We start from the raw sequence: 132,283 nt of genomic DNA on the forward strand, positions 1-132,283 counted from the left end.
CTGAACCCTGAAGTAGTGCAATTATCATTTGTTTTAAAAAGTTGGGTTAATTGATTTTTTTCGATCAAGAAAATGATACAGCTGATATACATGCTTAGATTTGATGAGCAATAGGTTGACAGAGGCTATAATATTTCAAAATACATTGGTGGAGTTTAGACATTATTTTCAATCGATAGGAAAATAAATTACGATAGATTTGTAAAGGCAGTGTGTTCTCGTTTGGGCATTAATTAAAGTTGTAATGATGTAAAAATTTATATTTCAAACCTAACGAGGTCCAGTGATTTGTTATATCTATTAAAGGATGACTATGATGTTCGGATTATGATGAAGCTATCTAAGGCATACAAAAGGACTTCACTATTTCTTGATGTGGTTACATGCCCAACAAAAGCCATAACCAACTATGAACAATAGCATCAAGAATTACAACCAAAAGTTCATCAATTCCCACCCATTGAAATTCACTCTTTGGATAACATATATATGCAACTGGAAAGTGTGCCCGAAGGTAGTAAGGTGAATGTGAACTTGCATCATGACAGTGTTAAGGTTGGGGTTGGCTTGATTCCTTTGTCTTAAGATTAGAGATATGGTGAAAGAGGTCTAAAACTATTATGAGGTACACCTAAGGGATTTTATCAGATGAGCGATTTTCTTACAGATGATTTTCACTTAGACAAGAAAGACAAATATGGTGGTTGTAATGATTTGGGTGATGATGGTGGTAATGATAATATGGTAATGATAGTGATGATGATGAGGGGGTTAGTCCATCAGGGACAACTTAAGAAAGTTCAGTTCATGTTACTCCAATTAATTTGCAGGTTCCAATTCTTTTTTTTTTTTTTTTTTTTTTGTGGTCCAAAGCCTCATAAGGATATGGAAAATAATGGAATTGAAATTTATTTAGTTGTACCACAAGATGGAAGATTCAAAGTGAAAGATTAATTTGCTTGTAAATAGATTTTAATAGATATATTATATAAGGATGAATTGGAAAATGGTTATCAGTTCAAGGTGACAAGTTCAAACAAAAAAAAGATGAGATATAAAATGTATGCATTAAAAATGTAAATAGAAAGCAGGAGGGGTAAAATTAAATAACAGTGACATTTTCATATTACAGAGGTTAGGAATACACACTTGTCTTTGGGATGTTATAAGACCTCATCATAGATAAGCTAGCAAAATGGCACTTGAAAAAATATTACAAATTATGTTTACCGCGGGTGACCATGTGTATAGGTTGAAAGACATCATAACATATATAATAGATAGATATAAAATTGATATCTCCTATGCTCAAGCTTAGTGTGCTAATAATTGAGCTTTGAATGAGATTAAATGTTCACCAGAAGAGTCATTTAGACTATTACCGATATATTATTACAACTTTGAACAACGAAACCCTGACATTGTTATATAAATGACACTAATGTAGATAATTAGTTTTATTTTATCTTTATGACTTTAGGATGCTTTATTAGAATGTTTCGTGATTATTGTTGTCTTTTCATTTGTATTGATGGGATAGTCTTGAAAGATCAATGTTAGGGTATACTTTTTACTATTATGGGCAAGGATGAAAATAACTAAATTTATCCATTAGCATTTGGTGTTGGAGGAAAAAAGAAATGATAACTTGGACCCCGTTCTTCCAAGCATTACATAAGTGCATTGGGGACCTCCCAAATTTAGTAATCATCTCAAATAGACACCATGCTATCACTTAGTGCATGAAAGAAGTGTTCCCCAATGTGCACCATAATTGGTGCAACCATCATATAAAAGAAGGACAAACGTAATCAATACAAACAAACAAAATATGTAGAAGGGTTATTTCAAAAAGCCGCAAAAGTGTATCAAATACAAGATTTTGAGGAGGCTATGTGGATGGTTAATGATAAAAATCTCACAATAACAACTTATTTAAGGGGTATTAACTACCGATAGTAGGCTTGTGCTCACTTCTTTGGCATCTAATATAATATTATGACCACAAACATTATAAAATCATTTAATGTTTTAGCATGACATGTGCAAAAGTTACCAGTAATGGTGCTCCTTGAATTTCTACATTTCACTATATAGAAATGGTTTTATACTTGACACAACATGACAGGTTCGATCAATTCCATGCTTCAAATTTTATGCTTATATAAATTCAAAAATTAATAAATTTATATATTTATTTGATCATGCAGATGCTTTGTACTCATCCTCTGACTTCGTGGGTTAAGGAGAAGTTGGATTTTCATGTCTGAAAATCAACCAATATGATTGTCAAGCCAATAATTGTCCATAGATATGAAATGCATGATTGGGGTAAACTAATCACTAAAATCAACCTTAATACAAAGAAGTGTAGTTGTAAGAAATTACAATTATTACAAATAGCGTACTCTTATTTGTAGGTTGTCTCTGGACTTGCAAATCACAGATCCACTAAATTGTTTAGAGTTTTATATATCCACAATTACAACATTGAAAATATGTTATTAGTTGTATATAATCATTCATAAAATGTAAAGGCAAAATAACCATTATCTTATACTTAAGTTACCTGAAATATCACTACATATCTCATTATCTCATAACATAGCACTGGGATATCCTTTTTATATAAGGGATATTCATTCAAAACTTCATCCTACCTCTTCTCCATCGCCCGACTCAAAGACTATGTGATTATCCTCCAAACGATTATTCTACATAGATATTTATTAAATGCACCTACCCCAATCATTAACTAGCTTGAGGATGCATCCGATATAACTTTCCCATTATTTGATCCCATTAGTCTATAATGGAGTAAATACAGGCAACTAATTTCACCGCATCCTCGTCATTGTTTCCCTATGCCTTTTGTTTAAAAGTTTTGCTAAAATCACCATATGACACATGTTTAGCACTTAAAAAGTACTTCTCTCTCAACTGCGCTCTCCCCTTCATAATGTAATCACTCGTATCTGTCTCCCTACTAAATTTGAACCTAGTTATCATAACAAACTCAACATGGCCAAATTTACAATCAAGTTATGTTTATGAACTTCAAGATCCAAAAAGCGTCCAAAACAACTTTGCTTGAAAATCTCTTTCTAGCCTCGACTAAACTTGGTCCTTATATATTTAACTGTTTCTAAATGACTTCAAACACTTATAGTAGCCCTAAAGTTATGACCATCATTATATCGTCTTTACCTTGCCTTTTGATTAACTGGAAACCTTTGAAAAAATAAACATCAAAATGTTTATCCCATGTAAACAAAAAAAAAAACCATTATGCGAACAGTTGGAATGAAAATGTGAGGGATTGTAAAATGCAAATGGAATGTGAGGGACTGCGAAATGTGAATGGAATGTGAGGGACTGCGAATGGAATGCAAATATGAATGCGACCAGTGTCCAATTTTCTTTTTCGTCAACGACAACACAATCAAGCAAAAATCTGACCAAATATATGACTATTTGCAAAATAAATAATCACAAATTAGTCAAAACCCTTAACCCTACAAACCCTAAACCAAACTAACACTAAAACAGACTAAAATGCAAAAAACCTACAATCGTATATACCTAAGCATTGCAAAAACCACCACACCCCACCCAATTTTCATCAATGTCAGTCATAAAAAAGCAAAGTCAAATAAATCATCAACTAAACCCATTTCAAACTTAACAAGGCAAGGAAACGATCAAACTTACGTGAAACAACATTACCAAATGCTATTATATTTGACGGACGTTCAAAACACAAGAATAGAGTCACTGACTTATCGGTGCTATATTCTACTTTCCCAATTGTGATTTGTTGTCTTCGACTTAGAAAAAAAATGTTTTGAGTTTTGTTAGATTTTGATATGAAGGGTAAAATAGGTAAATGACATGTAGTTTGCTTATAAATGTAAGTGTATCAAATGTTCTTTTAAAAAGGTTTAGATGGAAAGTTGTTTACCTATTTTAATTAATATCTTTACATCAATTACAAAAGGCAAGAAAATATTTTCACACATGTATATTCACAACATTCTTTTTACACACTAATTGTAATCTTATTAGAATCATAAATCTTAATCATAATTGTTTGAATGTAATTTTTTAAAATTATTTGAGTAAGCCCCAGGTCACATAAGATATTAAGTTACCTTAAAAGTCTTTTGGTAATCTTTATGATATGTAACATATTGTAATTTTTATTATATGGAACATATAATAATTATACTGTGAACATAAATATTTTAATAATTAGGTCGAACCATGTTAAAAATCACATGAATTGTCTCTTTTTTAATTTTATTTGATTTATTTTCTACTATATTGTAATAGACAACTAATATCTCTCCAAAATCCAATAGTTATTATCTTATAGGATCAAACAATTGAGATGACAATCAAAACTCCATTTTTATCTAGTACATTGAAACATCTAGCACTTTCTTTGTATGTTTGGTAGCTTGCAAGACATTTTGTTTGAGGTGTAAATATAGATATCAAAACAAAGTCTTGCATGGTTTAAACTTGTAATGTTAAATAGGGATTTAGAGCCAAAACCAAAAAATTTCACTTCCATAAAATATCTTGCAACTCGAATATGTAAAAAGCTACAATAATTGTTGGTATGTGTGCCAAAGTGTGCTTCTATAAACCCGTAGGATCATGCTACACTTTATAAAAACTAAAAGGATTGTGCTACATTTTGTAAAAGCTAGAAGAGCTTATCAATAATTGTGTCAGGGTTGTATAAAAACCCAAAAAAAATTGTGATAAATGAGCGTTTGTTTTATTTTTAATAAAATAAATTCTTGTAATTCTGCTTCCAGACTTTTCTTTTCTATATACTTCATCTCACACATAAAGATTAAGGTTTGCTTCTTTTAAGTGTTTGTTGATCTTTTCCTTAATAATTGAATGAAATATTATATATATATATATATATATATATATATATATATATATATATATATATATATGAATTTAATTAATTGCCCTATATATATTAAAAGATTTCAAATCAAAATCAAAGTTATAAATATATTTATAAGAACAGTTATTAATAATTAAAATAATAATATTATAGATGATGGCTAAAAGAGAACAATTTCCAAATGAGCACTATTATGTGTATTTATTTTTAGTACACAATTTATGTATACAAATAATGTGTTATTGTGTGATTAGATATTATTTTATCTTTAATCTAAAATCACTCAATTATATCATGACACATAATCTATAAACATAAATTATGTATCAAAAATAGGTACATATAATTTTATTGTTTCCAAATAGCACACGAATTTTACTCAAAAATTTGAAAGAGTAAACAAATAAAGGAAGTATATGCATAAGCATATAGAATATGATTTACTCAAATTTACACTTCTTCCTCGCAACTATGGTTACACATTTTATGGGCTAAAAGACTTATTACCACCCAAGGTTTGATGCTTTTCTAATCTCCGACCCATTAATTTGAAAACTCAAACTCGCATCTATTCAGCGACAAAATTAGTGGAAAACATTAATAAGAAGGCATTAAAGAAATTTAATGAAATATAATCGAATATATTATTCATTTATGAAAAAGCTCAAATGATTGATAATCCTAGAGGGGGTAAATAGGATTATTTAAAAACTTTTTAAACCAAATAAAAATCTTGAACAAATTTCCAATCAATCACAATTTCACAAATAGTTTCAATAAAAATATTCAAACTAAATCAATATTCAACAAGTTTACTCAAACAATCAAACATAGATCATATCTAACAATTTATCAAAAGCATATAACATATATATAATGTATAAAGTAAAGAGAGTAGAAAAAGGAAATGCTCAAGGTTTATAATGGTTCGGAGCTTTCTCTTTTAGGCCTCCTATGTCTACATCTTCAAGAAACCCATTTGAAGTTTCACTCGTAAAGATAACATCTCTTTACAATAGTTCTCTGAAATTTCACCCACGTACACTAGTTCTCCATGAATGTGCCCATCATAATAGTTTATACAGGATTTTGTCCACAATTGTTTGAATATAGAAAAATGAATGTGAATGTCTCTACAAGCCTGATATAAGAAAATAAGCACAAGTGAATCTATCAAGAATTTGAGTTATGAGCTTTGGAGAGAAATTAGAGAAGAAATGAGTCATAGATTTTACATTAGTAATGTCTAACCTATTCTCCATCAAAGAGTCTTCAATTTATAATCCTAATAGCTAGAATAATTCATATAACTATTGGTTAGGAGAATAGATCCGTTGAGCATCAAAACCAACAATTTTTGCAAAAAATCTGTGAGATACATGGGCATGTATACTACTTTTTGCACTCGGTCAATCTTCGTTCAAAGCTCCCAACGATCAAATTTTCAAATGTGTTGCTTAAGGGATAGACATCCCTATTTCTAAGACAAGTGTCCTACCTTACACTTTCAAAATTCCATAATGTTTTAGACATGAAAATAAGGGGCAAAAGACAAGAAGAGCGATAGGTGTCCTTAATACATAGGCGTGTGGTTCAAGACACATGGGCATGTATTTGGTTTAAATATGTTGACTATTGCCTAAAATTGCATGAGAAGGATACATTACCACTTTTTTGCATGTTTTGGCTAATACACAAACATATAGTCATGATGCATAGAGGTTTATTTGGTTTGACCATGTTAACTTTTGCTCAAAACTGTATGGGAAGGATACACGACCACTTTTTCTTGTGTTTTGGCTTGATACACAAACATGTATGTCCTGTTTTTAGCATTTTTCAATTTGTGTCAACTTGGTAATATTTTTCATACATTCCTTATACAATATTAGATATTTAAACTTGTATTTTTTATATCATCAAAACACCAAGGGGTTCATCAGTTTATTAAAATAGTAATAACAAATGAATAAACGAATAGAATATTCATTTATTAAAATAAAAAATGCAAAAATTTAATGTTGGCAACATCATTTTAAGATTTTTTTTATGTATCTCATCTAATCACGACACATGTAATATGTCGTTTAACATAATTCGATTTGTTGGCAATTATGAAAAAATGGTGGCATAGCAAAATGTGTTTTGAACACTTGTGCTCCTTAATGAAAAACCACTGTGTTTTGACAAAATCGGTCGTGTCATACATTTCAGGCATGTCAGGTGTTTTAAATACGCCATAATTATCAAAGATCGATGACTATAATTCTTTAACGAAAATCAACGACTGTGACTCAATTGTAAATAATTTAGTGAATAAAGTGGTGACACCTAAATGGATCTTTTGTCATTTAAAATTAAGATTTGAAAAAATCAGCGATTTATAAATTTTTTTATATGTTAACGAATAAAATACAACCACGTGTCATGCAAATTCAAAGGAAAGTTGAAGAAAACAAACTGAGTCTTTTGGCATTTCATTTTCCATTTCATTTGCATTGTGAAAGAGTTTTCTATGGAAACTTTCATTCCTAAACTTGTCCAAAAATCAGTGATTGATTCACAATGATGGTAAAAACGATAACACTTCTGGCAGCGTAAGAGGACCTTCTAGTGTGTTTTGTTCACTTTAAGGACAATTTCAAAAACTCCAATGATAAGGGTAATGGTTTCATCATGCGGGTTTTAGTAACAACGACCACAGGGACAACACCAACTATAAGTTTTAGTAGTTAGATAGGAAGCATTTTCTAAAGATTAATCATAAAAAGTTGTATAGAGCTAAGAAAATAGCCACTGGGATGATTGTGAAGGAGCATGTAGACTCCTTCACTTGGTTGTATAAGTATTGTCACATTCTGTTAGAGACTAATCTAAGATTCATAATTGTCTTCAAGGTAATAAGGGAAGAAATTCTCGCCACCCTTCAATTTCATTGATTCTTTATGAGTTTTGCTACCCAAAAGAAAAAGTTTATTAAAGATTGTAGGCATTTTGTAAGAGTTGATAGATGTCATTTGAAAGGTTATTTTAAGGGAGTTTTTGTTAAGATTTAAATGTTTTATTTCATATTTATTAATATTTATTGGAAGCTCTGGTTGTTAGTATGTTTGTCCTAGTTTTTAAATATTTGGTTATTTGATTTCGTGGCTGAGAAGTGTCTTATATGTGATCCTATTTTATAGGAGTTGTTATTAGTGCTAGGTTGAAGTGTTTTGATGTAAAACCTATTTATAGGCCCTTTTTCTTTATCAATAAAAAATTAAGCTTACCATTCCAATACGTTTTTTTTGCTTTTATCTTTGTATCAGTGGTATCAGAGCAATTGAGTGAAAAAAAACAAAGAAAGAACGAATTCCCAAACAATGAGAGTCCCAAAACAGCTCAAAATAGCAGCAGTTATTCTCTCATTAACTTATTTTTTAGGAAGAGATGGCTTCATATTCAAATTTTGTACAGGCAACAATCCCTTATTTTGATGGTCACTATGACCATTGGAGTATGCTAATAGAGAATTTTCTACGATTAAAAAAGTAATGGTCGATCGTTGAATCTGGAATTGAAGAACCAGCACCAAATACAGTCTTGATAGATGCCCAGAAAACAGAGTTGGAAGGGAGAAAATTAAAAGATTTGAAGGCAAAAAATTACCTTTTTCAAGCAATTAATCATCCCATCTTGGAAACAATTCTTAGCAAAGAAATTTCCAAAGATATTTGGGATTTTATGAAGAAAAAATATCAAGGCTCTGCTAGAGTGAAGCAAACACAACTTCAAGCCTTAAGAAGAGATTTTGAGACTCTACAAATGAAGGATAGGGAATTTGTCATTAGCTACTGTGCCAGGACTATGGAGATAAGCAACAAAATGTGATTTCATGGTGAGAAGATGGAAGATGTCACCATTGTGGAGAAAATTTTGCGTTCCCTAACACCTAAGTTTGATTATGTCATGTGTTCAATTGAAGAATCAAAAGACATAAAGGTATTCTCTCTTGATGAACTGCAGAGCTCCTTGCTGGTCCATGAATAGAAGATGAACCTAAGTTCAACTTTAGAGGAGTAAGCTTTGAAGGCTTTTACCTCTACTCATTTCTCAAACTCTAAAGGAATGGGTAAAGGTAGAGGTAGAGGAATGGAAGATCGAGGCAATAGAGATGGCAACAAGCATTTCAAAGCCAATGATGATCAATCTCAAGGAAAAGGCAGAGGACGAGATCAACATTTTGATAAATCCAAGGTAGAGTACTTTAGATGTGATGAATTTGGACATTATCGTTCTAAATGTTATACTAGGCTACCTAATGACAAAGCAAAAGAAGAGCAATCGAATTTTGCTGAAAAGAATGAAGTGGAAACTTTGTTGATGGTTGTTCAAGCTGATCATGAACCTAAGTCTGATGTTTGGTATGTGGATACGGGCTGCAGCAACCACATGTGTGGAAGTAAGTCTTTTTTTTCTTATTTAAATGAAGGTTTTCATTCTATAGTAAGTTTTGATGATAGTTCCACTGTAAAGGTAATAGGAAAGGGTGATATTGAGATAAGAACCAAGAATGATTTTGTAAAAACAATTTCTAATGTCCTTTTCGTTCCTGATTTGAAATGCAATTTGTTAAGTATTAGTCAATTGCAAGAAAAAGGTTATGTAATCACTATTTAAAAGGGTACTTGTGAGATTTATGATCCTACTAAAGGAGCTATTAGTGTTGTGCAAATGAGTTCAAACAGGTTGTTTCCATTGAAGACTGAAAGTGTGCAATCTTGTTTATTAACTAAAGTAAAAGATTTTTCTTGGTTGTGGCATTTTCGTTATGGTCACTTGAGTTTTGGTGGATTGAAGACCCTCAAACAGAAAAATATGGTGACAGGTCTTCCTCAGATTAGTATTCCTTCCCAAGTTTGTGAAGAATATGTTATTGGCAAACAATATCATTCTCAATTTTCCAAAGGAAGTTATGGTGAGCAAAAGATGTTTTGGAGCTAACTCATTCCGATATTTGTGGCCCAATAATGCCAATTTCTAATGACGATAAAAGATACTTAATTACCTTCATTGATGATTATACTAAAAAAACTTCGGTTTATTTTTTACAGCAAAAATTAGAAGTTTTTTATGCATTTAAAAGCTTCAAGGCTCGTGTGAAAAATAAAACAGGAAAAAACCATTAAGACCTTCTGAACAGATCGTGGTGGAGAATATTGCTCAACTGAATTTGAAAGTTTTTGTGAAGTTCATGGCATTTGAAGAGAGCTAACAACTGCTTATACACTACAACAAAATAATGTATTAGAGAGGAAAAACAGAACCATTCTCAATATGGTGAGAAACTTGTTGGCAAAAGGGAGAATTCCAAAACCTTTTTGGTTTAGAGCAGTAAATTTGAGTATTTACATCTTGAACAGAAGTTCTACATTTGATGTTCAAAATATGACACCAGAGGAGGCTTGGAGTGGAAAGAGACCAACTGCATATTATTTTAAAATTTTTAGCTGTATCGCTTATGCACATATCTCAGATAAGAAAAGGAAGAAACTTAATGATAAAGAGGAAAAGTGTGTTTTTCTTAGTGTTAGTGAAACATCCAAAGTGTATAAATTGTTTAATCTACTAACCAAGAAGATTGTGACCAGTCGAGACGTTGTCTTTGATGAGGAAAACACTTGGGATTGGAATAGGCAGCAACCTACTCAAGTTCTTTTTGACAATGATTCTGAAAAAGAGTCAACTCCAATAGCCTTTATACCTAAAAATTCATTAGAAGCAACTCCAATACCTATTGAAATTTTGCCAATAATAGCAGAAGCTACTGATGCAGCAACTTGATCTCTTCATCGTATTAGAAAAAGGCCCGCATAAATGGAAGACTATAAGGTAACTGAAATTAAAGATCCAATCACTCACTTTGCTTTATTTTTGATTGTGATCCTACAGTTTTTGAAAGTACAGTCAAAGAAGCAAAATGACAGAAGGCGATGGATGATGAAATTGATGCCATTGAAAAAAATGATACTTAGGAGCTGACTGATCTTCTGGAAGGTCACAAAATCATTGGTGTAAAATGGGTCTTCAAAACAAAACTAAAGAAAAATGGTGAAGTTGATAAGCATAAGACGCGTTTGGTAGCTAAGGGATATACATAGGAATATGAGATTGATTATACAGAAGTTTTTGCCCCCATTGCAAGACATGATACAATCAAATTGGTGATTGCATTGGCGACACAAAACTCATGGCCTATTTTTCAGTTGGATGTCAAATCGACATTCTTACATGAAAATTTAGAGGAATAGGTATTTGTAGAACAACCTCTTGGTTATATTAAGATCGAAAATGAGCATAAAGTGTATAGATTAAAGAAAGCTCTTTATGGTTTAAAACAAGCTCCACGAGCTTGGTATAATTGCATAGAGGCTTATTTTTTAAAAGAAGACTTTTACAAATGTCCATATGAGCACACACTTTTTGTTAAAATTGGAGATAAGGGGAAACTGCTTATTGTTTGCTTATATGTAGACGATCTTATTTTTACTGGAAATGATAATGTTATGTTTAAAGAATTCAAGAAATCTATGATGGTTAAATTTGAAATGTTTGACCTTGGTATGATGCATTACTTTGTTGGCATAGAAGTAGTGCAATCAGCTAATGAGATTTTTATTTCTCAAAAGAAATATGTGCAAGATATTTTGGATAGGTTTTAGATGAAGGATTGCAATCCTGTAAGCACTCCAATTGAGTTTGGATTGAAGCTAAACAAAGATCATGAAGGGAAGAAGGTGGAAAACACTCTACAAGCAAATTGTTGGTAGTTTGATGTATTTAACTGCAACAAGACTAGACATAATATATTTTGTGAGTCTAATAAGTAGATGTATGGAGAATCCAACAGAAATGCATTTGTTAGCTGCCAAGAGAATTTTTCGTTACTTGCAAGGAACTAGAGATCTTGGGCTGTTCTACAAGAAGGGTGAAAAGTTAGAGTTGTTTGGGTATACTGACAGTGATTATGTAAGAGATCAAGACGATAGAAGAAGCACTTTGGGCTATGTTTTTATGTTGGGCACAGGGGCTATTTCGTGGTCTTCTAAGAAGCAACCAATTATCACCTTGTCAACTACAAAAGCTGAATTTATCGTTGCAATAGCTTGTGCTTGTCAAGCTATATGGTTTAAAAGAATTCTTGAAGAGCTACAATTCAAGCAAGTTGAAGCAACTACAATTTTTTGTGATAACAACTCAACAATCAAACTCTCCAAGAATCTTGTGCTACACGGAAGAAGCAAACATATCAATGTGAAATATTATTTTTTAAAAGATCTCAGCAATGATGGAACAAGCAAACTGGTTTATTGTCGAAGTGAAGATCAAGTTACAGATATACAGACCAAGCCTCTCAAGTTGGCCACATTTGTGAAGCTGCGTAATCTTCTTGGAGTTTGTTCACGTGCTGCTGTAAATGAGGACTTTGCAGTGGGTTGATTTTTCTTTTAAACTGATATCTGCAGATTTCAGTTTAAGGGAAGATGTTAAGATTTAAATGTTTTATTTCATATTTATTAATATTTATTAGAAGCTTTGGTTGTTAGTATGTTTGTCCTTGTCTTTAGGTATTTGGTAATTTGATTTTGTGGCTAAGAAAGTGTCTTATGTGTGATCCTATTTTATAGGAGTTGTTATTAGTATTAGGTTAAAGTGTTTTAATGTAAAGCCTATTTATAGGCCCTTCTTCTTTATCAATAAAAAATTGAGCTTACCATTCTAATATATCTTTTTTGTTTTTATCTTTGTATCAGTTTTACTGTCTACCATAGTGATTGGTATTAATAATGGTATTTTTCTATTGGCAATATGTGTTTTTGAAGTTGAAAACAATGACATTTTGGGGTATTTCTTCAAGTTGTTTTAAAGATATTTTTGGTGATATAGAACATGCCACTTTTATGAGTGATAAATAAAAGGGAATAATAAATGTTTTACAAATTTAGTGGCCTAGTGCAAAGAGTTGATTTTGTGTTAGGCATATATAGGCAAATTTTAGAAAAAAAATTTGTAGGGATACACCTTGGGAGTCTATTATGGGCAGTATGTAGATCATTGAACAAAGTGGATTTCCATGATGTCTTAACTCAAGTGAGATTGGTTGATGAAAAAGCCTACAAGTGGCTAATTAAGAATGAACCATATCAATGGTCTATGTTTGACTTTGATACTAAAGTTAAATCAGATCATATTACCAACAATATGGTGAGACATTCAATAGTTGGTTTGGTAAAGACAGAAAGTTGCCAATTCTTAGTTTGTTAGAGTTGTACAAGAAGAGATATGAGAAGACTGTAAAGTAGATTTAAGACTAGAAGTGAGTGGGTAACTCCACTACTACCACTGGTTCCTTTCAAGCTTAACAAAAGCATTAAGTAAGCAAGAAATGTATCTATTTCGTATGTTGGCATGAAGGAGTTTGAGGCGATTGATATGAGTATTATACCAAATAGAACTTACACTTTGGATTTGGAGAAAAAATTTGTGCTTGTGGCATGTGGTAGTTGTTTGGAATTTCTTGTCAACATGCAATTTGCTCAATAGTGCATTTGAATATTTCCAACTTTGAAGAGTTTGTTGATGAGTGGTTGAGAATTTCAACATATATGAAAACATATATATATATATGATTTATCTTGTTCCAGACAAAAGGAGCTAGCCAGAGGACATTTATGACAAGTTTTAGCCACCATGTAGGCACTCTAAACTTGGTAGACCCAAAAAAGCTAGGAGGAAAGACTAATGAAAAGGGAAAAAGAAAGCATATGTTAGCATTTAGATGCATTTTATGCCATGAAATGGGGCATAACAAGAGGTTCTACTAAAAAAATTTAGACAATGCAAACAAAACAAAAAAAAAAAGATAATTTTGCTACTTAATTTTTCATCTATCATTTCTTGTTTATTTTGTTTTATATAATTAAATTTTCTTGTGTTTTATTTTTAAACAGAGAAAAACTATTCCAATCATGACAAGTAATTTTGCTAGGTTTGAATTCGCTTCATCTTCACCTTCCAAACAACATCCAAAGGCATACACGAATGAGAGAGGTATTTATGCAGTTGTTTCAAATCTTCATCTTCCCCTTTTTAACTCTTTGTTATTCAAGCTACTAAGAAATCATTACTTTTAGTTTCATTGGATGAAATTTTCATTTTTCTCTTTGACAAGTACCCACAATCAGTAAAAAGAATGTAGGCTCAAGCATAATGGATTTAGTATTCTTTTTTTACTCTTCTGTGTAAGAGTCTTATTCTTCTATTATTCTTTTGTTTGCTTCTGTCTTTTCTTATTTTTATATGTAGAAATCTTATTTTGTATTTCCTTGAAGAGTTTGCATTGAATATATATCAATTTTAGCCTTAGGTCTGTTGAATACCAAATGTGTTGATTTTTTGAATATTAGCTAAATCTATTTTAGTCATTTAATTTTGCTTATTGCATAGTGAAGTTTGTTATTCTCCACCTTCATGCATGTTGTATGTTGGAGTTTCAATGTTTCTGTTGTCTCAATTGGTTTATTTTTTGCAGATAGATTATTTATTGGAGTTGGATTACACTTATGAATTGTTTGGAGTTTGGCTTAACTGGTATGGATGGATTCAATAGGCTATATATCTGTATTTCCTGGATTTCATTTACTGTTGCATTCTGAAGTTGGAGTTGGATTATTTATTTCATTTATTGGAGTTGATTTATTTATGTTGTCTGGTGGAGTTGCATTTATGGATTTCATGTTGCATTGTGAAGTTTTGGAATTCTGGTATCCAAACTGGAATTCTCAACTCTATGTCAAAGCATTTCCATGTATTCCAGATTCAAGCACTTTCACATATTTCTAGGTTGCAGTTCTAGAACTTTAAATTTATGCCTTTCAAGAATTCTCATTTACTTGTATTCCAGAATTACATATTTATGCATTTCCAAAATTCTCGTATTTGATTGTAGTTACATAAATCCAGATTTATGGATTTCGAGGTCCAGTTTGAACTATAAATTATGCAACTTATATGCAAACTAACAGAATACACAAATATGCAAGAGCAACGCTATGTGTACATATTTTTAAGTACACAATTGGGTATACAGATAACACATCATCATGTGATTAGGTGTAACTTTATATTCAATTTAAAATCACTTAATCACGTAATGACATATTATTTATGTATCTAATTGTATACTCAAAAGTGTGTATACATAGTTTTATTGCATATACAATCCAATCAAGCTCTTCATGCAATCAAACAATGCAAACAATTTATTTAACCTAAAATGCAATTAACATAATTAACAAATCACATTAACAAATGTAACAATTTAAGGAGCACTGATTTGGTCATTGTATGGTAAAGGGTAAATTGGTGATTTATATTGGATTATTTAAATATACTAAATTAATAATTTAAATTGGAGGGTATTTTGGTTATTTTCTTGAAAAAAGATAAAATAGTCATTTAAATTGGTGAAATTGTTCAACACCTGATGGGTGAGACTTTTAATTTTCAAAAATTAGTAAATAGGAGTTTGGGAAAACATCAAACCTTGGGTGGGAATAAGTCCTTTAACCTTTTAATTATGCTAGACACTTCTTATCTATAAATTACGGAAAATTAATTAAAATAAACACGAAATTTTTCACCTAAACATTTTTCGGTAAATTTTGAGTGATTTTACTTTTTTAAGCAAATTTAATTTTTATTTAAATAATACCATTTACCTTATTATTTCATATTCGGAATAGTTTATTGGACAATCTTTTTTTTCTCTTGTATCATATATTGAGTATATAAATTAATTTTAGATTAATTTTTTTGTAATTATTAATATTTACAGATCAAAACAGATTAATTTATGATGTAAAGGTTGGTATTTACAAATTGTAACAAAATGATGCACATAACTACTTAGAGTGCATATGAGTGTGAAAGGGTGCTTGCAGATGCGAAAGGATGCAAGTGAGTGCGAAAGGGTGTGTACATATATGAAAGGATAAGAACGGATATGAAAAGGTGCCAAAAAGTATAAAAAGGGTGCATGGAATATAAAAGGGGTACCTCATAATATAAAAATATATATTATATAATATAATATATATATTTTATATTCTTATGCATTCATTTTATATTTTTCACACCTTTTCATATCCATTCACACTCTTTTATATCCGTGCTCACCCTTTTACACTTGCTCGCACTCTTTCACACATACATACACTCACACGCGATTTATTATATATATAATATAATATAATATATATATATATAAAATATATATAAAATATATTATATTATTAATATAATATATATATATATATATATATATATATATATATATATATATTTTATATTCTCACACATCCCTTTTATAATTTTTGCACCCTTTCGCACTCGTTCGTATCATTTCGTATCTGCACCCACCCTTTCACATTTATACGTACTTTGTATAGTTATGTTCATCATTTTGTTACGATTTATAAATACCAACCGTTACATCAAAAATTAATTATTTTTTATCTGTAAATATTAACAATTTCACAAAAATTAATCTAAAATTAATCTGTATACTCAATATGTGATATTGGAGAAAAAGAAGATTGTCTAATAAACTATTTTGAATATGAAGTAATAAGGTAAAATGTATTATTGAAATAAAAATGAAATTTACTTAAAAAAGTAAAATCACTTAGAGTTTGTCGAAAAAAGTTTAGGCAAAAAAATTCATACTTATTTGAATTAATTTCTCATAAGTTACAAATGAGTATGCCTATGATTATATCATTAGTAGCTCTAGCAAAATGTTTCAATAAAGGCAAACATAAATTACAAAGAAGATGACTTGAGAATAACCTGATTATGCATAAGAATCTAGAAAAGAGTTATTGAAACTTGAGAGGACATAAAGTTAATGTTTTCTACTATGGATGAGTGATATGAAAGGAATGTTAATGCGTACATTATATTTTGAAAACGAGTTGAGTTTATTTACATATTGAGTTGTGGGTTACTATGATCGTAATTAATCGTTTTTCAAAAAGTTAATTTGTGGGTTATATATTCTTGTATAACCAAAAAAATCTCCTTTTATTTTTAAGTATCTAAAATTAAAAATTATTTTAAATGATTCTATTAGTCCCATTTATAAATTTCAAAAATCTTGGATCGAGGTCTTGTGAAAAATGTACAAATAAGCTCGTCTTTTATTAAGAAACAACATCATTATATGCATTTACTTTTAAGTAATGAATTAGATATTAAAAAAATATTATTTTATTTTTAATTTAATATATTATATAGATCTTAATTGAGTACTTAACACTAGATAAACATAATTTTATTAAATAAAAAAAAGTCTATTTCAAGACAGGCAAATGACCAACACAATACAAAGTTTTGACAAATAATATTATAATAAAACTATATATACATACATTAAGTAAATAAATGAGTATACATTTAATATATGTCATCATGTAATTGAATGATTTTGAATTAAAGATAAAATAATCTCTAATCATATAATAATATTTACCTCAAAATAGATATGTATAATATTATTTTAAATTCAAGGAGAAAGAAAGCAGTTTATAGTAATAACACTATCACTGTCTGTCCTATTTTGGGCTGGATTCGAGCCGAGCCGAGCTCGGCTCGCAGCTAGCTCGGGTTCGGCTCGGTTTATTTATGGCGGCGCGAGTTCGGCTCGAGCTTGATTCGAGCCGAACTCAGTTTGACTCGAGTTCGACTCATTTTTGACTCGGCTCGGCTTATTTACAGCTCGATTCGACTCGTTTTTCATATCAAAACAATATCGTTTTGTATATATATATGAATCAAAATAATATCGTTTTGTATAAAAAATTTAAAAAAAAAATCTACCGAATCAATCCGAGCCAATTCAAGCTCGATCTCGAGCTGGCTCGGCTCGAGTCCAGCCCTACTCCTATTCTTGTGAACCACCAGAAGCTGAGCTACCACATGGCAATTGGTGCCAAACCCAAAAGAAGCGGAGTATAGAAATACGGAGATCTATGGTGCTACCGCAGCCTATGAAACCATTTAATAAGGTGGTGTGGGTAGCATACAGAAACATCGTTTCTATCTGTTTTTCATTATTGTCGTTGGCCCCAATTCAATCATCAACGTCTAACCAGACCAACCACTAAGAAGAAGTGTTGTTTCATTACCCTCCTCTCATTCTCACGTAGGTCCTTTCAACTTTCCTCTTTTTTTTTTTTTTTTTAGTTAGTTAGAGAGTATCACAAAAATGATAAAAATTCGAATTTAAGATTTTTCCTTAAAATTTTTAATACTAACAATTTAATACTCACTTTTCTTGACCTAGGGGGAGAACATATCTTATCTATCCAACACTAACTAATTGTTCTCTGCATTTTAATTTTTTTTCTAAAAAAAAAAAAGAAAGATGAAAGTGAATGGATGAAAATTTTGATTCATTCATTAAAAATGAAACCCTTTTAGGAGAATGTCAATTTCTAAAATTGAGCAACTAAACAAGCCTCTTCCTTCTTGGTTTTTTTTCATCCAAGATGAGAGACCGCTTTTCCTACTATCAAAAGGCTGACAAACGCTGAAATATGTACAAATTAAGCTTCTTTTTGCGCTAACTAGGAGAGGGATTTGCAGCAAAATAAGAAAGTACACCAACAAATGGTGCATTAATGTATGTTGTTGGTTCAGACTTCCTGAAATCACTCCTATCATCCTCATACTCATCATCCTCTGAAGGCCCTCCAACCACAGCTCCAACCAACACATTAGGATTCGAATTCGATGAGTTAAAATAAAATGAACCCTCCTTACAGGCAATAAATTGAGGGTGAACCTTAATAGATGGTAACGACGAGCCACGATGGTGAATTCGTTGTGGATAATTGTTGCCATAACCAACCATATAAGATAATCCCTTTGGGTTATCTCCTAAAATGTAATCAACCTGTTTCTTGGCTTGCTCGCGAAGCGAAGCTGGAGTAACATAAACATTACCACAATTAACAGTTTGTGAAGTTTTAGCCAGGTATTTTGCATAAACCAGAAGCAAAAATGAAATTGTAGTAGCATGTTGCAGGTTGCTGCCTCCAGGCTTGTAAATTAGGCCACCAGGGGTGTATTCAATATGAGATGCTGATGACTCTGGGACTAATGTACACATGAAGCTATCAGCCGATGCTTTGTATGATTGCAGTGTGTACATGTTTCCTTCCAGGACTTCCTGAAACAACCACAAGTTTGTATTAGCTAGGCAAAAATGTTAATCATTTTGATTGATCGAATTTTGTCAGTGTTAGGATCCCATCTGACCTTGGAAATTAGAACATTTATACCAGCATGCTTATTGTCCCACCCAAACTCATTTATATTTTCATCAGCACCAAGTGTTTTGCCATTGGTTTCAATATAATTAAGGTAAGAATCATCTTGGGAAGCTCTCCTTAACCAAGCTGCACCCCATAGCAATTCATCCTGAAGAACACATCAGAAATAGACTAATATTTAATAAAATTTAGCTAGGACCACAAAAATACTTATGATTTTATTAGGCATGTATCACTTACTTGATATCCATCAAAATCACAGTAAAATGGGCAGGCACCCTCCTTTATATGAGGGTTATCAGAATAAGCTCCTCTGTAGGTGTCTGCAAATTGGAAGACGGTTACAGCAGCTCTTAACAATGTCTCTGCATATGCCGGGTCTGACCACCGGAATGCCATGGATGAAGCAGCAAGAGCAGCCGCAGTTTCTCCAGCAACATCGGAAGCTGGGTTTGGTGCATCAACAGCATACACAGTCCTAGCTGTGTCCATGTCCTCAGGTCTCTCCCAACAATTATGATCTATATTTGGATCACCCACCTAAAAATCAACATAAAAACTACCTAGAAATATTAGCAAAATTAAACTCCAATTGCAGTGACAGTACAGACATTGTGTTTGAAGTAAAAAAATTCCAGACCTTACAAAGTAAAGCTTGATGGAGACATAATGGACCCATTAAAAGTGGCCGTCTGAGTAATAGATTAGATTAAAGCAACAAAAATATGAAAAAGAAATTGTTCATCCTCTCCTAGCCACAGTTTCTTCTAGCTACTGAGCTACATCGATTCTAACCAAAAGAATTATAATCTTATTCAAAACATTGAAATGGTCTTCCTGCTGAAGTAAAATTACAGTATATGTTAAAAAAAAAAATACACTACAGTCCAAGAGAAAGCCATGGTTTTGGTTAACTATTTTCTCACCGGGATTGCTCGAGGCAAGAAACCAGAGGCTCTGAACTTGTTATTTGTTTATTCATTCATTTAGATCTTCTGATTTGATCTTACCACTGACTATTGACCAATCTGAGACCCAAATAAATTTTACCTCTACCGCACGGCCCAAAAACGAATAAGATTTACAATTTTTGATGGCCAGTGGGGCCAAAATGGTCAATAAACGACAACACCTGGACTGGACTGTGGACTCTGAGTCTCCTCAGTCACGGATTAGATCAACTAAGCCTTCTAATTTCCCTAAACGACCGCGTTAAAACTCAAATTTTACAAAACAGTAGTTACCGACCTGTACAAAAATCCGGTTAGGCTGAGAAACAGTCATAAGTAAATAATCAGTGGCCCAACGTATGGCAACCAGGGCATTTCTGAGTTCATTTGGCGGCATTAAGTCTCCGAATTCGATGATGCTCCACGATAAAAGAGTGGTGGTGAAAGCCATTGGGAAATTAAACTTGACATTATCACCGGCGTCGTAGTAGCCGCCAACCAAGTTGGTGTTATAGGTGTAGCCGTCGCTGAGGCCGGAATTCGAACGCCAAGTCATGCTTTGGTCTTGCGGCAAGTAGCCCGACCTTTGGCCTTCGAAAAACAGGATTGACTTGGATAATGCGTCCTGATAGTCGTGCCCGGAGGGGCGAGAAAAGGGTAAGTTAATAAGAATGGCGAAAGAAAGGAGAGTTTTTGTGAGGTGGTGTTGCAGTTGCAAAGGAGAGAAAGAGAAGGAGGAGAGTTTCATGTCGCTGGTGGGTTAATGGAGTTATCGTCAGTCCAAACTGTGACTGCTTTTATACAGGTGGGCACTGGGCAATGTTAACCTGTAAGAAAATAAGTATTCAAATACTGTTACAGTTACCTTAACAGCAAATATAATGTTAAAGAGGTTTGTGGCTTGGCTTGGTGGGAAGGAGAAGGGATGTCACGGGGGGAAGCCGAGGGATGCGTATAAGCCCGACAGCTGACAAATAGTGTGTCAGCTAAGTCACATGCGTCCTTTTCGGTGTTTCACAGACGAACTTGGAATAAATTGATGAAATGATATTTTTTATTGCTCAAATAAAATTGTTAACAATCGAACCTATTTATAATAAAACTTCCGAACTATAATAAAGGATATAATATTAGTTATAAATATTAATTAATATAATAAAATTATATATATTTATTTTAGATATAAAATATATATATATAATTTTATGTTATTAAATAATTTTAATTTAAAAATAATATAATATTTAATCATACGATTATATATATATAAAATACATATATTAAAAATAAATATATATAATATTTTTAATTAATAGATAAATAATAAAAGAAATTATATATATTTGATAAATAATAATATAGGGGTGACATGATCCGATTGGGTTTTCTCATTACAAAAAAAGTAATAATAATAATGTGTTGGGAAATGAGGGCACAACTCGGGCCTTGCATAGGGTCAGCACCAGTCCTACAGGCCTTGGTGCACTTGGAATTGATCATTAATATATATTATTTTTTCGTTTTATATTAAAATTAAACTATTTTTATAATTATATTATAAATGTAATTATACTGATTTGACTAATTACTAAATTTATTTTTTATTTTAATTTGTTAAAATGTTAACAATTTTTTTCATTTAAAAATAATTATATTTATTTGTATGTTTTTAATAAGTAATAATTTAATACAAGTTGTAATTTAATAATTTATAAATATTATTGATTTAGAGTAAAAAATACAATGTGTGTAAATCACAATTTTAATTTCACGAAATAAATAATGAAAATAATGATTGAATTAATTATTATTAGTCAATGTTGTATTATCTTTCAAAGATAAGTGGACTAATTCAAATATTTAAACTAGTGCTATAGTTTTTTATTATGGTGAATCTAATTGCTCAAACATATAACCACTTCAACAATCTCGTCTGTTAAAGAGTATCTTATATCATATATAATGTAACTATTAATTGAAAATGATGACTCGGATGCAATCATATAGAAAGTAACGTGGATAAAATGTCATTTATCGTTTTGGCTTTAATAGGGAATCAATTTGCATTTTGGTATTGTCAATGAAGTATGCCCATATCTCGTTTCTTCTTCTTATTCATGTAAAACAAGTTTATTTGAAGATATTGTTATAGCTTAGTTGATGTGTGGTCATATGCATTTGAGTTACTTTTGCATCTAATATTGTTACTTAATTTTATAAATGTCCAAATGTTTGATTATGGAATAATAAGAATTATAATCATACTTGGAATAATGCCCATTTCTCGTTTCTTCTTCTTATTCATGTAAAACAAGTCTATTTGAAGATATTGTTGTAGCTTAGTTGATCCGTGGTTATATGCATTGGAGTTGCTTTTGCATCTAGTATTGTTACTTAATTTCATAAATGTCCAAATGTTTGATCCCCTTAATTAAAATCTTTATTTGTCCCGTCTTCTATGGTTGTCATCACTTTGTTATAGGTGTTCTTATATAAGAAACAAAAGTTGTCCAATTTGTAATTAACTTTTCTTAAATAAGAATTATACTCATACTTGGAATAACGACCCATCAACCTTGTGAACTGGTCGATTTGAATTATAACTTGATTGGTCAATTGTCTAAGGTGGAGGAAAATCGGATGCAACTAGCTTACAGTGCAAATAAAATGTGGCATGTGCTCTTTGGCGAAGTGGTGATCTAGTGCAAAAGCATTAAACGACATTACTAATGTGACATGTTAACAAAAGAGAAAGACACGTGTGGCGTGTAGGGCTGGACTTGAGTCGAGCCAGCTCGAGCTCGGCTCAGTCGAGCCCAAAACGAGTCGGGCTCAACTCGGCTCGATCGAGCTCGAACCGAGCTCAAGCTGGCTCAGGTTAGCTCGATAGATTTTTTAAAAAAATTTTTTATATAAAACGATGTCGTTTTGATCAATATATATTAAAAACGATGTCGTTTTGATAAGAAAAAATGAGCTGAGCCGAGCCGAACCGAACTCAAGCTGCTCATATATGAACCGAACCGAGCTCGAGCTTGGCTCGGCTCGAATCCAACCCTAGTGGCGTGTGGGGCACATAGAAGGCAACATAATTTCTTTTGGTGGTGTGTGAGGGCTAGTGCGATATCAGATAAAGGTTAAATCACTGATATCGAATTTTTTTATATTGAGTGAAAATGTTTAATTTGATAAGAAGTGATTTTCAATAAATATAATGGGAATGATTATGGGTCATAATGCAATTTGACATTAAAAAAAAAGGTATATAATACAAAATAGGTTGTTGAAAAAAAGAAAAGTAATATTATGTATATAAATAATGTGTATAATTTTATATACAAATAATAAGATGTTTCCATGTGATTGATTAGTTTTAAATTAAAGATAAAATATTATCCAGTCACATAATAACAAATTATTATTTATGTATAAAATTATGTATATTGTCGTGAATATAGTTTTATTGAAAAAAACAATCACCAAACTCTGACATATAAAAATATAAATTCAGAGAATAATAATTATGTATTGTTTGAAAGAAAAAAAGTTTGCAATTTAACTTTTTTTTTTCTTGAAAAGACTAATTAAGTGGCCAATATAATTATGTGTCAAAATAATGAGTACAAATATATGCATAAATAATTATATGTTATTATATAATTGAATGATTTTGAATTAAAGATAACAAAATATTTAATTATATAATGATATATTATATTTACGCAAGTTTATACTCATTATTTCACATAGTGTAGCCATAATTTGTTTCTATTTTTTATAGGCCAAAAGACTTGTTCTTACTCAAGGTTTAGTATATTCTCAAACTCTCACTCACAAATTTTAAAAAATCTACAGTCGCACTTATTATCTAAATTTTATTAAAATTTGTCATTAGATAAAAGGGTGAAAACATCAATTAACAAAAAAAATTAAAATTTGCAATTAGATAAAAGGGTGAATTTTGAAAGTAATAATCCCCCCCCCCCCCTCCCTTGCGACCTTATATTTTTTAGTTTTGAAAAATAATATTTTTCTCTCCACTTTTAAGGTTTCAAAAGAAAAACTAAAAAAATAATCAAATCATGGAGTTTCTTTTTTTTGGGGTGGGGGCAGGGGGCGAGGAGGCATTTTTTAAAATAAAATATATAAGAGTAGAAGGAAAATTATCAGTTTTCAAAATTAAGATGAGAAAATGAGATAAATTTTTAATTTTTGTTAAATAACGTTTTTGTGCTTCTCTTAATAATAAATTTTAGCATAATTGGATGAGAGATGAAATATTTGTAAAATTGGTGGACGGGAGTTGGAAATAAAGCAAGTCTTGGGTGGAAATAAGTCTTTTGGCCCTTTTTATATTATATATATTATTGTTTCAGTTACTAGGCAGTTGAGCTGAGACCGGTCCCTCCAACTGACCTTCCCCTTGGCTGCTTGGTGCAATTTATGCAAAATTTCTACACTGGGTTTTGATTAATTTGCACCGTTGAACTACTCCTGATAAATTAAATTGTAATTCAATTTTCTGTTAGAGTGAAGATGGACCCAAATTTAACTCTAATTGTCCACAGGTCCACCCCCCAACAATTACAACTGCTTGATTGATTCTACCTTATCAAATCCCACCTTAATTCTACCATATTTCTTTTGGGAGTAGAATGCAAATGCAAGTCACAACAATAAGTGTGAACAATAAATTGTTCGGATTTGAAAGAAGGGCAGTAGACAAAAACTATATGGGAGGTGAAATGAAAGTTTCACAAAATCTTAATGGATAGCTACAAAAGAAAAACTAAAAAAAAAGTATAAAACTCTAGAGTTTGGGGGGGAGGGAATCTTTTTTAAAAATAGAATAATGAGGTTAAAAAAAAAATATCAATTTTCAAAATTAAAGTGAGAAAATGAGATAAAATTTTAGTTTTTATTTATTTTTGTTAAAAAATATTTTCTCCTTTTTATCTAATAATAAATTTTAATATAAGTTGCATGACGGGAAAAATTTTGGGTTTTCAAAAATTGATGAAGGAAGTTTGGAAATAAACTAAATTTTGGGTGGAAATAAGTCTTTTGGTGTGTGTGTATATATATATTGAATAATGCTATGTGTACCTATTTTTGGTACACAATTCATGTACACAGTGATGTGTCATCATGCAATTGGGTGATTTTAAAATATGTGTTATTATATGATAAAAAAATATTTAATCACATGATGATACCTCATCTGTGTACACAAATTGTGTATAAAAAAATGGGTATACATAATTTTATTGATATATATTAATTATTGTTTCAGTTACTGGGCAGTTGAGTTGAGGCCCGTCCCTCCAACTAAGCTTCCCTCTGGCTGTTTGGTGCAATTTATGCAAAATTTCTAAAGTGGGTTTTGATTAATTTGCAACCGTGAACTACTCTTGATAAATTGTTAGAGTGAAGATGGACCCAAATATAACTCAAATAGGTCTACCCCCCCAACAATTACAAGTGGTTGATTGATTCTATCTTACCAAATCTCAACCTTAATTCTACCATTTTCCTTTTGGGAGTATAATGCACATGCATGTGACAACAATAAGTGTGGATAAGAATGGTTGAGTTACAATTATGATGACTGAATTGTTGTATTTATCCCATCTCACGTGCATTGAGGGAGGCAGAACAAGATCTAATAATCATATTTCGGAGGCCAAATCATGATTCCTCTACTATTCACATGTGAATCTGAATAGACATATATGCTTTGAGCACTTGAACGTCATATTTTTAATTCCAACTATCAATCTAACCAAAATTTCAATGACATTGATTATATTAGATTGAAGGGTTAGATTAACATCTAATAATTTAATATACAACAACGTTTCACATGGGAGGTCTTTCATTATTGAGTATTTTATTACCACCCGTCAGAAATTCTTTAATAAGGACAAGAACAGAGAAAAGGGTCAAACTTAATTTCTATGTATACGAAGCATTTGGTTGTTGTTGGGGAGTGTACATTGTATATTAAAATAGTGAAGGAGATGGTGATAAGAGTATGGTAGTGGGATTCTTAAAAGGCGATGAATGGGGCAATGTATGATGATAAAAAGTTAGCAAGATTCTTGTCTTCTTCTCAAGCCCACGAAAAGTACAACACAGATTGAGGCGGTGAAGGTGACTCTTCTTCTTATATTGTTTTCTCCTGTATTTGTTATGACTACGAGGAACCTGTGCTTCCACGAATAAGAATTTGTATCTCAACAATCGGATAACATTTCCTCAAGACTAATAATTACCCACATGTATTATGAATAGGAAAGTTTGTTCAATTATTTGTAAATTGTAAATGCCAGACAATGGTGCATGGTGTTAAAAATGTCCTAACGTAGATTAATATTAATAAAATTAAATAATTAAATAATTTAATTTTAGTCTACAAATAAAATTAAATAATTAATAATAATAAATCTAATACAATTAAGATTTATTAGAGTTTAATGAAGTCAGTTAATCTATAATACATTGGTTAGGTCTTACTTTAAAACCTAATATAGTATGGTTATAATATAGTTTATCCCATTAAAAATTGTCATTCAGACAAGTTTTTGAAATAGAAGACTAAATCACGTCAAGATATAATTTTAACAGATAATTATGGATTTAAATTATATGACGATTCAAATATTTTAATAATTTTAAAGTATTTAATTTAATATTTTATAATTTATGCATATATCTTTTCGATTATTCGGATTTGAATGTCCTATTTTTACCTTTGAAACTAGCTTTTAAGACATTGAAATATTATCCTTCCAAGTCACCTATTTTATGAACAAAACACAGAAAGATATAACACAAAACTAGTATGGAAAACAGGGTATATATTTTAGGGATGAATTTACAAGTTGGCCTTAGTTTTCATTGATTAAAATGACCAGACATAAGCTCAATGTCCCCACTTCAATATTAGTATATGATTGCACATGATGTTTGGGATTTTAGAAAGTAAGTGGGGTTTCATTTGTTTCTCAATAACTGTCTTGGTTGATGGTTAGGCAGCGGCATAATGACTGATGACGATGAATCAGGCTTAATTTTTGGAGGTAGATAGAAGCAGTTCAAATATTTATTGTAAACTTTATATTATCTTCTCTTTTTCTAAGAGTGGTTATGCCTTATTATGACTTCGCCTTTACTTTCAAGCAGTCAAGCAGCTGTTTTGGCAACTCTTTATGTGCCATTTTCCTTGAAAAAGTAAACCTAAACAATATAGCAAGTATTCTATATAATATTTTAAAATATGTTATATTATATCACTAGGATTGCCAATGGGTAGGATAACCCAATGTTTGATTGTGTGACTCAAAAAAATCGGTTTTAAACCGAACAAAATTCAAACCTTAGGTAGGTTTAAACTTAAAATTGTTTATTAAATTATCGGACTCAAATTTGAACAAAAGTTGTTTAAGCTTGAGGACTAATAGGCTTAAAAATTCATTATGAGAGAAGGGTTTATTTGTCAAGTTTTCAAACCTGTAAAAGAATTATTAGGGTGTTTTTGAAGGTTTTTAAAGTTATATAATAGGCTCGGAATAAACCCGTAATCCAAAAAAATTTAATGAATCAGGTCTAAACAAAAATCTGAGACCCTAATGGGTAGAACCGAAACCCAAACTCAATATTCTTTTTACAGGCTTAGGGTTGAACAAGTTAAACCTGATTCAATTGACCCGATTGACATTTCTATCTATCTCCCTATTCTTTGTGATAAACATGTCGATGGAAAGGTGCAAAAGCTCCGGACCAATTGTCAAACAATCCTTGTAGTTCAAATACACAATAGATGAAGAGTCGTGGGCCTGCTTGGTATTCAAGTGAGCGGCACTTGGTGTTTCTCCATAAGCTTGCTTGGACCATAAATGAGAGCTCGTTCTTGGGCCTTTGAACGGCACCGTTTTTAGCTTATTTCCAGAGCTAACTTGACCTTACTTTGCCAACACAAACAAATCCACTTGCGGCTTCTCTTCTACCCGAAAATTAAAATCGAAACTGCCATTTTTTGGTTCCTGTAGAATCAAAGTTTCTTTACTTCAGTTCTCCTGTCTCGTAGTCTCTCACTTTTGAGTCATTTGCATCAGGTTCGTTCATTCAATTGATATTAATTGATCCTACTTTCTATCTTTGGCTTGTTTTGTTCGGGTCAGGGCTCAACTTGTATCTTATTCATATTTTGACCCAATCTTCTGATGATTTATATGTATTTATGTATGTATTTGGTTTAATTTCGGATAGGGATGTGTTTGTGTTTTAATTTTGTTTTGAATTGGATTATTAGGGTTTTGTATGGCCTTTGTTATTTGAACATGGTGATGAGCGATTTTAGATCTTTTATTCAGTGCGAAGGGTTTTGAGAGGAGTCCTTATGTAATGAAATGGTGGTAAAGAGTGTGTTAAAAAGTCCTACACCAATTATTCTTGTCCCAATACTAGAGTAGATCTCGTTTTCGCATTATCAACTCATCGTCTATGAGAATTAGGATAAATGTTACTGACCATATGGTCTGTTTACCGTTTTGACATTTTCCTTCCATTGGGTCGTGGTAATGCTGTTGGATTGGCATTTTGCCTTGGATTCCCTGTTTTGAAAACTACTATATTTCTATTTGTTGCAAGGAAAGGATAAATGATCCAGGAGCATTATCTTCTCGTCTTTTATGTTGGTGCTGTTTGGGGGCTTAAGTGTAATGAACGATGAGGGGCTTTTGTGGGTAGTAGATAAAGAAAATGAGAATTCAAATGTGTGAAAGGCATAATAGTCCCCAAGCACAAATAAATGAGGAAACAGTCTTTGAAATTTGACCTTATTATTTGTCCTTGAGTACATCTCATAACATCTTAACCCTTCTTTTACAAGAGTATCAAGTTGCCCAGAGCTAATTTCAATTTCCTCTTTCATTTGTGGAATATTTAAATTCTCAACATATATCATAGGGGCTCTTAGCTCTTATTGCTTATTTCATTTCTGAAAATCTATATGAGAGGTTATAACAGTACTGATGGTAGATGACTTCTTATGGTAAGGCATGACCAACTTACTTCTGTGTGTGTTATTCTTAATTGTCTTGACCTGCCATGAACAACCTTACCTCTATTCAGTGTAGATGGCCGGTAGAGAAGTTGGATTTCCAAGTATGTTTTATTTTTTAATGTTATTGCTATACCGAGGAGATGATTTTGTAGAAGAGATGTTTGAATTTCCCATGAAGCATGTTTTCTGGAGGTAGTGTTGAATGCAGTGATAAATGATCGGATGTAGTTGGTGCTTGTTGAAAATGTTGTGTGTTTTTTATTTTCGGGATTTGGTGTTTTCTAATTTGGAGGTTATGGCAAAGGGTTTGGTTTGTACTCATGGATGATGATGGATGTATGGTTGTGATGTGGACAGGGAGGAGGCAGCGGCCATTGTGGTGTTAGTGTTGGTGGAGTTTTCGAAGATCGGTGGTCTTAGGTGGTAGTAGGAATTAGTTTGAACATGAGTTCAATCAGCAGGAGCCGAAGCAGGAGCAGGAGTCGGAGCCCAATGGATCGTAAGATCCGCTCAGATCGCTTTTCCTACCGTGATGCACCTTACAGGAGAGGTTCACGTCGGGGTTACAGGTTTCTGATTTTTGATCATATGCTTATTTGTTCTCTCTGCTTGACAATTTGCATGAGGGGGTACTGAGTAAAGAAAAACTGTCAATATGTGCTCCAGTGGAGGTTGTATTTGTAGTTGACGGCTATCCAAGTTGAATGATCTTACTTGCTTGTGTTGTGGTGGGTATTTAGAGTTTCTTTGCATATTGCTCTTCTGGTTGTTCACTTGCTAATTTCTTGGTTAGCCAGTTCATTGAGTTGTATGGTAAAGTGGCAACTTGGTTGAGTGTATACCATGTTTCTACATAGGATATATTTTTTGTGAAGATTGCCTGTCCTTTGTTGGTGTTCCGGTTTATAATTATGACTAAATATCTGATTTTCTGTTCTGAGTTAAATTAATGGCAAGTATTCCTTCACATTTTACTGCATTCAAGAGAGAATATTCACAGACATTGTATATATGATTGCTGGCAGAATACTTTTCAAATTTTGTGCTAAATTCTTTGTAGCAATTACATATTTGGGGTTGTCATTGATATGGCTTCATTGTATTGGATGGATACCTTTTTTTCTTTTCTCTGGAAGGGATAAAAAAATAAATAAAGAAAAGAGGGGGTGGGCCTTGGGGGTGAGACGCCGTGCTTGATATGGTGAGTTCCTAGATGTGGACCAAAGATAAGGGCATATGTGATATCTATTCCTTTTCTTGATGCCCCACCCAACGAGGCAAAGAGTTAATCAAGTTAGGAGTCAGAGAGTAGATGTCATGTTCCAAGGGTAAAGCTTATGCTTCCCTGGCCACTGGGGAGTCATCAACATATGAGTGCAGAGACTTGCTAGCTAATACTGGATCGTCAAAAAACCTATTTACTTTTTTTAATACCTGTATGGGGCTTTGTGTATCCTAACACTTTGCAAGTGTTGGTTTCCCAGCTTTCATAGGGATGAAGGGGCTCTTTCTGTTTGTCATGTTCTTTCTCCTTTCATCCTCAGCCTCTGTAACCCACAGAAGAAAAATGATTGTCATTTCGCTCCTCCTCCTTGAAAGGGGACTCTGACCTTAAAAGATTTGGTTGTATATTAATAGACTACCATGCATTTTTTTGCTCAGTGTTAATCATATTTTACTTTATTGCCAGCCAAAACAATCTATGCAAGAATTGCAAACGGCCAGGCCATTATGCTAGAGAGTGTCCTAATGTGGCAATTTGTCACAATTGTGGCCTTCCAGGGTAAGTACTTTTTTTGTCCTTGAAAAGAGAATTATATGGTTCATTCTTTATCAGTTTACAATACATGTGAATTTTTTTCATTGAAATAAGTTACACACCTGTCATTAGGTGGCTTGCAATGGTACACACAGTATTTTTACACTTCTATGCAATGTTTTTGCCTAAACAATGTTCTTTAGGCATAAATAAAGAATCATTTGGACATGCTATTCTTTATTTACTTTTACAGTAGCTGCTGTTGAAATTACAAAAGCCATGGAATAATTAGGACATAATGCACTGGTGACCTGTACTACTACTTGTTTCTACGTCTACCTCCACCATCTTGGAATACTGTAACTCGTTCTCCTCCACCTGATCTCTTGCTGTCATCAAATCTTTCCATTATTACCTTGACACTTAACCATCTATTTCTTCAGTTTACTTTTCAAATATTCACTTATAATAAAAAACAATTTGTATTGCAACTTTTTTGTTTTTCCTGCATAAGGGCCAATATCACCATTTCTGCTTAGTCAATGATGATCTCCTTAATTCTACTCCTAAATGCTAATGACTAGCACTGATGTATTTGTTGTTATTATGCCTGAAAATATTTGAGCAGCCACATTGCTTCAGAATGCACCACAAAGGCGTTATGTTGGAACTGTCGAGAACCAGGCCATATGGCTAGCAATTGTCCAAATGAGGGCATCTGCCATACCTGTGGCAAGGGTGGACATCGTGCTAGAGATTGCACAGCTCCCCCACTGCCACCTGGAGACTTGAGGTTGTGCAACAACTGCTATAAGCAAGGTCATTTTGCTGCTGATTGTACAAATGACAAGGCATGCAATAATTGTAGGAAGACTGGTCACCTGGCACGTGATTGTCCAAATGATCCTATCTGCAACTTGTGCAATGTTTCTGGGCATGTGGCTAGACAGTGCCCAAAGAGCAATGTCCTAGGAGAGCGGGGTGGGGGTGGGGGTGGGGGCGGTGGTGGTGTTCGTGGCAGTGGTTATCGAGATATTGTATGTAGGAACTGCCAGCAGCTGGGACATATGAGCAGGGATTGCATAGGGCCCTTGATGATCTGTCATAACTGTGGAGGACGAGGACATTTGGCATATGAATGCCCTTCAGGAAGATTTATGGACCGCTACCCACGGAGGTACTGATGTGTGGTGAGAATGTGGTGTTCGCAATTTATACTAGTTATGCTTTTCTTAATTGGATACTAATATATAGTTGAGATTGAAGGTTGAGACTGAGTAGAAATTTTCAGCAGTTGATTTGCTATTTTATGTGGTAGGAGTGGTTTTGTTGATGTGAATTATTTGTTTTCAGTCAAGACTTAATGATTTAGTAATTTTATTTTACTGTCTTTGAATAAAAGCTTGCCATTAACAAGAAGCTCATCGTGGCTATCGGTGAAGTTTGATAATAATAATGGATTTGAATGAGACAATTTTGGAACGTTGCATTCCGTTATTTCTGCCGAGTTGTTCATCATATAAGCTAATTTTGTGTACTGAGAGACAATTGATCACCAGCAAATTGATGGTTTGATTCTGACAAAGCATATAGACAGCAATTGCCTCAATGTCTATAAAAGGCGGAAGCTGACGATGTGTTGGTGAATTGTGTCTTGTAATATACTGTTTTTGCTTCCAATTTTTGGACCTCTAGTCCATGAATCACGATGTGGTAGTGCTTCATGTATGGATATGGTTTGGCCCGAAGGATTTTCTCATTTATGAAGTTGACCATATTTTTGGCACAATGTATTTTTTTCTCTGGAATTATTTTACAAAGAGTAGATTACATTTTGCCGCTCGGTTTGGCTTAATTACAGTTTATTCACTCTTAGATGACTTTATTGACACTTCTTATCTAGAAGTGAAATTACTGTTTTATCTTTATTATTTTATTTTTTAAAATTCTAATGTAACTTTATAAAAGTTACATAAAGATTTCAATTGTGTAGTCGAGCAAACATGATTTATTGAAAGGCTAAGGACTATTTTCCATTCAAATTTTAACTCAATCTTAAAAATATACTTATGACAGATAAAAAACTTAAACATTCACCTACTCTTAAATTATCGTTAACTTTTTCATTAAATGTAGGGGAAAAATTGTTATTTAATAATAATATTAAAAAATATATAATTTTATCTTATTTTTTCTCTCAGATTTTAAAAATTGACATTTAACCTCTATACCTGAACTTTGAAAAGTACTCCTTCCCCCTAAATTCTTAATTTTGTCTTCACCCTCCCTCTGGCCACCGGCGATCTATGTGGCTGGAGGTTAAACAACAAACGTTGTCCTTCAATGGACTATGGAGCATTGTCGTTGTCTAGTTTGGTCCAGATCTGGACGACAGTCGTCATCTAGAGGATGAACTCTAGAGGAAGACTCCTTCGCCGTTGGTCGGTCGTCGTTGGAGAAAGTGATTGGATTTTAAGGGGAAAAAGTGAATTTTTTAAAACTTAATTCAAGGGGAAAATGTTTGTTTTCCAAATTAAAGGGGAAAAGTGAGATAAAATTTTAATTATTTTAATATTATTGATAGAATGATAAATTTGCCCTTTAACCCTAATAGAAAATATGTGAGTGTCCTAACAGAGTAAACTTTGGGTGGATAATTGAGTTTTTCATCTGCTATAGGTATATATTTCTCATTTCAACAAACTTGGGTGAAAAATTGTCCTTTTCCCTTTATTAAAATATTAGGGATGTTAACAAATTTTTTTAACGGTCTGAGAAATTTGAAAAAAGTTTGAGATATTTTGAAAGGCAAATAACTATTTCCTACCTAAGTTTTAGTTCACTATTAAAAATACACTCATAACAGATAAAAAATTCAAATATTCACCCGTTTTAAAACTGTTATTAAATTCTTTGTTAAATATAAGAGTAAAATTGTTATTTAATAATATTATTAAAAAATATATAATTATATCTTATTTTCTTTTTTAGGTTTTAAAAATTGATATTTAACCATATACTTGAACTTTGAAAAATGAATTTTTTTCTCTCCAAAACAAAGCGTCATCTAGAAATCTAGATGATGATTGTCATCCTTGGACGACAGTTGTCATCCAGAGGTCGTCCTCTGGACAACTTCATCCTATTCTTTTGTTATTAGTTGGTCATTCGCCAGATAAAGTGATTGAATTTTAGGGGGAAAAGTAAATTTTTCAAAACTTAATTCAAGAAAAAAAATGTTAGTTTCTCGAATTAAGGAGGGAAAATAAAATCTAATTTTAATTATTTTAATATTACTGACAAAATGAATGATTTACCACTTAACCTTAACAGAATATTTGTGGGTGTGTCCTAACAGATTAAAACTTGGATAAATATTTAGATTTTTCATCTGTCATGAGTATATATTTGTCGTTTCAACAAAACTTGGATGGAAAATTGTCTTTTTTCCTATTTTAAAAATTATTAAAATTCTAATATGCTCTATAAAGTATTCAAAAATTACATACTCATTTTTAAAGAATTAAACAAAAAATAATAAATTAATAGTGTAAATATTATATTATAAAAAATTAGAGTTATAATAATACTTTTAAAGAGTAATATTATACGTAACTATTTTGAGTACACAAATAAATGCATACTTATGTGTGTTATCATATGATTGAATGATATTTTATCTTTAATTCAAAATCATCCAATTGTATAATGATATATATCAAGTGTATACACATTTGTATACTCAAAGTGAGCATACATAATTTTATTGATTTTTAAAATATATAATGCAAATATGATTTTTTTTCAAACAAAAAGGAAAATATATCATTTACCTCTCAAAAAGTTCTAAAAATTACATTGTATACTGTGTTTAATGTCACTTCAGTATCTATTTTGATTACTTGTTTCCTTTTTTGGTCTATTAGGATGAATGCAAGAGGCTACGCTGGAGCATAAAATGTGGACTTATCAATCGTCTAACTGTGGTTTGGTTAGCACCAAATTAGTCTTTTTATTATATAGATGTTTTCCTTCTCCTAAGAACATTAATTGGTTCCTTATAGGGTGACATTCAGGAGAAGGCCATGGCTCTCCAGTCAGTCAGAGTTAAAGATGTCTGTTCATTTTGTCTTTAAGTATTGTCTTTCATTTTATACATGGTGGGTGAAATTTTTTCTGTATTCTTGAGGCTGGGTAGATAACCTTGATAAGTAAAATATGTGAACCCAAAGGAAGCTATTTGTAGGATTCAGCTGCAATTGCAAAGTGTAGAGTTTAGATAGTAAGAAAGCATTGCTCACTGTTTGATTTAAAATATGGGAACAAAAAAAATCTGTTGAGGAATTTATTATTTACGTTTTGTCCTGAACACCTTGTTCTTCTTAATTTCCCCAATTTTGAGGAAAATCTGACATTAATAAAAATGATAATGAGCAAGAAGGTTGTGATCTCTAAATGATGCTTTGTTGTGAGCAAAAATCTGTAGATGCCTCTCATTGATATCAAGTAAAAGCCAAATAACAATAAAACTATATGTACACACATTTAAGTATATAATTGACATGTCATTATGTTATTGGATGATTTTAAATTAAAGATAAAATAATACTCGATCATATGATAACATATCAACTTTGTACGTATAGCATTGCTTGCCAAATAAACATTCACCTAAAATATGAAATAATGTAGCTCATGGGCAGTTTTTGCTGATTTCATAAAGAAGTGAAAGACAGATACAGCCAAAGCAAAAAGCAGTTATTCGTTGAAGGAAGGATTGAAATGATATGTAATGCATTTCACTGTTAGGTGTATAAAGATTAGGGTCTGATGTTCAGACAATGATACACCATTTCATTCTCAACGTTTATGCTTTTTTCCTACCTTTTCACCCATTTATCTTTATTAAGGTTGATATTTCACTATTCCAAGTTTTGGTAATCGTTTAAGTGGTGCATAAAATTCTTTTTAATGCAGTGGATGGAAGCAGAGATATTGCGCCTCTGTCATCTACGTGATCAAGCCAGTGATTTAGGGCGTAGAAAAAAATATCCTTAACAACTTTATGAGGAACTTTGTTGTCATCTTGCATGCAGTTGGATGTTTGTCATCTAATGTTTATTTTCTCTGGTAAATTCTTAACATCTGCAGCAATGAGGCTTTGGTTCAAGCTTCTTTCATTTTCCTTTTCCTTTATTTATTTTTTAAATCTTAATCTTACTTTCTTGTTCCTTTTTGTCTTTGTTTATCCATATGCCATCTGGGTGTCTGATGAGCTTTTTGATCTTCTTATGGTAATTTACACTATAGCATTGGATGGAACTTTTGAATGATTTTTTCATCATAAAGTAATAATTTACACTGGTATATATGTTTTTACAGAAGTTTGTATGATGTTAAATGTGAGCTGACTGTTCTAGCTGTTGTTCTCTTTTGGAAAAAAATTTGACTTAAAACCTTTTACAATCTGAAAAACTGTATAAGATCTGTTTTCGCCACAATACAACCAATTTGCATATTCTTTCAAATCGTAACTTTGTTATCCTCCTGGCTGTATTACATATAGCTTGTGTCGACAACACGCTGTAACCTTTGATTGGAAAGAAAAGGAAAAAAGCCAAATTAGGTGTATTTTCATTTGTACATTTGGTTGAAGTTCCAGGGAGGAACATTTATGCATCAATTTTCTTCCCTCCATGTCTACATCCAGCCCTCCACCCTTCTATCAATGCTACATTGATCCAACTCGTCATTTTAGTTCTCATTATATACTTAACTCTGTAGATGAAATGTTAACTCCGTGCGGAACTGAGTAATTATGTATCTGCACTTAATTACTTGTAATGGCAAGGGCAATGCTTTGTCACAACAGTTGAGTGCTCCTTGACTTCTGTTCACGCTTAGAGAATGTGTGAGGAAGTTGCAGCTTCTAAAGACGCTAGAGGAGCGGCAGGTTCCTAAAATGGATCCAAGTTATGAGTCTGATGAGGATGATGGTGAAACGGATGACAAGAGACAAGGTCTGCTCTATTTCCCTGTGGATTTTGAACATATTCTTGTATTTTATATTATATTCAATGGTAACATTGTGGTTGGTGCATGCAGAAAAGTATATGAGACCAAGAGGCAGTGGCTTTAGCAGGAGAGGAAGAGAACCTATGTCTCATGGGATAGGAGCTTCTGCTTCAAATGATTCTGTTAGTGGGACAGAAAATTATTCAGGTGGAAATAAAGAATTGAGTAGAAACTTGTCTAATAAAGGTTTCTTAAACAAAGGGGATGATTTTGTTGGAGCTGGCGAGATAGTGAATGAAAATCTATGGAACCTAGTGAGGGCTAAAGAAACTCAGCGGTTAAACAGCTGGGAGAAGCCAAGAATTGCTTCAAATGTAGGCACTGAAAATCCCCATTCTGTGGTGTTATCAGAACCAAATTCTAGGGTTTCAGAAATTTCACCAATACATGGCTCTATACTCGATAGGTGTAGTGTAGTCTTCTCCCAAAATTAATGAATCAGAGAAAATGTGGCACTACAAGGATCCATCTGGAAAGGTTCAAGGACCATTTTCTATGGTGCAGCTGCGAAAATGGAACAACACTGGTTATTTTCCTACTAATTTGAGAGTATGGAGATCTACTGGGAAGGAAGAGGACGCCATACTTTTGATTGATGCATTAAGTGGCGAGTTCTATAAAGATCCTCCATTGGTGGACATCAGTTTGTCTCAGAGGGTCTTGTACTCTGGGAAGCCACATGGAGCAACTTTGCTGTAAGGAATGGAGATTAAAGTTGGAGGAAATTCAAAATTCAATGAGAACCCTACAGCTTGGAATTCACATGATTCCCTGAGTTCTGTAGCTCAGTTGGTACTCGGTAGAGTTACAGAGATGACTGGTGTTCTGAAACAAACCTCCATTCTCCAACTCCAGGTACCACATTTCAGACCAAGGGAAAAACGTCGGAAAGAGAATGGCCACCCACTCTTACTGAACCATCTGGTCCCATCATGATGGCCAACTGATTGCCAGGAGGCAATGAAGGGCAGCAATCTTCTACTGTGCTTGTTCCAGAGAGTGGACAATCAACGCATTCTCTTATTTCAACATCTTCTACATCAAAATTGAATGGTAATGTGGATAGTTTAAAGATGTCTCGTGTAGTGAGTTCAGCATCTAAGCCAGAAATAGGCGAATCACAGAGGGTACTTGTCAGTTCCCATCAGCTACCAGTGACTAATTCAGTTGCCTCAATGAATGCTGGTGTTGATTTGAAAAATATTGGTGCTGCCCTCCAGCGCTTCGTTCAACCTGTGACTAATCAAATTCCCCCTGTGGAAACTCACGGACGGGGGTCTGGTTTGGCTGCAAGGCCAGAGATGATTGCTTCATCTCCAAAACCAAGGAGTGGATCTCAAGTATGGGGAAATCCTTCACAGAAACACAGCCAAATAATCCAGTTCATATGCTGGGCCGTGACCGGGGCCAGACAATCAGAGTACTCATTGGGGGCAAATGCCAGTGAACCCAAGCATGCGTTAGCGGGGACAATTACCTGCAGGTTCTAATATGAACTGGGGAACCCGAGGACAAGCACAGGCTCCTGGAAATGCAAATTCAGGTTGGTCTGCACCTGTAAATGGACAAGTTCCTGGAACTACGATTCCTAGCTGGGTGCCACCTGGGCAAGGACAAGCACCTGTTAATGGAAACCCAGGGGTGGATGGCTCCTGGAGAAGGGCCAGCCACTGGGAATTCAGGCATGTTGAGAGGTGAACAGAAGAACAGTGGAGACGGGGTCTCAGGCCAAAGAGATAGGACACCTCAGGGTGTTGATACTTGTCACGGTGGAGGCAGACATTGGAATCGACAGTCATCATTTGGCAACTGAGGAGAAGATTCAACTAGGCCTATTTTTAGAAAGGGGTAGAGAGTATGTAAATTCCATGAGAGTGGGCATTGCAAGAAAGGATCTCAATTTGATTACCTACATACACACCTGAGGATCTCAATGGGAATTGAATCTGAAGGATGTGAAGAGCAGTTCAACTCAATCTGTGCAGTAAATTAGTAAAAGACAAAATCTTTTACAGCTTTATACGCAGTATAATCTGTTGCAGATTAGCCGTTTCTTCTTCATAGATTCTCAGTTTTGATGCTTCTTTTATTTTTGTCTCTGTGAATCCACATTCCTTACATTCAAATAATAGAAAACGTACAGATGTACCAGTATTGGGGTTGATGAATGGCTTCCTATTCCTTATTTCTGACATTGTAACTGTAAATCACCGTTATTTTAAATATTTAAAAATTATTAAAATAATTTTAATTTTATTATAATTATATTATTATTTATTATTTTTTTACAATAAAAATACATTTATTTTTAATTAATATAATAAATAATATAAAAAATATTTAAAAATAATTATATCCTAAAATATTTAAATAAAATAATTTATTAATATTCTTTTATTACCATTAATTATTTATATCACCTATTATTATTAAATTTTATAAAATATAATAATTAATTATATTTAATAATTTTTATAATAATTTATCTTTAACATAATCTTTATATTTTAAAAATAACACTTTACTTAAGCCAAAGGGTTCTTTAGTTTTCAAGCGGGCGGCACTTAGTACTTCTCCATAGGCTTGCTTGGGAGATCGTTCTTGGGCCGTTTGAACGTCGCCGTTTTCAGCTTATTACCAGAGCTAATATTTGCAAACACAAGCAAATCCGTTTGCGGCCACTCTTCTTTTTCCCCAAAATTGAAATCGAAACTGTCATTGTGTTGGTTGGTACAGTAGAATCAAAGTTTCTTCCCTTCAGCTCTCCTGTCTCGTAGGCTCTGACTTTTGAGTTATTTGCGTCAGGTTCGTTCAATTCAATTGAAATTAATTGATCCAACTTTCAGTCTTGGGTTGAACAAGACTACAAGTTCCGGCACTCTAGGAGTTGCAGTGACGTCCGATCAGTTTGTAACAGAAGAAGCAATTCTTCACCTCTATGCCCGCTACCTCCAACAGATATTGTTTCCTCTCTGCAACATTGTTACAGTTTGCTTATTTTACTCGAGCTTGATTACTATGACATGATCTTCATAGGTTCCTTTCGACGAACAATTTGGGCATATCCTGAATTCCTCAAAAGGTACGTGTTGAAAGCTATACATTTTTTCATTCAAGATTGGGTTTTTATACAATACAATTGATAAATTTCGTAGTAGCTTTAATTTGGTCTGTTGCAAGATTAAATGAAAATTTTGCTTCCTCATAGCCAAAACAATTGTCGAGGCTTTAGGGAATTCTAGAAATGGAGTCAATTGAATTGCGAGAAATTAGTGTTTCCCTGAACTTCAATTTTCAAGTATCTGGTTAATAAAATGGCGTGCTTTAAAACTTTTTTTAGTTAAATTGAGGGCAAAACAAGAGTGTTTGTTTAAGGAAGCTAATGATTTTGATGATATGTTGCTTTGCAGGGATTCTTTAGTGTGGTTTAGTTGTCTTGTTCAAAACAAGGCTGTTATCTCATCACTGTCTGAAGTTTCTACTCCTTCGAATCCCTTTAATTATATCACTTGTGCAGGCAAGAGAAGATATGGGGTAATAAGACCTTTCCTAGGAGCACAACGCATGTCCTTGCCTTCGGATAATTCATTGATGAAAAGATTGGAAACAATCGAGTTTCATAGTGTTACTAGTAAATTAATACATTCAAGATCCATGAGCAATGCATCAATTGAGTTAAAGATGGACGGTGATGCTGTGAGGTTTTCTTTTAATAAGCAGGGTAACATAAATGGATCACTGACAATAGTGAAGGAGAAGGCTAAAAGGTTGAAAATGTCAAAAAAGTCTAAGCTTAATGAACTCAGGTTTTATCGTCTCATGGCCAAAAAGAAGATGAACTCTCCAAATCCAGCAGTTAGGATTCGATACAAACTTGAGAAGGTTGGCAACCTGTTGAGTTATTCAATTGATATTTTGCTCGGTGGTGTTGAAAAAAAAATTAGGTTTACTTTTTAGTCACAATATTTCAGCTACTAATGCTTCTTTATTTTGAGTTTTTCATTTTTTTTTTTTTAAGTCTGGTGCACGATAGACTTTTTTTAGTCTCGTGGAAATTTAATGTTGCATGTGTACATTGTGGTTGCCCTAGATATTATGCTATTATGTCTTAGAAATTAAGGATAGAATTAGATTTGGTTTGAGTTGTGGAGAGGCTTTTGTGTAATCCTTTTCAATAAAACTATGTATATTCACTTTGAATACGCAAATAAGTACACATTTATATATGTTATCTTGTGATTGAATAATTTTGAATTCAGAATAAAGTAACACCCAATCTCGTAATGACACACATAAATGTGTACCCATTTGTATATTCAAAGTGGGTATGTATAGTATTACTTAATTCTTTTTTGGGAGTGGAAATAATAACTATTATATATGTATTTATATTAGAACAAATGTCATAATAAAGTGTGTAAAAAATGTAGTTTTGGTCTAGTTTAAAGGTGTTTGAGCTATTTACCTGTTATTCTATCACCCTATTAATGGTTTAAGCCTTTTAAATTTCTGTATAAAACATTTTCAGGCCAAACGGAAGGAATCATGGCTTATTGAGAAGTTGAGGAAATTTGAGATTCCTAAAGGCCCCCCTGAAAGATATGATCCAGAAATTTTAACCGAGGAAGAGAGACACTACTTAAAGCGTACTGGTGAAAAAAAGAAAAATTATGTCCAAGTTGGAAGACGAGGAGTGTTTGGAGGTGTCGTTCTTAATATGCATCTCCATTGGAAGAAGCATGAAACTGTGAAGGTTGTTTGCAAGCCTTGCAAGCCAGGGCAAATCCATGCTTATGCTGAAGAACTTTCTCGACTGAGCAAGGGCATTGTGATTGACATAAAACCTGACAATACTGTAATATTTTATCGTGGAAAGAACTATGTGCAGCCAGAAGTCATATCACCTCCTAGTACTTTATCTAAAGTAAAGGTAACTTTATTCCCTTTTTTTTATTGTTTATCCTCCTTGTGTTCACCATCTGCACATGTTTATATATACTCTACCCTCAACAATGTTCTTCTCAAGAATCAAGTAGTTTTGGGCTTAGGAGTTTAAGTAGGTCCAATTTATATATGGTCTTGGTATATTTGAATTTATCCTTTCCTTCCGGATTATTATTTTAATGTAATGATATAAATTTCTTTATAATGTAATCTGGACTTGCCTTGATGATTTCTTGAAATTTTCCATAGGCATTGGAAAAATATAGGTATGAGCAGTCCCTGGAGCATACAAGTGGGTTCATTGAAAAGTTGGAGCAAGAACTAGAAGAGTATCATAAGCATATTGCTTTGTACAAGAAAAGAAAAGAGGATGTGCATTGTGATTTCTTGGTAAGCCATTTCTCATTTGGCAAAAATTTCAAACAGAAAAGAATTGATCATCTACATGTGAGCATTATACTTTAGTAGAGAAAATAAGACACATAAAATAGAGTTGTTTCTAATTGTCAATATATATATTTGGATTTTTAGAGCTGCCATGTTCATTCCCCATGTCAGAGGATGACAGTCCTATCCTTGTCCATTGATAGTGAGCTTATATTATTTCTTGTGGTTTTAGAATTTCCTATGCAAGCAAGATTAGAACTTTTTGGAGAAGATGTCATCTAGCTGATAGTGAAGTCTGTTTTACATGGTATCAATCTTGTTGGAGACCTCTCAGCATAATTTTGTATGTGGTTATTTTGCATATTTCGTTTTGAGTTGACATGTCTTGCATATATACTTACTCTTCTTTTCAATTGTTAATTTGTTTTGGTTTGGTGTTTTGCTTTTCCTGATTCATGGACCTCTTTGTCCCCAAAATTCTTGAAAATCTCTCCTGTCTTCTTGTTAAAGGAAAATGAGATGATGTAAGAACTGTGTGAATGAACATCTGCTTATTTCCAGAAGTAGACATAAAATCTTTATAGTTGTAAATGACTTACATTGATGGATTCTTTTTTAAGTAAATGTGAAAATTGAAGTTTCTATTGTATATCTTTTGCTGAAGTTACAAATATGTGAAATGATTCTTATCTATATTTTGCAGGATAACACTTGTCCAAGAAAAACCTAGACTTAACCATAGTCTTCCTCATTGGAGAATCCAGTGTGTTCAAAAGGAGATTTTTGGTTTCTGTGGAACAGAGCAACATTAGTCAAATATAACAAGTTTCATAGTGTCTGTCCAAGTTTACAACACAAATTTTTTCAGTAAGAAGAGAAAAGAGCCAATGAAGAATTGCTGTTCTTGGAGCATAATGGTAAACCTGCAGTAAGTTGTCAAGCCCAGAACCGTACGGTGCTGAGGAGGGGGAGCCATGCTGGTGTTGACTTGGTTTCAAAATGATTCAGATTGAGAAAGAATTATTTGTATCTGTGGTCCATAGCCAGAGGAGACATGGATGGACTTCACTAGGAAAATGCATGGAAAACTCTCAATGGCGTTGGGTTTGAGAAATATTTTATTAATAAAATTAGATAATTATCTTAAAAATTATTTGGTATAAATTATTATTATGTTTGATAAAATTAAATAAAAATGTGTAGATATGAATAATTATTATGTTTGGTTAAAGATAATAAAAGAATACTAATATATTATTTTATTTAAATATTCTTAGATATAATTATTTTAAAATATTTTTTTATATTATTTGTTATATTAATTAACAATAAAAGTATTTTTGCTCTAAAAAACATTAATAAATAAGGATTTAATAAAATCAAAACTCTTATATTATTTATCATATCACTATTGGTAATAAAAGATTAGTAGAATTTTAATAAAAAATTATAAGAATATTTTATTATATATAAATTAATCAAACTAATGTAAATAATAAAATATAGACTGTCAAAATAATTTATGATTCTTATGCAAGTTTAGTGTGATTTAAGGTAAGTGTTGGTAACTTGGTGAATTCAACCAAGCGAAGTGCAAGAGCAAGTAGTATGAAATGATATATGGCCAAGATATAAACCAAGACTTAAAGGGCTCACCCCCGGTCAGGGTTGTTCCAACACCTATCTTCGACCACAATAAAGAAAGGATAAAGCACAAGTTGTTTTGCTAATTCAAAGCAAGTGTTCATTCATCAAACTCTAACCTTGTACATAAGAGAGTTAAGTCCTTTTATAGGCTTCAAAATATAATAGATTAAGATATATTTTGAATTCAAAATACAATAAACTAATGAATCTTGAGATCTCAACCTAATAAACATTAGTTCATAGGATAGAGCTACTACGACTTTGCATTCTTGTCTTTGTCGAAAATATAAGTTCAGCGCCGACCCTTTTGTCTAGCTTGTCTCCTCCATTAATTATTCATTTGATTTGCTTTTGAGTTCTCCTATGCTAGCTAATATACTAATAAAAGAGTTCAAATGCATAAAAACACAAATTAAGCTATTACACACTTAATTAAAGAAGTAGCTTCATCTGACTTGGGTACTAGTCATAGATCCAAGTGAACACATTATACCCAATTGAGTGGTTTGAGTCTATTGAAACTTGCATAACCGAATGGTGGGGAGAGTGATCATGGGCTTGGACTTTGTTATGTAGGTGGAAGTGTTGGAGCTTGATTGCAAGATATAAGCCGAATTCTTATTAATAATTTTTATTAACTTTCAACTAAATGATCTTTTAGTTCTTTTTTCACTGCTGACCAGGATCAAACCAGTGAACAAATTTAGATGAAGAAGTTTTGGCATTTGGGGGAGATAACGCTAATTTTCTGTATTATTAATATTCAATGAGAAGCACGTATAATTGAATTTTATAATATGAATAATTAAGAGTTAAGAATTCAAAGTTAGAGATAATTTGATACGATACAATAAAAAATTTGAGTCATTAATCTGACACGATTGATTCAATAAAAAAATTTTGATTAGAGTTAAATTTTTTAATATAAAATTTAGTTCTTAATAATTAGATACGATTCAAAATTAAATTGAATCATATTTGAGTTGAATTAGAATAATTTTTTAAAGTATAGTTTATTAGGGACAAATTGAATAAATGTTAAAGACAATAGTTAGTACCAACTAAAATATTCAAATTCTTATATATTGTACACAGATGAACCTCTATGCAGTTGTATTTACTTTTATTTTTTTTTTTTATTTTAAAATTTTATATTTAGTTATTAAGATTATTAATGCCTATTAATGGGTGTTGGTATGCAATTTTTTTACCTATGGGGGGTTTGGTTTACGATATATAAAAATTAATCTGGTAATCTATCTTTAATTGCTGATGTGGCAGGTAATATAAAAAGTAATTTTATTATCATTTCCATCTTAGATATTTAAAAATTACCAAAGTAATCTTGATTTTGTTACTATTATATCTTTACTTATTAATTTTTATGATAAAAATATTATTATTTTCAATTAATATAACAAATAACATGCAATATATTTTATAATATTATATTTAAAAATATTTAAATAAAATAATATATTAACATTTATTTATTACCTTTAATCAAACATAATAATTATTTCTATTTATCCTATTCATTTTAATTTAAATATAATAATAAAAATAATATTCTAATTTTAGTAATAAAACATTACCTAAATTATACGTATCTATAATGTTATATTGTGTGTTATATTAATATTAAATTTAAGTTTTTTTGGGAAGAAATTAAAATGCCCAATTCAAATCAAAACATGGTTGGAAGATTTAAAAAAAAAGATCTAATTTGAATCAAATTGACGGTTGACATGACAAGATGAAACACACTATGAAGCTATTCAAAGCATCAATAGAATGAGTTAGAGATCACAATGGGCTGCATTGCGCTGGCTCTGATGCAACGTATCATGCTTAAGGGTCAAGTTGGGCCTAGTGGATTGGCTAGACTATTAGGATTGAATGGTCAGCGACACAACCCAAAGCCCTTGAGTTACCTTCGCGGGCCTTTAGAGAGCCAATCTACCAAATTATAAATTTTTAAAAAATATTTTTAATATTTAATTAATATTTATTTATTTTTAAATATCTTTTAATGAGTCATACCAAACCTGTATGCAAACCTTACCCCAAGCACACGACCTTGATATGCTTATTACAATAACCAATAGTGTCGAAAAAGTGGACTTGAATCATCTTGTAGATCGGTTTGATTGCTGGACATGTCTAGGATGAATATTTATTTGTAAAAAAATATATATTTTGTTAACAATAATAAGACCAAAGGACTATTTTCTATCCAAATTTTAATGCAAAGATAATATATATTCATAGAGTTTTAAAACCTCAAATACTTATATATAAATTAACTTATGTTAAAATTTGTTGTTAAAGATAAAGGTAAAATTATCATTTTATTACTAAACCCTAAAAATTTATATAATTTCTTCCATTATTTTGAAAAACTAACAATTTCTCTTTAAGAGTAAGTTTTAAAAATTTCACTTTTCCCCCCTAAATCCAAGCCCAAGAGTTTCAAAATTTGGAATCCATGACGATGACAAAAGCAACTGAGACTACTACTTGACGACAAAAGCACGTTTAGAATCCAACAAATGAATTGTCTTATTTGTCCTGAGTCGTCAAGGCATCACTTGTTGACGGAGAGAGATGAGGACAATTTGTCTCTCTTTATTGATAGACAAAGAGTCTTCATTCATTCGTTGACCTCGTTGACGTCTTTTCACCTCTTGATGACAAAGGAGGGTTGGCTAATAGTTTGAGTGGGAAGAGGAGGTTACCAGAGACAAAGCGACGGTCAGAGAGGGGTTGGGGGGAAATAATTATTTTTCAAAACTAAAAAGTTTAAGCAAAGGTAAATGTGTTAATTTTTAAAATCTAGGAGAGGAAAGAAACAAGATAAAATTAAATATTTTTTAATAATATTATTGAAATAATAAATTTACTCTTATATATAATAAAAATTTTTAACAGAATTTGAATAATAAATAAGTATTTAGATTTTCAAAATCTCTCACACACACACACACATACATGGTGGAAATAAATCCTTTGGCCTAATAATAATAATAATAAACACATTGAATAATTTATAACGCAAGCCACCCCTTGGGGTCTATAACCTAAAGTTACCAAAAAAATAATAATACATAACCTAAGTGAATAATTATGATTCAACCGTACATTACAAGCAACTGCCACCATCTGCTCCTCCGTGTTTTCTGCCGCCTCTCGCTTCTCCACCTTATGAATCTCCTTTCGACATTAAATCGCATTTTCTTTCAGACTTTCATTGTTTTAAAGGCCAAACAAACATTTTCCACCTAAATTTTATTCTAATATCAAAAAATATATTCAAAATAAATAAAAATTTAAATATTTATTTATAAACTAATTACTATTAAAATTTTCACTTAAAAATAAAAGTAAAATCTTATAAATTCTAAAATTTAAAAAAGTTATACCATTCTCCTCCTCAAAGTTTTAAAAACTAAAACTTCACTATATTTTCAAAACTTAAAAAGTTTATATTTCACCTCTAAAATTTGTTTCATCTCTTCAACCACCATCATTCTCGTCAATGGTTGGTACTTTTCACCTATCTTCTAGATCCGACTATGATAGACAACGAAAGACGACCATCTACCACCATGAAGGATGACGAAATGTTATCCTTCCTTATGTTGTCTACACGACATGATCAAGGATGACGTCACTTGTTTTCAATTTGGATGATGAAAGATCATCCTTTGTAAGAGAAGATTGTCGATTGGATTTGAGAAGAGTGTCAGTCGGAGAGGAAACCTAGAAATTAGGGAGAAAGTGAATTTTTCAAAGTTTAATTATAAGAAAGAAATTATTAATTTTTTAAAATAAAGAGAGAAAATGATATAAATTTTTTAGGTTTTAGATTTTAAGGTTAAAATAACGATTTACCCTTACCTTTAATTGAAAATTTTATCGATAATTAGCTCATGGATGAGTATTTGGATCTTTCATGTGTGTTTTGAAATTTGGGTAAAACGTAGGTGGGAATAGTTATTTGGCCTTCTTTAAAACTCAACCGCCTCTCCGCCAGCCAGTTGATATTTAGGTTTCACAAAATGTGCTAAAATATTCACGCTTGTTCGATTTCGTGGAGAAGAATTTGATTGATTGATTGATTGATTGATTGATTGATCGGTTATATGATGGCTCTCTGCAAGCGCATGGTTAAATTAGTCTCGGATTCTGGTGTTTGTTTCACCAACTTTGACTTGAGTTACTCTAGCAAGATTGATTGCAGAAAGATTTCACAACTCGTTAAATCTAATGGAAATCGTGCCTTTCTTGTCGATACATTGCAACTGGTGAATTCCGTTTGTTATTATTGTTTTGTTTACTTTTCGATATTTGCAGTGTTCTTGCTGAATTTTTATTTTTTTTCAAATTGAAGGTGAGGGGCTTAGAAGCTCATGGCGTGCCATCGAAACAGGCTGAGGCAATAACGGCTGCAATTACTGAAGTTTTAAACGACAGTTTGGAGAATGTGGCTCACTCTTTTGTTTCCAAGGCAGAAATGCAAAAAGTAAGCATTTCAAAGCTTGACTTTTTGTCCTTTTATCTTGCCTACTAACTGTTCGACGGGAATCGTAACTGTATTTGTGATGTTTTTTTGTGATACGTAGAATGAGATGGCTCAAGAATCAAATCTTTCAAAGTTTAAATCTGAAGTGCAAAGTTTGCAGGTAATGTACGGTTATTGTTATTTCATTTCTGTGCTGCAGGGAGTCTAATAAACTCTTATTATGCCATGAGAATATGAGGCCTAGTTTCTGTGAAAGTGATAGTTTTGATTATGTTATATATTGTTAAGCCTAGTTTCTGTGAAAGTGATAGTTTTGAATATGGTTATATATTGTTAATGATACAACTATCATTCAATGGTTTGGTAATCAAAGAAATTTCAAACAATAACTGATAGGTATTTAGAATATGATGCTTTTTAGAATGTGGGAATTTTTGGCTTACTAAAACAGAAGAACAAGTTTTTGATCTTTGAGCCACAAGTCGCTATAGTTTTGATAGTAGCCTCATTCTTGGTTTTAAAAGGGAAGAGTTGCTTGCTTCAATTTCAAGTAGCTTAATGATATAAAAGAATTTGTTGGCCATTTTTTGATTGAATTCATAATGGGTTATACAATTATCTCAAATCATAAAAATTTCTTTGGCTTACTAAAATAATATAGGGTTTATCCATATTTCTTGATTTCATGAAGTTAATATCCCTTGTCAAAGCAATGATTTGAAGTTTTTTAAATCATCCTCCACTCTTTTCACTTCTGACTTTATTCATTCAAAGATGAAATATATATAGTATTTCATTGTGTACAAATACATCTAAACTGACGGTGTGTTTTATCTTCCTAGTAAGTTTATTAGTTTCTTTAGTCCCAACACATTTGTCCATCGGTCTTTATATGGAAATATTATTTTCCAGATAGCGTTGAGGATTCAACAGAAATTTTCAGTCTTTAAGTGTCTTTGACTGTTAAAGGATAGGACTTTCTCCTACTTACATTTTACTGTTTGTTTTCTATTTCTTTCTTCATTTACCCTTCCTTTCCTCTTGCCAATCTTGCGTATTTTCTCCTTGATATATTTGGATTCCATGAAAAATAAGGATAAGCAGAACTTTTGTGGTGGACAAGAAGAGTGAGAGAGCAAGAAAGGTTTTTGCCTGTGCAGGTTTACATTTGATTTTAATTTGGTATAATTTACCTGTAGGAACATCATTTTTCTGTGTTGCAACGGGAAACTGAGAAGCATAGAAGCGACATTGAGAAAATGCGCAGTGAACTAAGGTTTGTCTTATAAACTACAATGAAATTTGATTTGGCAACTGATATTAAGTACCAGGTGAGAATAATCCTCTCATTTGACAGATATGAGATTGATAAGGTTACTGCTGGACAGCGCTTGGATTTAAATCTTGAAAAAGGGTGAGAAAAGAATTAATTTGGGAAATATGCTTATGATTCTATCAGTTTATTATTTATTTATGCTACTTTGTTCTTTTGCCATCACTGAGTGTAGGCGTATACGAGATGAACTTGCTGACCAGAAAGCAGAAACCACTAACCTCACGAATAAACTAGACAGGGTCAGTTTTCTGATCTTATAATTGAGAATTTTATTAATGTATTTTGATCTATGGCATTATTGAACTGGGAAATTTTATTTTTTTTCCTGATAGGAAATTCATGCATTAAGAGCCCAGGTGGAGGCAGCTAAATATGATGTGATCAAGTACTGTATAGGTACCCTGGTCTCTATATCTGCAGTTGGGCTTGCAATTGTCCGTATCTTGATGTAAAGCTACAATCGGTGAGGCAATTCTGCAGAAATACTAATTTTTATTCTTTTCTGGCAACTACTGCATAAATAGACTATCGGATGAATAATATTCTTCTCTGTAAGAAAGCAAACACAAATTGTTTGAAACTGTTGTAAGTTGTTAGATGATTTTCTTTTTGTAACTTGGACACATCATCTTTAAACCAGATGGGTTTGGGGCTATGTTGGTTTGTTCTTGACATTTTGGTTCTTTCTTGAGCTCATTACTTGCCATCGACAACATGTTTTCTTTAATCTTTTAGAGTAAATTACATTTTTTTCAACTGAGGTTTAGTCTAAAAACATTTTTCCATCCAACGAAATAAATAACCTCTTCTATCCCAAAATCAAAATGTTAGGGGAAAATAATAATTTTATTATTAATTAATATTGAATAAATATAACATTTTTACATATTAGATTTAAACATTTTAAATAAATAACTTAGCTCTAAAAAAGGTTTAAAAATTCACAAATTAGACCTTGAATGTTTTTTTTTTAGGGAAACTTTAGCACTCGATCACCTCTTCACCACAACATGATCTTATTGCTGTTAACCTTCACAACCCTCTCGTGTAGTCCTGGCCACGGGCCGGTTTGACCCATCAACCAGACCGAAACCGGCCCGTTCAAAATCAGAACCAATATGAACCGGAATCGAAACCGGATTTTGACAGTTCGGTTTTGGTTTTAATATTTTTGAACCATGAAACCGTCGGTTCATGTCTGGTTTCATGAACCGACGGTTCAAAAATTCATAAACCGGTATTTCTTTTTTACAAGAACCGGCAAATGCTTGCAAGGACTGCCATATTTTAAACATTTCCAGGACCGGGTCCCCTGCAAAATCTAAAATGTGGCTGCTTCTAAAACATTTGCAGGGACCGGTCCCCTGCAAATGTACAAAATATGGCAGTTTGGCTTTTTTTTTAAAAAAAATTTAATATAAAATTTTATTTATAAATATTATTCAATCTTTCAAATCTCTCATTTCTCATTCTCTTCATTCTTAACACTCTCTCAATCAAATTATCTCAAATTTAATTAAATTTCCGATTTATTTTTATCAATTCTAATTTTAATTTATATAATTTAATTATTATTTTTTTATTATACAATTTCATAATTAATTATAGAATTTATCTCTATAATTAATTTTATTTATTATCTATTATTTTTTTCATTATTTTTTATAATTAATTATATAATTTATTTTATTCATTCTCGAAAAATAGTAAATAGAACTACGTAGACTTTGATTCTTCTAAATCTCAAATGGATATATAGAAATTTTAATTGAAAAATTAAATCTAAACGTTTTTTAATTTTTTATTCTTAATTATTATAATTATTAATTAAAAAATAAATCAGGATCATAAATTAGAACCGATGGTTTAATGTTGGTTTCGAATTGAGGTCATGAACCGAAACCGTCGGATCCAAACCTATTACGAACCGTCCTGTAGTGGTTTCGGTTTAGGGTTTTTATTTTTTTGAATCGTGAATCGACGATTTCGAACCGAAATCATCGATTCATGAACCGTGGTCAGGTCTACTCTCGTGTCATGATATTGCTTGAGTTGTTGATGACTCAATTGATAGCAAGTCATTATCAATAACATTCTTCAATCGATCGAGTACAACTTGATTGATTAAAGGATGTTGTCGATGGTAATATGAAATATTTGAGTTGAGGAAGTAGATAAAGTGGTTGAAACAAAATGTAATATAGTAAGAAAAGGAAGATGGAGAAGGGTGAAATCAACATCAGCCTCAAAGTCGCAAAAAGAGAAAGAAGAGGTAGGGTGTAAAAGAAAATTAAATAAATGAGTTTTTATCAAATTTGTATATTTAAAAGATTTTCAAAATTTTCGTTAATTAGGAGTTATATAATAATTTTGAAAAAAAAAACAGTAATGATAAAATAGTAATTTCACTTTCCGACATTGTTTTGGGATTTATTTTGTTAATAAAAGTTCAATTTTGATTTTGAAAATGTCGTTTATATCATCTAAGGTGGGAAAATGTTTTTTATACCAAATCTTGGGTGTGGAAATGTAATTTACTAAATCTTTCACTATGGTATTGTGTCTGTATGTAACTAATTTGATTAGTCCTATCACTTTTTTATCTTCTTTCATAACTGCAATTTGAACCATAAAAATGGATTCATTGAGACTTACTACAATTCCAGATTGCCTTCTTTTTACAGTAAAACTATGAATCAACTCCGGATTACTTTCTTTTTACGATAAAACTATGAACAAAGACACTGAGGAATAAAGATAAACTTATCACAAATGATAAAATATTACTATATGATTAGATAATTTTAAATTAGTGACAAAATAACACTGAATTATATAATAATACACAATCGCTTATATACAAATTTGAACTCATTATTTGTACACATAAAATTATTAAAATTAAAGTTAACTTTTATTATTAGTAATATAAGAATATTTAAATATTATTTTATTTAAATGTTATCATAAAACAATTAACTTTATATATTTTTATATTCTTCATATTAATAATATATTGAGATTTTTTCATATTATCAAAATATGTATTTAATTAATTAAATTATTATTTTCAAGTTGTTACCTTATTGTTAATATATTTTTTTAGGATGCATTCTATGTTTCATGTTATTTTAATCTAATATAAGGACATTTTTGTCCAAAAATTTTATTAAAAATAAAATTGTAACAAAATTAATATTAACTTGGTAATATATTAATATTTAAGGTGCAAATTTTAATTAGGTTACCTCTTATATTATCTACCACATCACCTTGATAATAGAAATTATTAAAATATTTTATTACCTAATAAATAAGTAATAATAAAATATTAAAGTAATATTTTATTACAAAATAAACTTAATAGGTAACATAAGAGTAATCAGATTGTATTGCCAAGTAAATCTTAATTTTGTTATAATTTTACCATTTCTTAATAAAATTAGTTTAATTATTAACTAAATTTAGATAAAATAATATTTCAATATTTTTTAATAATTACCAATTAATCCATGGTTTTAAAAACCACCTACTTGTCGGTTGAACTATTACAAGCCAAAACTCTTAACCAAACAACCCTTTTAGCTATTACGAGCTCCTCCCTCCTCGGTGGCATACACACTATGTTGCTTGTCCTTCGTATCAACCGTTGTAGGTTCTAATGACGCTTTAATAGCCAACAATGTTAAAAAAAGGGGATTCGATGCTAGTATGTTGAGACCATGGAAAAGAAGCTGAGCATTATGTTTTGAAGCTCGAATGCAATCTCATTCGATAAGTGTATAGTGCAAAGCTTTTACATTAGTCACAATCAATAAAAAAATATTTTACATAAATTTAGAACTTAATCATAATTTTGACACATATAGAATATATATATATATATATTTACAAAGAGATTGATTAAATTTACTAGTTAAATAGTCTATATTCAAATTTTATAACTTCAAATCTAATTTTTAAATTTAAGCTTAACCCTTAAAGGGTAAAAATCTACATGCCTCATTATATACTAATGAAAAAATTAAGTTAAATAGTATACTTAAATATTCTAATACTTGAGTATTAGTTATTTGGTTTAACAATTATTTTTCGCCTGAAAGACTGAAAGCTTTTATTTTTCTTTTAAATTTTTGGAAACAATAACGTGAGATATGGTCGTAAAAATTAAGTTGAAAAGCAGGAAAAAAAAAAATGTAACTATTGAAATTAGCTTTTTTTGTCTTAATTACCATGTGGGGTTTTGGGTTTTATACAAATGTGGCGTTTGGGTGTCGACAAAAATCTGCTCCCTCCAAACAAAAAATAATAATAATCTTCTAGTCCGTGTTTCTGCCGCCTCTCATTGCTCCACCTTATAAATCTCCTTTCGACATTTTTCTTTCAGACTTTCATTGTTTTAAAATATATCCGTCTCTCCGCCAGCGAGTTTGATATTTAGGTTTCACGAAATGTACTAAAACATTCACTCGTGTTCGATTTCGTGAAGAAGAATTTGATTGATTGATTGATTGAGTGGTTATTTGATGGCTCTCTGCAAGCGCATGGTTAAATTGGTTACGGATTCTGGTATTTGTTTCACCAACTTTGACTTGAGTTGCTCTAGCAAGATTGATTACAGAAACATGTCACAACTCCTTAAATCTAATGGAAATCGTGCCTTTCTTGTTGATACATTGCAACTGGTGATTTCCGTTTGTTATTATTGTTTTGTTTACTTTTTGACTTTTTGCAATGTTTCTTGCTGAATATTTTTTTTATTATTATTTTTAAATTGAAGGTTAGGGGCTTAGAAGCTACAGGCTTGCCATCGAAACAAGCTGAGGCACTAACGGCTGCAATTACTGAAGTTTTAAACGACAGTTTCGAGAATCTGGCTCACTCTGTCGTTTCTAAGGCAGAAATGCTAAAAGTAAGCATTTCAAAGCTTGTTTTTTGTCCTTTTAACTTGCTTACCAACTGTTCAACGGAAATCGTAACTGTATTTATGATATTGTTTTTTGTTATATGAAGACTGAGATGGCTCAAGAATCAAATCTCTCAAAGTTTAAATCTGAAGTGCAAAGTTTGCAGGTACTATACGGTTTTTGTTATTTCTTTTTTGTGCTGCAGGAAGTCTAATAAGCTTTATATTATGTGATGGGAATTTTAACCCTAGTTTCTGTGAAAGTGTTGTTTTGAATATCGTAATATATTGCCAATGATACAACTATCATTCAATGGTTTGGTAATCAAAAAAATTTCGAACAACAGCTGATAGGTATTTAGAATATGAGGCTTTTTAGAATGTTTCTGAGAAGCTTTGGCTTACTAGAACAGAAGAATAAGTTTGTCACCTTTGAGCCACAAGTTGCTATAATTTTGATATTAGCCTCATTCTTGGTTTTACAAGGGAAGAGTTGCTTCAATATCAAGTAGCTTAATGATATAAAAGATATTCTTAGAGGCAATATATTGGTATTGAATTTATAATTGGTCATACAATTATCTCAAATCATTAAAATTTTTTTGGCTGACTAAAAGAATATAGGGTTTATCCATATTTCTTTGTTGCATAAAGCTAATATCCTTGTCAAAGTAATGATTTGACTTTATTCATCCTCCACCTTTTTCACTTCTCACTTGATTCATTCAAAGGTGAAATATATATATTTTTTCATATTTCATTGCGTACAAATAGATCTAAACTGATAGTGTGTTTCATCTTCCTAGTAAGTTTATTGGTTTCTTGAGTCCCAACACATTTGTCCATCGTTCTTTATATGGGAATATTATTTTCCAGACAGCATTGAGGATTCAATAAAGTTTTTCAGCCTTTAATTGTCTTCGACTGTTAAAGGATGGGACTTTCTCCTACGTACACACATTTTACTTGTTTGTTTTCTATTTCTTTCCTCTTTTAGACTTCCTTTCCTCCTGCCAACTTGCCAATGTTGCTTATTTTCTCCATGATATCTTTTGATTCCATGAAAAATAAGAATAAGCAGAACTTTTGTGGTGGACAAGAAGAGTGAAAGAGCAAGAAAGATTTTTGCATGTGCTGGTTTACATTTGATTTTAATTTGGTATAATTTACCTGTAGGAACATCATTTTTCTTTGGTCCAACGTGATTCTGAGAAGCATCGAAGCGACATAGAGAAAATGCGCAGTGAACTTAGGTCTGTCTTATAAACTACAATGAAATTTGTTTCGGCAACTGATTTTGAGTACCAAGTTCAAGAATAATTCTCTTTTTTGACAGGTATGAGATCGATAAGGTCACTGCTGGGGTGCGCTTGGATTTGAATCTTGAAAAAGGGTGAGAAAAGAATTAATTTGGGAAATATGTCTTATGATTCTATCGGTTTATTATTTATTTATGCTACTTTGTTCTTTTGCTATAACTGAGTGTAGGCGTATAAGAGATGAGCTTGCCAACCAGAAAGCAGAAACCACTAACCTTACAAATAAGCTAGACAGGGTCAGTTTTCTGATCTTATAATTGAGAATTTTATTAATGTATTTTGATATATGGCATTATTGAACTGGGTTTTTTTTTTTTTTCAATCCTGATAGGAATTTCATGCTTTAAGAGCCCAGGTGGAAGCAGCTAAATATGATGTGATCAAGTACTGTATAGGCACCCTGGCCTCAATATCTGCAGTTGGGCTTGCAATTGTCCGTATCTTGATGTAGAGTTACATTCGGTGAGGCAATTTTCCGCAGAAACACTCATTTTTATTCTTTTCTTGCAACTTACTGAATAAATAGACTGTCGGATACATTCGGTGAGGCGATTTTCCGCAGAAACACTCATTTTTATTCTTTTCTTGCAACTTGCTGAATAAATAGACTGTTGGATAAATTATATTCTTCTCTGTAATAAGCAGATAAAATTGATTTAAACTGTTTTAAGTTGTTAGTATGGCTTTTTTTTTTTGTAACTTACACATCATCTTCAGACTGGACTGATTTGAGGCTATGTTGCCATTGCTCTTGACATTCTAATTTTTTCTTGACCTCATTACATGCATGTTTTCTTGAATCTTCTAGAGTAAATTACTTTTTTTTTTTTGTATTTTCACCCAAGGTTGGTCTTAAAAACAATTTTCCACAATCACATAACATAAATAACATTGTAATAAAATTATATATACATATTTTTAAGTATACAATTGAATATATAATTTTGAGAATAAATTTATATTAATATTATATTAAAAAATATACATGTAATATTACTATTAATTTTGAGAAAAATAACCTTTGATGTATTAGATTTAAACATTTAACGACTTAGTCCTTCAAAATGTTTAAAAATTCACAAGTCGGTTCTTGATATTTTTTGGAAAGCCCTAGCCCTAGCCCTGGATCACTTATTCAGCACAGCGTGGTGTTACTGTTGTCAACAGCCACAATCTTCTCTTCTGTTACCAACAAGCTGTTGTTTATGACTCGATTACCCAAAAGCTGATGTCAATGACATCCTTCAATTGAATGAATATGACTCGATTGATGGAAGGATATTGACAATGACAATCTGAAATAACTGAATTGTGGAAGAAGATGAAACGAAACATAAGATGAGAAAGATGAAGGGGAAGGGTGAAATCGACGGCGATTTAAAGTCGTGAAAAGAGAAAGAGATTGTGAAGGCGAAATTTAAAAATAAGGGGGATTTATTTTATTAATAAAGTTTGATTTTTGATAAAAATATATTATTTAAAGTGAATAAAATGTTTTTTATGTCAAATCTTGGTTGTGAAAATGTTGTTTACTAAATCTTTTATTAGTAAACAATTTGAACCATTAAAATGGATTATTTGAGACTTTATTTTCTTTCCATCTTTTCATATATAATCAAATCTCATGGACTATGGCACAACCCATAACTTACGATTCCAGATAACTTTCTTTTTATATGACATTGGCTCACACATATATTTGCATTGTTCGACTGATACACAGATCTGTGTAATGTCCTATATATCTGTATAATATCATTTGATCATTTCGGTTGGATTTTGGATGGTTTTTATGTTAGAAAACCATCGAGAAAAGAGGTGAATAAAAGACCGGTCGATGACCAGAACCAATTGGTTGTCAAAAAGCTCAACTAAAAAAATAAACCCTAACAAGAGGGAAATATAAGTTTTTAAACTTTTGAGTAGGAAAAAATTATTAGTTTTTTAAATTAAAGAGAGAAAATTAGATCTAATTTCATTTATTTTAATATTAATAATAAAATAACGATTTTACCTTTATAACTAACAAAAAAAAATTAATTGAAGTTAAATTATAGGTGGATATTTGAGTTTTTGAAACCCATATGTGAGTGTTTGGGAAAGGACTAAATGATCTTTATATTAATAATATACCGAAATTTTTATATCATCAAAATATGAATTTAATTAATTAAATTATTATTTCTAAGTTGTCCTCTTATTGTTAATATATTTTTTAAAAATATATTTTATATTACATGCTATTTTAATTGAAGAGGAAGACCTTTTATAAACCTAAAATTTTAATATAGGTAAAATTTGAATAAAATTTTACTAAACCAAATAAAGTAATGTCTTGATAAAAGATAGATTATTAGGATAATTAAATATCACACCGAACCAAACATTTCTTAAGATTTGGTTTGAGAGAATAAACGATTATTCAGATAATCAATCTTTTGTTAGTGAGATTATAAAATATTATGGTAATTTTGTTATTGCTAAACAAATATGATAGTTACTATTAAGGTAATATGATTCTTAGTTTCTCTTTTAGTATTAAAAGTTTACCAAATAAATCTTAATTTGATTATAATGTTACTATTTTTTAATAAAATTAATTTGACATATTAAAACATTTAATAAAATAATAGTTTTAAAGACCAACCTGACTTGACCCAACTAGTCAGACCTTTACCCCTTAGCACTCTCGATTAAGTGACTCTACCAGCTGCCATAGGCCCCCCCTCCCTCAATGACACACATGCTACATTGCTTGTCTCTCATATAGGTGACCCTTGTAGGTTGCCAATGACACTTTGACAACCAATAACGTCTTTGATGATTGGTTAATGATGATAGGACCCTAATGGGTCTATATATTAAAAAATAAGATTAAATGCCGAAATATCAAGGCCATGGAAAAGGGGTTAAGCCCCATCTTTTGAAGCTTCAGCGCAACCTCATTTAACAATGCGAAGGTGAGAAATAAAAAATTTGGCATGGTTTGATGCCCTCACCCTTTGTTGTGGTGTCAAGGAGTAGGAAAAAGTTGCAAATGAGAGTTGAGTGTTATGCACGATTTGTCAATGTGAACACCTATGATATGTACATGACATATGTTGTCTATACAATATCGATACATGACTAAGTTACGGTGTTTTAGACAAGGTTCAATATCTTTACTTTATAACAACAATATTGTGATTGAGCTCTATGCACAAGCCACCAACCAGGTGACCCTTATAGAGCTTGCATACTATCAAACTATATTCATTTTATGTAAATACAATTTAAATTATATATTATATATTTAATTATTAATTATACAAAATTATTTTAAATATTATTTTTAAACATTAAACTAAATACAATAATTATTTGTACATAATAATAATAATTTTTATATATATCAATTAACTCTTACACGCTATTAATTCATATTTATAAAAATTTTAATTTTATGATTATTTTTTATTTTTTATAATAAAATATTATCAAACAAATGGCATTTTTAAAGTATTGACAATGGACAACTCAGTCGATAACTCGGCACTGCAAGGAGCCGTGTTGCTTTCGGTGCAGTTAGTCCAACCATGTCATTCATATCGAGTTCACTTGCCCTCATTCCATTTGGCAACTCCCACTTGAAACAGTGAAGCAATTGAGCCACGGAAAACTCCAAAGCATACAACCCGAGTTGCATACCCGGACAAGACCTTCGGCCCGACCCGAATGGGATATATTCAAAATCCTTACCTTTATAGTCTGGAGCACCCTCTCTCAAAAACCTACCGGGCTTAAATTCATCCGGGTCTTCCCAAGCGGACGGGTCCCGCCCGATAGCGTATGCATTGATCATGATTTGAGATTTCGCGGGGATTTTGTAGCCAGACACGACGGTGTCCTCGGTGGTCTCATGTAGTAGGAGAGGAATTGGTGGGTGAAGACGTAGGGTCTCTCTGAAGACACATTTGAGATAGGTGAGTTTCTCAAGATCCGATTCGTGGACAAACCGGTTCAACCCGACTTCATCAGCGAGTTCTTGTTGGACCTTTTTCAGTTCTTCCGGTCTCTTCATCAATTCCGCCATTGCCCATTCGATTGCAGATGCCACAGTTTCGGTTCCTCCGAACATAACATCCTGTGAAAATCATTTCAATGGAGTCAACATTAAATTTTATATATATATATATAGTGAATAATAAATGTTCACCATGATAACGGCTTTGATGTTATCTCTAGTGAGTTGAAGTGAGTTATTTTCCCCATCACGATCTTTAACGTAAAACTCCAATAATTGATCAACCATATCTGTATCTGCAGCTTCATCTTTTTCATCTTCACCATTCACATTCTTCTTCTTCCCCATATGATCATCAATGATAACATCAATAAACGCATCGAGCGATTCTCGAGCTCTGGCGAGTCTCTTGTTGAATTCTCGGGCATGAATCCATCCCAGCCACGGCAAAAAATCAGCTATATTAAAAGCTCCAAAAAGCTTAGAAAACTCTTGCATAATCTTGACGAATTCTTCTTGTCCTTCATGAGAAACCGACCCGAATGCAGCCCTGTAAATTATGTTCTTCGTCATAGCAAATACCAACTCACCGATGTTTACCTCTGAACCGATTCTTGCCGTCACGATTTTCACAGTGGCGTCCACTTCTTCACGAACGGACGCCCAAGACTCGGCCCGTCGTCGACTGAAGAGTTTCATGACACAAAGTTTGCGCATTTGGCGCCAAAACGGTCCATTGTTTGCAAAAGCCATGTCGGCTCGATTGTAAGTTAAGTAAGTTGTTGCAATGTTGGCCGCGCGATTCGAGAAGACGCTGTCTTGAACATGGAGCACTTCTCGGGCCATATCTGGAGTTGAAACTACGACAAAATGTACAGCTCCCATTTTGAGATGAAGCAGGCCACCGTAGAGCTTGGAGAGGCGAGCGAGGCCGCGGTGAGTCAGCTGGTCCATCATCGTCATGTTGCCAATGATGGGATACCCTTTCGGGCCAGGTGGGTATGGGAGTTTTCTACGATTGATTCTTGAGAAGAAGATGGAAATGAAGACCAAAAAAGGAAGAGTGATGCATAAGAGTGGAGAAGATTGAAGGATTCGCAGAATATTATCCATGGTAGCTGCCTTCACTCTCAATGGCTATAGCCTATGGATATGTACATATTTATAAATGATTTTTTTTTCAAATTAATTATAGAAACTACAAAAAGAATAAAATCAATTAGAAAAAAAAATATTAATGGATTTTCTTGCCATCTTTTCAGAGGAGATCCGTATTTTAATGGCTTGGATTTTTTCTTGAAAGAAATTCAATGATTCTTTAAGCATGAAAGTAAGGTGCAAAATAAAATTAATAAGAAAAATTAATAAATTCAAGATGCCATTGGATCAGAAAATGTTTTATTATAAAAAAAAGAAAAAATTATTACAGCCATAAATTATTTAAAAAATTAGTAGATATAAATCATTAATTTATTACTATATTAGATAAAAATTATTAAATATATATAATTATTATGTTTGACTATATACAATAGAATAATGCAAAAATATTTTTTATTTAAATGTATAAGATATAATTATTCTAAAATATTTTTAATGTTATTTGTATTATTTGAAAGTGAAGTATTTTAATCTTAACAAATTAACAAGTAAAAATAAAATTGTAATAAAATTATAATTAACTTGATAATATTTTAATATCTAAAATAAATATATTAATCAGATTATTTCTTATATTACTTATCACATCACTAATAATAATAATGGATTAAATGCCCCCCTTAATATTAATCACTATTTCCCATCCAAGGCTTGATGAAATGATAATGTTGACTCTTTAAGTTTGAAAAAATCAATTTTCACTCATTTGTTAAATTTTATAACTAAATCTTTTTTTTTAATTATTGAAAAGATTAAAAAAAACCCTAAAACAAAATAACACTTTAGCCCTAAATTTTATTAAATAATTTTATTCATTAATTTAATAAAAAATAAAATATTTTACTAATACAAATATAAATAGAGGTGTTAATGACATATAATTAAATATTTTAGGGGTACATTATAATTTTTAAAAATGTTAGGGGTATTGATAAATTCTAAAGTGTTTTTTAATTTAAAACAAATTGGGGGTGTTTTTTTGAATTTTTTAAAATTCCAATAAGCTTCTCAAAGAACAAAACAAATTAAAAGTATAAATATTATATTACAAATTATTGAGTTTATGGTTTTATTTTCAAAATATATGAGTGAATATAATAATTTTTTAAATAAGATAAGGAAGATATCTATTTACCATTAATAAGTTTTAAAAAAAATAACATTTACACTTCACTATAAACCTTTATTATAATATTTTGATAAAATGTCATAAATACCCTATGACCATTAAAACTAACTATTAACTTTAACATACAGATGGGAAATTGGTTTTTCAAACTTAAGAGTGAGAATTTTTCATTTTATTAAAAAAAAAAAACCTTTATGTTTCGTACTGCACTCAACTTCCCCACTCTAATTTGCACTTGCATTATTATCATTTACTTGAATATTATCAACGTCTTATATTTCATCCAACTCAAGATCATTCTCTAGAACATCATCCATCTCATCGCCTCAATTAAATGCGACCCAAGTTGGTTTTTTATCATTTCGATTGCCAATCCAATCCTCAACAGTTACATGCAAGTTTACACTAACTTCAAAACCATTGTCAATAACATTGACGTTCACATTACCTTGTCATCTTCTTCTAGGTCGCACTATGGTTGTACCTCAAAATTAACATTCTCCAAAGAGTTAATTTTGTTCGCTACTGTGGATGAGTTATCGAAATAGGTTGTTGGAATTTGACAAAAATCAATTTAACTAATTAGGTTTGAAAGATGACACTTTATAATTTCAAATGAGTTACTGAAATTTGATTAAAAAAATTTAGTTTAACTCAATAGCTTTAAAAAATGACATTTTAACCCAAAAATTTGAAAGATATGAAAATTTTCAATTTAACATATTTTTGGAAAAATTATTCAAACCCAAATTTGAAATATGATATTTTAGTTCACAAAATTTCATAATTTCACATAGGTTATTGGAATTTGACAAAAATTAGTTTAACTCATTAGTTTGAAAGATGACACTTTAACCCAAAAATATGAAAAATATGAGAACAAATTTTTGAGTAAGCTTTTATATGTTAACAAATTTTCTAATAAAACTAATGCTTCAAGATATAAAAAACCATCCGCCCAAACTTAAGTTTTCTTCAAATCTTCAAGAATTCTTCATTTTAAACCTTATCTTTGGTTTCTATCTTGATACTCCTTCAAGTGCATTTAGTAAAATTTTATAATCTAAACTCACACTCAAATAAAGTTATTAGACAATATAATTAAGAACATATGAGTTTGTTATCATCAAAATAAGAGTATAATAACTCTTTGAGTCAACCCCTTCAACAACCTATTGACTAAGCTTTCATTGTTCAGATATAAGTGGACATTATTACACCTTTGGTTGATACTTAGACGAGAAATCATGACCTAAATTAATTTTTCATAATTAGTTTTTGCGCCAACTATTGCCAATTTCTAATTCCCACCTTCGTATTTTTTTTTACTGCAATCAACTCTAGAAACTCACTGCCCTCCAAGTTTAAACATAAATATTGTATAAACCATTCTAAAAAATGAACTGAAAAATTTCTAGGATTATAGAGACACACATGATTAAAACAAGAATGATGAAAAAACTTGGATATCTACTACCTTCCACAGGATGGAATCATGTTTCTAAAATATCATAAAACCCCATAGATCATCATATATTTGATCTACCCAGACATTTTAAAACATTAATTTTTGGTCTTTTTATGCCTACTAGTCTACCCATCTATCTACCTACTCGCCTACCTTCCTATATCACTCCTACCCACTTGTCCTTTTCCAAGAAAAATGTAGGTTATGTTTTTATTCGATCTAATCACAATAACTTGTCGGCTTTTAATCTAACATAAGTTTGATGTAAATCTATTAGTCCTATAATTAATTTAAGTTTGAAACAAATAATAATAATAATAATAATAATAACAACAATTTGCATAATATAATTCAAGGATTCTATCACCACATAATGATAATGAACTCTTAGAAAATAAGTTTTGAATCTTTGATATAAATTAACAAACAATATGCTTACTTGGATTTAGATGATTTCGATGAAGTACCTCTTTGATTTTAAGGTATTTTTAGTTGAAATTGTGGATGAAAATTGTTTAGAAAGGCTAGGATTCTTAAGTTTAGTGATAAGGGTGAGCCATATATTAAATTAGGGTTTTGACTAAAATAGTATGATGAAAAAAAGTCTAAAAGGTATAAGTAGAATTAAAAAATGCTAAAATAATTAATTTCACTAAAAAAATATTATAATATTATTTTACTTAAATGCTATTAAAATATTACAAGTTATAAATTAGTATTATGTTTAGTTAAACTAACATGTTTTAAGTTTTTTTTTTTTTTGTGTTTGTTGTAAAATAATTTCAATATTAATTATATATTGGGATTTTTTCATGTTATCAAATAATAAAATTGATTAATTAAATTATTTTTAAATTTATCATTTTCTCAAATAATAAAATTAACTAAATTTGATAGTTGGACTATTTATTATTTTGATTGAATATAAAGACCGTTTTATCCTTAAAAATTGAATAAGTGAGATAAAATTATAATTAAATTAATATTATTTTATAAATTTTTTAATATCTAAGGTGAAGGTAAATTACTTATATATATATATATATATATATATATATATATATATATATATATATATATAGAGAGAGAGAGAGAGAGAGAGAGAGAGAGAGAGAGAGAGAGAGAGAGAGAGAGAGAGAGAGAGAGAGGCCAAAGGATTTATTCCTACCCAAAGTATATTGCATTTCCAGTTTTCACTCTTTAACTTTGAAAATTTCATTTACTCACTCATAGACGGTTAAAATTAATGAAATCCTAATCTCTTGAAACTAAACCTTGAGGGAAAATGTGATTTTTTAAAACTTGATTTATGGGAAAAAAATATTAGTTTTTAAAATTTAGAGGAGAGAAAGAAGATAAAATTTTAGTTTATTTTTAATATTATATATAAAATGATAATTTTTTCCTTAAAATTAATAGACATAACAGTCTATAGTGGATAAATAGGATTTTCAAAGTCAAAAGATAGAAACCTGATAATACAACATACTTTGGGTGGGAATAAGTTCATTGGCTATATATATATATATATATATATATATATATATATATATATATATATATATATATATATATATATATATATAACTTTAGTAATAAAATATTATCAAAATTATTTTATTATCTGACGAATCAAATAAAATAATATTATAATAAAATAGAAAAATGTTTTTATGCATCAAAATTATAGTAAATTATTATTTACAATGTTTGGTAAAATTACAAGTTTATGAATTGCAAATTTTCAACAAAAAAAAAAAAGCTAATAGTTAAAAGGCAAAAACATTATTTTGTCTCTGGAAAATTTAAAAAAAAAAAAAGTCAATCAAAATTCATGGTTGTCATTTACAGAACTAAGTTTAGAATAAGAATTTATAACTTTGCAATTTAGTGGATGAGAAGTTGTGGTGTGGTGCATAGTTATCAGTATTCTATGATATATGATATATATCTTATAATATAATACAATATAGATAAAAAATATTACGTATCATGAGGTGTATCAAATTAATACAATATTGTAAACATATTATATGATATGATACATTTTACTAATATAAATCTATACATTTATTAGATAAAATGATGATGTAATAAATATATATATGAAAAATTTTAAATTTTTAAAGATGTTTGTGATATTTTTTTATTATTATATTAATATTTTACTTTTTTATTTTTAAAAAATCTTATCTTACGATACGATACGATATTCAATATACGATATGAAAAATTAAATTTTTAATACTTGATTTGATTGCCTGAATTAGGGTGGAAAATAGTAATTTAGTATATATTAATTGTTTGTTTGCATTTGGATGTAGTGATCTGCCCACAAAATTTATGCTAGGGATCCATTAAAACCTCGCCTGTTTATTTTCTCAAACTCAGATAATTTTGGCTCTGGCAGTGATATGTTTTATCGCCCTGTTTGGATCACCCAATTTTACTCGAAATAAATAAACGTAATCAATTACACAATCTTCTTGCTTGTCTAGGTAGAGAAATTGTGAACGTTACAACTTCTTGTAATCATAATACCAGAAACACATGTCATTATTTTATTGTGAAAATTCAATAAAATGGATAAAAGTTATATTTGAAACCGTTAAATTAAAGTCGTTTAAGTCAATATAAATCAAAATAATATTTCTGTAATCATCAACAATATTAAATCGAGTTTAGTTTAATCTCGGTTTGATATTATAACTAAACTCAAGTTAAATTTGAATTCAATTTTTTTTAATTCGAACCGATTTTAAACTTAAGTTTAAGAGAATTTATCAAAATTGAATAGAACTTGAATTTGTCAAAATTTGAGTTCAGTTTAAATCCAGTCCTAGCACACGTGATTCATGTTTCATTTGGCGCAACTAAAGGCAATATAGGTCCACTGACTGGACAATTCAATTACTTGCCACACAATATTTTCCTATATATATGGTAACATAACATTTGTCATTTAAATACAATCATGTGCCTGGAAATTTGTGTATAGGACCACTTATAATACCAAGAATAAAATTATCTTCCCAACGTCCAATAATGGAATTGACATTTTTGCCTAGGGAAATTATAAAAAATGGCCAAAATACCCCCTCACCATCCCCCCCCCCCAAATTAAGCAAAATGCTCAAATTCACTATTTTCAAGAGCAAAAATACCCAAATTAACTATTCTTAAGTAAAAATGCCCATAGTTTTTTCTAAAATGCCAAAAATTATCCCTCCTCCCATCTCATTTATATAAACTCTCTCACTCTCACTCTCATTACATATATTTCTTATATCACTTAAATACTTACTTTCACTCTCATTTTTATTTAATATCAATTACTACAGGTTCGTTCGAAAAGAAGAAATTCATATTTCTGAATTCGAATAAAAAAAATCAATTCGTGAAAACTATATTGAAAATAATATGTTATGAATAAATAGATATATTGAAATACCATAGAATGTCAATAATAAAAAAATTACTTGAAAATCTAAAAAAATATATCTGAATTTTAAAAACTACACGTTCAAATAGCTTATGAACAAGAAAACCGAAAAATCGATCAAAAATTTCATAATTACATCGTAAAACGTGTCTAAAAAAGCACATTATAATTACAAATATCAAATTTGAAAATTACATATCAAAAAAGTTTAGCCCGGTCACAAACAAACTCAAAATCATAAAAACAGGAAATCTTAAATTTGATAAAATAAAAAAATTACATAATACATATTGAAACAGTTTTATTTTGGCCTGTAGATTCAGTGCAACCAGCAAAGCTGGTTGTTGTTATAGAGCTCAAAACGAGCTTTGCGTTGATATATTACAGACCCTGTAACTCCTCCCAGATCAAAAGTTATGGTCGTTCAAAGTCTGTCTTATATAAACTCTATAGTTTTAAAAAAGTTAATTTCCCCTCAACCCACCGTATACATAGCGACAGCCCACTGTCACGTGGCAAATTTCAAAAAAAACCCACAGTGGACTGAGGACTCTCACACCGCTCCCTAATATTTTGAAAACACTATTAAACGCCCTAACCCACTGTCGACAGTGGGAAACACTGTTCCCACTGTCGACTATCGATCGCTTCGGAATGAATGTTTAGTCAAAAATTTGTCATTTTGACCTCCAATTTCAACACAAATCAAATCTACATAGGCTATGATACAAAACCGCTCAACCAATTCAACGAAAACAACCAAGAATCAAAACATTTCAAGTATTGTTCAAAATCGAAACCCTAAACCGTAAAATCTCACTCAAATCTTAATAATATGAACAATAACTTGATTCAAACAAGATGACGGAAGATATTCTGATGTGTTGTGTCATTTTCAGCTGCCAAAAACCACGAAAATCGCCAAAAATCCAGTCGACAGTGCGATGACAGTGGGACAGGGGAAAATTTCAAATTTTCCCCTGTTTTTGAACAGTGATTTCACAGTGGGAACAGGGGAAATTTGCTGGCTTTATATATGGGCAGTTTTGACATTTCACAAAATTTGGGTATTTTTGCTTTAATCTGAATTTTTTGAGTAATTTCGCTTAAACCCCCTTACTTTTGCCTATTTTTTATAATTTCCCTTTTACCTAACAGTTCCTTAGAAATTTGAGCTGTTAAAAAGGAATTGTGAACTGGATTCGAAGAAGAAGCTGGAATCACACAATTTAAGCAACGATAATTTGACAACCATGGCGTCATAAAGAGAAATCAGAGATTTTATCTAGCTAAAATGGCATGTTGGGTCACCCAATTTGCTTATTATCACATATGAAAATTAAAGTCTCATGGTTAATAAATATAATATAAATAAATGATATATAAATATGAAATATTAGAGTTTAGCATAAATTAATTAATTTTGTATAATATAAATTTTAATATTTATACGTATAAATCTTATATATATTATGATATTGTATCAAAGTATGAGTCAAACGATAAACTTAACAATCTAAAGTGTCCCTATAAATTCATCTAAAAAAAGGACTCAACCCACTATATAAGTGTGAAATATTAGATTTTAATGCAAATTAATTGTGGTATGTAAATATAGACGATTAAACTTTAATACAAGTCTTTGTAATATATCAGTGTAGGAAATTGAACTTTAACACAAGTTAATTAGTTTTATGTAATATAAATTTTGATCTTTATACTAATATAAGTGAATGATATTTAAGTATAGTAGATTGAACTTTAACATATATTCATTAGTTTTATGTAATGTAGGTTTTTTCTTACAACCGCAAAAAAAAAAGGCTGAATAAGTATTTTTTTATCCTAACTTTGTTGAAATGACAAGTTCCCACCCTTTCAATAGTCCATGATCCACTCATAATTACCTTTATTTTTTTATACGGAAATTGAAAATTTTACCTTTTTTTTAACCATATATACATATATATCACTCATCTTAAATCTTTGACAAAAATACCATAACAATAATTCAATTTCTCAAAATATCCCTATTGATATATCTCATAGAGAAAGAGAGAATACTATCTCTTTCTTTTTTCTCAGCCTTCTAGTAAGAAATAAATCTCTGCAACATGAAAATAAAAAATTTTTCAATAGAGAAGACAAGAGATTAAGCAATTAAACCTATGAGAAAGTCATTATAAAATTTGGATACAAGGAAGGGAGAGACAAAATTTGGTAAATTCATGTAGAAAATTAACATTTGTTGCAAAAATTTCATAGCAAAATCATCCATATTCAGGTCAGTCTTGATTCAAACTCATATGTTATGTGTTTTCTTTATGAACAATTGAAATTTAATTTTGTTATGATTTTATGTTGTTAGATTATTTAATGTTGTTATTTCATATTGTTTTTATTGTTTAAAGTTGTTGTAATATTGTATTGATGTTTATAAAATATGAAAAATCAGGTTTGAAAAAATTATAGAGGAAGAACAGGTTGGGGTTAACACCAACCCCCCTGAGCCCCTTGAATTTTTTTTTTTTTTTGTTTTCTTCTATTCTACTCATTTTGTTTTATCTTATTCTCCTTTTGTTTATGGAGTGCTAGTGAGATTTCAAGGTTGGTGGATTTATCCTTTATGCCTTGTTTATTACAATTTAATGATATTTTAGTACGTATATGTTTTCCTTGTCTTGGCAGAGAGTTGCATAAAAAATTACAGAATTACCACTGTCTTTTTCTTTCATTTTTTATTGTTTTGCCTTGATCAATATTTGTACATCATTTGATAATATGATAGTTTAATATGTTATAAATACGTGTGTATGAAGCTTGATTGCATTTGTATTGTATTTAGGGCTTTATTTGAAAAAATTATAAAATAGTGTAATTTGAAGTGAATAGTATTTTCTAACTCACCCCTTTGATTTATTACTCATGCATGGTCGTACACATCAGTTGGTATTAGAGCATTAGCTGTTTATGTGAGCAAACTGTGATTCTCTTTATTTCGGAGTTACTATTCTTTACCGAAAGAGACTATTCACCAGTGGTAACTATTCACAATACATAAACTTTACCTAAACACAGATGTTTTTAGTTTTATTTTTAAGTTAAGATGAAAAAAGTTGCATTCAAGATTCGCTATAGAGACCAATTGATTGAAGGTGATAATAATATGACAAGATATGTTTGTGGGAATGAGATAGGGATATATATTGATACAAGTGTTGATTTTGAAAGATTCATTACGAGAATAAGTTATCATTTAAGACTTGATGAAGTTAGTCAAATGTGTGCGTATTTATCATAGGTGATGTGGGTCCAATAATGGAGATTGTAAACTATGATAATGTGGAGTTTTTAATAGTTATAGCAAGAAGTTCACAAGAATCAACAAAACTTTATGTTACCGAGACTCCAATTGATGGAAGGGATAATCAACAAGCCGAAGATGTTTATGAAGAAAAATAGAAAAATCATCCGACAAATGAGTGAACACATCAGCAAAGTTTTCAAGAGTTTAGTAGGAATTATGGTGTTGATGATGATAATGACGACGACGTGGATAAGGATTATGAAGTAGAGGGTAATGAGAATGATGAAGAAGATGGATTCTTAGAGTTTGATGAGGACATGTACGGTGTTCTAAGCCAAAATATTGGCAGAAGTCAAAGTCATGCTTGTAATAAAAGGGTTGAATGTAACATGAGACATCATAACTCTATAAATATTAAAGCATATCCAAGTCACATTCATAATTCAAATTCATTTCAATGGGTTTCTGAGTTGGCTACTGATGTTGAGAATGTAAGTATTAGTAATCGGACAACATGAAAGGACAACCATTTGCAAGTGATGAGTTTTTATAATTTCAAAACAAAATTGACAGCATTATTTCGCACATATGCCTTAGAGAGAGGAATTTAATAGAAGATCGGTCACTCTGATAATATACAATATGAGCTTAAGTGTGTATATTCATAATATAAATGATAGGCACGAGCAATGAGGGAGCAAGATGGAGACTATTGGATCTTACCGCGTATGGACGAGACACACACTTGTCTGTGGGATCAAATATTATCACCCTATAGACAAGCTGGTGTAGAGTCGTTAGAGAACATACTTAAGTCAACGTTTGTGGTTGATCACATTTATTGACCGAAGGAAATTGTTTCAAACATGGCAGATAAGTACATAATCAACATATCCTACACACAAGCATAATATGTCGAAACATATGCAATAAATGCATTACAAGGATTTTCATAAGAGTCTTTCGGTTTCCTCATAGGATAACAACTTATGAATACCTAGGAAGTATTTCTCTTTCAATCGAGGCATCCTCGTGCAATCAATGTAGTTGGACATGTCCATGTCCTCCCCAAAAATCAAACCAGTGACTAGCGTAAACTCCATAAGGCTGAATCAAAACTCAATACCATTTATTCTAAACCATATTTCTTTTTCTAGGTTCCTGCGGTTAATCATCCGAGGTAACATCGATTGTATAAGAATGACACTAAACCATGACTCTGCCAAATCTAACAAGTGGTCAAAACAGGTTGTCCGAAAAATAATTATCTGAGTAAATGTTAATTTATTTCTAATTATAGTCACGGTGTCCATCTTTGTTTGAAGTAATATGTGCACTCGCAAATTTGTATGCATCATGGAATCTATATGCCTCATCTTGGTAGTTGATTGCAAATGTCTGAAAAATATATTAATTCGTTAATTACATTAATGAAATATTAATCAAACAAACTAGATTATCATTATTAAATTAACATAGTTGACATCAACTAATATAATATTAGAATAAAAAAAACTAGAATTACCATTATTAAAATGATTTTTTTCACAAGTAAGATTTTAAAAAAAATGGATTCTTGGAATCAAACCTGACAGAAAAAAAGTTGGTTGGACAAACCGGAAACTTATTATTAAATTAATATGATTGACATCAACTAATGCAACATTTGAATAAAAATGCCTAGATTATGCTTATTAAAATGAATTCCTGAATAACATTTAAAAAAATGAAACAAGACAGGAGATGATTGGCGACGCCAACCAAGGGTTAGTGGAGACGCCAAGGGTTGGTGTTTCCGCCAATCTTCTCCCATCTTGTTTCATTTTTTTTTTATGAAAAAAATTTATTGTAAACAATTAGCTAATTAACAATATTTTGAGATCGAATCAAAATTTACATTTACTTAATTGATAACTAATATTGAATTGCTTAATTGAATTTAGATCGAATTAAATTTAATTGGTATTTGTAATTTATAATGAATTACTTAATTGAATTCAGATTGAATTAAATTTGATACGACACAATTATAAGGAAACCTCACTTGTCATTTTGTCATTACTTTGCTGCTGTAAATCCAACAAGTTTCATCGTCGGCCGATTGTTAACTGAATTTTCTTCGTTCAAATTTGTGCTAAATATGTTAACTCTCTTATATGTTATATGTTATATATCCATGCTATATAATATGATTTTCACAAGAAGACTATTGCACTTCACAATTGCAAAAGTTTGTTGTACATTCACGTGAATGAAGAAAACAAGCATTTGAAAGTATTTCCTGCAAATATTCTATGTTTATCTGTGATATTCCCTGCACAAATATTCTCTACCATTATATAATATAAAAAAGGAAACAAGCGTTGCTTCTTGGGATATATAAAGGACAAGTATTCTTTGCATATTCAACGCCAAGGCCTTTATGGGTGGCTTCTTGGATTATTTTTTTATGTGCTGCTTTAATATGAGATTAACACAATCAAAATTTAAGAAGATAAGATCAAGTGTATTTAAAATTTTTGTATATTTAAACTCAAAAATTTTAGATTTACTTGATCTTATCTAACACATATATATAAATCTTGTTTCAAATATTAATTCTAAATATCTACACATGTTCTCTCTCTACAATGCATAAAAAGAAAGAAATAATATTGCTTTTATCTAGTTTTTTAATGCTGAAGAAATAGACAATTTAAACATTTTAATATATAAAGTAGTAAAAATGCTTAGAGTTTAAAGTGTAATATAAATATGAGCAATGTTATGTGTACCCATTTTTAGTACACAATTCATGTACACAGTGATGTGTCATCATGTAATTAGGTGATTTTAAAACAGATAAAGAAACATTCAATCACATGATAACATCTCATCTGTATATACAAATTATATATTAAAAATAGGTTTACATAGTTTTATCGTATAAATATATAAATGAGTCTAAATTAAGATAACAATTTTTTTTTCCCTTTTTTATATGACCACCCCTTCCCTCGTCTCATCCTTCATCACCACGCATCACGTCTTTGGGTAAAGAGGCGATTGGAATTCAACAACCAAGTTGGATTGTTTAGCACCCCTTCGAGAGAAGAGCATCAGTCTATTAATACCAAATATTTTCACATTCATTCCCTTCCTTATTTCCTCTCCCCCTCTCTTGTTTTATTATTATTATTATTATTTTTTTTTTTTAGGGTTTCTCGGCACCCACACACTGTAACAGAGCTCCAAGATTGCAAAGCTCCATATTTGTAGATGGCGAGTCACAACCATTTAACGACACATATCCCAGTTTCCTCGTGTTGCCTGGGACGAAATTGTTATTTTCACATGTTTTAACTTGTTTAATTCCTGCGGAACCATCGGATTCCTTTCATATTATGTTTCAAGGATTTTCCTACTAAAATTATCATGTAAGCCATAAAGAAAGATCCCCATATTTACAAGAAAAATCAAGTAAATTGAACAGGTACCACATTTTTCCTTCATTATTTTGACTATTTCCACCAAAATTGTACTGTCTTTAAACGTTCGTGACTCGCCACCTACAATTGCGACGACCAAGTTTGCGAAGTAAAATTAAGTCCTTTGACTGGTCGATGAGGAGGAAGTCTACAATTTTGATTCAACTCGGTACTGTAGATTTTTAGTTAGTGATGTATCCAAGTGTTGCTGCAGCTCGTGTCAATGATCCTAAGAAAGGGGGACGTGAAAGAGACTTTGAATAGGGAAAATATGACCAAGTACAAGAAATTGGTTCATCAAAATTTCTCCTACATTAATATATGACCCTTACTAAGACATTATCTCAAATGAAACAACCCACCATAAATATTAACAGTGAGTATGCAAAGACGTAATAAAGAGGTTAAAAAAAAACAATTGCAAGCATTTCATAGAAGCTCATATTTTCTAATATTGGGTTCAAATCTCATATCTTGTATTTGACATTAAGTAAACAAATCAGGCATAATTGGTAGGGCTGGATTCGAGCCGAGCTCAGCTCGGCTCGCAGCCAGCTTGGGCTCGGCTCAGCTTTTTGAGGGCCGGCTCGATTTCGGCTCGAGCTCGACTCGAGCCGAATTCGGCTCGGCTCGAGTTCGGCTCGTTTTCAGTTCGGCTCGGTAATGGCTCAGCTCGGCTCGTTTTTTATATCAAAACGACACCGTTTTGTATATATATATGAATCAAAACGACGCCATTTTGTATAAAAAAATTTTTAAAAAAATATCCCGAGCCAGCTCGGGCTCGGCTCGAGCTCGATCGAGCCGAGCTGAGCCCGGCTCGTTTCGGGCTCGAACCGAGCCGAGCCGAGCTCGAGCTCGAGCTGGCTCGGCTCGAATCCAGCCCTAATAATTGGGCTCTAATAAAAAACTTGTATCATGATATGAGAGGCTCAACCATGTTTTTAGTTTGCTTTATTGACTTCCCATCATTTGAGTTTCAAAATGACATTCTTCAATCCATCGTTAAAAATCAAACATAAATTTTAATGATTAAATGATATTTTCATAACTTTACAGGATATATATTACAGGATTAATAAACTTAAATTAATCCAAACTATGTAAAAAACTGAACTCATGTCAAAACACAATATATAACAATATGATTTGTTACGAAATAATATATATTTTGTAATATGTCATAAAATATCATGATTCTTACAAAAAAATCAAATAAAAAAATATTTTGTCATGAAACAATATTTTGTCAAAACAAATTTACTCTATTCAGGTTAATATTAATAATTTGTTTATTATCTTTTTATATGATCGATTGTGTGTGTATATTATCATAATCAAAAACCCAAAAAAATCTATAATTTTAACTTCAAAATAATGTTATCGATAACCAATAAGATTAACAACTTATCAAATATTTAAAAAATTTAATTTATAATTCATCTGATGAATGTTACTATCATAGATACTTAAACTATTAACAAGTATATAACTATGACATATTAAATAAAATAAATTTAAATTAATAGTACTTATAATACACTAACAAAAAAAAAGAATAAACAAAAAATAGTTTTTTACAAATATGTCAAAAAAAAAGTTATTATATTAAAACGAATATTTTTAGTAAAAGATGATAAATCTTTACTAAAAGCCTAAGACTAGCTCCGTCAAGTAGACATCAAACTAATATATATAATGTTTTAAGGAGCAAAATCATTTACAGGGTAATTTCAAGTAACTACCGTAATTGAGTTAATAAAAAAACTAAAATTAAGTTTTAATTAGAAAATTCTTAATACAAAGGAGTGGAGTGTCAAACCATTGCGTTTATTGAATATCTTTCTTACTTATATTAGTATTAATAATATCTTTCGAAAACTCATTCAAATTAAAGGTATTAAAAAAAGAAAATAGTAAAAATATAACCTTATTTTTTTTAAATCAACCCGAATTCAACCTATTAACCAAATTTTTTTCGTATCTTATAGTATTGAGTTAATGAACCGCAGCAAATTCACTCCTACTACTGTGGATCAGGGTGTTACTATCTGATTTTTATCAACCCAACAAATTATCTAATTAAAAAGTGACGGACGATATAGAGCCAATTCCATCTCACTCAAGGGGGAGAAGGCATAACGACGGTAACTACCATTTCTCACTGTTTTTTATTTTGAATGACGAGCTCCCACCCACCTTGATTTTTTCAAATGACATTTTTTCAACCTCTGGTAAATTTTATCAATGAAATATGTTAAAATTTATCATAGATTTATTGAAAAAATGAATTGGGTCCATAAAGATAAACTTTACCCTCAACATTTTAATTCAATTTCGTCTTTGGTTTACATTAATGTGAGGGTTAAAATTGTAAAAAAAAAAATTAAAGCAGTTCTCCAACGATATTCATTGTTAACCAAATTTTGATCAAATCATATTGGAGTTATGTCATGTAGACGGAATAGTATTAAGATGGCCAAAGGATTATTTCCCACCTAAATTTAATTGCATTCTCAAAATCTTATTTACAAGATTTAAAAAATTCAAAGTCTCATTTATTAATCAACTGTAGTTAAAATTTTTTATTAAAAATAGGGATAAGATCGTTATTTTATTAATAATATTAAAAAAATATAAAATTCATTATATTTTTTTCTGAAGTTTTAAAAAGTAAAATTTTACCTTTATTTAAAGTTTTTTAACTTCAAAAAATAACATTTTTTTCTTTCAAATCTTAGGGATTTTTTCTTCTCACCTTTCAACAACGAGACGAAAAGATCTAGATCTCTTTGTCTCCGATGAAGAGATTCCAAATTTTTTCGTCGTCAGATCTCTTCATCTAAGATGAAGAGATTCATTCTAAATTGTTTCTTATGCACTGACAACAATTTAGGGTAAAAAGGGAAAGTCATTAATGCTAGAGATGATGGCCGGAGGGATAAAGAAAAAATTTTAGAAAAAAATATGACTTTTCAAAATTGAAAAACTCTAAAAAATGATGAAGTTATTACTTTTTAAAACTTAAGATATTTTTTTAATATTATTAATAAAATGATAATTTTATCTGTATCTCTAAGAGAAAATATTAATAGCAATTACATCAAGAATGAGACTTTAAATTTTTTAAATCTTATAAATATAACTTTAAAAATACAATTAAATTTGGTTGAAAAATAATCCTTTCACCTATTATGATAGTGCCAGTTCTACCAAATTGCACCATTATACTATGAAGACAATAAAATGGTACGATTTCAAGCAGCCCTTAGCTCACACTTTCCGTGAGCCCTCACTTTGCTGCACTTATTCCCATTCTCACACAAAAGAAATGGAAGAAAATTATTTTATTCATAATTATAATTAATATTTAAAACTAAAAAGAGAAAATTATTTCAACACATTTCTACAGATAGAAATAACAAAAAATTTTGGACGTGAAAATATATTATTTTTAAAATTGATGAGAGCTTGCCATTTGAAAAAAAAAAAAAAAAGGGTAATTTTTCTGATGTGAATTGGTCCAAATTGTGAAGGCAAGTGAGCACACAAATAATCAAATGACTTGCAGGCCAATAGAAGAGAAGAAACTAAGGGCGGGCTTGAAGTTGACTTGATCTTATTATTAGTTGATGATACTCATTAATCAAATTCATCCACTCAATTTAATAAGAGTTTTTTTTTTTTTTAATAGTCAAAAAGCCTATTTAACTTCATCAATTAGATCAACCTTTGAAACATAATAACTAGATGGCCAAAGGACTATTTCCCACTCCAACTATGCTGAATTCTCAAAGTTTTCCTCATTAACTTTGAAAATATCATTTACTCACTTATGACCGATTAAATTTAACGACACTCTAACCCCTGAAAATTTAATCTTATTTTTCCCCCTAAATTTAAAAAAAAAAACTAACATTTTATTCCCTAAGCAAGTTTGAAAAGATCGCATTTTCCCCCTAGGGTTTAGTTTCAAAACATATTCACTTTCTCCGGCATCATCGCTGACCGTCTCTCCCTCCCGATGGTTTCTCTTCCACCAACGGCCCACCCCAACTCTACCCCAACCCATCTGGCGTCAAGAGACCTCATCTGGGAAGATGATCATCTTCCTAGACGAGACGAGCGACTCGTCTTCCTAGGCGACAGAGACGAGATCAATTGATCTCGTCTTCATCGTTTGGGAAGACGATTTCTCTTCCCAGATGACGTTTCTCGGCGTCGAATGGGTTGGGGTGGAGTTGGGGTTGGCCGTCGGTGGAAGAGAAACTGTCGAGAGGGAGAGACGGTCGGTGATGGCATCGGAGAAAGTGAACAGGTTTTGAAACTAAACCCTAGGGGAGGAAATGTGATCTTTTCAAACTTGGTTTAGGGAAGAAAAGTTAATTTTTTAAATTTAGGGGAGAAAATGAAATCATATTTAAGTCTATTTTTAATATTAAATATAAAATAACGATTTTACCTTTAAAATTATCAGATTTAAATAGTCATAGGTGAGTAAATAAGATTTTCAAAGTTAACGGAGAAAACTTTGAGAGTTCAACATAGTTTGGGTGGGAAATAGTCCTTTGGCCTAACTAGATTGACAATCGTCACATTAGAAGGGTAATTTTCCTAATCCTAATTGGTCCAAATTGTGAAGGAAAGTGAGCACACAAATAGTCAAATGACTTGCAGGCCAATAGAAGAGAAGAAAATAAGGGCTTCACGTTGACTTGATCCTATTCTTAGATAATGTCATCCATTAATCAATTCATATACTCAATTTAATAAAAGGGTTTTTTTTTATGATCAGAAAACTTGTTCGACTTCATTAAACAAGTAAACCCTATAATACAGTAATTAAACATATAATTATTGTACCAAATAATTTCGGGTTTAAAGTTATTAACTTTATATGGTTTGATGTATTTTTTTAGGAGATTGAGATAGAGAAGCACTTGTGAAATAGGATTTGGAGTTGCATACAGCATACGGCATTGCCTACTCCACCGCAACATTTTGGTGCTTCTTTTTAACTTTCTCAACGCAACAATGCTTTACCCACCCGACCCACTTTGTTAGATTTTTCAACGACACTATCAGCTCTGTTTTTGAACATTTCAAAGGCTCTCCCTTCAAAGAAACAACACCCACTACTTTCCCGGCCCATAAATGCCCTGTACTAAAAATCTACATCCAACCGGTTCCGGTCCCAGAAATAAGTGCTCTTACTTTTTTATGTATATAAATTTGTAAATATATAGTGCCTGCCAATACCAAAATGATTTATCAAAAAATATAATTAAAAAGAAAAAGATTCTAAAATTACTATCAATATTATACATTAAACTTTTTTTTCAAATAAATCCATAAATAGACTCTAAAATACAACAAAATCCTCCCTGCAATCCCGTGACATGCCTAATTAACTATGATTAACCCTAATTATCATCTTAGTCTGACTATTAAATAATTAATTAATTAAGACCTACAAACCTTAGAAAGGTTCAAACCGGTTTGAACCCACAGTTCATTTCACCCAACTCCTACTCTAACCATATTCAAAAACTCTGCACCATATGGCTCAAACCCACCTCTGTTCCACTCATTTCATTCTTCCTCCTCATCTCCAACACTTTTCTATGGCTATTCGAGTGAAGTTCCCCGGAAAATGTTGGGCTACAAGCCGGCCTATATTCGGGAAACAGCCGACCGGACTTGAACCGGACACCGCATGCATTACACAGCGTTTTGGGGCCGAGTGGACCGGTTCGCCACTGTGGAGTCTTCTGGGTCTGGCAGTGAGTGCACCTCCGTTGAAATAATCCTCCGCCGCCGCTTTGAACCGCGGGTTTCTTCTTCGGTTTCTTTGCTTCCGGTTCTGTAAAACTGTTACACCAATCCAAGGTTTGAACCGGACTGGTAACGGTTGACCCGGAAGAAGATGAAGAGGAAATTGGGGACTCAGTGAGGGCGGATGAACACTGTGACCAGACCCGGGTTGTGGGTCTGGGTCGTTTGGTTCTGGCTTTGGACGGAAATGACGCCGGAAAACATGGAGTTTGGTTTAAGACCGGTTTTCTCACCGGCTCAAACCGGTATCCTCCATAATTAGGGTGTAAAAGAGAGAGCTCTGAACGTGAAGAATCATCCACAAACCTGGAAACCCATTCAAGCTCTGCAATTTCATCCACCTAAAACATGCACAAAAATGGCTTTAATTTTAATTCTCTAACATAAAATAAAAATAAATAATTTCCAACATAAAAAGTGAGAATTTACCGGTTCAACGAGTTCATCGGTGAGAAGGGACTGGTCAGAAGAACAAAAAATGGAAGAGTTACAGTTATTATCATCATCAACACGGTCCTGAGAATCAATAGAAAGGGAGTCTTTTTCATCTTCAAATTCCTGAAATTCTCCGTTGGAAAAATCCAAAAGATCATCAACGGAAAAATCATCACACGAAACACACCCCATATCATCAAACAAAACAACTTGTTGGTGGTGAAGGTGGGTGGATTTCATAGAGAGTTCTCTACGTAAACTAGATTTCAAAGCCCGTTCAAATCCCATGCAAAAATCCATGCTATGGTGTCTAATAATATAAAATCAAAATTAAAAATAAAATGAGTCAAAAGAGATAAATTTTTGAGAGGAAAAAAATTCAGGGTTGTGGAGAAGAAGATGGAGAATTAGAGTTTGCTAGGTTAAGAGTTGGTTGAAAATGGAGCACGAAGGCTGCTTCTCGGGCAAAACTGGTGCGGAGTTAATGGCTTGTCTCTTCATTATCTACTCCTTTTACTTTATATATCTTTTTATTTATTAATTCGTTTGGTTTTTGGTTTTACTCTTTTGAATTTTGAATTATACAACTTGATGCTTTTTTTTTTAAAATTTATTTGTTATAAATAAATAAATAGAAAATAAGGGCTGACTGTTGAGGGGTCTTGATAGGTTGGCCTTGTTTGGACCAAATCCATGGGTTTCCATGTTCCACTTAGATTTTTCATTTTTCTATTTTTGACTAAATCTTATTCCAGGTCTTGTCTATTCCAATTTCCACCAATGGGCGAAACAAACAAAACCAATTTTATTTATTTTATATTATATTTAATTCACATTGAAAATAAGCAAAATTACAATTTAAAATTCAAATTTTGAAGGGCGAGCCCGTCTTCGTAAATTTCATTTTCCCTGTGAATGAGTGGGCCCCACAGGCGGACTAGTTAGAATAGTCCGTGAGAATTAACGGAGAGATGGCGGTACGATTATTCAAAAGTAAACCGAAACACGAAGCCGCCGCCAATTCATTTAAAAATCAAATTTCTTTTTTTCGATATTCCAAAAGTAACCCTCAGGCTGCCGTTAAATTACAAAAAATTGGAAAACTTTACCGCGTTAATCTCGCCACAATTTCTGACTAATCCTGCACGCCCATTTCCCGTCGTGTCTTTCTAACCCTACGATGCAAAATCCAAGAGTCCATACGCGTTTAATAGCGATGAGGCATGAGTTGAGTTGGAGGACACGTTATGAAGTGGTGTACGTAATGGAATGGAGCATGCTAATGGTGTTGCATTGCATTGGCTTGGCTTGGCTTGGCTTGGCTTGGGTGGACATTCACACTTGATAGAAGTTTGTTCAACAATTGAATAATTACCTTCATTGCTTAACGCCTAATATTCATTATTAGTCTGCTTTATTTGATATAATTGTGGATTAAATTTTTGTTTACTCTTTCTATTCCACTCATACAATCTATTCCATTTCATTAAGATTTCATCTATCAATACCTACAACATTATGAATGCACATTTGATGTCATGCCTTTAAAATTTTTAATGCGGGAATGGAGTGACAGAAGTTTTGAGAATTCAAGAGAAAGTCACGGTGAGATAAACTATTTATTATTACAATAGATGTCAAGTTGAAGTACAATCATGTATACAGTTAAGACATCCTAATAGATTGATAGACTTGAAAAACTTTATTTCTATATGAGTTGATCAGTTCAATCAAACATTCATCATCTATTTTCATTGTTCAACTCTTTAACAACCGAAGAAACCATCGTTATACGTGATGTTATGTAAACTTATAATGAATACCAATTTTAATTAATTATATTACGTTATTATATATTGGGTGTAACTTTATTTTTTATTAAAATTATTAATGTTTTTAAAATTAAACTTGATTGATTGATTCGACTAGTTAAGCCATTGAACCAGTCAACAATTTAGTTTGGTTTTATAATATGATAAAATCTTTATATAAATATTAATTTGTTTGAAATTCGGTCAAACTCAATAAACCCGTTAAGCCAGAAAAACTATTTAAAACCAATACTCCATATGATTTTTTGTTTTATTAATATAATTGAGTGTCAATTTTTTAATTAACATTTTTTAAATTATGTTTTATGTGTTTTATATTTAAAAAATATAATAAATATTTTATACTATTTAAAAAAGACATAATAATTTAACAAAAAATTAAATAAATTGATTTTTTAATTACATTAATCAAATTATAAATTAATAAAATAATCAATTTAATCATTAATTTAATTTAATTTAAAAATTATTTAATTATATAACAATATAAAATTAATGATGTTTATAAAAAAAACAGATATTTTAATGCTATATAATCATCGATATTTTTCACTTTTCTTCTATGAAAGTCAAAAAATTCAAAAAAAAAAAAATCTATTTCTAAGTTTCTTCTAGAAAAATTAAAGCTGTTTTGGGATAATCACAATGTAACGATTCAATAATGACAACTAAACCAACTTTTCAGTTGTAATTAATTCTCTGATGGTTAGTCAATTTATGGCAATTAATTATTTAATTCATTACAAATAAATAAATGTTTTAAATAATTTGGGCAAAGGTTAAGGCTTTACTCCGCACAAAATTTCATATTATTTGAGAGATCCTAAATGAACAGGTCCTTTGTAGCTAGCTGCACCAGGTACCAAGGAGATCAAGGTCAAAATTCTTTTTATGTTTCTTGCATGGGCTCTGATTCTTGAACCAAGATGCCACTTTCATGGGAAACAACTGTGCAGTAAAGAGCCGATGAGATATCATAAAGAAGCATGATGGATATCATCGAAGAGCTGTTTATTACGCCAAGTCTTAAGTCAAGAGTTACTAGGGTGTAGTTGATAGGATTTGATGAAGAAGCTTGCTGCTCGTCTTTACTTAATCATAATAATGGGCTGTATTTGTAGTCATTTTTTTAGTCTTACATGAGTGTATTATACTTTGTAATTGTAAATTAATATGGTTGATAAAACTATGATTTTAGTATTTTTAATGCATCTTTGTTTATTATTGTCACACTTTTTGAAACGATATTATCTTTTTTTTTTTTTTTGTAATTAACGGATAAAGATAAGGATAATAAATACTTAGACATGTAAGATTGGATTGTCCATGATAGCTATACAATAAGTTTAGGGATCTCATAGCATCCTCTAGTTAGTTAAGGGTGTTATGCAAATCCATTGCAATTGGGTTTGTTAGTTTCTTTAAGATATAAATTATTATCTTGTTCTTGTTGTTTATTGTTATATCTATAATTGTTGACAAGGCTTGGTAAGAGTTAGTAGTCATCAGGGTTACTTAGTGACCTTGATTTTAATTGTAGGATAGATGAAGAAATAGAAAGATAAAATCTGTTTAATTGTAAGATAGATGTTTCTATTTACTAAATGTTTATTACTTACCCATTTTTGTTTGATTTTGTCGGTGAGAGATGATGTGGTGGCTATAAAACGGTTGATCAGTGATAGATCAATATGAGTGAACTATTTTTTAGATTATTATTTTAATGAATTCATTTATATTGATTTATGGATTCTGTGCACTCATTTACTCTGGTTTGATTTAAATGTTATGTTATGACACCTAATATTTATTTATACCAACTACTCTTTTTAAACAGATGTCAAAGTATGGTGTCAAGATAATAGATGAGATAGAAACTATCACTTCTACCTACCAAGGGATTGTGTCCCAAAGAGACACTTTACACATAAAGAACTATTGTACAATACGAAGCTTAAATAAAATATATTACAAATTCTTATACAAGAATTGAGTTGTTTGAGGATATTTTGTGAATAACTAGATTCATGTGAAATGTATGACAGCCCTAATTACGAAAGTTTCTTAAGAGTGATGAAAACGTAACCATGAAGCTGAAAATCTGTCTTCGTAGAGAGATATGATTCAAAACGTGTATATATCAAACTCCAACATTGAGATGATTTTAAGATAATTTCATAGTTGAGACGCAGAGAATTCGTTACAAAATTTGACTAAAATACATGCAATAATAAAGAAAAAAAGCCAGCCGACCGTTGACAGATAAAGACTAAGGAATACTCGAGGAAAGTGCATGTGGCAGTAGGCGTGAGAAAGGACAGCAATGGGGGCAATGTCGTTTAAAATTGAAAAAACAATGCTACCATTAACAAAACGACAATCATGATTTGGTGGTGCGCTCATGTGTATGGCCCCTCTTATTTCTAGAGTTCACAGTTCCATTATTTATACAAGATACATAAAAAGTCATAGATTAAGTAGAAGCTAAGCAAGAGACAAACAAGGTGATTTGAGACTGACCCAACTAAGTATTTAATTGTTTATTGCTAAATGATTCTGGTAGGGCAGGCGAGAACCCAGAAATTGACAAGCCATTGAAGTTTCCAAAGCCACCCAACTTTTGCCTCCTATGGTAAGCAAGATGTGGTACTTTGGATGGTCAAAATATAAATTTTTTATAAGATAATGCTTATATCTATATCCGTTGAACCATATCAAAATTAAAATTTTACATTATCTGATATAATAGTTATAAAATTAGTTATTAAATCTAAAATTTTACTTATTTAATGTGATTGATTTAATCATATAATAACAGTCTAATTTAAATGGATTCATTGTAAAAAAAAAAAAAAAATTCTCTCAATCCCCAAATATTCTAAGTAGTGACAAGATTAGAGTGCTGAAACTCTCGCATAAGGTAAAAAAAAAAACGCCAGTGTTAAATTTCCTATTTCACAAGTAAACTCATCTGGGTGTGTGGTTGCAGGTTGCTCAACAATCACAACCAGCTGATCCTTTACTATATAAAAATCTCAAAAGTAACTTCACTCATACACAACATTACATATATATGATCATTTCATTTTCGAACTTTGTGAATTATTTCATTTATAGGTAAACTTGCAGGCCTAAGCTGCATGCTCATGTATAATGGAAGGCAAAGCCAAAGGACCCACCTGGTATGGCAAATTGACAATGCCATCACTCTCTTTTTGGTGGGTTTCAATCCTCTTCTTCATCTTTATAAAAAGTATAGTTGATATGATCCGCATCTTCTTTCTTTCTTTGAGCATGATCATCCTTAACTTTGACCTTCTCTCTGTTTTTGGTATGAACACCAAGTATTCAATTTAAAAAGATAAATGAAAGAGAAAATAATTTGACCAAACTAGCTATCAACTCAGAGCAGAAAGCTTACTGAAAAACATATAAAATTAGAACTCTGATACAAGAACAGACAGTGAAGCAGTTCATTGTTCTAATGATACAACTATTTAACATTTCCTGTTTTTTATTGTTTAGCCAACTCAATTCAAACATGATGTTTATGCTGAAGAATACAACAATAAGCGATTAACTATCAATGAAACATGGTACAGCCAATGGCACTTCATGATCAGGTTTGGGAGTAAAAATCATGAATGACAGTCCGAACTATCAATGGTGTTCTCACAACATGTAAACCATCTTCCCAGGACAGATATCCGAATGAGTATCTTCCCTCAACTCTTAGCTGGGAACAAAAAGTTACCCTAAACTTGAGCTTCTTGATCGTAGAATTAAATGTCAAAGTTGATGGTTGGACTGTCACAGTAGTGCCAGCTGGAGTTTGAACACGAGCAGTATAGACAGAATTCACTGGGCCAACATTCGTTACTGTTCTTGATACAGTCAAGCTCTTCTTAAGCTCTGAAATGGTGATAGAAGGCAAATTAAGATTTACAAGGAGCCCGGTTGATTTACGGCACTTGGTGTGAGCCTTGGTCATTAAGCTTATGGCAGAATTATTATATCCCATCCCACAAAGGAAATTAATGTAATCTGATACTCCCATGTCATATATTAATCCAGGATCCATGGCTTTATTAGGATTGACATGACCACCTCCATAGTCAAATGGGTCAGCCTGCTTGTGAGGAGCTCCCTCAGAAACTATAATTTGGTCATATTCATCCTTCAGAGAAGCTGGAAAGAGTGGAAAAAAGCATCACTAATGTTAGCAAGTAACAGATGTAACCAAAACTCTATAAAATTTATTTTTCATCACCTGTTGTGATCAGTGCAGACTTCATTGCTGCAGGGCTCCACATTGGATATTTAGCTTTTAGAAGGGCCACAATACCAGATATGTGGGGGCAAGACATGGAAGTTCCGGACTCGATTTTGAAGTTAAGTGGCGGTATATTGTTTTTACTCATATCTGTATCAGGGGACGAAGCAGGAGACCAAGAGGCCAAGACATTAACCCCTGGAGCTGTAATGTCCGGCTGCACAGCACATTGAAATATGCTGATGTAATGATCTAGTAAAAGTAATAATTATCTGAACAAGATTTGCAATACCTTCAGTATTGACGGAGAGAGGGAACTAGGCCCTCGAGAAGAGAAGAGAGCCACTTCTGGTGATAACGCTTGCCCTATAACTGTCTTTGTCAAGCTAAATTTGACAACGGGGTTTCTGTCACATAAAAAAGTTCATCTACTAATTTTGTTTAACATAGTAAGATGTGTACCTTTAGAATGTAAAAGGTTTAAACAGTTTCAAATAGCAGCATTAGACAAAGTTGCTTAGATGCAGAGTAATTACAGAAGCAATAATAAGACGAATCATGTTCACCAATGATAATTCAGTTACCTGCTTGCCTCCATGTAGGTGAGCAGAGATGTTGCAATAACAAAGTCCACGAGGACACTTGGAATATCAAAGAAAAACTGAACATCCTTTGTAGGAAACTGAGCAAAGATGAGGCCGACACCCTGGACTGCCAGTACTGTTCTAGCAGCAGTTGCAACTGACCTCTGAGACCGAGATTGGAAACAGATAACAATTTTGCCTCTTGCTAAAGTAGCATTAAGAGTTCCTGAATCACAAGTACTGTTAAAAGTACACACTATTAGAAAACGAATTCTGTACTTTCCAGAAGGATGAAAATGGAACGGTGCTCTACCTGGCTCTGTCTTCATCTGCATCAGTGGCTGCAATATCTTCTCCATACACAATGGGGTAAAACTTGTTCATATCCATTCTTCCGGTATAAAATGCTTGACCCTGTTTGAGAAAATAAAATTAGTTTATGCGTTTAATATAGCACAAAGTTGATTATAGATAAGCTCCACATCCAGCCGATATACAAAAACCTAATATATATATGTATATATATATGATTCAAATTGTAACAGCTCCAAGACTTAATTTGAATACTGCTATCAGACACTTTGCTGTGAAAATATTTAGACAGAATTCCCTAAGTTTGATTGACTTATCTTCATCCAAAATGTTTTCAATCAACTTAAACACAATTTTCATTCAATGCAAAAAACTCCCACTGAATCTTTTCCCTCTCCTCTCTAATACATCACATGAAGTTTCTGAAATCAAAATTTTCTTGCATGAAAGAATAGGAAGTTAGAAGGTACCACAACAGTTTGATTGTTTCCCATTGTAATAGCAGTAGGAAAAGATCTGTCAATGGTGCTTGCTGCAACTGTTATAATCCATGGGGCAGTATTTATGACAGTTTGAGGATATGGACCAGAATTCCCTGCAGAGCATACTACAGAAATCCCTTTTGCTGCAGCATGGAAGGAACCAATTGATAGTACATCATCAACATAAGTGGAAAGCGGAGGGGATGAACCCAGTGATGCTGAAAGCACATCTACACCATCAAAAACCGCATCATCAAATGCAGCAAGAAGGTCAGCTGAACTGCAGCCACCAGCAGCCCAACAAACTTTATAGATGGCTAACCAAGCTAAAGGAGCACCCCCTCTGGCAATTCCTTGAGCTAGTCCCATAAAGCTTGCATTTCGTATTAGAGCACCAGCTGCAGTAGATGCTGTGTGAGTGCCATGGCCCACAGCATCTCGGGGAGATAAGAATTCAACCCCATCGCTAGTGTTCAGCTTTCCAAATTCAGCTTCATACCCTTTAACATACCAGCGTGCACCAATAATTTTCCTGCAAAATAATTTCTATATTTAAGCAGTCAAATTCAGCCAACACCAACATCTAACCATACGGTTGACAAGAAAATAAAAACGAGCGAATGTTGGCCCAATTCAAAAGTTTCTGGCAATCTAGGTTCAAATACCCTTGTCAACACTGAATCTATAATAACCAAGCTAGTGACTGCAAGCGTAGTGATAGTTTATTGTATCTGAAAATAAGGAAGCGATTCAGTGAAACTTAAAGCAAAACAAAGAGCCAATAAAATTAGATGATTCCGTGGGGCATCTTGGGCTTTATAAGACTAGACTATGTGTAAAATGACAATCCTCCTCTTCACACCCAAAATGCCCCAATTAATCAACGCACCTAATTCACTAAAACTTTTTCCAAGTCAAAATATCAAAGTTGAAGTGCAGTAATGAAAAATGTGATATTAGTGACAGCCATTAAGCCATATGATGTTGCTTAAGAGAAAACATGCAAGAAAACATGAAGAACAAACCTATTGCAATTGGAGAGATTAAATCCTTCTCCTTCTTGACATATTCCATTCCAATGAGATGGAATCTCTCCCATCCCCTTATCGTTGAAGCTTTCAGATTCTGGCCATATGCCTGCACAACAAGCTTAAGCTAAATTCCTCATATAACACAATTACGTACAGCATTTCTATGCTCACCAGTATCCATGACGCCAATGATTGACCCAGAACCTGAATGAGACTTTGACATAATTCCATTCTCAATAGAAGAATTTACTTGAAGAAAATCCCAACTTCTGGTTGTCTGTAAACTGAGTATCTTATTTGGAATGACTCGAGCAACATGAGGGATATCTGCACCAGTAGATCATACCAGAAATATCAATGACCAAGTACTAGTTAAAAGACACAAGTAGGACTATGAAACAGTGTTCACAGTTCACCAACATTAGAACACCTGCAATTAACTTGGCTTGAGACTCAGTTAAAATTGCGGCAAATCCAGAAAAGCCATGCTTGTAGCTGTAGAGAAGTGATTCCTTTGCAGCTTCATTGCTGTCAAATTCATATAAGAAGTTGTTAATTTGTGCTTATTGCTACATTAAGGTCCCTGAGAATGTTGTACTCAATGCTGCTAAAAGGAAAATTAAGTGTGAAAAATGCAACAAATGTCTGCCAATCAGCAGAATAAAAATTCAAGACGAAGGCCACACCACCAGCTCACTAAACATAATTTTTTTCTAGTCCCCAGACTGTAATCTCTTTGAAAATAAAATTGGTTCCAATTATTACTCTCATGATCGTGAAACCTAAAGTTGTAGGTAAAGATGTTAAGAAGTCCTAAGCAAATTGAAACATGTAAAAATTGAAAAATTGCTACAATTACTCTTGATTTCCAGTTTTCACTATGCAGAAACTAAACATTTGGCACAGAGTTTTTTATTTTCTTTCAAAAAGAAAAAAGCAAGGGAACGGTGAATTAGAGCAAATAGGAGTTAGAAATAAAACCTTCCAAGAATATTTGAGAGAATCTCATGGTGTAAATCCTGAGTCAACAGGGACTCATCATAGCCTCTATCTCCCATATACACAATGTAAACCTGCAAACACCAAAAAAAAATCACAGAAGCTCGAAAAGCACAACATCGAGAACCAAAACCAAAAAAGAAAGATGAAACCCCACATTGCTGGAAGCAATCGCTAGCTGAAACACATCAAGAAAAATGAAGCCAAGAAAAAGCCAGGAAGAAACTGCAATAGCCATTATCAAGAGAGACCTGAAAGATACGTACATAAGTTATAAAAAATATATAAATATTGTTTAAGTGATTTATATCTAATACCAATGAGTATTGATGGGCCAAAATGCATCTGTAACATGAAAGATTATTTCCTAAAGATGGATATTTTGTGGAATTTCGTATCATGGAGGAAACAGTAGCAGTTAGCACCGTTGACCTGACCTCTACAAATGGGATTGTGAAGTGATGTCTCTTCGTTTGTATTTGCTTTGATATTTTAGTAGTGGAACAGGGAAAAGCTACTGGTCTTCCCTGTTACTTCAGTGGTTTCATGCCTTCTGATGTGGCATCAACAACCGGGGTTCAAGGGGCTTGACCACCTTTAGAAAGGAGAAGTGGAAGAAACAGGACATTGAAATGCTTTACCATGTATTCTACTGTTAAAGTGCAGAGAAATTTTATTAAATCCAACAAAAATCTAGCAAATCTTCAGAACCATAAATTTCTCAACTTTTAATGTAACATTTAAAAAGGCTAATCTACTCCTTTTTAAACATAATCAGATCTGAAAGCATAAAGTCAATCTTGATTCAAATTCATTCTTCCGGTTTGCTAATAAATTTGGCGGCTATTTTCCTGTTCTCCATTGCTCCAATGTCAACTTTCTCTCCATTAATATTTAACCTAATATTTTTAAAATCGAATCGATTATCTCACTAATTTATAATTCAATTAGTTCAATCAGAGAATTGTCCAGTTCAACTTATTATCAAATTATAATGAATAGATTTTTTTTTTAAATTTATAAAAAATCAAATTAATCAAAATACTCATATATATATATATATATATATATATATATTAAAACATATCTTTTTTAGAAAGTAACAATTATTCATTTGATTTTAATAAAACAATTGAAATAAAAAAAAGTCACAATTTGATGATACAAAAAAAAATAGTTTAATAAATTATTGTCTATAGAATACATTTCAATGAATATGAGATACTTTTTTGTTTTTTTATTTTATTTTTAAACTTATTTTTATTACAAATTTTTAAAAATTTATCCAATCTAATAAAAAATAATCATTTTACTAAAAATAATTAAAATTCAAAAATAAAACCTAGTTTTGACTAATTCATCCGATCAAACCTAATTTTTTACTAGATTTGACTACGTCAATAGCAAAACCATTTTTGATATTAACTAGACCATTCTTGGAGCAAGTTTCCTATTCAACTAGTTCAATCGGTTAGTCTAATTGGGTTTTCAAATCATTGATTTAACGACTTTCATTCAAGAAGATCAAATCTCCACATTTACTCATTTGGCTTGACTTTTGAGGGAATGTTATGGAGACAACATGTGAAAGGCAGAAAGACATATTCCCACCCAAAGTTTGTTGAATTCGCAAGCTAGTACCAATTTAGTATTGAAAACTCAAACTCTCACCCATAAGATATTAAAATTAACAGAATCAATTAATTTTAAAAGTAAAATCGTTATTTAATTAATAATTATTAAAAATAATAAAATTTTATCTCATTTTCCTTTTTGGTTTAAAAAATTAATAATTTCTTTTCATGATTAAACTTTAAAAAATTACATTTTCTCCTTTAAGATTTCATTTTAGGCTCATCCTTCTTCTACAATTGGAATTTAATCATGACCTTTCTTTCTCTGTCACAGATGGTCTCACTTCCGATGCTATCTCTCCTAGACTATCATTGTCTTCGTCAAAAAAAAGCTATCACATTTACTTAGTAAGGGTGGACCTAGCTTTTACAAGGGTAGGCTAGGACCCACCTAAAATTACAAAAAATTTAGGCCACAAGACATATTCCCACCTAAGGTTTAGTGCAAATCCAAACTCCGATCCGCTACCTTTTGAAAATTCAAATATTCATCTGTCTGTTAAATTTTATTGTTATTATCAAGGTAAAATTGTCATTTAAAGATTTTATTTAAATAAAAAAAATTATCTCATTTTTTTCATCTTAGTTTTGAAAATTCATAATTCTCTCCTAGCGACATATTTTTCAAGTTTAAAAACTGATTTTATCCCTCCGAGGTTTGTAACCTCCATATTTTGCCCATTCATAGCTGCCCCTCCCCCAAGCTAAGGGTGTGCACGTTTGGTTTGGTGTGACTTGACAAATTTTTCAAACCAAACTAAAAGGAAATTATTTAAAAAATTTTCAAGTCAAATCAAATAATTTTAAATTTCAAACCAAACTGAAAAATACGGTTTGATCTAGTTTAAATCATAGTTATCAATATCATAAAATAAATAATACATATTATATCATACGATATGATATGATATAGATAGAAAATGATATATAATATAAGGTGTATCGAATTAATACGATATAATAAGTTTATCACATAATACAATACATATCTTACGATATGATACATATTATTGATATAAATTGATACACTTTTTTAGAGAAAATGATAGTGCATTAGGGCTGTAAACAAAAAATTTTAAAATATTATGAGTGTTTGTGATATTTTTTAAAATAATAATGTGTCAATTTAATATTTTATTATTTTAATTTTTAAAAGGCGTATCATACAATATGATACACTATATGATAAATTTGGGTTTCAATATACAATACAATATTTGATTCAACTACCATAGTTTGAGTCTTTTAAAATTATATATATATACCATTTAATAAAATCAATTGAATGGTAGTTTTCTAAAACATAATATATAAGTATAAAATAAATATAAAATATGTATATAATATACATGTAAAGAAAATGACATAATATATATGAAAAACCAAGTTGTACATCTAATTGTTTAATGAAAAAATTTATCAAACATAGTTATATATATATGTATTTATAAAAAATTATAGTTTACAATTTGATTTAGTTTAAAAATCATTTAAATCGTAACCCGAAGTGGAAAAAACAATTTGAAAATTTTCAACCCAAAACAAACTATAATTTTTATGTGGTTTGGTTCGGATTTACGATTTAAACCGAATTATGTACACCCTACCCCCAGCCTTTTGAAAAATGTCATTTTCATCCCCTTTTCATTTTCAACTTTTTACACATTTCGATGATCTTCTCCAACCAACTCCTCAGCTTGAGATTGTGCCTCCTTTCTCTTCCAGTGTCAACCTATTAAAGATGTGTATTCATCTCTAGTTGGTCGAAGATTGGCATTGAGAGAACCTAACAGAAGATAAAATTTAAAGTCGATTCACAGAGTATGTTTGTTGAGATTCGATTGATTTCATTGATTCTTCTACTGTTGAGAGTGACATAGAAAGACAGAGAACGGTCGCGGGTCAACTACACTTGGCCAGAGTGTATTTCGTCACCAAAAAATTGGTTGTTGAGTTTAGGGTTTTAGGGGCAAAATGTTAACTTTTCCAAATTTAGGTTTTAGAGGAAACATTATTTTTTAAAACTAAAGGGTGAAAATGAGATAAAATATTAGTTTGTTAAATTTTTTAATAAATGATGATTTTAATTTTGATAATAATAGTAAAATTTAACAGATTGGTAGGTATTTGAAATTTTGAAAGTAAATGGATGGGAGTTTGGGTTTATAGTAAACCTTGCATGAGAATAAGTCTTTTGGCCAAAAATTTATTGTTTATGGATTTGTTATTTAAATTATGTTGATGAATTTGTTATTTTCATAAGTTGTCATATTTTGTTGTTTTGTATTTTGTTTGTTTATTTGATGAATTAACTTATTATTCTTGTAATTTTTGAAATAAATGATATGTGAATTTTTAGATTTGTTGTCTAATAAATGATTTACATTTTAGATATTTTTATTATATATACGTGTCAGATATTTGATGGATTGAATTTATATTTGTGTCGATATAACAAAAACTTATATATAATTTTTTATTAATTATAAATGACTTTATAAAATTATTATTGAACATTATTTAGCATCAGTATTATAATTATTATAATTAATAACATAAATATTAAAGAATTATGGAACATATTATAAAATGGACTATAATTGTAAAAGAAAAAGTAACATTTAATAATAAGAAAAAGTAACATTTAATTAATTTTAGTATAATCAAAATTAATTAATTTTAAATTTAAGTTGATAGAAATGAACAAAATTATCTCTCGAACACATAGTGTTTGGATGTTTTATCCCTTAAAATTTAGGAAAGAATGAAGACATTTCCATGTTTCAGAGAAAGAAGATATTTCTCTTAAGTCTAATAAAATGAGACAATTTAAGTGAAATCCGTGATGTTTAGGATGTCTCTTTAATATCCCAAGATTCTTTATGATGATCATCGGCTTTTATCTTTTGTTAAATTCGACGAACATATGTTTGTGTGAGTTCCAGCTTCAGCCATTGAAATTTTCAAATGCCAAGCTATACGTACAGCTGTCCATTAGAATTACCGTCCAATCCTTTATTTGTTCGTTTCGTTTGTTATGTATATGTTTAAAGCTAATACATGGCTGGCTGCATAAATGATAAGGCCAAAGGATTCGTTCCCATCCAAAGTTTAATATATTCTTAAATTTTCACTAAAAAGTTTTAAAAATTAAAAGCTTCTTTGTCATCCAATTTTTATTAAAATTTATTATTTTTATTAAAGATAAAATTTGTATTTAATCAATAATATTTAAAAACTAATCATTTCTTTTTTGATTTTATATTTTTTTATTTTGAAAAGTAACTTTTATCTTTTAATTTTAAGGTTTTATATTTTTCAAAATTTTCTTTTGTAGTTGCCCTCAAATTTTTTGAAAATTTTTTCACCCTCTATTTCAGGGTTTCATCTCTAATGGTTCTAAAAAATCTGATCTTTGATCGATCTTCTCTATTGACACTCTCTTCTTTTTGTCGATAGTTTTCTTTTTTATGTCAACCTACTATTTATGTCAATTTTCTCTCAACCTAGAATTTCACTCCAATCTTTGGGTGGGAATTAGCCATTGAAATTTTCAAATGCCACGTCCACAAGAATTACTGTTCAATCCTTCACTTGTTCATCTCTCTCTCTCTCTCTCTCTCTCTCTCTCTCTCTCTATATATATATATAAAAATAAAATTAAAGGTAACATATAGTTGGCTACGTAAGTGAAAATCACTATGGTTTAATGGCCACAATTTTTAATGTAGAAAATAACGTCCCAACTTAATTTACAAATCACAAGTGCACCATTAATGATTACTTTTATTTCTGTTCATGTATAGTATGTGAAACAATTTGTAATCCATGGATGATTTAGACGCCAAATAATTTATTTATTTTAATAATGTAATCAAGGGTATTTTCAGGTAAACTTTCGAGTTTGAGATCAAGTCTCAACGAGGACTTATAAGTCCACGTTTGCTTAACATCATACTAATCTCTTGAGTTTTATATATTTAATATTTTGATTCCACTCATTTTCGTGACTTAAATGTTTCGCTATGAGTTAAATAATTTTTTCCCGCGCGCATTTGTGTGTGTGTGTGTGTATATATATATATATATATATATATATATATATATATATATATATATATATATATATATATATATATATGATTGCTTTTACGAATTGTTATTTAAAAAATTTGTTGAGTATAAAATTGAAGAGTAAATTGAGTGTTAAGGCAATGTAAATTTGAGACATAACTGGCATGTAATAGAGCACTATTAAGCTTACCAATGAAGATTGTTGAGAGAATATGAAGCAATGACTTGTACACATAAGATGTACACATGATTGTAGCCATGGATTTTGTCCATAGAATTATGTACAAAAGAAGAAAACTAGAAAGACCTAAAAACCAAGAAATTATTAAAGAATACTTTACGCAAGGTGCAAGCCCTAAAGATCACATTACCATAATGTACTTTTATCATTCGAATCGGGGTTCGAAACCAAACTCTTTCTCTGAAAAATAAATGACTGGTTTTAAATAATACTCAACGTAAATCTAATTTTTTATTTACTCGTGGGATCTCACCAATTTCAACCTAAATTAATAGCTACAACGGTCAAGTTTGGATAATAAAATTGTATTGTTATTTATTTCTCTTAAAAGTTATTTCTTTAGATTGCATTAGAGGATGCTTTTGCCAGAGAAGTTGTTGGCATTTCACATTTTAAAACGTTTCAAGTGTCTTAATTATTACATAAAAGGAAATTTCACTCTCATAGATCTTAATTTTCAACCTACCTATATTTATATATACGATTTATTTCATCAATATTTATTCATAAAATTAAAATTAAAATTAAAATATTATACATTTTTCAAAAGCTAAATAAAAAAAAATCTGGAAAATTATTGTAGAGATTTTAAATTATATTAGAATTGAGAAGATACAATAAGAACGGCCGCATGATAATACAACGACGTCGTTTAGTTTTCAACAAAAAGCGAAAAAACAGATACTAAGTAGAACGAGTGAACGGCTCTTCCAAGCCCACCTGATTTCAATTCAAAAGCCTCTCTCTCTTTTTCTGTGTGTGTAAAATCATCCTTGCTTTTTTTTTTAGGTCCTCCAGCTCCAAATATTCAAATCAAAGCCAAAATTAAAATACAGAACTTCTGTTGGCTTCTGAATTGAATGGAGGCAATCAGAAAACAAGCCACCAAGCTAAGAGAACAAGTCGCCAGGCAACAACAGGTCCCTATCTCCCTCTCTATCTCTATGTGAATATCATATACGAAATGATTAGATAGATATTCAAATTTTATTCAACTCTAATTTTTTCTCCAGAATCTTATTTAGATCCAGTTCCGGTTATGTCTCGTAGCTTGACATCTTTGATCTTCTGAAAATTTGATGCATTACTGCTTTCTATTTTGTTCGATTCAGTTGATTTATCTGATGTAGTTTTCATGCTTTAGAAAGTTTGTGATTGGCTGTGGCTTTTACCTCTGCTAATTTCGGTGAATATCGATTAAGGCTAATTTGGATCTATCAATGATTTTAAATTGAGGAAGCGGAGACGATTTATCACAAATTTGGTACTGCAGAAATTTTTTCTCTTACTGGAAAAATCATTTGATGCAATTGTGTTTAGAGGTTGTTTGGAGATTTATTTTCTGTGTTATCATAGGTTGTGGTTGTTGTGCTGTGGCATCAGTAAGAGAATGTAGGTTCTTTGTGTAATGACTTGCAGTAGGGATAATCGGTAAAGGAAGTAGTCCTTTTTGTTGCTTCTAGATGGAAAATTTCTGTATGGCTGCTGTCATTTTGAGCCATACAGCAGTAGCACTGATGCTATTGCCTGTGGTACAGTAGGACATGTCATCATGTGGAAGCTATTGAATGGCTTCATTGCCCATTACTTGTATGTGAAAAATCCTTATTTGTAAAGGATTGGCTTTGTGATTTAGAGGTAATGTTAGATAGGAAATAGGGTTCAGGTTTAAGACTTAGCTGTAAGCTGCTGTGTAAAATTTCAAGCGTAATAAACTCCATTATTTTGGATAACAAAATTCACCTAAATGTCTCGGTGCATAAAAATCAGTGTAAAAACATAACCAGGAGTGATAGTTTACATCACACGTCACCTTGAGAAGTGCTATCCAAGAAGTTCATTTTAGCTTTGGTATTTGTGTTTAAAACTTCTGCATTTGATCATTTTACATGGAAACACTTAGTCTTGTTTTATGTTTGCTACTATATATACACACTCCTGATGCGTCTTGTATTTGTTTTTGGTGCTTGACCAATGATTTTGAGATCCACTGTGATCAATGGCCTTGCTCTGATTCTTGCAATTGAGCACTTAATCTGTCTGTAATTAATATGCTGAATTAATCAGGGTGTATATTTTGTTTAACGACCTTTATTCTTCCAACTTATTTATTTTCAATGGCTTAAAACAAGTTTGTTAATTGCACCACGTTTCACTACAGGCTGTCTTCAAACAATTTGGGGGTGGGGGATATGGAGGCTCAGACAATGTTATAACTGACGAGGCAGAACTCCATCAACATCAGAAACTTGAGAGGCTTTACATTTCAACACGTGCTGGCAAGGTTGCATGGTCAACCTGTTGATTTGTGCTCTTCTATTTCCATTTTTCTCTCCTCCTTAATTCCTAAAGGTTCAATTTCTTTTTCAGCATTTTCAAAGGGATATCGTTCGTGGTGTTGAGGGATATATCATTACGGGATCCAAACAAGTTGAAATAGGTAATATAATTAAATTTCAATTTCAAACTTTGATATTTGACTGTGAGGTTCATGGACTTAACATTCCATCAATGTAAATTTTTAATTTTCGACAGGAACAAAGTTGTCGGAAGATGGCAGGAAATATGGTTCTGAAAATACCTGTACCAGTGGTAATACATTATCAAAAGCTGCAGTGAATTATGGTCGAGCTCGTGCTCAAATCGAGAAGGAGCGTGGGAATCTCTTGAAAGCTTTAGGCACACAGGTCTGGCCAAACGATCAAAGCGTTTGAGTACTTCTTTGTTTTATTGCACTTAGACTTATGCAAATGTATTTTAAATAACTGCTTCCGATTTTCACAACCTTTTAAATTTGTTCTCATATGGGTTTGAATGCTTTGATTTTTAGGTTGCAGAGCCACTGAGAGCAATGGTAATGGGAGCTCCATTAGAGGATGCACGACATCTTACTCAACGTTATGACAGAATGAGACAGGAAGCTGAAGCTCAGGTATTTTATACTATGAGTTTGTAACTTAGTACTAAAGAGAACATATTGTTCTGAATTTATGATAATGGCATACTTGGTTTTGTATGCTCTTTTGATTCAAATGCTTGTTTTGTTTTTTTTTTTAAATTTCTTTTGCAAGAATCATACTCATTCTTGTTGTTACACCTCTTAAACCTAGTTAGGCTATTGAAGTTTCAAAACGACAAGCTAAAGTTAGAGAAACACCGGGCAATCCTGAGCTTGCTTTGAAATTGGAAACTGCAGAAGCAAAGCTGCATGATTTAAAGTCAAACATGGCAATCTTGGGGAAGGAAGCTGCTGCAGCAATGGCTGCTGTTGAATCTCAGCAACAAAGGCTGACTCTCCAACGGCTTATTGCTATGGTAGTATAAATTTCCCTCTATTTCTAACATACATACAATTTTTATGATTTTGGATAATGTATTATAGAAAATCATTCCATAACTACCTGTCATTTTAATATTGTAATAAAGGTTGAAGCAGAGCGCACATATCATCAGAGAGTCCTTCAGATACTTGATCAGCTTGAAAGCGAGGTATCCAGTCATGTTACCTTGTTCTTTTGGGCTATTTTTATCCTTCACTTAATCATTGAATTTACAATTGACTTATCCTATAATTTGCTGCTTCAGTTTATGATTCTGATCTATGTTATCACTATTGTCAGATGATATCAGAGCGACAGCGGATTGAAGCTGCTCCTAGCCCAAGTGTGGAAAGTGCCATGCCTCCACCACCAGCATATGAAGAAGTTAATGGTGTTTATGCTTCTCAAACAAACAATGGAATAACAGATGGCATGGGCTACTTCCTTGGGGAGGTTAGTATTAATGTGTCTTGATCCTACATACAAATAACTTGAAAATGTCTTACTATCTTTAAAATGGTTGTTTGTTATTTGGCCTTGTGTTGTAGGTTGTGCATCCATTTCAAGCCGAATCCGATGTGGAGCTGACTTTGTCAGTTGGTGACTATGTGGTGATTAGAAAGGTTAACAACCTACTAAAGTTCCACAACTTTAATAAGTTAAAGGTGTTAATAATCTATCTTTACTAAATCAAGTTGAAAATTTGATCTAACATTAGCAATCTTGGCAGGTGACAAACAATGGTTGGGCTGAAGGCGAATGCAAAGGAAAAGCAGGATGGTTCCCATTTGGATATGTTGAAAGAAGGGATCATGTTCTTGCAAGCAAAATGGCGGAAGTGTTCTAAAGTTTTCTGATGGGTCAGCAGCTTCTGTGCAGATTTTGTATGTGTATGTTTTGCCCAACTTTGTACTCAAAAATTTCAAGCACGTGTTATTGCAAATAGAAGAAAACCAATTTTTTGAATCCTCTTTCGACATGTGATATAGTTGCCCTCGGATACCCCTCTGTTCAAATTGATGTATGAATTCCCTTAATATATTTTATCTATCTTTTCTAGTAGGATGTGAACTGAATTTCTGTGATTTGTTGTTGACAATTGTTGATTGATAAGTGAACTCTGTTCAGTCTCTTCAATTTTCACACAGTATCACTAATTTAGCCTGCCTCAATTAGTTTCCAATCCAATGCTTCGTAACTTTTGAGGTCATATTTACTAAGAAAAACTTGTGAGTTCATGGCAATAGTTTCTTTGTTCGGATTATACAGCACTTAACCCCAGTGTGTTTCCACATCAAACAAAAGCGACTAGTTATCGATTTTTTCAAATGGAGGTGTCAAATGGGTGGGTCTAGGCTTGACCATTTTGACACAGCCGGCCTCGGCCTGACACAGAAAAATAGGTTGTGTCAGGTTTGTGAGCTTAACGGGTTATGCTTCAGAGCCATTAAGGTAAGGCTTGCGAGTTGGTTTCATATGGTTTGGTATTGTTGGACTTTACTTTTTTGTAAATTTGTTTTTTTGAGTCATCTATCCAATATAATCTATTACTGTAAAAGACCAAAATAATTAAAAATCAATTTTATATAATTAAAAAAATTATTTTTCGAGTTTGTTTACAAAAGACTCATGGGTTAGTTCATTAAGGACCTATGAGGGCATGTCCCATAGGCCTTAGGCATTGAAATTTTATCAAGCTAGTTCGACACAAAAATCTGTCAAACGGCTAGCCTTGGCATGAATGGAGATGTGGGGTCAATGGGTCATGCTGAGGTTGATCCAATTCGATCCAAGCTAACCTAGTCCTCTGCTGCCTCTATTTTCAAAGATTTCTTCATGGTAAGTACAGATTGTCTTTTAAGACAAAATATTTTTAAAAAGAATGTTTAGAAATCATTTCCTTTTCCATTGCAATTGTAAGGGTGGATACCGGTTGAGTCCAAAATCTTTTTAGTTTGAGTTTAACTTGAATAAAAAATAATCTAACTTAAGTTTGATTTAAATAAAAAATAATTAAACACATTTTAACTTAAATTTAATTCAAATTCATGTTCAAATTGATGATTCAAATTCGTAGTTTGCTTTGATTTGATTTAAATTTATTATTCGAGTTTGTGGATCAATTTTGTGACTTACTAATAAAACAATATTGTTCTATCACATAACAAACAAAACCACCGATTCGAATGACAAATTTCAACCAAATTAAATTACAAATTTAAACTATCAATTCGAACTATAAATTTAAACCAAACATAATCATAAATTCAAACTATTGATTTAAACATAAATTTAAATCAAACTAAACAAAATACTTCTTAACTCGAGTTTCACTTAGTTTAAAAAACGAGTTAAATTTTTTAAATTAAATTAAAATCAAATTCAAATTAAATAAATTTAAACCAAATTAAATTGAGTGAGCTTCCGAGACCGAGTTTACTTGGTTTGGATCTAGCCCAATGCATTTGGGGGATTCTAAGGAGGCTTCTTTAAACCAGTAAAAACATCAAATGTTTTTCGGTTATTACCCAAAACAATTCCAAGCTTAAGATTTTGAGTCAGAATTGAGTTGCCCTCTGAAAATATTTAAGCCAAACATAATATGCAACAGTATTCATTATTCTTTACAAGAGTTTGACTAGCACTCTAGCCTTGTTCTTTGAGTCTACTATTTGCTCTTGCTCGTCTTTGGACGCCCAAATTGTTTGGTGCTACAAGAACAGAACCAGTCCTTAAATGGCGTAGATTCTTTAGAATTTGTATCAGCAATCTTAAAATATGAATATACAGAATCCAGCACAAATACTGTGGAAAAACATAGAAAGACAACTTCAATCAACACATACACTTCACCCATGGACGCAGAAAAATCGCATATCTGCAAATGTGGAAAGAGGAAATAGATATAAAGAGTATTTCCTGCGTGAAAAATAAAAATTTAAAGTGTATTCCAGTAGCTTAACTTACACTATTTAGTTGGTTGGTTGGCAGAGAGATATGAGAAAATGATGGCCAGTATAATGAAAAGTAGAACAATCTGCAAGATTGGAGTGTAATCAGGAATGATTCCTGGGAAAAAAAACTACAGATGGTTGAAAATTCCATTAAAACTCACCGTGGTAGAATTGTATTTTAGCCCATTATCGATTATGTAAGATTTCCTGGTGGAACACATAAAAAGTTGTCAGACAGAAGAACATAAGAAGATTCGATTTACGAGAATATAACGTTTTCTTTTACCGACCTGTTGTTTAAGACCCCAGAATGTATGCATTTTTTCTGTATTGCATTAATTTGTCTCAAGGTTTTTGTTGCATTGGGATCATGCTTGTTGATCTACAACCCACAACATATCTTGGTGAGTGAAGAAAATTTGCAAAGAAAAAGCTTGGTGGAAAAATGAAAATGATGCTAGCAGCAGTCAATCATTTCTCCCTTGCCAAATGAACTTTGGCTTTTTCTTTTTTCTTTTAAATAGGAAAAGCAGAAATGTATATTAATGTGAAAAAAATCTTAGAAAGTGGATCAGAAATCCACTACTACAGAAGTAACCCTACTCAAGTGAACTTTAAACTATTTTCTAAAATTTGCAATTGTAGTATCTCAAAAGCAGTTGAGTGAAAAGGAATTGTCATACTAACTATGGTCATTGCTCATGGTGACTAAAAGTTAACTTATTGTTTAGCCCCATACCTTGGAATTCAGCATACAAGAGAAATCGTAGAAGGCACCATATACATCAGACATTTTGTTTGTTCGGTCAATGACTTTAGCAGTAAGACCTAGAAACATGACCGCAATAAACACAAAAGGAGTTAATACAAGAAAACCATAACCAAAAGCAAACAGAAGCCTTTGATTTATTTCAATCACCAGAACTCTATCAAAAATTGAAAAACATCAGGGAAAGATTTATATAATGTGCTTGAAAAATCTAAGACATAAAAGTGGGAACACAAATAATAGGTAATGTCATCTTTTAGGGATCCAGAAGTCACAAACAGCATGAGTTTTCCAATAATGTTATGAGTATGAGAAGGCATGCTATGAAATGAAAAATGGAGAATCTTAATACTCATGCAACATGCAAAGACACCTAAATTATTTTTTCCAGCTAGATGTTTGAGATGTCCCCATAGTTTTCAACAGCCAAAAGTGTTCAAAATTAATATCTTACCACGTCTCATTTTCACTACACCTCTGAAAACTTCAATGTTGTTGTAGCATAATGCTAGCGTTCCAATTGCCATAACCTGGTAATGGTAGCACAAATCAAATTAGATGCAAGTTTTCCATAAACCTTCATAATTATTAAAAGAATAAACATAATGAATCTGCAAATGTTAAACTTGACATGTATTATGGAATCTGCTCTAGATGCAATAGAACTTCTCATAAACACAACATGGCTTATACAGCAACAAATTTAGCAAACAAACTTTGACTTTGATTATAAGTAGCACTTGAAAACTTCAACTGCTGTGAACAGATCCGTTGAAGGTAAAATAGGAAAGAGAATTCAATTCAAACAAAACATGCAACAATAAAAGTACCACGACTTGGAAAAAATTTACAGTTCATGCTAAATAACAAAGATTACTCAGTTTAATTTAAGCAAAAAAGGGGGGGGGGGGGGGGGGGGGGGGGGGGCTTGGTTGTGGTGGGGACACAATAGCATCATGTTACAACTTCAGCATATGCAATTAGTCATTCTAAGTAAAATCAATCACAGTAACATATTGAAGCACTAAACAATACTTTCCAGATAGATTATAAAATACATAACAATAGTTAGAAGCCAGCTACCTGAGGTATAGCACAAAATCGAAATATAGCAGGGTTTCGTAATGCAGATATGTATTTGAAACAATCTTCTGCATGTGTCAAAGCATTGGTAACCATGTCATTCAGGCATTCTACTGCCTTGACTGAGTTTTCTTCATACTTTAAGTCCTAATGGTGCAAAAATCATTTTAAGAAAGTCAATTAGAAAAGACAAAATAGAGAATAGATGCTTTAGTAAATTAAGTTACATCATAAAAGGGCACAGTCAATAGGAAAAGAGTAAGATGTAATTAAAAATAGAGATAAAACATGTAAAAGGCAATACACCTCTAGTTTGTTGACATATTTATTCCAGATCTCACGAGGCCAAAACATCCGTGACTTGGGTATCTCATTAATATCCTCCAGATAATCTCGAATAATATTTGCTTTCTGTTAGTTGTAGATCCATAAGGTCATGCATTAGCATTTCAAATCGAAAGTTAAGGCTCGTAAAAAATACAATGTTGATCCACATAATGAAATACCTGAAGAAATAAACCCATTGAATTGGAAAGATCTTCTGGAGCCATATCTTCCTTCCCAGAGGCATGGAAAAGCTTAGACAGACCTAATCCAACAAGTCCAGCTACATAGTGGCAATATTCATCATAGTCATCAATCGTTTCAACCTGCAAGATGAGGATAAAATTTATTGCTGTGATAAACATTTGATATATCTGCTTTTTCTGTAATTGGCTCAAGGAGATCATAAATTAAGTCTAAAATATGGTGAAACAAATTGTAGGAGATCAACTAGATTTCACCCCTTAATTTACAAAAACTTTAGTTTCCTGAATACAATTATCACAGATGTTACCTACCTTATGAATGAAAAACACTGAAAACAACCATGGATAGAACTTCAACAATGTAATCATTTAAGAAAATTCACAATTTTGTTCCAAATTTTTTAAGGTTTGGAGACATGATCAACTAATTACCACATCTCTACCATCACATATAGATTATTACTGTATCATATCCAGTACTACCATAATAAAATTCTACAAGCTACATTTTTTTAAGGTAAAGTCAGTGTCTGTCCTTTTTCAAAAAATAAGGAATATCAAACGCTTTAGAACAATTTATTCCAGCAAGTTACATGATCCACAAACCTCCTTGCAAATAAATTTTGCCATCCCTGCACCCATTCTTTTGGTAATATCCTCAATTGCCTCTTGATAACTGCACAATGTTAAATTTTTAATCAAGGGACTATGGTAAAAATTAAAACTGCAATTAAGTGTGAATGCATATAGACTAGATTTTCCCCACAGAATCAGAATGCAGACAAACATGCAAAACAATTTAGCCTTGAGATTTTCCATAAAGAAACAGAATCATCGTAGGTTCTTAACATTTACTTGTATGAAATGCTATAAAATCAATTGCAACTTCAGTTGCATTAAGCTTTTGTCAGAATATAACCAGTTTCAAAATAACTCCAAGTCTTCGGAAAATTCCTACCAAGAATGAAAGCAAATGGAGAAGAAAAAGGAATAATACACCCGGGCATGAATATCATCACAACTAAAGAAGTTCTTCATGTTAACTGTCCCTTGCTTTCATATTAATCATCCCTAGGCTAAAGCAAGGATTTGAAACTAACCCCTTTCCAAGCTCCAGAAAGGCAGTTGAAACATGATGAAACTGGTCCATGAGAACTTTGTAATCCTTTGTACCACCTTTGACAAAGTAAAAGAATTAATATACATGAAGTAAACAATAATTTGATTTGGACAACCATATAAACAAAGTCCCCCTAACAAAGGCTTTGAGGACTCCTAAGTAAAGTAACATGAAGAATCAATATCAAAGGATTTCTCTTTCTTTTTTTTTTGTTTTAAATTTGAAAGCAACTTTATTAATGTCAAGTGATTGTTCAAATTGTGTGAAAAAGCACAAACAAGACAGGGGCGATTCAAGGTACACGAACACTTACAAGAAAAATTCCAGCCACGATCATACATATGACTATGAAAAGCCAAGAGAATAGGCACCTTGACCTCTGTAGGTATGCTTGTATCATCCTCTGTAATGAAAAACCATCAGGAACAAGGGAAAAAATCACTCATAAACATTTGAATAAAATACATGGTGGCAACAAAAAATAATACACACAAAAACGTAAATAAATCATATGCTTCCAGATTTCTGCAACAAGCAGTCCAATATACATAATCCATATAAATGATATCTATCCGACTATAAAAGCTAAAGCTGTTGAAATGATGTCCAGCCTGCCATCTGAAGAAACCAAATTTAGAAAATCTACACATCGCTTTTACATATAAAACCTACAGAAGGCTTTTCATTAAACCAATGATAGAGTATCCTATATGGAAGATTTATTACACTAGACAGCAAGGTACAAGAAATCACACAGAAAGCAGAAAAGGTTAAAGATCGCATAAACATACCAACAGTGTCAAGGGCTCGAAGAACCAAATAAAATATGCATACCTGCATAACCACAAATTGAATCTCTTGAATATTAGCACTAAGATATCACAATACAAATACATAAAATGGAAATATACACATGAAACACGCTACTTTATGAACTTCTCTCAAAGTAACAAACAAACGCAGGAAAAAGCACAAAAGCTTCTTGCTATTAAGACTGTAAATAAAACATAGAACAGAAAATTCCAGAAATTAAAACTACAGCTTCTATTATATTGAATATTACAAATATTATATAATATCACGTTGCAAGTAGCCAAAATGATGATGTGGGATATTGTTAAGGTACGTGGGTAACGTTGCCGCCTTCCCCAATCTTATATGGATCATGCTGAGGGGACACCGGTACCCTCGGTACTGAAGCAGTACCCAGGTGATATGGCTTGAAATAGCCGATAATTGAATTAAAATTACCGAGGCTCCTGTAATGTAGCAATTCCCTTCCGGCATGAATAAGGATATCAATATGTATCATAAAAAAAAAACACAGAATCCTCATAATAAAACAAAAACACACTCAAATATGCATCTGAAATAATTATTACAAGCTACTACCCAAATTAAAAAATAATAATAACCCAATATATTATTGATCACAACATGGAGACTTACAGCGTTTCTGAGGTCGGTATCGAGCTGCTGAATAACGAGAGCGAAACTACGGGAGACTTTATGAAGCATAGTATAACAAAAAGCCCAGTGAGGCTCAGGTGGGATCTGCTTGGCCGCATATTTTACCGCTCTTTTCAGCTTCAACAGCGGGTATAAATCATCTGGGTGCCTGAAAACCGCTCCCAAAGTTCCCATCCTTCAACCTTCTTCACGGGTTGAAACCCACAACAGAAAGAGATCAGATGAAAGAGCGTATTCGTAGGAGACGATATGGTGCTTAGATTTGGCGTAAAAAGTTACAGATTTCGAATGGTAAAACAATATTTAAATGTTGGTGTCAAAATCAAAGATTTATTACGAAATGACCACATTGGGCAAACTCGCTTTGACTTCTGCCTCAATTCGCTGAAGCCATGTTAATTATTGCCTTTAATTTATTTGTTAGGAGTTAATATGTACGAGCGGCGCACGTTAAAATCGTTAAAGAGAAAATAATCGTTTCCCCCACCAAGTTTTAGTCTAATTGGAGTAAATAATATTTTTTTACCCTAACTCAAACTTTTGTTAAAAAAGTTATTGAATTAAGAATAAAAAAATAATTTTATCATTTATTAATTTAAAAAATAGTAATTTTTTATTAAAGTTAAATATTTTAAATATAATAATTTAATTTTTATTAAAGTTAAACATTTAAATATAATATTTATGGCTATAATTTGTTATATTATATTCAATTTTTTTTTAAATATATCTATCCTTTTTTTTTTTACTATTAGGGATAGATTAATATTTCAAAAATATCTGAAAGACTCCAAAATTTTTCTAATTTTCCCATGACTCCTAAAACATTCAAAACACACCCACCAATATTTTTCAAAATTATAGTTTATCTTCCGATATATTATATTACATAAAAGATACTCTTACTTACACAGAAAGGAGAAAAAGGGCAAAGGTGAAAAAAAATGAAAATAAGATGTTTCTTGTATAATTTAGATATTTAAAAAATTATTTTTAATTTTTGCTAACCTATATGTAATTTTGAAAAATAAAATAATAGTGATAAAATAGTAATTTCATTTTCTAATATTGTTATTTCATTAATAGAGTCTAATTTGATGGAAAAGTGTTATTTAATTATATATATTTTGAATTTTAAAAAAATATTATTTATATTAAGTAAATGATGGAAAAATATAAATTATTCATATAATTGTTACTTTATTATTAATTGAAAATCGTTTATTAACATAATACATCATTATTAATAGTTAAATTATTACCTGATGACACAACAAAGATTTGAGTAAAAAAATTTTAAAAAAATTAGGAGATATTTGATTTGGATAATATTTTATTATTAAAATAGAAAAATTACCTTAAAAATAGATTACTTATCAGATTACTAGGTACAAATAATTACTATATTTGATAAAATTTAATAGGTATAAATAATTATTGTGTTTGGTTAAAGGTCGTAAAAGAATACTAATAAATCATTTTACTTAAATATCTTTGGATATAATCATTTTTTAATATTTTTATATTATTTGTTATATTAATTAAAAATAAATTTATTCTTGTCTCAAAAAATTAATAAATAATAATATAATTATAATAAAATCAAGATTACATTGGTAATATTTTAATATCTAAGGTGAATGTAATAATCAGATTACCATCTATATTACTTATCACATTACCATTGGTAATATAAGATTATCGTAATATTTTATTACTGACAAACCAAACAAGATAATGTAAGTAATAAAAGATAGATTATCAAGGTAATCTTTAAATCCCCAGAATCAAACGATCCCTTAATGTTATATAAACTTATGATTAGTAAATGTTATATGTACATATTTTTATAAACATATTATTTTATCATTAATTCAAAATCACTTAATTATATCATGACACATCAAAGTATGTAATATTTATATATTAAAAATATATACATATAATTTTATTACTTAAATATAAAAAATAATGTGTTATTATATAATTATATATTAGTATATACTTATTTAAAAAATTCAATCACATAATAAGAAATTATTATTAATACAAGTTAATCAATATTTTCTTTATAATAAAATAAATTTATATTTATTTCTTAAAGAACTTTCATTAATTTTTTATTTAATAATATATTGATTTGATTCGCGAAATGAGATTAAAGTATTTAGAAAACAATTCATTCTAAATTTGTGAATGAATTTCTTTGTTTCATTTCATGTTTGTAAGATTTTTTTTTTTTTTTTTTAACAATGAATATTCCAAATGTTTGTGCGGTGCAATTTCAAATTATTGTAAAAGGGATTTTTCTTTTTTTTTATGAATTAGATATTATTCTATTTTAAAAAATTTTTTAAAAAAAAACAAACACTTGAGAAGGTTTTCTAGGGAATTCCAAAGTTTGGATTGTATGATGTACCTGTGATTGGACCGATAACAGACTCCTAACCAAATTTATAAAGGAGTAAATTACCTCTTCCTACCCAATGTTTGACCAACTACTTTTTCACCTCCTTATGATATAAATCATATTTTCTCATTTACAATCAAAATTCTTTAAAAATGCTATAAGGGTTAAATAATAATTTTAACAATAAAATTATAAAAAAAATAAAAAGAATACGATTTTACACATCTTATCTTAATATTTTAAACATATAATTTATTCATTTACAAGTTTAAAAACTTGTAATTTCATCCATAAACCTTAATTCCCATTTTGATTGAAATCTCATTATTGTCACCATTGTAACCAAACAAATATTCAACACATCAGGATTGAATCACCAAAACACCACTTTTATTGTTGTTCATGTTCTTCAAATGAGATCGAATCAACGATTTGACAATAAGAATAATGATGGAGTGACATGGAGGCTATCAAGAACGACAAGATCATGTGACAAAGAGGTAAGATGTGACAAAGGTGTGACATAGAGGTGAGAGACTGCAAGAATGACACTAAAGGGTTTCGAGCATAGATAATGAAAGAGTAATTGATAAAGATTAGATGAAAGTACATGGCTGCATCTATTACATCGAAGTCAATCCAACTAATGCGGGAAAATGATGGCTTGCAAAGTTGGAAGCATCAACTAATTTGTTGGAATAATAGAGTGACGACTTGATAAAGGTGGTGGGGGTTGGACAAGACACCCAAAAAGAATAGAGTGAAAATAACAATCGAAAGGGAAAAAGGGGTGTAGATGAAATTTGTTATCTACAGGAAATTTTTTCAATTTTGTTAATTTAGAGCGATATAATAATTTTAAAAAATAAAATATTTTGTTAATTTACTCTTAAAAAAAAAACCTTTAAGAGGATATTTTATAAATAAACATGAATATTTTTAAATAAAATAATTTTAAGTATTTTTTTTTTGTCAAGTAAGTATTATAGGTAAAAGCAATACTATGTGTACCCACTTTGGGTACACAAATATATACATACTCATATATGTCATCATATGATTGGTTATTGTTTTATTTTTAATTCAAAATCATCCAATCACATGATGACACATATAAATGTGTATACATTTGTGCACCTAAAGTGGATACACATAGTTTTATTGTTATAGGTAATGGGAAAAAGAATAACCTAAACTCTAAACTCAATGATCCGAACAAGACCGCTAGTGAAGGAAACTAATACAGTAGAAAGCGCTAGCCTTAGCCCAGCTCTAGGACATGCCCTAGAAGGCACAAAACCACACAGAACAAACACCTTACAACCTCCTTTTCCCCTAATATATCAATACATGGCCACGGTTCATGAACTGTCAGTTTCGGTTCGGAACCGTCAGTTTACGGTTCGAAAATATAAGGACCCTGAACCGAAACCGTAACAGGACAGTTCATCCACGGTTCGAAACCGTCAGTTCTAGTTCATGGCCCCGGTTCAAAATCGACTGTTTCGGTTCGAAATCGATATTGAACCGTCAATTCTAATACATGATCTTGATTTAATTTTTAAATTATTAATTACAATAATTGAAAATTAAAAGAAAGGCTTGGACTTAATTTTTCAATTAAGCTTCCTACGTATCTTCTTGGGGTTTAGAAGAATCAAAGTCTATGTAGTTCTCTTACCTTTGCATATCTAATAGCTGGCAGTACCCCCTTACCTTATCATTCACCTCCACTATCTTGAGTATTATTTCTCGTCGTCATCAAACCATCCGTAGTTAAATCAAGCGATTCTTCATTGAAGTCCACTTTCATTTCTTGTTAGCGTAATTTGGCTCTTGTCCAATCGTCCACGCATACTTGGACTTCAATAGATTCGGGAGCCAAACTTGATCGTCTCTCATCCAATATATTACCCCTTTGACTAAAAGCTTGTTCTACTGCGACAATTGATACTGGTGCTACTAGAACTTGTTTACAATAGCTGTTAATATTGGAAAAGTTGATGCGTGTCGACTCCACCATTTTAAAACTGGAAAGTCTTTACCTATATTGTTGTCACCAAACTCAAAAATAGTAGTTAAATAAATATCAAGCTCCGAGGTGGAGTCTAATGTTCCTCTTGGTCTTTTGCCCCTCTGCATCATAATACGATCACCATAACTCATATGTTGGGTTGATGATGGGGCAATAGGTGGTAGAGAGGAAGAAGAACCACCATAAATTAATGCATATTCAACATAAATTTCTTTAATTAAATTCATAATATTAGTTATAGTTAATGGAATATTAACTTCATCTAATTGCAAACATTCATAATATAATGTCAAATAATCCGTGACACCATTTAATTTAAATCTAGGATAAAAAAAACATGCAACAAGAAAAAGTTCTGTAATTATTTTATAGTAACTTAACCATTTTGTTTTCATTAAAGAAACAACTTTTTGTAGAATAATATCTTGTTCGGCTTCTTGTAAAGCTCCAATAATATTAACAGCTTCATTTAAAAACAAATGAGAAGTGGGATAATAAACCCCACTTAAAGTATATGTTGCATTATTAAAATTTCTTAATACATTTAAAACTTTTTTACAAATATCTCAATGTTGGGGATATAATATAACTTATGGCACATTTTGTGAAATAAATGAGCATAATAAATCCCTATAATCAAATGACTCGTTGAGTAATTCATATGTTGAATTCCAACGAGTCGGCATGTTTTTAGGAAATCTTTTTGATTTTTTATTATGTTGTTTGCAAAATTTACTCTATTCTTTCATAGTTTGGGGATGTGTCCATAAATATGAAATTGCTATTTTTATTGGACTAATAAAATTATTAAAACAATGTAAACCATCTTGTACACATAAATTTAATACATGACATGCACATCTAATATGAAAAAATCTACCACCTAAATTAGGTTTACAAATATCAATTAAATCATTTATTGAGACAGTATTTGAACGTGCATTATCAAATGAACGTAATTTATAACGTAATTTATATTCTTCTAATATTCCTTTAATTATTCTATAAATATTATCAGTCGTATGTCGTTCATCAAACACCCTAAATGATAAAATTCTTTTTTGTAATAGAAAATTGTCATCTATCCAATGACAAGTTATACCCATATAAGAGTAAACTTGTCAATGACACTTCAAATATCATTACATAGAGATACACGTCCACTAAAATTTGTAAAAAATTGAATTAACTCTTTTTTTTGTTTTTTATATAAACTAAATAATGTTCTTTTTAATGTATTTCTTGGAATAGTTTTATGTGCATGATTTAATGCAATTTTATAATAATTATTAAAACCTAAATTTTCACCAAAACAAAATGCTAAATGATCTATTGCTACCATTTTTGCAAATTCTTATTTACTTTTATTATCGCTATACATAAATAAAGATTTGTGTCTAGAATCATACCCGGTTATTTGTGTTTGGCCTCGGTTTTGCCCCATTTTTTTCGGATGCTTTGACTCCAAGTGCCTTTTGAATGTCCCATATCCATCTCCTTATTTGAATTTGTAAATTGGCCTATAATAATTGCAAGCAACATCAAAATTACCATCTTCCTTTTGTATTTTCTTGAAATGAATTTTGAAAATATCGGATGTAGGAATTTTTTGAGATTGTTGTTCCATCTCCATCTGTTGTTGATGTTGTTGTTGTTGCTCCACCTCTTCATATTGGTTTTCACTTTCTTGTGAATGAAAATCATCTATAAGTTGATTTTCATTCACATTTGATATATGTGAATATTGACCAAATCTCCTATTACCGGAAGAATTTCCACTACTTGTCATTTTTTGATAATAAATAAAATTAATTATATAAATAAATTATATGATTAATTATAAAAGATAATAAATAAAATTAATTATAGAAATAAATTCTATAATTAATTATGAATTGTATAAAAAAAATTGAAATTGAAATTAATAAAAAATTAAGAAAGAATTTAATTAAATTTAAAAAAATTTGATTGAATTAAAAGATTGAGAAAGTATTAAGAGTTTAAAGAATGAGAATGAGAGTTTGAAGGATTGAGTGAGAGAGTGGAGAGATTGAGATTTGAGAGAATGAAATTTGAATGGGTATATATAAGAAAAAACTTTTTTGAAAAAAATTAAAAATAGAGTGGGTGAATTGAGATTCTAAAAATTGCAGGGGACCAACGGTCCCCTGCAACTTCCCCTGAAAGCCAACGGTTCCCTACGCAGGGAACCGTTGGCTTTTTAAATAAAAATAAAAAAAATTCAAATTTTTTTCGATTCAGCACAGTAAACCGTCGGTTCATAAACCGGTGTGAATCGGCGGTTTCACGGTTTTAATTTATGTAAATCGGAATCGAACCATAGAATCACGGTTTCGGTTTCGGTTCAGTCTGGTTTCGGGTCTACCAGTTTCAATTCCGATTTTATCCGAACCGGTTTTGGTCCGATTCACGGGCCAAACCGCCTGTGGCTAGGTTTATATCAATCTCTCAAGCTCGTTGGAAACGTGCAACTACATGTACCTATTTTACGCATGATCTCTTAAGCAATCATTCTAGCCACAGATGCCAATAAAAAGTTTTAAATTATTGATAAAATGATTTTAGCAATTATTCAACCGTTCACACGAGTTTTCTACGTATTAATTACGTGATGGCTGACTGAAAATTTAGGGAAATTATATTAAATGGCCAAATTACCCCTTCATTAAACAAAATTATCCAATTTCCCTATTATTAAGCAAAAATGTTCAATTATTCTATTCTTAAGTAAAAATGCTCTGTGAAAAGAATTTTCAAGGCAAAGAAATATCATAAGCAGTGGTTTTGGTTATGCTTTCCAAGAGTTTGAATGGTGTATTATGGCTAGCCTTCTTCTTTGACTACCTAATTAATTTGCTTGTCTTCTATGGATATTCATATGCAATTCACCAAAGAAAAACAACCAAAACGAGCACATGCACTTCGTGGATTCAGAATTGAGTTCATAAAAGCCACCATCCTGCGAATACCGAACAGGGAGGGATAAATAAGACTGTTTCCTCATAAGAAAATACAGAGAATTACTTGCGTATTCGAGTAGCTGAGCTGACCACAGTCAGAGATACTTGAAAATGGTGGCCAGTAAAAGGATAAGTAGAATAATCTGCATAATTGGAGAGTAATCAGTAAATATTCTTGCAAAAAGAAACTACATAATAAGGTTAAAAAGTTTAATCCCATAAAAACTCACCACCGTGGTTGAATAGTATATTGGCCCGTTTTGGATTATGTAAGTTCTCCTGGCAAAATCCATAAAAGAGTCGTCAGACTGAAGAACATAAGAAAATTCGATTCGATAAGAATAAAGTTTTAATTTTACCAACCTTCTGTTTAAGACGCCAGAATCCATGCATAGTTTCTGTATTGCATTAATCTGTCTCATGGTTTTTGTTGCATTGGGATCATTCTTGTTGATCTACAATCACAGGAAAAGTTTACAAATGAAACATGGTGGGCATAATTATATATGGGCATGGATCATACCTTGGACTTGAGAATACAAGAGAAATCGTAGAAGGCACAATACACATCTGACATATTATTTGTTCTGTCAATTATTTTAGCAGCGAGTCCTACAAACATCAACACCTCCATTGAATGAGAAAAAAACACCAGGTAAAGGTTTTCATGAATAAAATGATTGAAAAGTCCTACCAGGTCTCATTTTGACAGCATCCCTGAAGACTCGAATGTTGTTGTAGCATAATTCTAGTATTCCAAAGTCCATAACCTAGCAAGGGAAGCAGAACCAAATCAGTTACAAGTTTTCTACAAACCACGGTAATGGTTATTGAAGGCAGCTGCTATATTACCTGAGGGATAGCACAAAATCGGAATATAGCAGGATCTCTAATAGCAGACATGTATTTGAAACAATCCTCCACATGTTTCAAAGCATTGCTAACCATTTCATTCAAGCATTCTACTGCCCTGGCCGAGTTTTCCTCGCACTTTAAGTCCTGATCCAGGTGCAAAAATCATTTAAATAAATTATGAATAAAACATGTAAAAGAAAATTCACACACCTCTAGTTTGTTGACGTATTTATTCCAGATCTCACGAGGCCAAAACATCCGCGACTTTGGCACCTCATTTATATCCTCCAGATAATCTCGAATGATATTTGCTTTCTGTTAGATCCATACGCATCAGCATTTCAAGTCAAAAGCGTATTGTTGCTGTATATAATGAACATATTAATTACCTGAAGAAATGAACCCATTGAATTGGAAAGATATTCTGGAGCCATGTCTTCCTTCCCATATGCATGGAATAGCTTAGACAGACCTAATCCAACAAGTCCAGCTACGTAGTGGCAATATTCATCATACTCCTCAATTGTTTCAACCTGAACAATTTACTCTAGTTAGCAATGATTTTGAACCAGACTGATAATCGAATCAGTTACTTCATTAGATTATGGTTCGATTGATTTAATTAACTAATTTCAATCTAAACCATTATAATTAAATGAATAATTATAAAAAGTTTGTTAACGTTTTATAATATTATATAATTATTTTATTAATTTATATGAGTATTATTTAATCAAATATTTTCAAATTTATCACTATAAAATATCAATATGATTTTACATCTGTTTGTTTATATTAATAATATAATACACAATATTAACGTATAAATAATTCATAGAGGTTTTAGATTTGTAGTTCGCATATTTTTATTGAGATTTAACTCTTGAAAAATGAGAAGTGTGTATTATCTTTTAGAATGAGGTTTGATTCTAGATGTAGGTTTTAATACTTATAAGTTTTAATATTAAATATTAAATTTTTATATTAAATAGAGCAATACTATATATATATATATATATATATATATATATATAGTAGAGTATATAGATAATTTATCATTATATAATTAAATATTATTTTATCTTTAATTTAAAATTATCTAATTATATAGTAACACATCATCTGTTTACCTAAGTTATGTATTAAAAGTTTATATACATAATTTTATTGTATTAAATAAAGTAAGTAAGATGAAATCAAGTTTCTTGGGTTTAAACAAAATTTTCTGATTAATCGGTTTTCATTAGGTTTGACTAACTTTTTAGTTGGTTAACAATTAAATAAAAACCGAACTGGAGGGTGAATCAACTGATCTGATCCAATTTTGATAACACTACTAGTAAATTGCATGAATCACGGACCTCCTTGCAAATGAATTTTGCCATCCCTGCTCCCATTTTTTGGGTAATATCCTCAATTACCTTTTGATAGCTGCACATAAATAATAAAGAGTAGTGCTATGTGTATAATTTTTATGAACAACTTTATATGCAAATAATTATGTATTATTATGTAATTAAATAATTAAAAATTAAAGATAAAATAATATTATGAATAAAGAAATGCAATCATGTGTGAATGTAAATAGATGCGGAAAGAAGATAAAGGAATAAGATAAATGGGCTGAATATCATCATATTTACATAACTTATTAAAATGCTGAAAAGACTTATTACCACCTAAAGTTTGGTGCAAAAAACAATCCGTGAAATTTTAAAAACTCAAGTATTCATCTAAGGTTTACTCTACTTTCATACATCAAAAAATTTTGTGTTAAAGTTAAGGGTAAAATTATCATTTTATTATTAATATTAAAATAAATAAAGTTATATCCATTTTCTCCCTTTAATTTCAAAAACTAACAATTTTCTTATAGAATTAAGTTTTGAAAAGTGATATTTCCCCTATGGGGTTTAAAATTTCTCCAACGAATGACGACTACTCTCTCTCCCTTCCAGCTATGGTTCTCCCTCTAACGCCTTCTTTTTGTCCAAAACCCTCTCCCTTTGACCAACAATGTCTAGATTCAAAGAATTTAAACAAAACTCTTTGTCAAGACAATGATGACATGTCCAGACCAAGGGTTGATATGTTGTCATTGTCTAGAAGACGACAATTTGTTTGGATGATGCTTTTGTTGTCCAAAAAGCATCATCTAGACGAAGGGTTTTATCTAAATTTTTTGAATCCAAACATCACCCATAGAAGGGAAAGGGCTTTGAATGAAGAGAAGACGTTAAAGGGAGAGCCATCATTGGGAGGGAGAGAGAGTGACTGTTATTTGCTAGAGAAATTTGAAACCCTCGAGGGAAAATATTACTTTTCAGAATTTAATTTTAGGAGAAATTGTTAGTTTTTTAAATTAAGAAGAGAAAATAAGATATAATTTTATTTATTTTAATATTAATAGTAAAATGATATTTTTACCTTTAATCCTAATTAACAATTCTTGGGTGTATAGAAATGCTCTAAACATTGGGTTGATATTTAAGTTTTTAAAATTTTACAGATGAGTGTTTGTCTTTACACCAAACCATGGGTGGGAAAAAGTCTTTTGGCCTAATAAAATCAATTATCCATAGGCTAAAGCAAGGATAAGAGATTAACCCCGTTCCAAGCTCCAGAAAAGCAGTTGAGACATGATGAAACTGGTCCATGAGAACTTTGTAATCCTCTGTACCACCTTGAACAGAATTACAAAAAAAAGGTTTAAAAAACAAAACTGAACGTGAGAAAACCCACATGAAAAATGCCAATCACAATCATACACATGAGTATGAAAAGCCAAGAGAACAGGCACCTTCACCTCCATAGGTATGCTTGTATCATCCTCTATAATGCAAAACCACTGGCGAAAAGGGAAAAAAAGCATTAGATTGGATTCAAATCAAACTTGTTTAAATTCAAAAATAAGTTCGGTTGAAACAAGCCTAAAATGGTTTGGCTGTAGAGAATTCAAACTCGAGCTTCAATTTAAAAGTTAAATATTTTCAAGCTTGAACTTAGAAGTGTCCGACTCACTAAACTCTGAAGCTTGGAGAATTTCAATACAAAATAACTAAAACAATATTATTTTAATCGATACGCATCAAAACAATATCATTTTAGTCAATTTTTTGTTTTACTATAATACCAAACCAAGCTTTGAACTCGGTTCGAGCTTGAACTCAATTCCCTTATAACGAGCTGAGCTAAAATAACTTTGAGATAAATTTAAGCTCGATTCTATTTAAATCTAACCCAATAACCAATGTTTGAATAAAATATAATAATAATAAACAAACTATATAAATAATTATAATAAAAGTTTAATAATAAAATTATATGTATTAATTTTAAATATATAAATAGATATATATTTTCTATATATTATCAAATGATTGATGATTTTAAATTAAAAATAAAATATTACTTAATTATATATTTCAAATTGGTATATATATCATTACTCAAAGTTTAGTGCTTCAAGTTTTCCGAATCAGAAGTTGAAGTTCAGAGTACAACTATCTGCATTAATGACGAAATGTATCATCACATGTTAGATGTGCGATGATATTTATAAAACTGTAGAAAGTTAAAGAAAGAAACCATGGAAAATTATTATCACATTCATTATCGCAAATCAAATATATACCAAATGCCAAAAGCCTGATTCCCACCTAGGCATGGCAGTGGACTGTGCCGTCTCAGCTTCAATACAACCCACCACGCCTATGGGTCATGTCAGACCTAGGGTCTACATAATGGCCAACTTTCATACCGAGCCAACCTACAAAAATATATAGGTCCCCAACGCAACTAACACCACAACAAGTTGTGTCAAACCTTTAACAGATGTACCTGCTGGCTTTTGACAGGTTGGCAGTTAATCATATAATTTAAAAATATTTAGATGTTTTTTTTTTATATCTCATGGATTTCTCATGGATCGTGGGAGCCTTTTTTTTTAACAGATGTACCCATGGGCTATTTTTTTAAAAAATAGTGCATAGTATCTGGCTTCTTCATCTAGTTAGACGAAAATGATGGCTCTTCATCTTCATCTCCGATGTCTCCTTCATCTAGACTCTAATCATGGAAGGGAGAGAGAGTTAAAAAAAAAAAACCTAAAAAAAATGTCATTTTTTGAAACTTAAATTTAAAAAAAAATTATTAATTTTTCAAACTATAAAAATAAAAAAGATAAAAATTTTTTTTTTAATATTACTAATCAAATGATAAATTTATTTCTAGTTATAACAAATTTTGTTTATGTTTACAATTTTTGAATGAATATTTAAGTTTTTAAAATTTAACGAAGAAAATTTGATAATAGACTAAATTTTTGGTCGGAATAAGTGTTTTGGCTTTAAAAAAACCCATAAACATACCTACGGTGTCAAGGGCTCGAAGAACCAAATAAAATATGCAAACCTGCATGACCACAAATAACAATTTGTGTCACTTGTTAATTAGAATAAAGATGCATCACAATAAACAAACATACAATGAAAATGCAGCTATACTTACAAAAATATCCATAAAGAACGTGATTATAACTTATAATATTAAACACAATATGTAGACTTACAGCGTTTCTAAGGTCGGCATCAAGATGCTGAATAACGAGAGGGAATTTAGTAGAGACCCTGTGAAGAATAGCATAACAAAATGCCCAGTGAGGCTTCGATGGGATTTGCTTCAGCTTCTCCGCCATCTTTTACAGCCCTTTTCAGCTTCAACAACGGGTAAAACTCCTCTGGGTGCCCTAAAACCGCCACCAAATTTTCCATTTTCTCAACCTTTGAAAACCCAAAATAGTAACATCGTATTAATATAGGAAAAATTGTGCTTGGATTTGGTGTTTATTTGCTGATTCAAACGACAAATAATTTTTAAATTTTGTGTGATATTCAAACAATTATTACAAAATGAAGATATATTACTTGTGGGAAATCATTAGATTTTTGACCCGTGTGTCAATTTGTTTCATCATAATCACTTTAATGTGACAAATCACAAAAGCATTCTGCATGAGGAATAAATAGTCGTTTTTTCTTTTTCTAAATATTTGTCTGGTTTAATTTATTTTTAGTCAATGAAATGCATTCAATGAGTTTAGGTTACAGTTTAGGGTTTAGTTTAGTTTCTTTGCAGGGTAAAAAGAATATTTTTTATCCAAGTTTTAGTTTAATCTTAAAAATATATTTATGATAGATAAAAAATTTAAATATTTATCTATCTTTAAACTTCTATTAAAATTGTCATTAAAAATAAGAGTAAAATCGTTATTTAATAATAATATTAAATATATATAATTTTATTTTAATTTTTTTTATAGGTTTTAACAATTAACATTTCACTCCAGGCCTAAATTTTGAAAAGTGATTTTCTCTTTTCAAATTTCTAAGTTTTTTTCTCTATCTTTCTAACCACCAGTGACTGTCTGTAACTTCACCTCAAACTTCATTGGATAGTGCTTGTTGTCTAGATCCAAACGATGCTTGTCATCGGAATTTGGACAACAATGATGCTTTCATCTGTCGTTAGCCTTCGTCAGGAGAAAGTTACCACTCGCTAGAGAAAGTGGTCAAATTTTAAGTTTGATATCTTAGGAGAAAAAGTAAATTTTTTTTAAAACTTAATCAAGAAAGCAAATTATTAGTTTTATAAACTAAGGGAAAAAATGAAATATAATTTTAATTAATTTAATATTATTAATAAAATGATAATTTCACCTGTTAATTCAAATAAAAAATTCTTTTGTATGTGACAATAGATTAAAACTTGGATAAGTATATTGATTTTTCATCTATCGCGAGTATATATTTATCTTTTCACCGAAGCTTAGGCGAGAAATAATCCTTTGGCCTTTCTTTCTATCTATGTCAAAATGTGTAGTTTTGTATCTTTAAAATTGAAAAAGAACAAATTTTATTTTACATCCAATTTATTTGTCAACAGTATCTAAGAAATTTTATTTATTTAATTTTAAATATTGATTATAATTTTTAAAAATAAAAAATATTATTCTTTCATTTAAAAAAAAACCAAAATATAAATATAAAAAATAAATTGTATAACTAATTACTTATTAAATTTTTTTATCATATATATTTTTAAATATGATTTATAGTTTGGTTCGATTTGAAAATTATTCAAAATATATATATATATATATATATTTTAAAATACAGTTTACAATTTGATTCGATTTAAAAATTTTTTAAATTCAATCTAAACTGAAAAATGTTTTTTTTAAAATTTATTAACTTAAATCAAACCATTTTACAAATCAAACTATAATTTTTAAATAGTTTAATATAGTTTTACAATTTAAACTGAATTATATATTATAAAAAAATAAAATTTTAGACTAATCAGAAAAGCTGCGAAAAGCAATGCCAACCAATTTAACTCTCGATGTTCCTATGCTGTTGAACACAATAACCCATTTATTGTTATATGAACTAAGTTTATTGTCAATAATAGTTTAGACTAATCAGAAAGAAAACCTGGCCATTAAGAAGCCAAAAGACAGATTTTTGTTTTGTGTTTACATTTTGATCAAGAGAGAAGCGAATTTGTAGCTTTATGTACCTTGAACTGCTGCCCTTCCATTGATGAACATGGGAATCAACCAATTTGAAGTCCACACTTGGCTGATCTCTATGTAATCATATATATATATATATATATATATATATATATATAGAGAGAGAGAGAGAGAGAGAGAGAGAGAGAGAGAGAGAGAGAGAGAGAGAGAACAAAGCAAAATATGAGTTTGAAGAAGATAAAATTGTTAGAATTATCAGTCCAGTGAATACACAGAGCTTTTATCCTTTGCTCGATCAATCGGTCCGCACATCGCTCTCAAATTAGTCACTTCCTGCTAAAAGTCGACCTCGTTTTGAGGCGGACGTACTACACAAGGATTAAGAAAGCGAGCCAATGACTGCTGTTTAAATATAAACATCAATCAAGTCTGAAATAAGTGATTAAAATTTTATAAAAGAATGATTGCGTTGAAAATAAATGGGGTTTATCTCAATATTTTAATAATTTTAAAAATCTTAATGGGTTTGTTTAGAAATAGCTAGGGTCAAATCAAGAGAAAAGTTTATAATAAAGGCCAAATGCTATACCCCACTAAGGGTTGGTGTAAATTTATTTTCTCACTAGTTAATTATCGAAAATTTAAATATTTATTTATCTATTAAAATTTATTATTATTTTTAAGGATAAAATTATCATTTAAATATTTTATTTTAAAAAAAAATCATTTTTCTATTATAGTTTTAAAAACTAACAATTTTTCTTTTAGTCTCAAATTTTTTAGATTTAAAAACTGATTTTTCAAGTCTAGATTTGCATAACCTCCTTATTTTTTGTATTGCATCACCCCCCTAGCCTTCTAAAAAAGTTTAAGTTTCACCCCACTCTAATCTAGGGTTTCCAAATCATCACTAGTAAGCTTCTCCATTCGTCTCCGACATCTCCACCGTCGAGAATAAGCCACCAGCATCCATCTCCATTCCATATTGCCACTATCTAATGCAAAAAGGGTCAAAATCGAGCAAAAGATCTCGCTCGATTTCGACCTCCTTAGTACCTCCCATTGACGAGAGGCACCAAGGAGCGATGACGAGAACAGAACAAACCGTTTACCTGATATCATAATACTCCTCTTGAATTTTTACTATTTACAAATAATTACATTAATTTTGTTAAGCAAAAACCTAGTAAAATAAAAATCAAAGCAGAGAAACATAATTATTTAATATCTTATAAAATACAGTTGGATATGTTTAAACTGTCTCATTAAAAATCTTATTAGGAAAACCAAGTGAAGAAAAAAAAGTACAGTGCATATTTTATCCAATATATGACACACTTCAAAAATTTTCTCCCCTTGACGAATGCTCCCCTTGATTATAGTAGAATTAATTTAGTTGTTTGTTGTCAATGTTATACACTAACTTTTTAAATATTAATATCGATAATATCTTGGTGAAAAAATCTACAAGTTTGTCACTATATCATATTTGCTTGACATCTTTTGACTTTATTAGAGCTCATAAGAATGAAAAAACTTCGGTGAGATATATTTGGTTATGTCTCATTTAATGTATCCACCTCTAATTTGGATAATACATATTACATTGTCTTTATATAATATATAAATAATATCTATTGTAGAAAGAAAATTATATGTATTCTAGATATAATGGACGATAGACCGTAATCATATACATTTTCGACTAACTTTATGGAGAGTTAGAATCTTTAAATGATTTGAAGATGTTGCAACCAAAGTTTATTTGATAAAGCGTCATAATATTATTGTGTCATTATAAGTGAAACATATCTTGTCTGCAAGCAAGCCTTATGAGGGTTAGAAAGATCAACAACTACATATTTAACCAAATTAAGATTTTTAGATTTGACATAATAGAATAATTTCAAATCTCTAGTTTCATATAAGTAATAAAGTAGATGTTTAATTTCGTTCCAAATATGATGGGATGGTGGACAACCAAATTGAACCAATAAATTCACTGCATAAGCTATATTCGGTCTAATACATTTGGCAACATATAATAAGAGACCAATAGCATTAAGATATAATACTTTAGAACCGAATATCATTTCATCTTTTTTTTAGGATGGAATGAGTCTTTTTTTGGATCGAGAAACCGAACAACTATTAAGGTGTTTAAAAAATAAGTCTTATATATATTAAAACATTTTAACAATTTTTCAATATACGTTGATTGATTCATAAGTATTCCATTTGAGTTGTGCTCAATTTGTAAGTCAAGACAATATTTTGTTTTTTTCAAATCTTTCATTTCAAAATCTTTTTTTTAGATAATCAGTAGTTTTTAAGAGCTCTTTAGGAGTCCCAATTAATTTTATATCATCAACATAAACTGCTAAAATGACAAATCTTGATTCTAACATTTTTATAAAAACACAGACTATAGAGTTATTCACATAGCTTTTTTTTTTTAAGTATTCACTGAAGTGATTGTACTGTATCCTTTCAGATTATTTTAATTCGTATAATGATCTTTGTGATTTAATTGAGTACATACTTTTAGATTGACCCTTCTTGCTTCAGATAATTTAAATCTTTCAGGAAGTTTCATAAATTTTAGTATTCAAGTTTTCATATAAATAAGTAATAACTATGTCTATTATATGTATATACAGTCTTCAAAGACTATTAAGCTGATCAAATATTTAAATACGATTATATCTATCATATGTGCATATGTTTCATCAAAGTTTATACTCAACCTTAAGGAAAAGTCTTATGTTACAAGTTTTGTTTTATGTCTAACAGTCTCATTTTTCTCATTTCTTTTTCTCACAAATACTCATTTATATCTAACAAATTGTACGCCTTTAGAGGTTGAGATTACAGACCCAAGCACTTAACGTTTTGTAAATGAAGCTAATTCCACTTAAATTACTTCTTCCCATTTAGGTCAATCATGTCTTTGTTTGTATTTGTCCATAATACATGGTTCAAAATCATCATTATTCATAATTTTAGTAGCTACTACAAATAAAAATACATCATCAATATTAATCGTTTCATGGTTCTACATTTTTCGTATATAAACATAATTTATAAATATTTCAGTATTTTAATTTTTCTATTCTTTAAGAGTTTGTGCCATTTCAGGAGCTCAAATCTCTTCAAGGACCATAATTTCTTTTATAGGAATATTACAGTATGGATTTGCAATTATTTTAGCATCATCATAATTAATATTTTTTTAATTTTTACCTTTCTTTTTCTAGTAACAATGTCCTTCGACTCAACAGGGGTACCGTACTTTTGTACGTGCAATAAATTGATCAGTCATAGATCGAATAGATTATTCAACAGTCACATTAATTTTTATTAGTGCATTGGCAGTTCGTATGTGTGATCTTGTCACTTTTGTCATATTTACAAATACACCAAGTACTTGGTTGATAATAATTTATAAACACATTATTCTCTGCACTTTAGTTTTATTTTGAGATATGCAAGGGTCTAAATGAGATATAGTAAGTAAGTATCAAGTAAATTCGTATCTAACTTTAAAAGACATTTTCTTTTTCCCTAAAGGCGAAAATATTGTTTCATCAAAGTAACACTTTACAAAGTGCATAGAAAAAAAATCACTTGTTAATGATTAAAGATACTGATAATAGACGATGAATCATATCCAATATAAATTTTCAAATGACATTGGGATCCCATTTTTATGTGTTGAGGAAACTAAACCTGGTAAAATTTAACACGACTCATTACCCTAACACGATACGATACAAAAAAATTCAGGTTAGAGTTATGATTTTTGATATGAAAAATAATTCAAATCGGGTTTAGGTTTACCTTCAAAAAATCAAGTCAAGTTTGGGTTGATATGAAGTCAACTCGAGTTAACCCGAACTAACTCAAAAATGTTAATCATAATATTGTATGACATTATAACAATAAAAAACTTCAATATTCTTTAGTTTTTTTCGTTTGATAAAAATAATTTTAATCCATAGAATCTATATTTCTTAATTTGAATCAATAAAGAAATTGATATTACATCACCAAACACCAAATCTACATCACCCAAAGACATTCATTTTAATTTAATAAATCTTTTTGATAGACTTATAAAAAACTATTTGTTGTTTATTTGTTTCTTTTTTTTATTAGTGTATTCTAAGTATTACTCATTTGAATTTATTATATTTGGTGTATCATATTCATATATTTGTTAATGATTTTAATAATTATGACAATCGCATTTATCATATGAATTATAAATTAAATTTCTTAAATATTTGATAAGTAATTGTTAATTTCGTTGGTTATCAATTGTATTATTTTAAAGTTAAAGTTATAAATTTATTTAGATTCTTGATCATGATATTATGATATAATTGATTATATAAAGAGACAATAAACAAATTATTATTAACTTGAAATAAAATAATTTTGTTTAGACAAAATATCGTTTCATGTCGAAATGTCTCTTTGTGTATTATTCTGTAATAAATTGTGTTATTTTTTGACATATAACAAAGTGTTTTGTTTTGTAATAAGTCATATCGTTACATATTGTGTTTTGAAACGACTTTACCTATTACATAGTTTAGTTAATTTGAATTAGACTGGATTGGATTAAAATGAAAATATTTCAGTTCGATTTAGGGTTAAAAATTTTTGATAAGATTCTATTTTAAATCGGGTTAAGGTTTATGGTCTTTGACATAAAATCCGAATTAATACAATATGAACACAATCCGATAACACAAATTGCTAAGCATAGAAGTGACACAATAGAGACATACAATATAACCAAATATCTTCAAATGAGATATATCAAGTTGGTGACCAAGAACCAATTGCAGAAGAGAATATTGATAATAAGAAGAAGGTCGCAAGCGAATTAACACTGCAATATAAAATATAACATATCCTCATATAGAAGTTCGTAATTAAGTTCTTAGTAATAAAGTATGTGCAATTAGTTATAGTCATTTAATAAGAGATTTAGCTAATCCATTCTAAGTGTTGACATGTGAGATTGGATATTCAATATCAATCCTCATATACATACAATAATCATCAAAAGTCTTAAATGTAAATTTATCAGCATTATCTACTCGTATTCACTTGATCAGATAATTTGAGAAGTCCTCAATTTGATACTTTGGGCTTATAGTTTGGTAAAGACAACATTTCAAGTTAGCACTTAACAAATATAAAACTATCGTACATATGCATTAATTAAGATCATAAAATAACAAAATTGCCCACTTAGTGGATGAATAGGTCCACATATGTCCCCTTGAATCTTTTATTGGAATGATAAAGATTCAACTCTAACTTTGAAGGGAGATGATCTGACTACTAATTTGTTTTATGAACTGACAGTATATAATTTTTCATAGGATAAGAAAATCTTGTGATTGTTTAGTGCATGTTCATGAGAATTTTTAATAATTTTATGCATCATTATAAATCTTGGGTGACCTAAACGATTATGCCAAAACATAAAGACTTTTGAATCAGAGAATTTCTAGTTTGATATTGTATAGATTTCAATTACTTTTATGATTGTATAATACAATCTAGATGATCAAGTGGATAATTTTTCTAGTACATGTCTTCTTCTAGAGGCATTACCAGTTATACAAATAAATTTTGTACCATTTTCACTCATACTTTCAATATGATAACTATTATTTCTTATATCTTTAAAACTAAATAAATTTCTTCTAGATCTATTTGAATATAATACATTATTGATACTTAATTTGGTCTCATTTTTTAACAAAATTGTGACTCTTTGAAGCCTTCAATTAGGTTCATTAACCCTGAAATCGAGTTTACATTAGCTTTAATTGATGCTAAATTTAAAAAAATTTTCTTTTTTTTAAGAATTGTGTGTGTTGTAGCACTATCTATAAACACATGTCTTTGTCATCAATTTTTGAAGTCAACACTTTAATTTTGGAGCTCATTTTCTTTTATTTAAAAATTACATTAGTTATAATGTACACAAAATAGTAAAAGGAATGAGAACATGATAACAAAAGCACAAATAATATTCATGAGTCCAAAATAAGGATATATAATGGATTTTAATTATAAAAATCTTGGACATTCATGTTACTAGTCAAGTGATCTATATTTTTATTATTAAAAAAAGTCTTAAAACATCAAGATTTGTTAGATTGATGAGATCTAAATTATCAACAAATTCAATTATACTTTTATGAATGTTTAATATGGATCCACGAATGTTTGTTATATGATAACTACATAACCATAACATTTATGACCACATATATTGTTTTGTGGTTTATTCTGTATTATTCTTTATTTTGCTTCAATCTTAGTCTATTTTTAGTGGTATAACTGAGAATTTCTATTATAACCATCTTTGGATTGTAATTATTTCATTCAAAACTTTACGCATACCCATGATAACTACTACTAATAGTTGCATTCACTTTAAAAAATGATGTAATGCCAATGGGGTGAGTTTGATGATTTTTCATCAACAAGCAAACATAATATTAATTCATAATTTCTTTTCTAGATACTGCTACTACTAGAGCATATTATAAAAATGAAATGTGGAGAATATTTTCTCTTCCACATTACTTTAATTGGGGAAAAATTCTGAGCATCATAAAGTTGTACTAAATTACAAACCCATTGAGAATATTATTGAATATGATTGTCAAATCTATCCTTCAAATTTCTCTATGAATTTAGTGAATCTATCATTATATCCATATCTTCGATTTGCAATTCTTTGGGGATGTAATGTCAGTAAAATAATGAAATTGGATTTGTCTTTTTGAGACATTTTATTTAATCATTTTTTCAAGACTCATAAATTCTCAATGGAGAATCGCGTAAAAAATCTATTTAATTATATCCATCCAATTTTAGGAATTTCATGTTCAAATATTATCTTCTATTTATAAAACTTCTGATTTTATAGAGAATATATTAAATTTAATCTTTGAAATTTTAGGTTTATATATTGTCATATATTTATAAAACTTTTGTTTTTATAGTTAATTTTTTGCATATTATAGTATTTGAAATTTTAATTCTGATTATATTTCAAACTTTAAGTCAATATTTTTCACAATTTATGCAAACTTTAGGTTGCAAATGAAATATAATTTTTATAAAACAAATAAATATTTTGATAAAATTTGAGACTTCGAACCCATATATATAAATATATATATTTCACAATTTTTTAAACTTTAAGTTGTGAATCGAATATAATTACTAAAATACAAATAAATATTTTAATAATATTTAGAACTTCGAGTCTATATTCATGATTTTGTAAACTTCAAATTGTAAATAGTGTATAATTATAATTTATATTTGCAAATGTCAAACAATTATAAAAATTGACATAACTATAGTTTGTTTTTAGCAAATAAGAAAATAAATATAATAAAAAAATTAAATAAAATAATAATTTAAATATCTATAGTTTGTATTTGACAAACAGAATAATATTATAATTGAAATATTTATTTTTTTATTATACAAACATATAATTAAAAAATAACTAGTATTAAGATATACCCAAGCATATTATATTAATAATATATTATAAATGTGATTAAAAAGAATTGAAAGGATTATTGAAGAGAGAAAATATGAGCAAAATCTCACAGCAAAATATATGTAATTCATTTTACAAATAAAAGAAAAGGGAAGATATTTATACACATTTTCTAGTGCCTATCAAGTTAGTAAGATTAAGCAATTTTCCAATATCATTTAATGCATGCCGCTCAAATAAATTATTTTCCACAATCTACTTCTTGTTGGGTGGGAAATCTACATTCATAGGTGGAAAGCCATCTCACATCATAGTACTTTCTCCCCATTCTTCTCATTGTATGTCTGTCTATTATTCATATTATTTATTTCATCTTTTTAAATAAATTAATATTATATAAATTTATTTTTTAATATATAAATAAATATATATATAATATATTATTATATAATTAGATATTATTTTTTAAATTTAAAATCAATTAATTATTTAATAATATATATTAAATATATTTATTTATTTATGTATTCAAAATGAGTTTTTATAGTTTTAAAATAACGTAGTTAGATCAATATGTCAAGCATAAAATTATAAGTCTAAATAAATTATACAATTTATATGTGTAATCTGAAGTAATAATTTATAATTTGATGATATAATTATTTATTTTTTCACTTTAAAATTATCTAATAAAACATTATTATACAAAATTATGTATAAAAATTTATATAATTTAATCGTACATATAATATTCTTCTATTAATAAATGCATATTTCACATTATTTGTGGACAAATCTAGAAAATGGCCCACCATATCTAGAATGAGATGTTTTTAGACCTCAAATCTAAATTATTGATAAACCATCTTGAAGAATTAAATGTATTTTTTTAAAATAAATTTTTTGTTTATTATTTTAATAATAATATGTGTTTAATTTTTGTGTATAATTTATATATAAATAATAATATATTATCATATAATTGAATATTATTTTATATTTAATTTTTAAATAAAATTATACATAAAAATTATATATATAACATTACTTTTTTTATTTTCAATTAAAAACAATATCTAAGTATTTTTTTGCCCCACAATACAATACTATCATGAAATTATTTTTAATTTATTCAATATTTACATCAAATTTGTACCATACTCATACTTCTTGTATTATTTACCTACTATACTCATATTAATAAATACATCATAGATGTAGGTATTATAAAGATCGAGTCAAACCAAATAAAAACTATTTTATCTCGTCTATTTATATTCTTGTCTCAATTCATCTCCTCATACACCCATAACAAACTAATCTAGGTCTTCTCAAATTATAATCACTATTATTATAACCTATTTTGTGTGAGACTTAAAATTATATATATCAGTTGGTAATGAGAAATGATGTCAACAGTAACTTTTCATTATTATAAAAACGATAAAATCTTGTAAGAAAACTATTTAACCTAATCCAATATTGTTTTTTAAAAAATATATATTTTGTAAGAAATGAGCGATGCTACATGTATACAACTTATATATAAGAACAATGTATCATCATATGATTAGATATTATTTTATCTTTATTTTAAAATTATTTATGTACGCATGATATACACATATATATTATATATATAAATATATATATAAAAAAAAATATATATATATATATATAATATATATATATATATATATATATATAACGTAGAGATCCCACAAAAATTTTGAATTATACAAAACAATCTAAAAATATATGTATGAAAAATAGCTTTCATATCATAAAACACTCCAGCAAAGTCCTTTTAAACATTTGACTTCTAATTTATCACCATCCCCACTTTGATTATTACTATTATTTTTATTTTGACAAATTGAGCATTAATAAAATCATATTTCAAATAAGTTTTTTTTTTTACGAATCTAAAGAAATAAAAAGTAAATTCCATTTTTAAATGGGGGAATTTTAGTTTAAAAAAAAAAAGAAAAAGCCTTATTAGATTTTGAATGCTATTTTCGGAAGTTTAATTAGGCTATTGACAACCCACCCCAAGAAAAAAAGCCCAATTGAAGGAAAACAAAAAAACTTATTGATACAATTTAAAAATTAACAAAATTGATAAAATGTTGTAATTTCTAAAAAAATATCTAGGTTTGAGTTTTTACTGTATTTATGAAATCTTAATTTATATAATATAGTAATTATAAATTTAAAAACAAAATCCTCGATTACCGAAAAAATATAATTTTAGAGGGTCAACTACTAACCTTAACCCCCTTAGATCTGCCACTGGAATTTTTAATATAACTGGCAATTAAAGAATTGCAAACTTAACATAATAATTTGTATATTTATGCTTAAGGTCCAAAAAAAAGACTAACGGATAGTAATTTCAAATTCAAATAATAAGTTGGTTAAAGAAGGGAAGGTAGTTTTTGAAAATTAGCTAAAAAGCCAGCCAATAGGAGAAGCCACGGTGGCATTTTCAACGTTATGCTTAGGATATCGGAAGGCCGCCACTTGGAATGGCCGGTAGCAGTCATGTGCTCATGCGATCCTGGGCCCACCTTTGTGCTGCAGTTAGATAAGAAATGAAGATACTAGTTGAAGTGGGAAAGTTTTAAGGCCTACCATGAACTAGCCGAATCACCAGCTGGCTGTTGGCTTCTCTCCGGTTAACACTTTGTCTGGTTAGTCAAGTGACCAGTTATAACCTGCCATGTCAGCATCTAAA

The 132,283-nt window shown here is 30.7% G+C and overlaps 10 protein-coding genes and 2 pseudogenes across 20 annotated transcripts; 6 read left to right on the forward strand and 6 right to left on the reverse strand.

Annotated features, from left to right (window-relative positions):
- Positions 1–18,409: 18,409 nt before the first annotated feature.
- On the reverse strand, positions 18,410–21,314 carry LOC123212816 (endoglucanase 24-like). Its single transcript, XM_044632017.1, has 4 exons — positions 20,557–21,314; positions 19,549–19,848; positions 19,295–19,456; positions 18,410–19,205 (listed from the first exon to the last, which is right to left on the reverse strand). Exons 1-4 carry the CDS (start codon positions 21,004–21,006, stop codon positions 18,597–18,599), a joined length of 1,521 nt encoding a protein of 506 aa, XP_044487952.1. The 5' UTR covers positions 21,007–21,314; the 3' UTR covers positions 18,410–18,596.
- Positions 21,315–28,160: 6,846 nt separating this feature from the next.
- On the forward strand, positions 28,161–32,503 carry LOC123214395 (DNA-binding protein HEXBP-like). Its single transcript, XM_044634132.1, has 4 exons — positions 28,161–28,375; positions 29,683–29,894; positions 31,016–31,108; positions 31,713–32,503. The coding sequence occupies exons 2-4, from the start codon at positions 29,770–29,772 to the stop codon at positions 32,266–32,268; spliced, it is 774 nt and encodes a 257-aa protein (XP_044490067.1). The 5' UTR covers positions 28,161–28,375; positions 29,683–29,769; the 3' UTR covers positions 32,269–32,503.
- Positions 32,504–37,046: 4,543 nt separating this feature from the next.
- LOC123214276 lies at positions 37,047–38,649 on the forward strand (annotated as a pseudogene).
- Positions 38,650–39,701: 1,052 nt separating this feature from the next.
- Positions 39,702–43,640, forward strand: LOC123212764 (uncharacterized CRM domain-containing protein At3g25440, chloroplastic). Of its 3 annotated transcripts, XM_044631951.1 has the most exons (6): positions 39,702–39,885; positions 39,965–40,241; positions 40,570–41,041; positions 41,688–42,089; positions 42,353–42,493; positions 43,194–43,640. In XM_044631951.1, the coding sequence occupies exons 2-6, from the start codon at positions 40,183–40,185 to the stop codon at positions 43,218–43,220; spliced, it is 1,101 nt and encodes a 366-aa protein (XP_044487886.1). In that variant the 5' UTR covers positions 39,702–39,885; positions 39,965–40,182; the 3' UTR covers positions 43,221–43,640. The 3 variants fall into 3 exon arrangements, with proteins under 3 accessions (XP_044487886.1, XP_044487885.1, XP_044487887.1); XM_044631950.1 differs by having other exon boundaries at positions 39,702–40,241; XM_044631952.1 differs by having other exon boundaries at positions 39,702–40,241; positions 40,677–41,041.
- Positions 43,641–48,185: 4,545 nt separating this feature from the next.
- Positions 48,186–50,653, forward strand: LOC123213152 (protein FMP32, mitochondrial-like). Its single transcript, XM_044632524.1, has 7 exons — positions 48,186–48,444; positions 48,531–48,662; positions 48,763–48,822; positions 49,862–49,938; positions 50,020–50,076; positions 50,171–50,237; positions 50,331–50,653. The coding sequence occupies exons 1-7, from the start codon at positions 48,283–48,285 to the stop codon at positions 50,448–50,450; spliced, it is 675 nt and encodes a 224-aa protein (XP_044488459.1). The 5' UTR covers positions 48,186–48,282; the 3' UTR covers positions 50,451–50,653.
- Positions 50,654–54,524: 3,871 nt separating this feature from the next.
- LOC123214277 (protein FMP32, mitochondrial-like) lies at positions 54,525–56,808 on the forward strand. Its single transcript, XM_044634045.1, has 7 exons — positions 54,525–54,683; positions 54,779–54,910; positions 55,012–55,071; positions 56,081–56,157; positions 56,241–56,297; positions 56,393–56,459; positions 56,555–56,808. Exons 1-7 carry the CDS (start codon positions 54,525–54,527, stop codon positions 56,672–56,674), a joined length of 672 nt encoding a protein of 223 aa, XP_044489980.1. The 3' UTR covers positions 56,675–56,808.
- Positions 56,809–59,647: 2,839 nt separating this feature from the next.
- LOC123214900 (cytochrome P450 84A1-like) lies at positions 59,648–61,343 on the reverse strand. Its single transcript, XM_044634914.1, has 2 exons — positions 60,419–61,343; positions 59,648–60,346 (listed from the first exon to the last, which is right to left on the reverse strand). The coding sequence occupies exons 1-2, from the start codon at positions 61,337–61,339 to the stop codon at positions 59,717–59,719; spliced, it is 1,551 nt and encodes a 516-aa protein (XP_044490849.1). The 5' UTR covers positions 61,340–61,343; the 3' UTR covers positions 59,648–59,716.
- An 18,141-nt stretch (positions 61,344–79,484) lies between these two features.
- On the reverse strand, positions 79,485–81,020 carry LOC123212781 (GATA transcription factor 5-like). Its single transcript, XM_044631972.1, has 2 exons — positions 80,465–81,020; positions 79,485–80,376 (listed from the first exon to the last, which is right to left on the reverse strand). The coding sequence occupies exons 1-2, from the start codon at positions 80,768–80,770 to the stop codon at positions 79,744–79,746; spliced, it is 939 nt and encodes a 312-aa protein (XP_044487907.1). The 5' UTR covers positions 80,771–81,020; the 3' UTR covers positions 79,485–79,743.
- A 4,258-nt stretch (positions 81,021–85,278) lies between these two features.
- Positions 85,279–90,738, reverse strand: LOC123212899 (subtilisin-like protease SBT3.6). 8 transcript variants are annotated; one of them, XM_044632134.1, is made up of 12 exons: positions 90,141–90,282; positions 89,966–90,057; positions 89,415–89,512; positions 89,156–89,311; positions 88,979–89,090; positions 87,942–88,485; positions 87,473–87,573; positions 87,160–87,399; positions 86,868–86,982; positions 86,573–86,792; positions 86,057–86,490; positions 85,279–85,624 (listed from the first exon to the last, which is right to left on the reverse strand). In XM_044632134.1, the coding sequence occupies exons 1-12, from the start codon at positions 90,249–90,251 to the stop codon at positions 85,607–85,609; spliced, it is 2,241 nt and encodes a 746-aa protein (XP_044488069.1). In that variant the 5' UTR covers positions 90,252–90,282; the 3' UTR covers positions 85,279–85,606. The 8 variants fall into 8 exon arrangements, with proteins under 8 accessions (XP_044488069.1, XP_044488067.1, XP_044488068.1 ...); XM_044632132.1 differs by lacking the exon at positions 85,279–85,624 and adding an exon at positions 90,421–90,738 and having other exon boundaries at positions 85,709–86,490; positions 90,141–90,234; XM_044632133.1 differs by lacking the exon at positions 85,279–85,624 and adding an exon at positions 90,416–90,738 and having other exon boundaries at positions 85,709–86,490; positions 90,141–90,234.
- Positions 90,739–96,637: 5,899 nt separating this feature from the next.
- LOC123212898 (SH3 domain-containing protein 2-like) lies at positions 96,638–100,314 on the forward strand. 2 transcript variants are annotated; one of them, XM_044632125.1, is made up of 10 exons: positions 96,638–96,852; positions 98,094–98,216; positions 98,303–98,372; positions 98,468–98,619; positions 98,763–98,864; positions 99,047–99,247; positions 99,359–99,421; positions 99,553–99,705; positions 99,801–99,917; positions 99,983–100,314. In XM_044632125.1, the coding sequence occupies exons 1-10, from the start codon at positions 96,793–96,795 to the stop codon at positions 100,097–100,099; spliced, it is 1,158 nt and encodes a 385-aa protein (XP_044488060.1). In that variant the 5' UTR covers positions 96,638–96,792; the 3' UTR covers positions 100,100–100,314. The 2 variants fall into 2 exon arrangements, with proteins under 2 accessions (XP_044488060.1, XP_044488061.1); XM_044632126.1 differs by having other exon boundaries at positions 96,640–96,852; positions 99,801–99,875.
- A 1,489-nt stretch (positions 100,315–101,803) lies between these two features.
- On the reverse strand, positions 101,804–107,484 carry LOC123214512 (squalene synthase 2-like). The gene is made up of 14 exons (XM_044634322.1): positions 107,158–107,484; positions 106,500–106,542; positions 106,022–106,111; positions 105,689–105,764; positions 105,195–105,264; positions 104,565–104,708; positions 104,365–104,469; positions 104,059–104,205; positions 103,430–103,505; positions 102,946–103,034; positions 102,497–102,588; positions 102,368–102,413; positions 102,220–102,289; positions 101,804–102,130 (listed from the first exon to the last, which is right to left on the reverse strand). Exons 1-13 carry the CDS (start codon positions 107,350–107,352, stop codon positions 102,221–102,223), a joined length of 1,242 nt encoding a protein of 413 aa, XP_044490257.1. The 5' UTR covers positions 107,353–107,484; the 3' UTR covers positions 101,804–102,130; position 102,220.
- A 6,942-nt stretch (positions 107,485–114,426) lies between these two features.
- LOC123214686 lies at positions 114,427–120,325 on the reverse strand (annotated as a pseudogene).
- Positions 120,326–132,283: the final 11,958 nt, after the last annotated feature.

The sequence above is a fragment of the Mangifera indica genome, chromosome 4, assembly GCF_011075055.1.
Source record: "Mangifera indica cultivar Alphonso chromosome 4, CATAS_Mindica_2.1, whole genome shotgun sequence".
NCBI classification, from domain to species: Eukaryota; Viridiplantae; Streptophyta; class Magnoliopsida; order Sapindales; family Anacardiaceae; genus Mangifera; species Mangifera indica.

Bases quoted from the DNA above. Each gene is read 5' to 3' on its own strand.
- LOC123212816 (XM_044632017.1), bottom strand. From the start codon at position 21,006: ATGAAACTCTCCTCCTTCTCTTTCTCTCCTTTGCAACTGCAACACCAC. The intron at 19,849-20,556 runs GTCGGTAACTAC...GTTGATTTTTAG, and splicing joins CTAACCGGATTTTTGTACAG to GTGGGTGATCCAAATATAGA. The intron at 19,206-19,294 runs GTCAGATGGGAT...TGGTTGTTTCAG, and splicing joins TAAATGTTCTAATTTCCAAG to GAAGTCCTGGAAGGAAACAT.
- LOC123214395 (XM_044634132.1), top strand. From the start codon at position 29,770: ATGAGTTCAATCAGCAGGAGCCGAAGCAGGAGCAGGAGTCGGAGCCCA. The intron at 29,895-31,015 runs GTTTCTGATTTT...CTTTATTGCCAG, and splicing joins GGTTCACGTCGGGGTTACAG to CCAAAACAATCTATGCAAGA. The intron at 31,109-31,712 runs GTAAGTACTTTT...ATATTTGAGCAG, and splicing joins CACAATTGTGGCCTTCCAGG to CCACATTGCTTCAGAATGCA.
- LOC123212764 (XM_044631950.1), top strand. From the start codon at position 40,183: ATGATCTTCATAGGTTCCTTTCGACGAACAATTTGGGCATATCCTGAA. The intron at 40,242-40,569 runs GTACGTGTTGAA...GTTGCTTTGCAG, and splicing joins TATCCTGAATTCCTCAAAAG to GGATTCTTTAGTGTGGTTTA. The intron at 42,494-43,193 runs GTAAGCCATTTC...TATATTTTGCAG, and splicing joins ATGTGCATTGTGATTTCTTG to GATAACACTTGTCCAAGAAA.
- LOC123213152 (XM_044632524.1), top strand. From the start codon at position 48,283: ATGATGGCTCTCTGCAAGCGCATGGTTAAATTAGTCTCGGATTCTGGT. The intron at 48,823-49,861 runs GTAATGTACGGT...ATTTACCTGTAG, and splicing joins CTGAAGTGCAAAGTTTGCAG to GAACATCATTTTTCTGTGTT. The intron at 49,939-50,019 runs GTTTGTCTTATA...CTCATTTGACAG, and splicing joins AAAATGCGCAGTGAACTAAG to ATATGAGATTGATAAGGTTA.
- LOC123214277 (XM_044634045.1), top strand. From the start codon at position 54,525: ATGGCTCTCTGCAAGCGCATGGTTAAATTGGTTACGGATTCTGGTATT. The intron at 55,072-56,080 runs GTACTATACGGT...ATTTACCTGTAG, and splicing joins CTGAAGTGCAAAGTTTGCAG to GAACATCATTTTTCTTTGGT. The intron at 56,158-56,240 runs GTCTGTCTTATA...CTTTTTTGACAG, and splicing joins AAAATGCGCAGTGAACTTAG to GTATGAGATCGATAAGGTCA.
- LOC123214900 (XM_044634914.1), bottom strand. From the start codon at position 61,339: ATGGATAATATTCTGCGAATCCTTCAATCTTCTCCACTCTTATGCATC. The intron at 60,347-60,418 runs GTGAACATTTAT...TGATTTTCACAG, and splicing joins ACATCAAAGCCGTTATCATG to GATGTTATGTTCGGAGGAAC.
- LOC123212781 (XM_044631972.1), bottom strand. From the start codon at position 80,770: ATGGATTTTTGCATGGGATTTGAACGGGCTTTGAAATCTAGTTTACGT. The intron at 80,377-80,464 runs GTAAATTCTCAC...TGCATGTTTTAG, and splicing joins CCGATGAACTCGTTGAACCG to GTGGATGAAATTGCAGAGCT.
- LOC123212899 (XM_044632127.1), bottom strand. From the start codon at position 90,251: ATGTACGTATCTTTCAGGTCTCTCTTGATAATGGCTATTGCAGTTTCT. The intron at 89,513-89,965 runs GTTTTATTTCTA...TGAATTTGACAG, and splicing joins CTCTCAAATATTCTTGGAAG to CAATGAAGCTGCAAAGGAAT. The intron at 87,400-87,472 runs GTAGAGCACCGT...TACTTTTAACAG, and splicing joins GCAGATGAAGACAGAGCCAG to TACTTGTGATTCAGGAACTC.
- LOC123212898 (XM_044632125.1), top strand. From the start codon at position 96,793: ATGGAGGCAATCAGAAAACAAGCCACCAAGCTAAGAGAACAAGTCGCC. The intron at 98,865-99,046 runs GTATTTTATACT...AAACCTAGTTAG, and splicing joins GACAGGAAGCTGAAGCTCAG to GCTATTGAAGTTTCAAAACG. The intron at 99,918-99,982 runs GTGTTAATAATC...CAATCTTGGCAG, and splicing joins ACAACTTTAATAAGTTAAAG to GTGACAAACAATGGTTGGGC.
- LOC123214512 (XM_044634322.1), bottom strand. From the start codon at position 107,352: ATGGGAACTTTGGGAGCGGTTTTCAGGCACCCAGATGATTTATACCCG. The intron at 103,035-103,429 runs GTAAGATATTAA...TCATGTTTCTAG, and splicing joins TGTAGTGAAAATGAGACGTG to GTCTTACTGCTAAAGTCATT. The intron at 102,589-102,945 runs GTATGGGGCTAA...TGTGGGTTGTAG, and splicing joins CTTGTATGCTGAATTCCAAG to ATCAACAAGCATGATCCCAA.